Source organism: Adiantum capillus-veneris, chromosome 12 (assembly GCF_014529385.1).
Source record: "Adiantum capillus-veneris isolate H3 chromosome 12, ASM1452938v2, whole genome shotgun sequence".
NCBI classification, from domain to species: domain Eukaryota; kingdom Viridiplantae; phylum Streptophyta; class Polypodiopsida; order Polypodiales; family Pteridaceae; genus Adiantum; species Adiantum capillus-veneris.
In genome coordinates, this window is record NC_140942.1 from 153,791,910 (window position 1) to 153,936,088 (window position 144,179).

General features: G+C 43.4%; 3 protein-coding genes across 3 annotated transcripts; all 3 read left to right on the forward strand.

The window, feature by feature from the left end:
- Window positions 1-26,025: 26,025 nt before the first annotated feature.
- On the forward strand, window positions 26,026-99,703 carry LOC147446709 (putative beta-D-xylosidase 7). The gene is made up of 7 exons (XM_086525876.1): window positions 26,026-26,498; window positions 85,497-85,826; window positions 85,944-86,113; window positions 86,666-86,763; window positions 86,851-87,204; window positions 96,829-97,242; window positions 98,866-99,703. Exons 1-7 carry the CDS (start codon window positions 26,049-26,051, stop codon window positions 99,495-99,497), a joined length of 2,448 nt encoding a protein of 815 aa, XP_086382002.1. The 5' UTR covers window positions 26,026-26,048; the 3' UTR covers window positions 99,498-99,703.
- On the forward strand, window positions 58,243-58,902 carry LOC147446710 (uncharacterized). The gene is made up of 2 exons (XM_086526288.1): window positions 58,243-58,562; window positions 58,662-58,902. Exons 1-2 carry the CDS (start codon window positions 58,243-58,245, stop codon window positions 58,900-58,902), a joined length of 561 nt encoding a protein of 186 aa, XP_086382414.1.
- LOC147446711 (uncharacterized) lies at window positions 59,154-60,107 on the forward strand. The gene is made up of 2 exons (XM_086526289.1): window positions 59,154-59,280; window positions 59,401-60,107. The coding sequence occupies exons 1-2, from the start codon at window positions 59,242-59,244 to the stop codon at window positions 59,866-59,868; spliced, it is 507 nt and encodes a 168-aa protein (XP_086382415.1). The 5' UTR covers window positions 59,154-59,241; the 3' UTR covers window positions 59,869-60,107.
- Window positions 99,704-144,179: the final 44,476 nt, after the last annotated feature.

Sequence of the window (144,179 nt, forward strand, 5' to 3'; positions counted from 1 at the left end):
AGTCTTTGCCATGGCAACATTGTCAGCGTGTTTTGCGGTCAATCCGTACAGAGTGCCACCTCAAAAGTCCACGCGATTTTCAGAGTGTGTGAGTCATGTATTATTGTTTAGTTTGGCCGCATCAGACGAGGTGCCGTAAGTTGGTAAAAGTCTTTTTAATTTGTCCCACTTAACAAGGATCTGTAAGTTGGTGAGAACTTCTACTTCTACTAGGATTTAGGCCCATCGGCTAGGATCTGCAAGTGGGCTCAAGTCTTTAGTGGCTTGACACGTCAATAATTTGTGACATCCTCCCCTCTTGAAAGAAGAGTAATCGTTCGCAATTACAGTATATTGGAAAACAACTTAAGTTAGCTCATAAGTATCCGAGGATCATTCAGTTTTCTCATTCCATATCGGAGCTCTTAATATTTTGACGTAGCAAAGTTAGCCATCACACCCAGACCGCATTGATATGTAAACGGGTGTCTTGATGCACTAAAAATTATGCACGTAGGCAATCTATTCAATGGTTGACACACCCAATGCAACACAAATGCTCACATATGCATGTTACAAGACACAATGAACAACATTGCTAAGTACTCCTTCGAGAGAGACAGGAGTCTGTAGCATGAAGCTACTCAACGACTACCTCATCACTTCCCCCTACAAATAACCTAAAAAGGTCTGGGCCATGAGCTTAGAGGACTGAAACAACCAAACACTTCCTAGACTGCAGCCTGCATCGCTTGGAGATTTCAAGCATACAACGAAATGGTCTGCAGCCATCTCCTCTCCGCCTTTCCAAGGTTTTCAAGCAAACAACAAAATGCTCCCTAGACATCCCGTTTGTGTCATTGCAAGGTTCAAACATTACCAAACAATAATTCTCACGACTCCACTGGGGAGTAAATCACCAATCATTAAAATTAGTATTAAAACCAGCATCAAGGCAGGTTTAAAACAGATACCATCTATTTCAAACAGTATCTCGAAACAATTCTTCAAACAAAATTGTGAAAACTGGTTAGTCAAATTGAAAAAGCGTTTTGGATGTATCTTGGTCAGTCGAGCTCGAAAAGACAACTAGCTTTCCATCTTGAAACCTAGACCAAAATTAGGGTTAGTTTCCTTCTAGAAGATTGTAGCCGATTGCAGCATGGTCCATAAGCTCTTGAATGGTTGAAACTGGCTTGGGCAGACAGTGTTCCCGTAACGGTCATGTCATTTCAATGATATAGCAATCACATTGGGCCTCCAAGGTTATTAGCTCGAGAAGGGACACTTGCGGTGGCAAGTATTTCAAGATATGGCACTTTGCTAGAAGCTGCACTCCAAAGAAAGATGCCATATGGCATGTCCTTTGGGAAAAAAATTTCTTGAAAGCTTGCCAAGTCCTTCATGTGTGCGGCTTTGTAGCTACAGACATCCACCATTGCATGACACTACGGAGGCTCGAAAAAACTTTGATTCTTCTGAATAATTTTCCATGGCATAGATAATGTCAATCTGCTGTAGAAACTGTAAAGCTTTCCTTGGATTATCTCCCCCAAAAAGTGAGAATTTTTTTGGGTGAAATCTGGGAGCGCCATCTTGCTCTTTGTGCTCTTTGGTAGGACCAATATGCTTTGAGAAAAGCACACGATTGGAGCTCTGATACCACTATAAAGGGAGCGGCTCCACGTGCCAATGGAAAAGAACAAATTCAACAAACTTTTAAGCACTTCAAAATAAGTGAACTGAAAGAGATGCACGACACACGAGACATGGAGTTGCGGAGTTTTATCCGAGAGAGCGTTGACCCCAAACCTTGGCATCCCTTTCAACATTTCTTTATATTACTTCAACTCTGTACATTGTCGATACTCCCTCCTCTACATCATTTCATAAGGTTGAGTTATTATCATTTCATACATGGCCCTTAAAGATCATTCTTTTATACATACAAAAAGAGTTAGAGCAGCATCTGGACATAACCTCGAATCACAAAATTAAGGGTAATGAATCATATGCAAGTAATGTACCACAGTAACATAATACCCTCATTGTGCATAAAGCTAATTTTGACCTAGAAGGGTGGAAAGCAACACACACATGCATATGAAACATTCCACATATATCCTTCGAGGTCTCATGCATTCTATAAAATCATCACATAACCTTAATCATGATGCAAAATAGTCCTATCACTTTGATCAATCATATGCCATAACTTCACTCTTAGGTACAAAGCAATTTTCTCTTATTTTTTGAATACACACGACATACAAGAGAGGGTGTTTGATCTCATATCAATGCATCAAGCTAAACCCTAAAAAATAGACTTTACCCATATGAGACTCGTGCTAACCACCGTGATGCCAACAGAAAGCCATTTTACCCAAAATTGCCCGTATAGTTTAGGTACTGGGGTAAACCTTTAGCTTCACTCAACACATGACCAATCCCAAAAGCCAACCATACTAAGCATACACCCTTATGTGCATGCATGCATCCTACTACATAAATTTTCCTAACACATGCTTCTTTATAGTCACATGCTATTCGATATAGTTGCATGGTATTTGACCTTTTCCCACATTTGATGAATATCACTTTCTAGCATTTAATGCCACCTTCCTTTTCGAGCTTAGATAAGGCCACATGCTAAATTTGTATTATCTCGAAAAATAACAGGTGTTCACGTACCCACACTTGTAGGAGTGCATATGAGATGTATGCTCGTGTGGCTATGAGTTACAAGTAGTCGGATTTGAGCTTTGGCAGTGGTTGAGTTGTTCTCCCACTTGCTCTACAGGTTCTAGGAACATGTTCCATGTACTTTTGGTAGTTGAAACTTGCATTAGTGTGACAATTGCAAAGCACAATATGGTTACACTACTACCGAAGATTTTATGGGTTGATGCATTCGAGCAATATGAGTGTTGGTAAGCTCTTTTGAGAGCATTTTTTCTTTGCAGGAAGCTCCTTTCGTTTCAAGTTTGTTGCACTTCTCTTCAGCATTGGTTGATGCACATTGCCCTTGTACATGTGTAGAGCCATAGCTCTTGATTATCCCACTTTGGCATTCACATATGGCAGTTGATGTGTGTGACAGTTCTGAGTCCACGACAATGAGTCATGTACTACAGGGATCTTGTTTGTGTTTACACTTGAGATGTTGGCATTGTGGTCACACGAGGCACGTTAAATGACGTTGCTTTAGATGCATGAGGCAACACCGCAAATGTATGTGTGATGTAGAGAAGGTTTTGGCACAGAGTAGAGAAGTGGTTTTGTATGATCATGATGGTGATGTCACGTTTACGTCTAGTGTTCCTCTTGCTTTTATGTCTAATAGAGATGCCACTTGCACTCAATGGCTGCTAGATGAGTATGCAACATTCCACGTCACATCATGTTTTGAGTGGTTCAACACTTTTGCTAGTGTAAGCCTTGGTCGTGTGCATCTAGGTGACAAATCATCATATGACATAGAGGGTGTAGAATATGTATGCTTGTCATTACCGAATGGCACATCTTAAATGCTGTGATATATGCATTACGTTCTTGAGATCGCACAGAGTTTGATCTTGATGAGATAGTTAAGAGACAATGAAGGTCAGGTACTGCTTAGAGAATAGTTCTTCCAAATGCATTGCGTTTCGTTAGTCATTGTGAGAGGAGCCAAGAATGGCTTAGTCTACCCTATGCATGTATCTTAGGTACAAGATGCCATAGTCTCAATTACATTACAGTCATGTCAGTGAGAGACTAGACATATATCTTTCACGAATGAGCTCCGGAGTGCTATTCACGACATGTCTTTAGATGCAGAGTTAAGAGTGGCCATGCTCTAACGAGATACAACGTATTGATCCTCTTAGGACAGAGATGCCTCCTCCCACGGAGATGAGTGATATGGAGTTCTTTGACATGCTCATGTTAGAGGCCGATATGTTGATGCCAGGACATGTAGATATAATCTTTATGGACGATAAGGGAGTGACGACTATCCTAGACTCAGGATTGATGCATCCATGCATGACTAGTTCTAGTGGTGGTGTTGAGCGTTGAGATACCTACCACGGATAGATTGGCAGAGATCATTTCACATGGCATCGATGTGATTGGAACAGATATGCTAGCAGAGATTACGTATTTGTCATCAACCTTTGAGACTCTCATGCACAACCTCTTAGTGTCGAGACCCGATATAGCAGCTAGAGTGGGACCCTTTGCAGTTGGGATTGTCAATCGAATGATGATCGGCACTACCATCATGCATCATGGAGTTGTGCATGTCATTACAGGATACTTGCAGGGTATGTATGTTGATTCTAGTAGGGATATACATTTCCATACACCACTAGAGTCTATATGGTGGCATGCATCGGCTTTGCGAGAGCCAGTGGGCATAGGTTGAGTCAAGCGTCCTCCCTATACCTATTGTACATACTACTAGGTCCTATAGTAGTACCACTTATTGACACATTCATCTTTAAGTGGGAGATTGTTGGGGTAAAGGCAGTGTACCTCTTACCTCGGTCGGACACGCTAGTGGCGTCTGACTGCCCATCACTTGTACACACCTTATTCTTTACTAGATAGAAGAATAAAGGGCTCTCTCTCACACAATGTGGTGAGTTGCTCCACCCACATCATGTGCTCTCTCTCTCTCTCTCTCTCTCTCTCTCTCTCTCTCTCTCTCTCTCTCTCTCTCTCTCTCTCTCTCCCCCCCCCCGTGTGTGTGTGTGTGTGTGTGTGTGTGTGTGTGTGTGTGTGTGTGTGTGTGTGTGTGTGCGTGCATTGTGCCCTAGCCCTAGCCTTTGCCTTCATCTTTGCTTTCTATGTTTTCCTAGTCTCCCCCAAGGCGAGGGGCGGCTCTGAGGGGAGGCGTTACAGCCCAACTAGATTTTGTCACTACTTGTCTCAGCGCCCTTTTGCAATGCTCAGTGTTTGTTTGCAAGCAAAGCTTGAGGTCTTGGCCGTCCCCAAATGGTCAGTCCCTCATCAAAAGTGGCTCTCAAAGGCGACTTGATCAAAGGCTTTCCTCCACAAGGATGAACACCTCGGAGATCCCTACAAGGACTCGACCAAGATTTGTTGCAATCGTAGCAGCACCAAGCAAGCTTAATCGGATCAAACAACTCCAAGCAGCCTTGGATCAGGTTATGGAGAAAAACCGTGAGCTTAAAGCTCGCCTTAGTGGGTGCAGGAGGCACGTTTTGACCCCATGATTGATCTAGCCACCAATAAGGTAAAGGAAGCGGAAGCTAAGGTCGCCCAAGTTCACTCAGCAACCATCGTTAAGGTGCAAACTTGCGTGACAATGAAATTCCACGAGCAACAATCCCAAGAAGAGAACGCACTCAAGTTTTGCATTGGTGGGCTTGCCTCACCATGGTGCAACAACGAGGACACTATCAAAGAAACACTTACCAAGCTCAACAACATCATTCAACCAATCAACATCAAGACGGATCCCGTCTCGTAGATCAACGACACACATAGACGCGTGCCATTTGAGTATTGCGTACTTATTTAAAAGGACAAGGAAGAGCAGATCAGATTACTATGCGAATCACATCTCCTCAAGAAAACAAAGCTCTAGATCACTGATAAGCTTACTCCAAATCATTTCAAGCTTTAAAAAAGTGAACTCAACAAGATGCACAAAGCTCACAAGCAAGGTGAATGGGCGACCTACTCTAGAGGCAAAGCCATTATCTAGGAGTTTTGAACTCCTAGGGCAACTCCGCTCCCATTTTACTCCTATTAGTTTTTTTTTGGTTTCTTTACCCTGTCTATGGACCCTCAATCCTTAACTAATATGTATCTCATTGCCAAGCCACTGGGTAAAAACCGTTGTATTACTTTTGTAGCCGGTCCCATAAGTCCTATCTGACCCCTGTGGACGATGATCCAATCCTTCTCTCTCTCTCTCTCTCTCTCTCTCTCTCTCTCTCTCTCTCTCTCTCTCTCTCTCTCTCTCTCTCTCCACACGCATCGCATTTGCGCACTCTTTACATAACTATGATGAATCTGGTCTCAGAGCCTAAGATTCCACAAGAGTGCACATCCACCAAATGTTCTCAATTTATACACATACATTTGCTGAAAATCCCACACTTTCTTCAGTGAGAGAAAACCATAAATGCACAAAACAAAGTGAATAACCAAGCTCAATCCAAGCTCTCTAGATGTAGCTAATCAGGTCCAAAATCACTCTAAATCACCACAATATACATACATTGTCTGCATATCAATTTGTAACTTTCAAAACACCTCAGCCAGTCATCCGAAATCGTAGAGAATTTGCAAAAACTTCCTTCTACAAACTTGTAAATCGCAAATACAAGTAGAAATAGATTAGTAAAAATTTGTAGCTATATACCAATAAGGTAAAGGAAGTGGAAGCTAAGGTCGCCCAAGTTCACTCAGCAACCATCGTTAGGGTGCAAACTTGCGTGACAATGAAATTCCACGATCAACAATCCCCAGAAGAGAACGCACTCAAGGTTTGCATTGGTGGGCTTGCCTCACCATGGTGCAACAACGAGGACACTCTCGAAGAAACACTTACCAAGCTCAACAACATCATTCAACCAATCAACATCAAGACGGATCCCGTCTCGTAGATCAACGACACACATAGACGCGTGCCATCTGAGTATTTTGTACTTATTTAAAAGGACAAGGAAGAGCAGATCAGATTACTATGCCAATCACATCTCCTCAAGGAAACAAAGCTCTAGATCACTGATAAGCTTACTCCAAATCATTTCAAGCTTTAAAAAAGTGAACTCAACAAGATGCACAAAGCCCACAAGCAAGGTAAATGGGCGACCTACTATGGAGGCAAAGCCATTATCTAGGAGTTTTGAACTCCTAGGGCAACTCCGCTCCCATTTTACTCCCATTAGTTTTTTTTTGGTATCTTTACCCTGTCTATGGACCCTCAATCCTTAACTAATATGTATCTCATTGCCAAGCCACTTGGCAAAAACCGTTGTATTACTTTTGTAGCCGGTCCCATAAGTCCTATCTGACCCTTGTGGACGATAATCCAATCTCTCTCTCTCTCTCTCTCTCTCTCTCTCTCTCTCTCTCTCTCTCTCTCTCTCTCTCTCTCTCTCTCTCTCTCTCTCTCTCTCCACACACGCATCGCATTTGCGCACTCTTTACATAACTATGATGAATCTGGTCTCAGAGCCTAAGATTCCACAAGAGTGCACATCCACCAAATGTTCTCAACTTATGCACATACATTTGCTGAAAAGCCCACACTTTCTTCAATGAGAGAAAACCATAAATGCACAAAACAAAGCGAATAACCAAGCTCAATCCAAGCTCTCTAGATGTAGCAAATCAGGTCCAAAATCACTCTAAATCACCACAATATACATACATTGTCTGCATATCAATTTGTAACTTTCAAAACACCTACAGCCAGTCATCCGAAATCGTAGAGAATTTGCAAAAACTTCCTTCTACAAACTTGTAAATCGCAAATACAAGTAAAAATAGATTAGTAAAAAATTGTAGCTATATACCCTTGACCTACTGGCAGTCTGCAAAACATACACCAAAATTGGTGTGGCATTTGGAAAAAAAATTCAATTGAAAAGCTGTAGACCATGGCGTTTCTTGCAAGGACCATGAGAATCAAGCTAAAAAATGTATGTTTTGCTCAGTCGGATCTTTGTTGCAAAACAATGCTGGAAATTTTGCAGGTTCATAGTGCCCTCTACAACAACGTTGCAATGATGTGAGGCCTTCACTCTGGCTCGGATACCATTGCGAGTGCACAAATGCAGTATATGTGCGGATATGGAGGGAAGGAGAGAGAGAGAGAGAGAGAGAGAGAGAGAGAGAGAGAGAACACATGATGTGGTTGGAGGAACTCTCCACAATGTGTTAGAGAGAAACCCTTTCTTCTATCTAGTAAAGAGTAAGGTGTGTACAAGTAATGGGCCGTCGGATGCCTCTAGCACATCCGACTGAGGTAAGAGGCACACCGCCTTTACCCCAATATAAAAGAAATGCCAAGACTCTCTAAACGCCTCTATGTCTTTTCATCTTCTCTGAATCTCAGAGTTGCAACTATTCAAACGGAGCAAGAAAAAATGTGTGTGTTATACACAACATGGATAAACGAGATCCAAGTTCAGTTGGAAAGAGGACAATGTTAGACATCATTGCAAGCTTTCTCTACTCTCTCACTTTTTGCTTCAAATCTCAGTCTTTTTTGTATATGACTACCTTGATACCAAGCATACATTATAGACATTATAAATTTATAGTTTATGTAGTTCATTTGCTAAGGAAACTCTTTATTCCTCCTCAATGGAAGAAATTGCAAGACTCTCCAAAAGCTTGTATGGATTTTCATTCTCGGAGTTGTAGCAACTCAAAGAGAGCAAGATCAACTATGTGTGATGTACATGGCATGGATAAATGGGATCCAAGTTGAGTTGGGAAGAGAACCTTGACTAAACGTCATTGCAAGCTTTCTCTACACTCTCTGACCTGCACTACTTTCATCACTTATTGCTCCAAAACTCAAGTTTTTTGGTGTTTGAATTTCTTGATACCCAACATACATTCTAAATACGTTAGAAATATATAGTTTAGGTAGTTCATTTGCCAAGAAAACTCCTTGTTCCTCATCAATGAAAGAAATGCCAAGACTCTTCCAAAGCCCGTGCGTTTTTCATCATCACCATTTCTAGTAGTTTCAATGATCATAGAAATTGAGTGAGTTTATGAAATTTATCAGAGGTAATTGGCAAAGTCATCTACATGCTTTGAGTGAATTGTTTAACAATGCATGATGTGCATAAAGCACCATGCATTATTACAACTTTCTATTAATCATTGTCCATATCCTGCATCATTGTCCCAAGTATTTTCATGTGTTGAGCATGACGTTCGTGCTTGCAATATGTTTGAAATCTTGATTTCATATGTCTTACAATGCTCCATAATCATAATGTATTGACCCATGTAGCTACCAACCAATGCAAAGACACCAGTATCTCATCCACACTGCACTATCACATCTTCTGTCTTGGTATACTATTTCCAAATTTGCCATAGATAGCAATGTCCATGTTCTATTCGTCCTGCAATAAGAGCATTGGTGAGATTTTGGTTGAAAGAAGATGTCCAAGGGAGTTTAAGTTAAGGAGATTGATTTACCTCTTATGGGTGTAATTCCATCTTCTTGCATTGTCCATTTGCCTTCTTGGATTGTATCAAGAGCCATGTCCTTATCTATTTCAAAACCATCTATGAGACTAGGGGATGGTTTTTCTTGTACATAGTAACAAGTAGTGATGTTATGGTCATAGTGGTATATTTGCATACTAGTGTCCTGCAAACAATGACTATGGTGTGTACTGGATCCCATCCTAGAGCTCTTGCAATATACAACACCATTCAATGTTGTTCGGGTGTGCAAACAACAACAAATATGTCATTGTCATCTATTTGGAAAATGTCCATGGCATTCCATTCTAGTGGAGATGCCGATGGAACTTTGTATATTGGACAATTTTCTGGCAAATATATGATTGAAGTAGTCAGTGAAGTAGCCACTGAATCCCCATCACGGGCATTCACTGGCTTGTCCTTAATTACACACCCTTCAATACTTGCCAACATGGATTCATCAATCTCTTTTTCTTCCAAGCCCACATTCAAATAGGCACATTTTGGTCATCAAATCCTTATTCCAATCATCAAAATCAAGTAGCATATCAATAACTTTACTTACAAACAACGTTGCAAAAGAAATCTAAATAGAGATACTTGACTCAACCTTGCTTAAGGCTTGTTCCCATTTGTAGAGACTTTGCTAATCGTAAGCTCAAGGACATCCATACCTTGCATACAAACGTGTTTGCTACATCTTTTTGCTTCTCTTTGGATTAATTGTGCATGTTGCCTTGTTCCTACTTTCTTGCCTCTAAAAGTGTGAAAAAAAGATATTCCTCATGATTTTTGAGAGAATTTTATTTTGTAATTCTTTGTAGCAATGTCAAGAAAGTGCTGGAAAATGATTGCAGAGCGATATTGTAGCAATGATTGTGGCAATGTCAAGAAAGTACTAGTAAATGTTTGTAGAGAGATATTGTATCACTTCTTGTATCAATATCAAAAAAGTATTAGTAAAAATTTGCAAAGTGATATTGTAATGCTTGTAGCAAAGTCAAAAAAAGTACTAGTAAATGTTTGAAAATGGGTTGAGTTTTCTCCATGTACTCAAGGGCATAATTTATATCTTATATAGAGTAGTATTTAATCTCGTGGGATTCACTCTTTCTAGAAAAGGGCATGTCACCTACTAAAAAGTGTCTTAGAAAACCCGGTATTTACAACTATTACATGGTGATTTTGACCCCCTTCTTATGCTTATAAAGGTTGTAGTGGAAAAAAATTATTATACCTTCTTACATCTAACATTTTGGATGGCTCCTTTAAACTACACTATGTTTATATTTGTGGTGTAGTCATATGCTCTTTTGTACTTATTTAGCATTAGTTTATGTCATTATACCTTGATGGTATTATCCTTATTCGGCCCCAAATAAACCTAACACCATAAGCGAGAACTAAAATAAAGAAGTAATCTTAGGTAATCATTGATGCTAGTGTGAGATTATGTATAAACTTGAGTTTATTTCTATGAAAAGGGTTTAGACCTTAGCTAACCACCGATGGTAGTGTGAGAATATGTATAAGCTTGAATTTATTTCTATGAAAAGGGTTTATATATTATAATATCAAAGAGAAATTCTCAATTGGCATTGGATGGGAACTACAAATATTGCTCTAGAAATGTTGGTATCTGATATATTAATCAAACTCTCTATTTATATGTTGATAGAGGTACATACTAATCAAACTCTCTATCTATATGTTGATAGAGATACATATTACTAATAGACTCAGTAAAGAGAATATATGTTACTCTCCTTTTAATACATCTCTATCTCTTATCCTTCCCTTTAGCTTTTTGAAACCCCCCCTCCTTTGCACTTATATGGTCAATCCCCTAGATACGTAACCCATCCATTGGATGGAGAAAAGAAGCAATAAATAGATGTGTTCATGTTGTTAATGTCTATATGTTGAAAGAGATACATATTACTAATAGACTCCGTAAAGAGAATATATGTTCCTCTCCTTTTAATACATATCTATCTCTTGTCTTTCCCTTTAGCTTTTTGAAACCCCCCTCCTTTGCACTTATATGGTAAATCCCCTAGATAAGTAACCCATCCATTGGATGGAGAAAAGAAGCAATGAATAGATGTGTTCATGTTGTTTATGTGTTCATTTTTTTTGTCATGTAGTCATGTTCATAATTGATATCTTATAGAGACTAGTATGCAATCCGTCCTTTGGACGAAGAAGAGAAGGATTTATAGATGTGTTCAACCTTTATCATACTCATGGGAATTCTCTCCTAGTGTTGTTCTAATACACTAGGAGAGAAGCCACTACAAAAGACAAGTTTTAGTGCATTTTATGTAAAATACTATGAACCCCAATTTCTCCACAAAAGAGTATATGTTTACCAATAAATTGAAGACCAGTATTCTATCTTCTCTTTTTCAAACCAAAGTTAATTTAAGATGATTCTTGCCCCTTAAAAAGAAGAGGGGTAAGAGGGGCAATGTTGCTCTTAAGAGCTTAGGGTTACAAGAGCTTCATCATTTGCACTCTTCGGCCTACGAGGCCCTCTCACTTCGGGTGCAAAAAGAGGGTGATGCGACAAGGCAGAGTGTGGATGGTGCTTGTTGGAGGTTGGGGGCTCAGGGTTCATGGAGGGCAGTGGTCTCTGGGGTGAGACACCAAGTGGCTCCTTGCTCTGGTTCTTGGCCTCCCATAGCCAGGCCCCTTTTGTTTTTGAGCTAGTGGAGGTCTCCGCTCCAAGCCCTCTGAAGGGCATCAATGGCGGCTTGTTCTTCTCGAATTTAATGTTGTTGGTGGTCGAAGGGGGAAGATCTCAATGATGGTAGCGTTCGATCTTTCGGTGACAACCTTTGGCTCTGCTCTATGTTCTGAGGGTGCTTTGCCCGGCCAAATAGCCTGCGGCTTGCTATTTTATTGGTACTGGTGGATCATCTTGTAATGTGGTGCGTGCCCTCGGATGGTGCGGTTGGTTTGGATCTCAAATCTTTTTTGGTAATGGAGCATCTGGGCTCCTCCCATCTTGTGACAATAGAGTATGCTAGTTTTTTTCATAGATCTTCTGTTCTGTTATGTCTAGCTCGTCTACTTGGGAGGTTGTTAGCCTTGTGGCAGGGGGCTTGCCGCCTCCGTGGTAGCCAAGTCGAGGATCTGTACTTTCTTTTTATTGTCGAATGGTGTAAGAATAAGAAAGATGTACTCCTGGTAAAGCTTTCTTATTCTGGATCTTGTTGAATGGTGGTCAGTTGTAAAGATTTCTTGTTGTAAGGGTTTTGAGCTTCCTTATAAAAAGCTCAGCTTCTGCTTGAAGATGGTTTTGTGGTTGTTTGGATGCCATGGACTTGTTTGGGCATGGCTTTGTGATGAATATATCATACACTCACACTACTGACAAAAAATATATTGCCTCTTAACACACTCTATAAACTAGTAATATACACATACAAACATTACTTACAATTTGAGATGAAAGGCAGACCGTTACCTTTTCTCCTTGCACTATCTTTTCCCCTCATTTGTAGACATGAAAGAGTGTGCTATGTACCATAAAGGAAATAGTGTGCGTGTGTGTGTGTGTGTGTGTGTGTGTGTGTGTGTGTGTGTGTGTGTGTGTGTGTGTGTGTGTGTGTGAGAGAGAGAGAGAGAGAGAGAGAGAGAGAGAGAGAATGTCACATAGCCTACAATGGCTACGAACAGGTCGACTGCCTTCCGACCACTGAGTCGAGAAGCAGGGTTCAGGGGGAGACCGCCCGCCCACGATCGGAGCATCCGGGGGATAGACACCACGCAACAAATTATAAAGGGTTAGAGAATGAGGGGCAAGCCTCATTCTTCTCATGGCTGGGTGGTGAGCTATAAATCTGACCCTCTTGTTGAGTAGCATGCTCAGAGTGACATTACAAAGAAGTAGCATTGGTATCAAAGATTTTGGGTTGCATTTTGAATGTGAATGGGCCTGCTTATACTTTAATCCACCCAATAATTGGCTTAAGGGGGATGAGCTGGGCGGATAATGCATCTTTGGCTAGAAGGAAGAAGAGGAGCACATAGAAAAATGCCATAGCTTAGAGAGGGGAGCTCTTGCTCTCTCTGGCTTGCTCACAAGCTTAGGGCTCTCTCTCTCTCTCTCTCTCTCTCTCTCTCTCTCTCTCTCTCTCTCTCTCTCTCTCTCTCTCTCTCTCTCTCTCTCTCTCTCTCTCTAGCTGTTCAGTAGGGGAGGCACACTGCACCGGTTTCATCTCTCCATCGTTTGCCTTGCTGATATCGTTTTCGTGGTGTACCAAGGAGAGTTTTCGTTGCTATCCAATGCCTATAGCACTGCCTGCTGCAATGCTTCCTGATGCCGGTTTGTGTCGCCACCTAGCACTGCCAGCAGAGCCCATGCCATCGTCCATCGCTCGCCTTTTGCTATTGCCTACACAACAGTGCACCACAACTCTTCCACGCTCTCCATCCAATAGTCTCCTTTGAAGTTGCCTCCCTCCCAACCCTATCGGGATCTCACTATATATCGAACTCTCAAGGATGTGACATCCTCGAGAGTCCTCCATGTGGCAAGTGTGTTGATCGGCTGGGCCGGTGCAACAGGTCATCCTTTGGGCATCTTGAACTTTTTGTAAGCCCCACTCCTCGCACAAAGGGTGCATGCTCCCTAAGCGTTCACCAAGTAAAACTTCCCTATATCACGTGTGTTCACCAAAATGGATTTTAATTACCCATGTTGTACACATGAATCTATAAATTTACAAGAAATTAAAATCCCTTCTGTTGAACACATGTGCTATGTTACATATACTTTAGTGAACTCCCTAGGTGTGCTCAATTAAAAAGATGATTAAGCATTGCAACAGACATAGCTCTGGGATTCAAAACAAGCACCCATATCATATCTTGTCTGCTTAACTTGTCTGCTGGTTCCCAAGCTTGTGTTCAAACACATTTAATGTTTAAACTTCGGGGGGGGGGATTTACCTTTCTAAAAGCACCCCGATTGTCAGTAAGCGGGACTCATTGCCACGTCGACAAAGAGCCCAAAATCTAGATCAACCCTACCGCCCGTTACCACCCTACAGTGACACGATCGCCTACTGCACCATAGCAATCGCACCAGTGCCGACGTACCCCACTCACCCCCTTGGTTGTTGCTCACCTATGAAGACTCCCCTCACACCGTCCGCCCAACAACACACCAACTGCACGTCGACTAGGTTTTTTTAAAGAAAAGAGATAATATTATTTACCTAATTAACCCTCAAAGGGGGGGTTTGGTACTGAGGTGGTTCCCACAGAGAAGCTACCACAAGAGAGCAAGAAGATGCACAAGCAAAGGGGGCTTCCAAGTTGCAAGGGAGGCATCCTAGTTTTCAAAGAAGGCGTCCGAGCTACAATTGAGCTACAATCCCGACCTTATGGTAGCCTCATCAGATTCGACTACGGCCACCCAAAGCGGTTTTTTCTACATTGGATTTGACTACAAGTCATTGGATTTAACCATTTGTGAGTTCCATGTCATCGACCTATGTGTTCCATCGACTCGACGCCATCTACTTCAAAGGGGAGTCTATTCCATTATTTCTCATTTCTTTTAGCGTTTGCATGCAAATCCTCAATTGTTCTTTTTAGTTTAGTGCATATAATTGCTAAAGCATAATAAAAAAAAGTCTACATGCCATAATGTGTCCCCACCACCTTCTAGCTCTCTAGGGTTTTCGGGCTTGTTGTCCATGGTTGTGGACTTAACCCCAACCGAACTATCTGGGTGTAGATGCTAGGTACTTTCTTGCTCTAGAGCACGTTTGTCGATCGCTTCACATGATCCGTCAACGCCCTCCACGATCATAGACCTTGCCTTTGGACTCGGCACGCCCGTAGAGGTCATTGACCCTGTCGACCCATTTTTGGACAATGAGCCAAAGTTTATGGAGATCGACATCGCCAAGGAGGACGACAAGGAACACTTGGAGAAAAACTCACTACTTCTAATCATCTGCATCCCAGTTGGAGAACTTCCATATGCCTACCTATCCATTATGTTATCCTTGGTCTTAACTTTTCTTGTTGGAAACCTTGAGAATGTTGATCTTGACCAACAAACTTGGCATCCCAATCCTTAACTCTTTTGGTAGCACAATCACAACGGTCTCGATGCCTTTCCTATCTGGGCAAGGCAACCCTATCACCAGTAACAAACACTATCACTTCAAATATAGGTGCTTAAGACTCACGATGCAAGGCAATAGCCTATTCTTACTTTGATGGCATTGCTACATGACCTTCGATGCCTTTTCACTCACAAATAGAATGTAGGGCCATGGTGTAGGAGAGATTAAAATCCTCATGCGATTGGACTGAAAAGATCTTGTACTCTCTATATAAAGAGGGTGTTTGGTGTGCGTGTGTAGTAAATTACCATTCCCTTACTGTTTTCTACTACTTTGGAGTTGCCGTGCACTATGCCACATGTAAAAGGCCTTAGTGAGAATAAAACTCTTGGGAGCAAACCAAGACAGTTGGATAAATCTTGTCTATCCATGCCACATGGCAATTGTAAACCTTTTCTTTTCCTTTTCATGTAAGAGCAATGAAAACTAAGCTTAGTGTTATGTATGCATTGTAGATAAGTGCGAGAGAGTTTTTGCTTGTTAAAGTAGTTGAAATGTTAAATTAAGAACAACACTAGAAAATTACATAGGTCCCCAAGAAGGGGGGGACAAACCCATAAAACACCAAGAGGAGTATAGTTGAACGTTCTCCAAAGCTTGAATGGTTGAAGGAATAAGTAACCTAGGAGGTGCATAGAGTGTAGATAGGGCCTTTGCTACAAACGGATGCACGGATTGCCCTGCAAAATACCAAAACCAACATACTATACTACATAAAATAACAGATCTGCATACCTGGTCAATCCCACAACACATAATTGAAGTCATAGCCAAACAGAGAGAGACGGAGAGAGGGGGAGAGTAAAATAGCATGTGGAGATGCACCTCCTAGAGCGGAATTCTACGCTGGCACGGTGAGAGAGACGAGAGGAGAGGAGAGGAGAGAAGGACACAAGCACTGGTTGCAATCTTGCACGTATTTATTTATAGATTCTTCAATGCTAAAAAATGAATACACATTGGCTGATCGAACATAAATGGCCATAGCTCATAATGAGCACTTGAATAATAAATGTACATAAAATGTGATATCCTCGCATAGCCTTAGCTTTTTCCACGTGTCAATCGCAATAAATAAACAATTATCAATTTCCATAAACATACTTAATGATCTGTGATACAACCTACCATATCGCATTTTCCCACACGCATCTTTAAGATTGCAAAGAGCTACAATGTGGTTATGGTGGCCTTGTTTGAGGAGTTCGTGTCCTCCATGAGGGAGCTATGTACGTTTGTAGACACCACAGACATGTATTGTATTTAGGAATTATGGGAAAAATGCACAAATTCTTCTTATTCTCTATTTCTTGAGAAGAGGTACGAACAATGTAAAAGAATGCATGTTGTGTTTGTATGAAGTTTCCAGTGGTTTGCATAGACTAGTAAAAATCACATATGACGCTAAGCTTTTGAGTCTCAGAACTACAAACTTGTTTGCATGTGACTACTGTTGAAACTTCATCCTCGATCATGATTCTCTTAGAGTAGGCATTGTCAAAACAAAACCTCAAGCCCGAACTCTAGGTTGATCTTGTCTAAAATGTACAAGGTAATCAACTATGTGTCTATCCTTGTTGTGCTGACAAAGACAAAACAAGGAGTGTTATAATTATACACAATCTTTGGGATTAGCTTCTACACATTGTAGACATGTTCATTGTTGATGACAAAAATCCGGATTTCAATCCTCTGGCGAACCATATTTTTGTGACAAGAAAATGTTGAGATTTTGGCTTAAACTTGAGATTAAGGGCCATTGTATAAGCACTCTAGAATGGAGATGCCAAAGGCCGCATGCTCCTAACTTTTGGAGTCCAAATCTTAGGCCACAACATAGTCTTGAATTCCAAAGGCCAAAGCATGCTTCTAAGGCTTGCTTATTCAAACTTGAGACTGATACCTTTCAAAAAATCAACACAATATTAAGCCAATCCACTCATTTGAACTTAAGACAAATCCCTTAATTCAGCATGCTTCCCAAGCCTGCTCTCAAAGTCCAAAGGCCAAAGCATGATTCCAAGCCATGCTTGTTCAAATTTGAGGCCGATCGCTTTCAAAAAATAAACACAACATTAGGCTGTTTGAACTTGAGGCCAATCCCCTTCAGCATGCTTCCCAAGTTTTCTCTCGGAGTCCAAAGGCCAAAGTATGATTCCAAGCCTTGCTCGTTCAAATTGGAGGCAGATCCCTTTCAAACAATAAACACAACGTTTGGCCAATCAAACTTGAGTTTGATCCTTCTTCCCAAGTTGGTTTGAACTTGAGGCGGATGGCAAGCTTGCTCGTTCGAATAGCTTGACTTTCAAATTGCCTCTTCGCGTACCATGCTTCCCAAGCTTGCTCTCGAAGTCCAAAGGACAAGTACGATTTTAAGCTTGCTCATTCAAATTGGAGGCAGATCCCTTTCAAACAATAAACACAATGTTAGGCCAATCAAACTTGAGTTCGATCCTTCTTCCCAACTTGGTTCGAACTCGAGGCCGATCGCAAGCTTGCTTGTTCGAACTTGAATTTCAAATTGGTGTGAGCTTACTTTAATTTGAATTCAAATATGACGGCGAACGTCAAATATGACGAGTGGGAGCGGCCTCTACCGTCACTATGCATCAGCTCCTTGGTAGTTTGCTACCCATCACTACACAGGCCCATACCGTCATTGCGCATCTGCTTGGAAGTTTGCACAAACCCTTTGCCATAGAGGAACATGCCATGGCCGGTGCGTAGCAGATGGGGAAGGGATTTCGGTTACTGCATGGTGCATACACAGGCGGAGGGCACCATAAAACACTGCGCATCTGCTTGGCAGTTTTCACAAACCCTTCGCCACAGAGGCACCTGTGATGGACGGTGTGTAGTAGATGGGGATGGCGTTTGGGTTGTTGCATGGTGCATAGACAGCCGGAGGGCACCATAAAACACTTGCAATATCAGCTTTCCATGAGTGGACATACACCGCATGATGAGGATTGCTGCCTATAGAACATACATGAGCAGAGAGCGCCTTGAAAATATTTTTTGGATTCCATCGAGGGTTATCACTTTCAAATCTATACGAGCTCCCCATTAGTGAAGGAGCCACAATGCTAGCTGGAAGATATTTTTAGTAAAGGAAAGCTTGGGGAGCCATCATTGGTATTGAAGTTGTAGCTCTCTCTCAACTCTCCTTGTCGGATAGATCTTTAAGGTCTCTTCGGATAGTTTCCTACGACGTTAAAATACTCTTGTTCTTCTTCTTCTTCTCTCTCTCTCTCTCTCTCTCTCTCTCTCTCTCTCTCTCTCTCTCTCTCTCTCTCTCTCTCTCTCTCACACACACACACACACACACACACACACACATACATCTATTATATTTTATATTTTTCTTTTTGTATCTAGCAATGGTAGAGGATCGAACTGAAGTTCAAGCCTCCTGTTTGTCTTCTTCTTCCTAGTAGGGCTTTATCATTTACCATTTTTGTACCTAGCCATGGTAGAGCCTCCGAACTTAAGTTCAATTTTGGTCAGCCATCATTGGTACTGGAGTTGTAGCTCTCTCTCTCTTATTTGTTTTATATTTTCCTTTTTGTACCTAGCAAGGGTAGATGCTCGAACTTAAGTTCGAGCCTGCACTCCTTTATATATATGCCATGATAGGAGCTTGGTACTTTAGACAATGCTTTTTATATCTAAAATCTCTATGCTAAATAGCTTGATTTCTATGTATAAGCTCATTTTTCACCTCTAACTAGAACCAAGTATATGTTTTTCCCCTCCAAAAAGACCACTAATTTAAACAACTTTCATCGTTGTATTCGAAAAAATCGTTTAAAGAGGAGTTATTTTTTTAGGTTAAAAACATTAAACTCCATCCAATAGACCTCCAAGTGCCCTAAATTGGATTAATTAACAATCATCAAACTTCTTCTAGCTGACCTCCAAGTGCCCTAACGTTCTTATCATGTTATGACTTATCATAGTTTATCATATCATCTAGAGAATATTATTAAGTTATGGGCATCTTCAAATAGCTAAAGTAGGACAAAATGAAGTGCTATTTACAAAAATATGGAATTCAATTGGGTGTGTCTAATTAATAGATTAATTTAAAAAATTATATATAAATTGCTAATTACCTCGCTTAAGCATTTAGATTTTGATCTCTTAGTCATTTATGTGAAATATCTCTCTCGCACGAGAGATTTCTATCAGGATTCCGACTCTAAGTGAAAATGAGAAGCCTAGGGTCCTATTTATAGCTTTTCTGGCACTCACAAGCTCTCACATGTTGAAATTGGCAGTTACTTGCAACTCAAGCAGCCCTCAGCCTCCAGATAGAACTAGCTACTCCTAAATGTGTCCCTAGCAGGTCAATGATGGACTCCCCTAGCACCTGTCCAATTTGGTTGGTCAATTTTACCATTCTTGAGTGAATTTTATGCTTTTTTTTAATAAATATCTAGGAGAATGTAATGTCGTTAGCTTTAATGATTATTCAGAGAGGATAGTGGTGTCAGTTTTTACGCGAATTTAGTTTTGAAAGTTCCTAGCTATAGGTTTGTGGTGCTTAAGATTTTAAAAATATCAATTTTAACTGTTTTCGAGATAGTGTTTTACCTGTTTGTAAGCCCAAGCTTTCTCCTAAAGTTTTGAGTTCATTCCCTTACAGCTAGAAAGGTGGAGAACTTACAACCAGTGATGTTGGTGTCACACTTACCTCTAGCCTCCACCCACGATACATGTCTGACAGAGATGGCACTTGCTCCCGATGGCTGTTAGATGTTTGTAGCATTTCATGTCACACCATGGCGTGACTAGTTCAACACATTTGTTAGTGGGAGTTATGGTCGTGTTCATCTAGCTGATGGTTCAGCGTATGACATAAGAGTGTGCAAGAGATATATGTTTGTTACTACCTAGTGGTGCATCTTATACGTTTACACATGTGTGTTATGTTCTTAGGATCACACAAAGCTTGATCTCACTGAGATGCCCGAGAGATAGTGGATGTCAGGTACTGTTTTGAGAGCACTCTTTCTAGATGCAATTGGGTCGCCTAGTCATTGTGCGAGGTGCTAGGTCATACATTGTATACCTAGTGCAGGTTTCTGAGGTGTGAGACGGTATAGTCTCCATTACTACCATGACATGTGAGGAGTGAGAGACTAGACACATCTCCTTCGCGAGTAAGCTCAGGAGACACTATAACACTCTGCGATGTGAGTGAGAGGGACCCTCGTTATTCTTACTCCACACTGGCTAAATTTAACTCCTTGAGTTCCTTGATCATGTTGTTCGTACATGCAAGTCCATAACTGCATAATACAGAAATGTATTGCGGACACTACGATCCAAAATACTTTGCTCCCACATGACCGTGTCATGTCTTTGATGAGCAAATTGGATGAAAGCATTTAAGCTAACACATCCTACTAGAAAATTCAAGCAAAGCATATTCAAAATGGAATGGAAACAAATCAGATGCGTACCTAGTTTGAACATAGCGTTCACATACCCATAGTCAAATACACGACCAAATATCCCACATGAAAGGCCTAGCAACACTAATGAAAGATTAGTGAAAATCAAGCAATATTGCACTGGTAACCCTGGGGTGTTGCCCTTGCAATCCAAACCCCTTGGTTAAAATTGGGAATGTCAAAACCCCTTGGTTAGACTTTGTATGGGAAATGCTCAACCTAGCAGCCAACAGTGACCAACATGGGCTACCGTGTCTACTAGTGATTGGAATACTCTTGGGAAGTTGAACTTGTCTACTAGTCCTTGACAGATTGCGATCTTCTTTCCTTGAAAGTACAACTGTGATGAGGTCAAGCGATGATCCTCAACATCTGTGGAGTGATTGTGTATTAGCTGGATCACATCCCTGAAAATACCACTCCTAGGAATACAATCAATGTTGCAACTAAGCAATAGTCTTTGCAAGTTGGAATCTTCACACATGGATCTTGAAATAATCTTCTCTTGTTATGAACATAAGAAAAATATGTCTAACACTCCAAAAAAAAGTAGTCCTACTAAATTTCCTTGGGTTTTAAAAACAAGAGTTCCCCTACTTTGAGGCGCTCTAAGATTATTCATGTCGTTGCATGAATTAGCTGCATGATAAGTAAGTCATGCCTACTTACTATCACAGTAAAGTGTCATCTATATTAGTTGCACCTTGTGCATAGAGACAATCATGTGAAGTGCTTGCCATTGTAAACATATACAACGATCACAAAGCTAATCTACTAGCTTTAATTCTTCCTTAATAAAGTAGCTGATATTATAGCAGAAGTGTAAACCATGCTTTAGTGGAATGAGTCCACAACACTGGCATGCCATGCATACATATCAAAAAATAGTGTGATAGGCCCTTAGCTTCAATGACGGTCTCCACAATGTGAGAAGATCCCCTATTTTCCTTGCACAATGTGTACTGACATGGATACATCATTATTTGTTATTGTCAACCATAACTTGTGAGCTTATATCCTCTTATTGGCAAACCAGTGTGCCACTATCCTTGATCCTAGGTCAATGGATAGTACAGTGACACGAAATAGAAGCCTTGCTTCGCAGTAAGTCTATCAAAGCACTTTGCTTTGCACAAGAGAGAAATCTTATTCAAATGAAAATTGATAACCTTGTTGCCCCTCTAAGAGCAGTTGCCTTCGCTTGAATGTGGCTTGTAGCCATGTATGTTGAGAAATTTACAGATGTCGGTGGATGTACCTTGTATGATCTAGGAGCTTGGTTCAAACCGACCTCCAATAAAAAGTAGATAGACATGTTCCCAAGTTTTCCCAAGAGCGTATGCTAATGGCATACTCCAAATTTTAGAAATTTCTATGCAATCTGCCCTAAATTGAAGCTTTGCTTTGCATAAATACATGAAAAAGATAAGATAGAAAGGAGCGGATGTTCATATCTAATAGCCTCTCCCCCTGACAAACAGATGTCAATGTAGAAGAAAATTGACCTTGTTTCACAGAGGAATGCGGCCTTGCCAAATCGTGCATTTATTGGAGATTCCTCAGATTACTCTATACTGAAAGAGATAGCTCCCAAAGCTTAGCTATCGAAGGTATCAAATTACCAGACTCAATTGTTTGTGACCACATCCCTAGCATGATTGTGTTTCAATGTACTTCGTGGACTCCGACACTATGGCAAGTTGTGATTGTTGTGGACTGATTATGCATTAAATGCATATACATAAATATGGAGCCGTGCTTCACCATAAGTATTGCAAGAAATTATTGTGCTCATAGCTATGTGTTGCGTGCACAAATGTTTACCCATCATGCATTGGGTAGGAGAAATTATACATGGTTTAAAGGGCAGTGACCGCAAAAACATAGGTATACTATATCTTATTGATTTACCTAAGTGTAAATGACCTAAGGATAATCAGCATGTGTATGTAGTAGTCAACCCTTATGAGAATCAAAGCAGAAAGCACATTTGCAATTTGTAGACTACATAGGTTATATCTATCTGTCTATTGTATCTTATACAAAGAGCTGAGCAAATACATACCCACTTAATGACATATGAAATATACTTGACAACTTATTGATGACATTTATTAAGATCCTATGAGCTTGGTGCATAGGGCCAATGTTTTCTATGATGTTGTCACATGCAATTAAAGCATAACTTTTGCAATTTCTCTCTCTCAAACTCTGTAAGTGAAAGTCTCCTCTTGGCCATGTTGATCGAGACTTGTTCAACTTTTTCCCCATGAGAAGTGAGTACACGTTGTGAGATTGACGAGGTGATGAACTTTGTAAGCTTCTCCGCATGAGTAGCGAGTAGTTGAACTCAAACGGCCAATTTGCAAAATCTGTCATCAAACTTTTGGAGATCATGACACGTGACGTAAATTGCTGGTATCCTCTAGAATTTTGAAAACACTCTTGGAAGAAGGAGTTGACTCCCTCAAGGAAATTTCAAAATTGAAAAGATGACTCTCAAGCAGCTCCATGTCCAGAGAATCAAACACGGGGTCCATGATGGATAGTTTTGCTAAATTAAAAGCAAGAAATACCTTGAAGAAACTGTCGATTGAGAACAGTTCCAAACCGCCAAAGAATCCCCGCAATCACAAGTAATTAGCCTTGCTAACTATTTTGATAAATTAGAGATAATTAGTGATGTTGAAGCTATTTCCCTTGGCCGTGGCATTTAGAAACCGCCAATAGATGGTATCAACGTCGAACAGAAGGCCGTAGCATTCGTCAAAGCACCTTGATGCTTTACCAACTTGCTACACTCGTCAGAGAAGGCCGTGTCTTGTCCGATCCACTCACCAAAATGCAAATTGCACCACTTTAGTGCTTGCAGTACGTACATGTTACTGTCCGGTTAAACACATCGGCGTATTTCCCTCCACTTGTCGATTATGTTGAAAATCAATAATTAGGGCTTCTTGGAGTATGTTGCAATCGGCTCGAGGTCGCTGTAATTTATAAGAATTTTCTGAAATCTAGTTCGCCCTCGATCCGTGGCCTTGGTTGCTTGTTCTCCTTGTGCCCAACTTTTCTTGGCCAAGGCAATTAGAACAAGATGGGAGGGAGGGATGGGCTACCGTGGGAACCTTCCCGGGTGGCACTGTGAAAAACGGGTGCCCCCTTGCAACCTTAAACAATGGTGGACTTGTTGTGTAGCAAAGTCGGAGGGAGAATGAGAGAGAGAGAGTGCGTCGTTGCTCCGCCTAGCCTGCACCCATTACGGGTTTTCACCCCCATGCCCTTGCACTGCGATTTGATGGAGGTCGAGCCTCGGCTCCCTCCTCGCCCAAGAGGTCTTGCATATGCCCGAGAATCTCCTCACTTGTCAAGCACCCCTGCACATGGCTTTGCATCATGCATGCACGCTCATGCAAGCCTAGAGAGAGGCCACGTCTTTTCCCCCTTCAAAAGCCAAAGCTCTGATGCCAATGTAAGAACACAGTCGATTGGCTTGAGAGATCCACCTCCCTACCACCCTATTTCTAGTCCTAGCCTAGTACGGATCCCCAGCCCTTGGCCTAGGTCTATGACCCCCTTGGTTTCCCTTGGCCTTACATTGTCAACTCTCTCCAACCCTCTCCTTGATTTGCTCGTAGCTCTTGTCTCCCCATCTCAACATAGCAAACATGATACCATAGTTTTATTATCCATCACAACTGCTCTTCTAGATACTTGATCATGCACATTAAAGAGAGCATGCTTTCTGTTTTTAATCCACACGATTGAGTGCTATGTAGTGCAAAAGAGTTTGGTCCTATTGCTTTAAAAAAACCATTTTCTCGACCTTGAATTTTTAGGTGCAAATTAATGAGACAACCATGAGTTATATCAAGATTCAAGGTATCTACCGAGTTATGTCAAGATTCAAGGTATTTATTGAGTTATATCAAGATTCAAGGTATTTGGTCCATTGGAGCTAGCTTGGTTGGTTGAGTCTTTGTTCTTTCGTGCCCCGGGTCATGGGTTCAAAGGCGGTCAAGTGACCCTGTGCGCTCATAAGGACGTTTGGATTGATTTGCATGGGATGTGTGCGATTTGGTACAAAAAGATTCAAGGTATTTATGAGAAAATCTTGACAGTGAAAATTAAATTACAACTGTGATGTTTCATTTTCAATAGGGAAATTTACGCTACAAATCAAGATATTACCTCCTGCTATTAAGAGGGCTCCACCATACACCCCTTAAAGGCGCTGTTACAGGGTCCTCATCGTGAGTGTCAGGTGCCGCATAGTGCTCAATTGGATGTGTTCCGATTAGATGGCGACGATAATTGCTGCTAGATTCTAGTTTTAAATTAGAGCATGATTTGGGTGTCGTGTCAAGTGTATATGCAAGTTCTGGAACATGATTTTGGGTGTTCTTTTGAGTGTAAGAGGCCTCTAATGCATTTAATCAACAAATGCATTATGTTATGACCCATTTTTGTAGTTGGTAGCGTGCAAATGGCGAACCTTTATGGGGTATTTGATCTAGTAGGTGGGTTCAATTTTGAACCCATTTCTTTTAACATGAATCTTGGGCGATGCCATGTGGCGTGGAGCATTGAAAGGGAAAAGGGAATGTTGCTATGACCTTGCAAGGAAAGTGGCAGCCATGGAGCTCGTGGAAACATGAGAGTGAAGGTTTATAGTTGAAGGTTCTTTGGCACCTGTGTAAAACACTCAAATTTTAGGGCTCGGGTACCTTGAAAATTGTCATCAAATTTTTGACAAATTTCAAGGGGAAAATACCAAAATACCCTTGTATTTTGTGGAAATTCCCAAAAGTTCCCACTGTACCCCTCATATTTGGCCAAAAAATTCCAAAATGCTCTTCAATTTCGCCAAAATTTCCAAAATACCCCTAATTAACTGCGAAACATCTCTAAAAACATTTTCTTTTTTGCAACTCTTCATAGGAAGATTGGTTCTCCTGAAGAGAAGATTATAGAACTAGGATTTTAGATGGTAATAAGGCCTCGTTCATCATTTTTGAACATGGATGCCTTTATTTGTGAGCTTATTGGTGAATAAATTTGTCTAAGACGATGAAAGATAGATCTCCACTATCATAAACGTTAGCAGATGCCAAAATTGAGGCAATTACATCCCAAAATGATGCTAGAATTTCAAAAATTCGAGGGTATTTTGGAAATTTCCACAAATTTTAGGGTATTCTTGTAAATTTCCCAATTTCAAACTTTGTGATTTCACGAAATTCGTGCACAGGATGCAAGTTTTGTAATGGTACTCGATAGCTGGCAAATGGGTTTCTCAGGAGTTTCGTACCATTCCATGAGTCTCTTCTGCGCACCATGGAAGCTTGTAGCATTTGCCCTTCTGCTCACTTGTAGGAGCGTACATCCAAGGTCCTTCGACCAATCATATGCATGCGGGCCTGGATATGACCATTTCCCCTTCTGCAACAGGGGGCTCTCTGTTGAGTCCCGTGTTTCCGACCTCTTGTCACGCCTTCTTTTGGAAGAAAAGCTTGGTCAGCTTGTAAGCAGTGCAGCAAACATCTCGCGGCTCGGAATTCCTGCCTACTACTGGTGGTCAGAAGCCCTCCATGGCCTTTCAGACAATGGCCCTGGTGTGCGCTTTGGTGATGACATTCCTGCCGTCACCATTTTCCCTCAAGTCATCCTTTCCACAGCTTCTTTCAACCGGACACTTTGGAACCTGATTGCACAGGTTTGAATCAGATAAACATACATGTTTGCGTGCTTCAGTTGCACAACCTAGCTCCAATGGAGTCTGTAAAACAGAGGGATGAAGCATGGATTGAGGTTGGGCTTCAATCTAATTTGCACATGCATTCACTAAGACTCACAAAGAAACATTGGTCTTGAAATAATTCCAAAGTGAAAAATGGCAGTCCAAATGTGCACGTGTGCGTGCGCACACACACTTTTTATTAATTAATAGTAATGTCGGATTTAATTACTGATGGAAACCTCAAGTCAAGGAAAATATTACAAGTGGTAAATCAGAAACAGTCAAAGTAGAGCTCGTAACGAAGAGAGGGGAGCTCCTCCAAGTCATATGCAACTTTGAGAGACTACCGAAGAGATGTTTTGAAGAAGGGTACATACTCCACTTGAATTTGCTGAAAAATGAGGAAATTACGTGCTCTCCATACTGTCCAATCTGCGAAGAAGGTGTATGTCATTTGCAGTCATCTTCTTGGATACAAGAACACTGTAATAAGGTATGGAATATGAACAAAGGTGTTGCATGGTGGCAACATAAAGTTATGAAAGTGTGGCATGCTAAGCTTCCTTTAAAGGAGCGATTGTTTATTTGAAGATGCAAAATTGGGGTCCTCCCAATTGGCAGGTTTTTGCACTTTAAAAGATTAGCTTCCTTGGAATGTGTTCGGTGTGGTGCCAGCACTGAGAATATTCTTGTCACGTGACACATCCAACCCTGTGTGTCCGTGGACAAGCTACAGCACGACAAGGGTTCAGTTCAGTCAAGTCAGTCTAGATTTAGAAGTGATTTGGCACTTTTGTGAGTCTATTCGTAGACCGTGCATGCCCAATCACTTGGTATAGATGCATATCCTCTGGTTGCACACAGCATGATCATCAGTATTCCCATCAGAATCCATTAGAATCAGTTAGGGAATTTTTCTAGTGCATTTAGCCTATTTTTCCTATTTTTGACATTTTTCACTTATTAATTTAAGTGACTTTTCAACAAAAGTAGGTAGGGCAATTTTGCTAAGAAAATATATAAGCAAACCAAAGTTAGCACTTTCTGGCAGAAGAGGCAGTAGGAGCACATGCTCAACAGGCACCTTCTCAGCAGAACCGAGCAAGAACCCCTGGCGTTTTCCATTGCCGTCATCGCCAACACCCTCAAGCACCTAGTGTTTTCTGTCCTAGCAGTTTCCCGTATCAGCAGTACCCGATTCCCCTTGGCGTTTCCAACCCTTGTGTCATCGCCATACTCAACTTGGCGTTGTTTCCACGATCTCCAGCTTTTCTCTGGATAGCCAGCGTTTTTACTAACGCTCAGCAAAAGCAGCAGCGTTTTTGGTTTTTTAGCCTTAGCGACATCAGGACAGCAGCGTTTCCAGCCTATAGCAGAGTATCAGATTCAGCCCCAGTTGGTTGCCGAAGATCCCCCATTTTCAGCCATAAAAACGCAGCCAAAACAGTCATTTTCAGCCACCCAAAACAGCCCAAAGATTTGCAGATTTTCAGCAGTTAGAAGACCACAGATTTCAGCCCTAAAGTAGTCGTCGTCGTCATCGGCATAGTCCAGGTTGCATCAGTCCATTGCATCCGCATTGTACCACTTTGTGTAATCATAAGTAGACCACTCTCGCCGACGAGAGTGGGGCTTCGGAGGAGGGTTTTACAACGTCTCTGGTGTCGTATCTCTCTTCTCTCTCTATCTCTTAGTCTCATACACTTGCACGCACAGTGTCCATTCACTTTGTTTGTGATCATAGCATTCTCTCATTAAGAACGGAAGGCTCTCCCTTCCATAAGAACAAAAGAAACCTTGAGCACATTTCGGAGCACTCATCTTGAGCAAAGCGCAAACATTCATTCCGCTGCACCTAACATTGGTATCAGAGCTTTGGCAGTGTTCTGTATCACTCAAGGAAAGAACCACAAGAACCACATAATTTTTTTTGCTTGTTGAGGTCGCACGAACCCAAGTTCGCTTGGGTGTGTCGATTCCTAATCGTGTTTGTTGAAGAGTGACAGGAATCCCAAGAAAGAAGGGCTTATCCAGCCTCCCCTTGTGTCTCTCTTCACTCATTGAGAGCGGACCGTGCACTTAGCGGCCGGCCAATCGACGTGAGGTGGGAAAAAGAAACCTTGGTGTGAGCGCAAGGCTGTCAAGAGGTGCACCGGCGGAAAAGAGTAGAACTCGGGTGAAGAGAAGATCCTTCTCAAACGCGGTTTGCAAGCGAAAGAAAACCTTAAGAACCTCAAGAACCAAGACTCGCAAGAACCCAAGTTCCTCGTGAACTTAAGAACCCAAGACCACAAGAACCCACAAGAATCCACGACTTCAGAATGGTCATCACTCGAAGCGGAATGGATACTTCGCTTAGAGGTGATGAGCATGAGAGAAGCGAAGAAGAATTTTCCCTACAAGGAGGTTTTTCCGACCCTCCCCCTTTTCCATCTACGACAAGGATTGCACTAACTCCTATGGAGTCTTTCGACAAGAGGATGATGGACAAGAAGTTAGAAGACAAAGCAAGAGATGCCGAACGAGAAGTAGAAAGAAAAGCCTACGAAGAAGACATGGTAGCCATAGAGCGCCAGTACCAAGAAAGAATGGAAGCCATAGCGCGTGAGAGCGAGCAAGCACGCTTGGAAGCCAAAGCAAGACAAGCAGAATATGACTGCGAGACCACAACGAGAATGCAAGCAATGTTGCGACTCTTTTCTCAAATGCAGGCACAGATTCAACAAGATCGGGAAAAGGAGACTCTCTCAGTCTCTTCTTCTCCAAAGCATAATACACAGAATTTGCATGATTGTGTGAAGCATGATGATGATTTGATTGACAATGATCAGTATGATGATTTGGATGATAAAGACAAGCATGATGATTTGCATGATCAAGATGTGATTTCTCACAAGCATGATGATTTGCATGAGCAAGATGTGATTTCTCACAAGCATGATGAGTTGCATGAAGATGGTGTGATTGTTCACAAGGATAATGTGTCAGTGGATGCTTTTTCTAGCGAAGCTAACCTCGTTGTAGATTTGATTAATCACGAAGAACCGATCTTGGCTTTCGAGTCAAGGTCCAAAGAACCTTCACAAGACCATTCAATCATTTAGGAAGAACCGATCTTGGCTCTTGAGCCTAGGTCCAAAGAACCCTCACAGAAAGTATTGTGTTCGCATGATTGATACGCACACATTATTTGAGTGTTTCATTTGTGATCGTTTCCTGTATTTTAGTCAGCGTCTTTATGTGATCCCTTTTCCTAGGAATGACATTGTACGTTGAGCACGTTTCACTTATGAACGAGCACGAATGTATGCGGATTGTTCATGAAAAGTTGAAAAGTTTGTATGTAAGGAAGTCACATTCCATGTCTCTTCCTTGGCATGACACAATACTCGAAAAAGCACATGAAAGTATGAGCACCAAGCATGGGCATTTCCGTTGTGAATTGCCATACTTGATTGCTTTAGATCATAAGAGAGATTCATCTCATTGTTTTCGTGTGTGTGGTGAACCGTTTGGCACTCTGTCTCTTTGTTCATCTACATGGCATGCACAGTCTTTGAGGAAGACAAGATTTTTTCCATTCACTTTACATGGAATGGGTATGTTCATGTTTTTGTGTTGGAAATGGTTTCAGGAATTTTCAGCCATGGAGATTCTTGAAGAAGGAAGAAGCACGACTCTCGACGAAGTTGAAGCATTGAGGGAGCTACAAAAGACTTTGTGTCGCTTTCGACGCGGCCCAAAGAAGCAAGCGTTGCAGACCTTTATGAAGTTCAAGTACCGCACGACCCACACATCAGAGTGGGCCGGCGAAGAGTCCCTTTCAAGATTCTGGATGCTATTGGCGATCTCCCTCGACGCCATACAGTTCGGTGTCAGTACCTCACTTTGAAAAGGAGGGGATGCCACGTGACACATCCAACCCTTTGTGTCCGTGGACAAGCTACAGCACGACAAGGGTTCAGTTCAGTCAAGTTAGTCTAGATTTAGAAGTGATCGAGCACTTTTGTGAGTCTATTCGTAGACCGTGCATGCCCAGCCACTTGGTATAGATGCATATCCTCTGGTTGCACATAGCATGATCATCAGTATTCCCATCAGAATCCATTAGAATCAGTTAGGGGATTTTCCCAGTGCATTTAGTCTATTTTCCCTATTTTTGACGTTTTTCACTTATTAATTTAAGTGACTTTCCAACAGAAGTAGGTAGGGCAATTTTGCTAAGAAAATATATAAGCAAACCCAAGTTAGCACTTTCTGGCAGAAGAGGCAGCAGGAGCACATGCTCAACAGGCACCTTCTCAGCAGAACCCAACAAGAACCCTTGGCGTTTTCCATTGCCGTCATCGCCAACACCCTCAAGCACCTAGCGTTTTTTGTCCTAGTAGTTTCCCGCATCAGCAGTACCCGATTCCCCTTGGCGTTTCTAGCCCTTGTGTCATCGCCATACTCAGCTTGACGTTGTTCCCATGATCGCCAACTTTCCCCCGGATATCCAGCGTTATTACTAATGCTCAGTAGAAGCAGCAACGTTTTTGGTCTTTCAGCCTTAGCGACATCAGGACAGCAGCGTTTCCAGCCTATAGCAGAGCATCGGATTCAACCCCAGTTGGTTGCCGAAGATCCCCCATTTTCAGCCATAGAAACACAGCCAAAAAAGACCCAAAACAGCCCAAAGATTTGCAGATTTTCAGCAGTTAGAAGACCACAGATTTCAGCCCTAAAGTCGTCGTCGTCATCATCGTCATAGTCCAGGTTGCATCAGTCCATTGCATCCGCATTGTACCACTTTGTGCAATCATAAGTAGACCACTCTTGCCGAGGAGAGTGGGGCCTTCGAAGGAGGGTTTTACGTCTCTGGTGTCGTATCTCTCTTCTCTCTCTATCTCTCAGTCTCATACACTTGCACGCACAGTGTCCATTCACTTTGTTTGTGATCATAGCATTCTCTCATTAAGAACGGAAGGCTCATAAGAACAAAAGGAACCTTGAGCACAGATCGGAGCACTCATCTTGAGCAAAGCGCAAACATTCATCCGCTGCACCTAACAATTCCACATTTATCGTGGTCTTGTTCTCATATGAAACAATTTGTAGATTGTATCTCTATATCTCTTCGCGTGCGTTTCCTTGGAATACCTTATGGTAGATATTTCTGGCTTTTTGGGATGCTTCCGCCAATGCTTTTAAGCCATTTGCACACTTTTTCGAATGGGTTAGATTTTGGGTGCTAATATAGAGGATCGAAGAATCAACATAATGCCAATCACAGATTCGATTCCTAGCAACAAGCGATGAAATAGGAGATATGGAATCAACCATATCCTTAATGGTGTGCCACATATGTCTATAGTGCATTCCAAGATCAAACAACTGAGTATATAGAAAGGGGCTTCTGAGTATATCTGCAAACAACTGAGTTGAACTTGAACAAGGAGAGAGAGAAGAGGAGAGTTGACAGCGGCGGAGTTCCGCTTCCAGATGCATTGGCCCTAAAGACTGGTGCCCCTTCGTGGTATTTCTTTATTATTGATGCTTCACAAGGTACAATGTCCGAGGGTCCTCTCTCTGTAGTGCTTTCAAGCTAATTTGGTTAGTGGGAACATGCCTCTGTAGATAGTCTACACGAAAGGCGCTTCCACGAGCTACCCGACATAATTACTAATAGTTACCATATCGTGTATGACTGTACAGTCAGTCAAAACCTAGTACGGGCACCTATAAATAGGACCATCGTAACAAGGGGTTGGGACCCATTGCAATTGGTACTACTCCTTATGAGGTAGCGTCTGATCGACCTTTTCAATCTTTGTTGACTAGATCCATTTCCAAAGTTGATGATGCTAATTGTGTTAGTCAAACCTATGCGGAGATACTTGAGAGTGTTAAGCTTCGGTGTAGCAAGGCTCAAGAGTCCTCTAGGCATGCTAATAAGCATCGACAAGATGTCTCATTCAAGGAGAGTGACTGGGTGTTTTTAAGGATCATGAAGCAACGTCTCAAGCAAGTTGGTAAAAGGTGTCCTAAACTCTCATTTCGTGTGTATGGTCTGTTTTCGATTGTCAAAAAGGTAAATGATGTTTCCATGCAATTACGTTTGCCACCTTCTTTGGACAATTCATAATGTTTTCCATGTTTCTTGGCTTAAATTGTTTTAGGTTGAACCTCCAAGGAGTGTCCCTTACGCAACCGGAGATAATTGGTGAAGCCGAAGTTATGGAGCCGGAGCAGATCCTCAAACCTTTTGCATCGATTCAAGCATGGAACAAGGAAGCAAGCAAGGAAATACTTCGTGAAGTTCAAGGATTGAGAGACATGAAGCAGTTTGGGCGGACGATGAATTTTTCACCAACTACTTGGATATGCTAACCTCATATAAGTCGGTATCCGTACCTCACCTTAAGCAGAGAGGATGTCACGTGCAGAAGGCTGTGTGTGCCATGTGGACATGCTTCATTGACTTCCAGAGCCGGTTTTCCTTGAATCCTAGGAGGATTAGTATTGGAAATTTTGTGAGCCTATTCGTACGATCCGCATGTCCGAACAAGTCCATTAGACTAGGTTTTCCAGTTTGGAATCCTCGCATAAATGGTTTGTACTCGCGCTTTGACAGATTTTGTTACACTACGGTGGGCATCTGGCATGACAGGCATATAGTTTTAGGTTAGAGGAATTCAACGAGCCATTCGCCGCGTCTTGGATTCCGGGGGGGGGGGGGGAGGGGGGGAGGGGCATGTCCACTTGGACGAATCCCAGTGGAAACTGATAGATTAAATGATTTAAGAAGTTTTCACTTATGGGGTTCTGTCCGGTGGGCCCATTTGTAAGGTGCAGCGGAAGTGAATGTTGAACTTTGCTCAATATGAGTGCTCCGAATTGTGCTCAAGGGTTCCTTTTACTTACGGAAGGGAGAGCCTTTTGTACCTTTAGTGAGAGAGTGCAAATGATCACAAACAAAGTGGATAGACACTATGAATGAAGGTGCTGAGTCTGAGAGATAGAGAGAGAAGAGAATCTGACACCAGAATGTTGTCAAACCCTCCTCCAAGGGCCCCACTCTCTATGGCGAGAGAGGTCTTTGCTATTGATTGCACAAATTTGGTACAATGACCTAGATGCAATGGACTTGCGCTGATGATGTCAATGACAATGGTGACGGCGACGAGACGGGCTGAAACCTGAAAATGCTAGGGACTGAAATCTGCAAATCTGGTATCCGCTGAATTCTGACTCTATGTCGGCGAGGATGGCGACGATGCGCTGAAAATGCAGATGCTGAAATCTGCGAACAGCGGGCTGAAACTGAAAACACTGGCTGATCTGACCACACGGCGAGGATTTGCTGCGGAAAGGTGAGATCTGGGAGGTTTGGGGCTGTTATTGCGGAGTCTAAATGCTGAAAATGGAAAACGTTGAAGCTATGGGCTGATCTGTCTCAAGGAATTTGCAAAATGTTAGATTGATCTGCAAGTTGCAAAAACGTTGGGTTGATCCTGTGAACTGCTAACGCCAAGGCTGATCTGCAATTTGCAAAACGTTAGGGCTGATCTGCAATTGTTGAAAACGCTAGGTTGGTCTTGATGGCTGAAAACGCTAGGGATTCTGCCTGTAAGGATTCTAGGTACTAATTCTTAATTAAATACTTAAACTCATGATTAAGACTTAAGAAACTTGAACTGAACTCAGAAACAAGACTCAGAAGACTTTGTGTTTGATTTATTGAATGAATGATACAAGGGCTCCTTATATAGGAGACGAAAAGACAAATGAAAAGACACGTCTCTTGGTGAAGAGACATGACTTTAGACGTAAACACATCCTTTCGGCGAAGAGCTGCAACCATTGGGCGAAGGGTCACACCCGTAGAGCGAAGGGGTGTGACTAGTCGTCGAAGAAGTGTGGCTTTTGGCGAAGAGGCACGTCTCTTGGGTGCAGGGGTGTGACCATCCAAGCGCAGGGGTCCTTCTTGGCATGGCACTTCGCGTATCTGCAACTAGGAGTAGGTGTATTGCTGTTAACATAGTCACAATCGTGACATTCCCTCCCTCTTTAAATAAAACCCAGGGTAGTTGTAGAAACTCCGGGAGAAGGAAATGTATTGTTGTTGTGCTTTTGCATCCAAAGCTCTTTCTGTAAAGTCCCATGTCATGGCACTGTTATTGACCATGACTATTTTGCCAAAGTGAAAAGTGATCATATGTGCAACTTGTCTCATCTTTGTCAAAAGTATGAGTATCACATCTGCAACTTGATAAGTGTCTTTGTCAAAGTCATTTATAACTTCAAGCTTTGTCCAATAAAAGATTGAATCTGTATTTGCTTCGAGTGAAATTATTGGTAAACTGAGTTGAGTTTTCTGTTGAGTTATGACCACTGGTTGGAAATCTGTAAGGTATTCCATTGGTTTGTCTGGAACAGTAAATCCCTCCTGAAGGGATGTCGTAGATTGAAACAGAGTAGTGTTTGGAGGTATATCCATCTGTAAAGGTTTATCACTAGAACAATTCGTGTCCAAGGATTCAATTGCAGCGACTGAAGTCGTGCTACAAGAGTGTGTAATTAAGTCATCATTTGCAATTTTTGAGGTAAGGATTGAAGTTTTCAAGTTTGAAGAAGAATCTTCATTCACCACGACATCTGGTATCTGTTCCGAGACAAAGACTGTATTCTGCAAGGGCAGTGATGAGGCGAACTTTTCTGCCTGGATCACGGCTAAAGAAGGGGTTATGTGCTTGTCCGTTGTCACACAAGAACCGGAATCTTTTTAATCTTCAGCTTTCTCAACGGGTATTAAGGCTTCCAATTGAGAAGGGGAGGTCGAGAGAGCTGTTGCCTCTTAGACCTCTGAAGGATCCTCTTGCACAAGGAAAGGATCAATAATTTTTGACTTGACCACCATCAGATAAGAAAGACTTAAATGTAGGGCATGTCTCGCGAGGGGGAACTTGTCTAGCGTCGCGGCATTCACGACCGAGTACTCGACTAGGGTCGGATATCTGTGCCACTAAGTAAGCCCATCTTGATGTCGTTGGTGATCCTTTGGAAGCTTCATATTGCTGCTTTTGTTGCTGATGATTCAAGTAAGAAGTTGGTTGCTTAGAACTGTAGCATTTCCAAGAATATTCATGTTGAGACTTTTACTACTCGCACAAAGGTACTTTGTGTCTAGTTGTCTCTGAGAAACCATGCTTTGGTTGAGAAAATTTGAGTTCCGAAGGCTTTTGTTTGAGTGGTTCTTCCTGGTCGACCACTGAAGCGTCGGAAGAAGATGCCTGTATTGTCTGAGAAGCTGTTGGGTGACTCCGAGAAGAGGTTTGCGTCTGCATCTGATCCAAGCGAGTATGAAACGATGTGAGGCTTGTTGAAATTACTGCCATTTGCTTTTTGAAAATTGCTATTGGGTCCTCGAGTGGACGAGAACTGTTTTTGGAGCGGCATGACGGTGGGTTATATCGACCAAGTAATCCTGGAAGCCGGGAACTGGAACCTGTGTGGGAGTAGGTGCTGCTGCAGGAACAGGTTCTGGAACGGGTCTCGGAGAACAGGAACGCTATCTCGAACGGGTTCCGACTCCGGTGTTAGGTGCAGTGGAATGAATGTTTGAACTTTGCTCAAAGATGAGTGCTCCCAGTTGTGCTCAAGGGTTCCTTTTATTTACGGAAGGGAGAGCCTTCCGTTCCTTTAGTGAGAGAGTGCAATGGACACAAACAAAGTGAGTGGACACTGTGAATGGAGTGCATGAGACTGAGAGATAGAGAAGAGAATACGACACTAGAGACGTAAAACCCTCCTCCGAAGGCCCCACTCTCTATGGCGAGATCGGTCTACTTATGATTGCACAAATCTCTACAATGCTTGGACTTGCCGACGATGTCGACGACGATGAGGACGACGACGGCTGAAATTTGAAACTGCTAATGGCTGAAATCTGCAAATCTTTATCTGCTGAATTCTGACTCTATGTCGATGGTGATGTCGATGGCGACGATGCAACGACGACGCGCTGAAAACGCAGATGCTGAAATTTGCGTTTTCCGGGCTGAAACTGTAAACTTCGCTGGATGTGACCGTGCGGCGAGGATCTGCTGCGGGAAGGTGAGATCTGCGAGACTCGGGACTTGATCTGCGGTGTCTAAGGGCTGAAAACTGAAAATGTTGATGCTTCTTGATGTTCCATCGCAGTGAATCTGCAAAACGTTGGGGCTGATCTGCAAATAAAAAATGCTAGGGCTGAAAATGGTTTTGCTATCGTCGGATGCTCTGCAAATGCAAAACGCTAGGCTGATCTGTTGTGTCTTGACGACGCCGGGGCTGATCTGCTGTGCACAAATCGCCAAAATAACTCTTGCAACCCCTCCCAACCTTGCGTCCACCTGCGAATGTCCTCATGCGCCAACTACCTTCCTCGACCTGCAGTGGTTGGCCCTTTGCATCTCTTTTGCCCTCTAGGTGCACGCGTCATGATCAACAGAAAGAGGCGCAAGGTCAACTGGCGAAGGAAGGAAACGGAAATTTTTCGTGCATCTCGTTAGATTTGGCTTTTACTTTCTTTTTCCAAAATCGTAGGGACATACTGATGCAAAAACGCTAGGCCTTCTGTGGAGAAAACGCCAGAGTTGTCGCGGGGGTTGGTCTTGCTGAGAAGTTGCCCGTTGAGCAATGTGCTCTTGCTGCCTCTTCTGCCAATTAGTTCTAGTCTAGGTTTGCTTATATACAAACTTACTCAATTTGCCCTACCTACTTTCCAATAAAAGTCACTTAAAAATAATAAGTGAAAAATGTCAAAAATAGGAAAAATAGGCTAAATGCACTGGAAAATTCCCCTGAAGGATTCTGATGGATATGCTTATGATCATGATGTGTGCAACCAGAGGATATGCATCTACACTAAGTGCCTGGGCATGCACGGTCTGCGAGCAGACTCACAAAAGTACAGATCACTTCCTATTCTAGACCGACTTGACTGAACCGAACCCTAGTTATACTGTAGCTTGTCCACGGACACATAGGGTTGGATGTGTCACGTGACATCCCCTCCTTTTTAAAGTGAGGCATTGGTACCGAACTGTATGGCCTCGAGGGAGATCGCCAATAGCATCCGGAATCCTGGAAGGGACTCTTCGCCGGTCCACTCTGATGTGTGGGTCGTGTGGTACTTGAACTTCATAAAGGTCTGCAACGCTTGCTTCTTTGGGCCGCGCCGAAAGCGACACAAAGTCTTCTGTGGCTTCTTCGATTCTTCAACTTCGTCTTTAGTCATGCTTCTTTCTTCTTCAAGAATCTCCATGGCTGAAAATTTTTGAAACCATTTCCAACACAAAACCATGAACATACCTATTCCATGTAAAGTAATTGGAAAAATCTCGTCTTCCTCAAAGAGTGTACATGTAATGTAGATGAACACATAGACGGAGTGCCTAACCGTTCATCACACACACGCAAACAATGAGATCGAATCTTTCTCTTATGATCTAAAGCGATCAACTGTGGCAATTTGCAACGGAAATGCCCATGCTTGGTGCTCATATTTTCCTGTGCTCTTTCTACAAATGTGTCATGCCAAGGAAGAGACATGGAATGTGACTTCCTTGAATGCATACTTTTCAGCTTTTCATGAAAAATCCGCATACATTCGTGCTCATTCATGAGTGAAACGTGCTCAACGTACAATATGTCATGCCTAGGAAAAGGGATCACATAAAGACGCTGACTAAAATATAGGAAACGATCACGAATGAAACACTCGAACAATGCGTGCGTATCAATCATGCGAACACATAATACTTCCTGTGAGGGTTCTTTGGACCTAGGCTCGAGAGCCAAGATCGGGTCTTTGTGACTGATTGAATCTGCAACGAGGTTAGCTTCGCTAGAAAAAGCATCAACTAACTCATCATCCTTGTGAACAATCAGGTCATCTTCATGCAAATCATCATGTTTGTGAGAAATCATGTAAGGTGCAGCGGAATGAATGTTTGCGCTTTGCTCAAGATAAGTGCTCCGAACTGTGCTCAAGGTTCCTTTTGTTCTTATGGAAGGTAGAGCCTTTCGTTCTTAATGAGAGAATGCTATGATCACAAACAAAGTGAATGGACACTGTGCGTGCAAGTGTATGAGACTGAGAGATAGAGAGAGAAGAGAGATACGACACCAGAGACGTTGTAAAACCCTTCTCCGAAGGCCCTACTCTCGTCGGCAAGAGTGTTCTACTTATGATTGCACAAACTGGTACAAAGTGAATGCATGCGACTGATGCAAGTCTAGGCTATGTTGACGACGACTACGGGGATGACGAGACCGACCTAAGGGCTGAAATCTGCAGTCTTGTATCTGCTATCCAAAAACGCTATGGGCTGAAATCTGCTACAAGTCCAAAAACGCTGATTTTGGGGGCTATTTCTGTAGGTCTTTGTCGTTGAAATGCTACAGGTTTTAGGGCTGAAAACTGAGGTTCTTAAGGGTTGAATCTGCTACTCTTCTAGGGCTGAATCTGCAAGTTTCTTGTGGCTGAAAAACGCTGCATGGTTGAGGTTTATCTGTTGAAAACGCTAGGTCACGGATCTCCAAAAACGCTAGGTATGTTGGGATAAAAAACGCTAGGCATGGGGCTCTTGCGGTGAAGATCTGCTTGCGGTGACTATCTGTTGCAAAAACGCCAGGGCTGGGACTTGCTTGGCGATGATGCAAATGGAAAACTCTAGGGATGAGCCTTCTTGCTTGGAGGGGAGACCACCAAATTCTTGCTTGAGAAGTTGTCTGCTGAGCTTGGCTCCTGTTGCCTCTTCTGCCATTTAGTGCTAGTCTAGGTTTGCTTATATACAAACTTACTCAATTTGCCCTACCTACTTTCCAACAAAAGTCACTTAAAGATAATAAGTGAAAAATGTCAAAAATAGGTAAAATAGGCTAAATGCACTGAAAAATTCCCCTGAAGGATTCTGTTGGATTCTGATGGGAATGCTTATGATCATGTTGTGTGCAACCAGAGGATATGCATCTACACTAAGTGACTGGGCATGCACGGTCTACGAATAGACTCACAAAAGTGCTAGATCACTTTCTATTCTAGACTGACTTGACTGAACTGAACCCTTGTGACGTTGTAGCTTGTCCACGGACACATAGAGTTGGATGTGTCACGTGACATCCCCTCCTTTTCAAAGTGAGGTACTGGCACCAAACTGTATGGCGTCGAGGGAGACGCCAATAGCATCCGGAATCCTGGTAGGGACTCTTCGCCAGCCTACTCTGATGTGTGGGTCGTGCGGTACTTGAACTTCATAAAGGTCTGCAACTCTTGCTTCTTTGGGCCGCGCCGAAAGCGACACAAAGTCTTCTGTGGCTTCTTCGATGCTTCAACTTCGTCTTTAGTCATGCTTGTTTCTTCTTCAAGAATCTCCATGGCTGAAAATTTCTGAAACCATTTCCAACACAAAACCATGAACATACCTATTCCATGTAAAGTGATTGGAAAAAATCTTGTCTTCCTCAAAGAGTGTACATGCAATATAGATGAACACATAGATGGAGTGCCTAACCGTTCACCACATACACGCAAACAATGAGATCAAATCTTCCTCTTATGATCTAGAGCAATCAACTGTGTCAATTCACAATGAAAATGCCCATGCTTGGTGCTCATATTTTCTTGTGCTCTTTCTACAAATGTGTCATGCCAAGGAAGAGACATGGAATGTGATTTCCTTGAATGCATACTTTTCAGCTTTTCATGAAAAATCCGCATACATTTGTGCTCATTCATGAGTGAAACGTGCTCAACGTACAATATGTCATGCCTCGGAAAAGGGATCACATATAGACGCTGACTAAAATACAGGAAACGATCATGAATGAAATACTTGAACAATGCGTGTTGACGAATCATTCGAACACATAGTACTTCCTGTAAAGGTTCTTTGGACCTAGGCTCAAGAGCCAAGATCGGTTCTTCCTGAGGGGATCCTTTGGAGCTCGATTCAAAAGCCAAGATCGGTTCTTCGTGATTGATCGAATCTACAACGAGGTTAGCTTTGCTAGAAAAAGCATCCACTAACACATCATCCTTGTGAACAATCACATCATCTTCATGCAACTCATCATGCTTGTGAGAAATCACAACTTGATCATGCAAATCATCATGCTCGTGAGAAATCACATCTTGATCATGCAAATTATCATGCTTGTCATTGTCATCCAAATCATCATGCAAATCATTATCATTCAAATCATCATGCAAATCCTGTGTATCATGCTGTGGAGAAGAAGAGACTGAGAGAGTCTCCTTTCCCCAAATGTCTTGCATCTGTGCCTAAGCTTGAGAAAAGAATCGCCAGAACTCTTTGTTGTGTCGGCCGCTTTGTTCTTGTCTTGCTTTGGCTTCCTTTCTTGCTGCTTCTCTTTCTGCGTGTGCGTTCCATTTCTGCCATTCTTTCTGCATGTCTTGCTTTGCGTTCTAACTTCCTTTTCATAAGCATCTGGTCCAACTCTTCCATAGGAGTTAGTGCAATCCTTGGCGTAGATGGGGAAGGGGGAGGGTCGGAAAAACCTCCTGGTGGGGAAAATTCTTCTTCGCCTCTCTCATGCTCATCACCTCCAAGCGAAGTATCCATTCCGCTTGCAGTGCTGACCATCCACTATGATCTTTGGTTCTTAAGTTCACGAGGAACTTGGGTTCTTGAGGGTCTTGGGTTCTTGAGGTTCTTGAGGTTTTCTTTCGCTTGCAATTTGTGTTTGAGAAGGATCTTCTCTTCACCCAAGTTCTACTCCTTTCCGCGGGTGCACCCCTTGGCGGCCTTGCGCTCACACCAAGGTTGCTTTTTCCCACCTCGCGTCGAGTGGCCGGCCGCTAAGTGCACGGTCCGCTCTCAATGAGTGAAAAGAGGCACAAGGGGAGTGTCACGTGACACCTTTAACCCTATGTGTCCGTGGACAAGCTACAACATGATCAAGGTTCAGTCAGTTAAGTCAATCTAGAATAGGAAGTGATCTGGCACTTTTTGGAGTCTATTCGTAGACCATGCATGCCCAATCACTTAGTGTAGATGTATATCCTCTGGTTGCACACAGCATGATCATAAGCATTCTCATCAGAATCCATCAAAATCCTTCGGGGGAATTTTCGAGTGCATTTAGCCTATTTTACCTATTTTTGACATTTTTCACTTATTATTTTTAAGTGACTTTTGTTGGAAAGTAGGTAGGGCAAATTGAGTAAGTTTGTATATAAGTGAACCTAAGCTAACACTATTTGGCATAAGAGGCAACAGGAGCCAAGCTCAGCATGCAACTTCTCCAACAAGAACTTGGTGGATTTCCTCCAAGCAAAGATCATCCCCCACCTAGCATTTCTGGAGTGCATCAGCATGGCGTTTTTGCATTAGCAACCATCGCCACAGAAATCCCCATCAGCTAGCGTTTTTGGAAACCCTTGCCTAGCGTTTTGCATCAGCCACCATCGCCAGCAGAGACCCAGCATACTTAGCTTTTTTGACAGATTTAGGCAGCGTTTTCAGCAATGAAGCATCTGCCTATTCAGCCCCTAAAAGAGTAGCAGATTCAGCCGGAAAGACCATCAGTTTTCAGCCTTAAGAAACCTCAGTTTTCAGCCCTAAACCTGCAGAATTTCTGCGACAAAGAGCTACAGAAACAGCCCCCAAAATCAGCGTTTTTGGACAGCAAATATTCACTTGCAGATTTCAGCCCTTAGACCGGTGTGGTCATCCCCGTCGTCATCGTCGTCATAGCCTAGACGTGCATCAGTCCCATGCATTCAGTTTGTACCAGATTGTGCAATCAATAGTAGACCACTCTCGCCGACGAGAGTGGGGCCTTTGGAGGAGGGTTTTACAACGTCTCTGGTGTCGTACCTCTCTTCTCTCTCTATCTCTCAGTCTCATACACTTGCACGTACAGGGTCCATTCACTTTGTTATGATCATTGCACTGTCTCATTAAGAACGGAAGGCTCTACCTTCCATATGAACAAAAGGAACCTTGAGCACAATTCGGAGCACTCATCTTGAGCAAAGCGCAAACATTCATTCTGCTGCACCTTACATTGGTATCAGAGCTTTGGCAGTGTTCTGTATCACTCAAGGAAAGAACCACAAGAATCACAAGAAATTTTTTTGCTTGTTGCGGTCGCACGAACCCAAGTTCACTTGGGCGTGTCGATTCCTAATCGTGTTTTTGAAGAGTGACAGGAAACCCAAGAAAGAAGGGCTTGTCCAGCCTCCCCTTGTGCCTCTTTTCACTCATTGAGAGCGGACCGTGCACTTAGCGGCCGGCCAATCGACGTGAGGTGGGAAAAAGCAACCTTTGTGTGAGTGCGAGGCCACCAAGGGGTGCGCCCGCGGAAAAGAGCAGAACTCGGGTGAAGAGAAGATCCTTCTCAAGTACAGATTGCAAGCGAAAGAAAACCTCAAGAACCTCAAGAACCCAAGACCCTCATGAACCCCAAGTTCCTCGTGAACTTAAGAACCAAAGATCATAGTGCATGGTCATCACCCGAAGCGGAATGGATACTTCGCATACAGGTGATGAGCATGAGAGAGGCGACGAAGAATTTTCCCCACCAAGAGATTTTTCCAACCCTCCCCCTTCGCCATCTATGCCACAAAGTGTATCAAATCCTATGGAGGCAATGGTCAAGACGATGATGGACATGATGACAACGTGGCACAAAGCAAGAATGGCAGCCATGGAGCGTGAGCGCGAGTAATTACGCTTGGAGGCCAAAGAATCTGATCTCAAGTACGCAGAAAGAAAAACAGAATTGGATCGCAAGAACGTTGTTCATCTTTCTCTCTCATTTCTAATGTGCAGGCGAAGATTGAAGAGATTCGGGAAAAGGAGACTCTTAGTCTCTTCTTCTCCCAAGCATGACCCATAGGATTTGCACGATGATTTGAATGATAAGGACAAGTATGATGATTTGCATGATGATCACGATGTGATTTCTCACGAGCATGATGATTTGCATGATCAAGATGTGATTTCTCACAAGCATGATGATTTGCATGAAGATGACATGATTGTTCACAAGGATGATGTGTTAGTTGATGCTTTTTCTAGCGAAGCTAACCTCGTTGCAGATTCGATCAATCACGAAGGATCGATCTTGGCTCTCGAGCCTAGGTCCAAAGAACCCCCTTAGGAAGAACCGGTCTTGGCTCTCGAGCCTCGGTCCAAGGAACCCTCACAGGAAGTATTATGTGTTCGCATGATTAGTACGCACGCATTGTACGAGTGTTTCATTCGTGATCGTTTCCTGTATTTTCGTTAGTGTCTTTATGTGATCCCTTTTCCTAGGCATGACATATTGTACATTGAGCACGTTTCCCTCATGAATGAGCACAAATGTATGCGGATTTTTCATGAAAAGCTGAAAAGTATGCATCCAAGGAAGTCACATTCCATGTCTCTTCCTTGGCATGACACATTCATAGAAAGAGCACAAGAAAGTATGAGCACCAAGCATGGGCATTTCCGTTGTGAATTGCCACAGTTGATTGCTTTAGATCATAAGAGAAAGATTCGACCTCATTGTTTGCGTGTGTGTGGTGAATGGTTTGGCACTCCGTCTCTATGTTCATCTACATTGGATACACAGTCTTTAGAGAAGACAAGATTTTTTCCACTCACTTTACATGGAATAGGTATGTTCATGGTTTTGTGTTGGAAATGGTTTCAGGAATTTTCAGCCATGGGGATTCTTGAAGAAGAAAGAAGCATGACTCTCGACGAAGTTGAAGCATGGAAGGAGCAAAGACCATCCCCCAGCTAGCGTTTCTGGAGTGCATCAGACTGGCGTTTTTGCATCAGCAACCATCGCCAGAGAAACCCCCCATCAGCTCGCGTTTTTGGAAACCCTTGCCTAGCGTTTTGCATCAGCCACCATCTCCAGTAGAGACCCAACATACCTAGCGTTTTTGACAGATTTAGGCAGCGTTTTCAGCAATGAAGCATCTGTCTATTCAGCCCCTAGAAGAGTAGCAGATTCAGTCGGAAAGACCATCAGTTTTGAGCATTAAGAAATGTAACAGACTTGGACACTCCAAGTCAAGAATCAATCGTGACAACACCAAATAACCACTTCAAAACAATTCACAAATCACAATAGATTTGCAATGGCCCGGCGGAGTTCCGTGCCTAGAGATATTGGCCCCAAAGATTGGCGCCCCTTTCGGTATTTCTTTATGTATTAATCAATCATCAAAGTACAAGAGAGCGGTTAGGGTGTCACTCTTAGACTCTGCGTTCAGATGCCCTGAGAAGTGAGCCCTAAACCACTAAATTAAAGGTTACAAGGGATGCCCAAAAGCAGAACCCCAAAAGCTTTCAGTTCCAAAAAGCAGTTTCTCTCTTTCCCTCAATGAGAGTCAGTAAAAATGAAGCAAATTCAATCTCTCTCTCTCAATTCTCCCTTGCGTAGCCAAAAGCATGCTTTTCCAGCTTCCGCAAATTCCGGGACGTCCGTACACTGCTGCCACGTGGCACTGGCGCCACATTTTAGGGTTTCCAGCCACTTAGGGTTTCAGCCAGTAGTTACTAGGGTTTCCAGAAATTAGGGTTTTTGCAAACTTAGGGTTTTTGGCAAAAATTAGGGTTTGTAGTATTTTTAGGGTTTCTAGCAGAAATTAGGGTTTCTGCTGTCATTAGCCACGTCATCACTTTGTGACATACCCCCCTCTTGAAAGCATTGTAATCGACTGCGATTACGCCTGCAAAACCGACAAAAGCCATAAACCGTCTTAGTACACACTGACTGTTAGTACCTACATACTAGGAACACACATCTAGCACATGTACCAAATCGACAGTCACATCACAGGACATCACAGGACATCACTAGACATCACATGACATTCAACATTCATTCGGATCTTAGACAATGATTTATCGGCAATGTAGCTAGCAATCACATCTAGGTCCAATCGGGACCTCATCGATGTCCGATTGACTAACCCCTATTGCAACCATGTTTATTCGAGATCAGTCAGACCAAAATGCTGCAGTCATTTCGTCTATCAGTTTCTGCACTCAAAAGAAGTCAAGAATAAATGAGTATCTTTATTAGGAATTCCATTTCATGAAGTCATCCAGCAGAATACTGTCAGCTCTCAGTATCCCTGAAGCTCAAAGAGACATCAGTGACTTTAGTATCAAAATCAAGGCATCTGTTGACAAAGGAGTGGAGTAACTCCCCTCTTGTGCATCCCACTGCACCAGATCTCCGGCCGAGCTGAATTTCTGGGTTCCGTTTGGAGTAGACTATGCTAAACCAAAGCATCGAGGTAAAGTTTCACAATCCGAGGAGTATCTGCTAGGTCCTCCTCCTCCATCCACTTCGCATTAAATGCAGGATAGTTCTTGAACTTAACCAAGAATCGCCTTTAGACTTTACCTTTCTTCGTATCCCTATGTGCCAAAATCTGTTCAGGAACAAGGGTCTCCTCGTTTTCTTCCACTTCGGGTTGCTCATCAGGCTCCCTATCATCAGGCACATCATCCCTAAAAGGTTTCAAGAGACTCACATGCAATGCATTGTGAATCCTCCAAGTATCTGGCAGTTTCAATCTGAAGGAGACATCATTTATCTTTTCAGTAATTTGGAAAGGTCCGTAGTATCGCATACTAAGCTTTGGAAAAAGCCTCTCCTTTCCCTTTTTCTTTCTTAGGCGTGCCTTCTCAAAATGTAAGAGCACCCAATCATCCTCCTTCAATTTCAAGTCGCGACGATGGCGATCGGCTGCCTTTTTCTAACGTTCTTGAGACTCCTGCAAAGTCTCACGAACCTTGGCAAAAGCCGTATCCAAATCTCGCGAATATTCATCCGCTTCAAATATCTAATCTTTCGTGCTCAAGAAGGATGGAACCTTCGCAACACTTTCAACAATCTCAAATGGCGTCTTCCCCGTCGAAGAGTGTATCGTGTTATTGTAGGCAATTTCACCAAAGGTAAGTTCTTTTCCCATTGAGTCTTCTGATCCGAGATACAAGACTTCAATAAATCTAAAACCACTGAATTGGCAATCTCAGATTGCCCTTCAGTCTGCAAGTGGAACGATGATGAGAACTGCAACCGCGTGTCAATGTTCTCCCAAATTGCCTTCCAAAACCAACTCATAAATCTGGGGTCTCTGTTGGAGACAATCGTCTCAGACGTGCCATGTAATTGGAAAATCATCGTGATCATTCTGTGTTCTCGGGAGATCAAAAAATGAAATCCATTTCAATACTTTCCCAGGGGCGGGTGGGCATGGGTAAAGGCTGTAACAATCCCTGTGCCTTATGCTTGTCAAACTTGACCTTATGGCATACTGCGCTCAACTCTTTCACATCCTTTTTGAGTCTCGGCCAAAAGAAGTATCTCTCTACCCCTTTCATGGTGGTAGCAATGCCGCGGTGACCCGTAAAAGGTGGATAGTGGCATTCAGTCATAACCTTTTCCTCAACGGCTGTGTAACGCACAACATGTTTTTTCTCATCAAGTAGCCTTCCCGAATGGAGTATCGTGCTACTGTCGCCCCATCTCGTATCCGTGTGAAAAAAAATCTGCAAAATCTGTATTTGTGGCATATTGATCGAGCATATCCTCGAAGCTCCTATGATACATCGTGGAAATAGCCAAAACCAACGGCTTCTGAGACAAAGCATCTGCCACCACATTCTTCTATCCCTGCTCATGGACAATCTAGAAGTGAAACTGTGACAAGATGTTCGCCAACCGCATCTGCTTTTCCAAAAACTGCTTCTGTGACAAGAAGTACCGCAAACTCAGATGGTTTGTAAAGACAATAAAATCCGCTCCTAGTAGGTAATGCCGCCACTGAGTAAGAGCATGGATAACCACCAAAAGCTCTTTCTCATAAATTTGTGCTGTCATTTCCGGCCTAGAGAACAATCGGCTCTCGTAAGCAATGACATGGCCTTCTTGCATTGAGACCACACCCAGACTACGACCACAAGCATTACAAAATACTTCAAATGACTTCTGCAAGTCCGGCAAAGTCAAATCTGGTCCTGTAGTCAATTTCTCTTTCAATGTCTAAAAGGCAGTCACCTCTGTGGATCCCCACGAGAAACGGGACTTCTTTTGGTATCAAGATATGCAAAGGGGAAGCAACCTCTGCAAACTTTCGAATGAACCGTCCGCAGTACGAACACAGTCCCAAGAAGCTTCCAACTTCATGGACTTTCTTCGAATCGGGCCAATCACAGAGTGTCTATCTTGGGTGGATACATTTGCACTCCTGCTGCTGAGACAAAGTGTCTCAAAAAAAATTGTATCTCTAAAGCATATGATCTCTGTGTTCTGCTTCATTCTTGGAGAAAACAATGATATCATCAAAGAAAGTGCCAACAAATAGCCTGTACTCTCGAAAAATCCTGTCCATCATTCGGTTAAATGTCACATGAGCATTGGTTAAGCCAAAAGGCATCACCAAAAACTCAAATAATCCAAAAGGTAGTCCGGAAGGCTGTCTTGTAGACGTCGTTCGTCGCGATTAGGATCTGATGATATCCACTCTTCAGATCAATCCTGCTAAAGCACGAGGATATGTCGAGTATATCATCGATCCTAGGAATCCGAAATCTGTTCTTGATGGTGATTTTGTTGAGAGCTTCTATAATCGATGCACATTCTCCAAGATCCGTCTTTCTTCAAATCCAACAACAGTGGAGAGCAATACGGTGAAGTACTATGCTGGACAAGACCCTTTTCCAAGAGGTTTTTCACTTGGTTCATAATCTTTTCAATCTGTACTCGGCTCACACGGTAAGGTGGCCGGTTGGGTGGCGTGCTTCCAGGTATCAGGTCAATGGTCTGATTTTCAGGCCCTCTGAAAAGCAATCGGCATGAGTGTGGAGAAAAATCTTGGCGCTCTTTTGATTAGGTCAAAACATATTCAACTTTTATCCATCGTTCAGTTCTCTCCCAGAAGAATGAGTAAAGAAATCGAAGTTCATTAAGTACAATCTTTGAGCCCTTCATTTATCAAAGTCTCTTTCTCAGCCCGGCAGTCAACCACGGCGTAGTTCTTGTGGTACCAAGGGATCTGAGTAGAACGTCACTTGCGTGCCCTGAACACCCCTGTCATTGCAAACGAAGTTTGCCAATGCTCGGTGGAATGGCAACATCCCATCCGGGTGCCAGTCGAACTACCTCTGCCTGTGGCGTCAGTCTGTCGAACGTAATTCCAAATCAAGCCGCCAATTCCAAGTGAAAAGAAGTTGGCCTTGGCTCCTTCAAAAGAGCTTCCTGATCCTTCACTTTGCCCCAAAAGGCGGCAAAGTTTGTACTTTCAGTCATTTGATTCGATGCAGGTCCCATGCCATGTGGTACCCGTTCTGCTTTTCTATCTGCCTTTCTTGCCACGTTCCTCAGCAGCTCTCGAACTCTCAGGCCTGTCGTCGTCTTTATCATTCTGTCCTTTCTGTGTCTTTTTAGGGCACTTCGCGGAGATATGTCCATGTTCCCCGCATCCAAAGCACTTCCCCTCTTTGATGAAGCTAGCTCTCTCCTCATGAGTAAGCTTGGGTCGTGCATCCTTTTTCTCTGGATTTCCCTTTATCTTTCTACTTTCATTCCCAGAAGTCTGTTCGGCTCGTTGTGTCATGGCCTCATCTGTGGGTAGGTCAGACTGCCAGAGTGAATGGCAAAGCCCCGCTTCGCATGACTCATCAACTCCTGAATAGAAGTTGACTTCTGTTCCAAGCAGTGATCTCGGATCTTTGTAGGTAGACCCAAGGTGAAGCGCTCAATCTGTTCTCTGAACGAGATCTTCTTGAATGAAGAGGCGGGTAGAAAAGAGCTCCAGAATCTTTCACAGTAAGCATTGATTGTATCTTTCTTGGTCATCCGAAGATGGTTCCAAGCAGCTCATACATCTCGTTCATATTCTTGCGTCAACCAAGAAGAAATAAAAAGCTTCTTAAATTTCAGTCATTTAACTGGCGCTGTCTTGTTTAAAAGAAGCGTGGACCACCAAGTACGAGCATTCCCCTTAAAGTAAGAGGTAGCTCTCCGAATCTTGGAGCGCTCTGAATAGCGTCCTCCCGCGAAAGCGATGTTAAATTGCTGTATAAAAAACAAAGCCTTAGAAGCATCTGAATATCCTGAAAAAGTATCAAACTTGATTGAGTGGCCACCTTCCTTAAACTCTCGGACTTTCTTGCTTTTATCTTCGAGAAAGTCATACTGGTTGGCTTTGTAAAAATTCTTCTTGTTCGCGTAAAAGTTTCCGTCATCGGAGTCTGAGCTGTCTGTAGACGAGTCCTCAGTAGAACTGTCAGTCTCTGGGCGAGATTTAGCCTTCTTTGCCTTTTTCTTGCCCTTTCCGGAGCTTTGTTTCTTGCTTCGCTTTTTTACCTTGTCTTCTTCACTCGAATTTGAAGAGCTGGAAGAACTGTCAGAAGAAGAAGAAGAAGAAGAAGAAGAACTGGGTACTCCTTCAAATCGAACACGCTTCTTCTGTTTCTTTGCCTTGTCAAATCTCGACTGACGACCCAAATATCCCGGGAAGTGAGTGCCTTTCTTTTGCTTTTTGCCGTGCTTTTGGGCTTTCTTCTACGCGTCAAAAAGCTGAGCAATCCGTGTATCAACCACCTTTTGTAGTTCCTTCTCTGAATACTGTTTGTGATTAGAAGGTTTCTTGAGAGCGGGTTTCAGGGGTGGTGTACTGGTTTTCTGCCACTGCGCATGCACTTCCTGAAAAGAAGTCTCGCTCATATATTTTGCCAATTTCGGATCCTTCGCAAAACTGAGCATCATCTTTGTTGCATCGCGGATCAATTGACGACGCTTCATCTCTCTTTGCTCCGCCTGAGTAGGCCGAGGCGGGCCATACCTTCGTTGTGATCCCTGCCCGCATCTCCAGATGCAGAGGGAGTCGACTGATCCTTGCATGAAGCCATAGGTGCCGTGGAAAAAAAATTGGGGATTGGATTTCCCGTAGAAGAGAAATCGGCCGTGCTCTGATACCACTGTAACAGACTTGGACACTCCAAGTCAAGAATCAATCGCGACAACACCAAATAACCACTTCAAAACAATTCACCAAATAACCACTTCAAAACAATTTACAGATCACAATAGATTTGCACTGGCCCGCGGAGTTCCGTGCCTAGAGATATTGGCCCCAAAGACTGGCGCCAATTCGGTATTTCTTTATGTATTAATCAATCATCAAAGTACAAGAGAGCGGTTAGGGGTTTCACTCTCAGACTCTGCGTCTAGATGCCCTGAGTAGTGAGCCTAAACCACTAAATTAAAGGTTACAAGGGATGCCCAAAAGCAGAGCCCCAAAAGCTTTCAGTTCCAAAAAGCAGTTTCTCTCTCTCTCTCTCAATGAGAGTCAGTAAAAATAAAGCAAATTCAATCTCTCTCTCTCTCAATTCTCCCTTGCATAGCCAAAAGCATGCTTTTCCAGCTTCCGCAAATTCCGGGGCGTCCGTACACTGCTGCCACGTGGCACTGGCGCCAGATTTTAGGGTTTCCAGCCACTTAGGGTTTCAGCCAGCAGTTAGGGTTAGGGTTAGGGTTTTGCAAAATTAGGGTTTTTGGCAGAAATTAGGGTTTGCAGGATTTTTAGGGTTTCTGGCAGAAATCAGGGTTTTTGCCGTCGGTAGCGACGTCATCACTTTGTGACAAGAAACCTCAGTTTTCAGCCCTAAACCTGCAGAATTTCAGCGACAAAGACCTACAGAAACAGCCCCCAAAATCAGCGTTTTGGGACTAGCCGCTGATTTCAGCCCATAGCGTTTTTGGACAGCAGATATTCACTTGCAGATTTCAGCCCTTAGACCGGTGTCGTCATCCCCGTCGTCATCGTCGTCATAGCCTAGACGTGCATTAGTCTAATGCATTCAGTTTGTATTAGATTGTGCAATCAATAGTAGACCACTCTCGCTGATGAGAGTGGGGCCTTCGGAGGAGGGTTTTACGTTGTCTCTGGTGTCGTATCTCTCTTCTCTCTCTATCTTTCAGTCTCATACACTTGCACGCACCGTGTCCATTCACTTTGTTATGATCATTGCACTCTCTTATTAAGAACGGAAGGCTCTACCTTCCATAAGAACAAAAGGAACCTTGAGCACAGTTCGGAGCACTCATCTTGAACAAAAGGAACCTTGAGCACAGTTCGGAGCACTCATCTTGAGCAAAGCGCAAACATTCATTCCGCTGCACCTAACAGGGAGGGTGGACAAGCCCTTCTTTCTTGGGATTCTTGTCACTCTTCAAAAACAAGAGTAGGAATCGACACGCCGAAGCGAACTTTGGTTCGTACGACCGCAACAAGCAAAAAACATTCTTGTGATTCTTGTGGTTCTTCCCTTGAGTGATACAGAACACTGCCAAAGCTCTGATATTTTCAAGATGAGTGCTCCGAACTGTGCTCAAGGTTCCTTTTGTTCTTATGGAAGGTAGAGCCGTCCGTTCTTAATGAGAGAATGCTATGATCACAAACAAAGTGAATGGACACTGTGTGTGCAAGTGTATGAGACTGAGAGATAGAGAGAGAAGAGAGATACGATGCCAGAGACGTTGTAAAACGCTCCTCCGAAGGCCCCACTCTCGTCGGCGAGAGTGGTCTACTTATGATTGCACAAACTGGTACAAAGTGAATGCATGCGATTGATGCAAGTCTAGGCTATGTTGACGATGACGACATGGATGACGAGACCGACCTAAGGGCTGAAATCTGCAATCTTGTATCTGCTGCCAAAAAATGCTATGGGTTGAAATCTGCTACAAGTCCAACAATGCTGATTTTGGGGGTTGTTTCTGTAGGTCTTTGTCGCTGAAATTCTGCAGGTTTTAGGGCTGAAAACTGAGGTTCTTAAGGGCTGAATCTGCTACTCTTCTAGGGCTGAATCTGCAGGTTTCTTAGGGCTGAAAAACGCTCCATGGTTGAGGTTCATCTGTTGAAAACCCTGGTCAGGGATCTCCAAAAACGCTAGGTATGCTGGGATCAAAAAGGCTAGGCATGGGGCTGTTGCGGTGAAGATCTGCTTGCGGTGACTATCTGTTGCAAAAACGCTAGGGCTGGGACTTGCTTGGCGATGATGCAAATGGAAAACGCTAGGGATGAGTCCTTCTTGCTTGGAGGGGAGACCACCAAGTTCTTGCTTGAGAAGTTGCCTGCTGAGGTTGGCTCCTGTTGCCTCTTGTGCCATTTAGTGCTAGTCGTTTACTCATATACAAACTTACTCAATTTGCCCTACCTACTTTCCAACAAAAGTCACTAAAAAATAATAAGTGAAAAATGTCAAAAATAGGTAAAATAGGCTAAATGCACTGAAAAATTCCCCTGAAGGATTCTCATGGATTCTGATGGGAATGCTTATGATCATGTTGTGTGCAACCAGAGGATATGCATCTACACTAAGTGACTGGGCATGCACGGTCTACAAATAGACTCACAAAAGTGCTGGATCACTTCCTATTCTAGACTGACTTGACTGAACTGAACCCTTGTGATGCTGTAGCTTGTCCACGGACACATAGGGTTGGATGTGTCACACATCTTGATGATGCAAATCATCATGCTTGTCAGTGTCATCCAAATCATCAATCTTATCATTATCATGCTTATCATCATGCAAATCATTGTCATTCAAATCATCATGCAAATCATGTGTGTCTTGCTTTGTAGAAGAAGAGTCTGTCTCTAGAGAGTCTCCTCCTCCTGATTCTGTGCAAAGTGCGCCTGCACTTGAGAAAAAAGCCGCAACATATCTTCCATGTGTCGGTCGTTCATTGCCTTTCTTGCTTTCTTCTCGTGATCGAATTCGGCTTGTCTTTCTTTGGCTTCCAAGAGTGCTTGCTCGCTCTCACGCGCAATGGTTGCCATTCTTTCTTGGTGTTCACGCTCCATTTCTGCTCTTCTTGCTTCGCGTTCTAACTTCTTGTCCACAAACATCTGCTCCAACTCCTCCATAGGAGTTAGTGCAATCGTTGGCGTAGATGGGGAAGGGGGAGGGTCGGAAAGACCTCCTGGTGGGGAAAATTCTTCTTCGCCTCTCTCATGCTCATCATCTCCAAGCAAAGTATCCATTCCGCTTCGAGTGATGACCATCCACTGAAGTCGTGGGTTCTTGTGGTCTTGGGTTCTTAAGTTCACGAGGAACTTGGGTTCTTGCGGGTCTTGGGTTCTTGTGTTCTTGAGGTTCTTTTTTCGCTTGCAATATGTGTTTGAGAAGGATCTTCTCTTCACTCGAGTTTTGCTCTTTTTTGCGGGTGCACCCCTTGGTGGCCTTGCGCTCACACCAAGGTTGCTTTTTCCCACCTCACGTCGATTGGCCGGCCGCTAAGTGCACGGTCAGCTCTCAATGAGTGAAAAGAGGCACAAGGGGAGGCTGGACAAGCCCTTCTTTCTTGGGATTCTTGTCACTCTTCAAAAACATGATTAGGAATCGACATGCCTAAGCGAACTTGGGTTCGTGCGACCTCAACAAGCAAAAAAAATTCTTGTGATTCTTGTGGTTTTTTCCTTGAGTGATACAGAACACTGCCAAAGCTCTGATACCAATGTTAGGTGCAGCGGAATGAATGTTTGAACTTTGCTCAAGATGAGTGCTCCGAACTATGCTCAAGGGTTCCTTTTACTTAGGGAAGGGAGAGCCTTCCGTTGCTTTAGTGAGAGAGGCTTCTAAGCCTTCTACACTCTACACTCTACCCTTGAGTCTCCACTCTTTCCCTCTTCTACCCTCTCAACTTTGAAGCTCTCCTCTACTCTCTCTCCACACATGCTCTCCTCTAACTTCTAAGCTATTAGCTCTACTCTCTCTCCACCATTATGTCATCTCAAGCCGACTCCACTTCTCAAGCTGGCTCTTCTCGAAGGAGGCCCGCCGTGCAAACATGGTCGTGGTGGGATGAAGTCGACTCTAGCACGCGTGGCAAAGGTGGCTGTGCAAGACCATGGACATGCAAGTTATGCCCGTACAAGAGAACAGGTGGTGCAAACAAAGTGCGAGCCCATCTTCTTCATGAATCTGGTCACGAGGTGAAGTTTTGCCCTCGAGTAACTCCCGAGAAGAGGTTGAATCTTCTTGAGAAGCTCACGGTGTATGAGGTCGCGGAAGCGGCCAAGAGGGGCCGTTTTGTTGCCGTTGATCCCTCCGCCACAGCGACACCGCGAGAGCAAAGGGAAGCGAACCTTGACGACATCTCTCAACCGTTCAAGACAAATGCATCTACACCGTCCTCTTCCGTTGCGCATCGCCAAAGCACTCTCAACGAAAATTGGAATCCTAAATTGAAGGAAGAGGTGGATAGGTCGGTTGCCCGATTCTTCTTCCACGACCACATTGCCTTCCATGCTTCGCGGTGAGTTTCCCTTGGCATATGCACATTGCAATCTCCCATTTTGTATTCATTATGGGGTCTCGACTCTCTACTCTTCATACGAACACAACATGCTCTATTTTGTGTGGATAGGTCTTTCATACTTTCGAACCATGGTTACGAAAATAGGGGAATATGGCTCCTCTTATGTGCCACCTTCATCGGAGAGGCTTCGCACCACCCTCCTTGACAAAGAGAAGCTTGCTGTGGAGCAAGCGGCCCAAGCAACAAAGGATTTGTGGGAGACCAATGGCGTCTCTCTCCTTGTAGATGGATGGAGCGACACCCGCAAGCGGTCCATCCACGGAGTGGTGGCCTACTCTCGGGGGGAGATGTACTTTGTGGAGTCACATGATGCATCCGATAGTGGCAAGGCCGCGGAGATGTTTGCTGCGGGGTGGACAAGCACCATAGAGATCATGTCACAAGACGGGCACCACGTGCCAATAGAAAAGAACAGACTAAACAGACTTTTAGCACTTCAATAACAACTGAACTGAAAGAGAGAGACGACATGTGACACGGAGTGGCGGAATTCCATCCCAGAGAGTATTGGCCCCAAAATTTGGCGCCCCTTTCGGTATTTCTTTATATTGCATCATCAAAGTACAAGCCGGTACTCCAGACTCTGCACCTTCTCCAGGAAGCATGCCAGAGAATGAGCCCTAGCCTCATATTTAAAGGCCCTTGGCCTGAAAAGCAGTTACAGTAAAAAGCCTTTAAAACTCAAAAGCTTCTGGTCCAAAAGCAAAGCCAAAAAGCTGCCAGCGTAAATCATGGAAATCCGTACAACTTGCCACGTCATCAGCCAGTGCAATTTTCGAAAATCTGCCCTTAGAGTTAGGGTTAGGGTTTTTGCAGTTTTAGGGTTTTTGGCAACAAAATTAGGGTTTGTAGGTTTTAGGGTTAGGGTTTCAGAATTAGGGTTTCAGTAGTTAGGGTTTTTGGCAGAAATTAGGGTTAGGGTTTCTGCTCTCGGGCAACCATGTCATCACTTTGTGACACTTCTTCTGTTACTTGTTCTTCTTAGGGTTTAGGCTCCTCGACCGGTAGCTTCGTTCTTTAGTAGGTCGACATGTCAGCAGTTTGTTACAGATCACCGGCCCGGAGAATGTCCTTTGTATGGTTGCAGATGGAGAGGCGTCAAATAGGGCAGCCGGGGCTATCATTGAGGGTATGTATGCCAGCATCCATGTCACATTTTGCATGGCGCATTGCCTCAATAACCTCCTCAAGGACATAGGGAACTTGTCATAGATTTCACCCACCATTGGTGACGCCTCTCGAATTGTCTCCTTTGTGCTCAACCATCAAAAAGTGCGCCATGAATTCTCAAAGAGGAGCCACTTGTCCTTGCTCAAATATTCAGAGACAAGATTTGCATTCAATTGGCTTATGCTAGGCCGCTTGTCTACATGTGGCGGTGCCTTAAGGGGCCTCTTTCTCAATGATGAGTTCCAGGCCATGCCGGACTCTACATCAGCAACAGGATTGAAATGGCGAGAATGGGTCGACGACGCCGCTGGGAGGAGGTGAAGACTCTTGACGCCAGGGTAGTTTTCGTACGTCGAACTGAACCTATCGTTCCGTCCGGCCGGACCTGTCCCGTCCCGTTCGTTCCGTCCGGTCATTTTTTTCGGTAGTTTATGACCGTTGGCAGTTTTTTGACCGTTTGCAACGTCCACTTTGTAGGCCTTTTGGAGCCGTTTACGGGCAGTTTTGAAGCCAAATGCAAGCCCATGGCCCATGGGCCATTGCCATGCTTATTGCCCAATGCCCATTGCTCAAGCCTCATGTTGTTCCTCTCCTATTTAAGCAACCCTTCCCCTTTGTTATCCAACACAACCTACAACTACAAGCTACATTGTACAAGCTTTAGCCCTAGGCCTCTCAATGCTCTAGCCTCTCATCATCCATGTGCTTCCATTGAAGCTCTCAAGTGGGCTCAAGCTCTCGAGTCTCCATTGGGTCTACCATCTCTCTCCTTCAAGCTCCCTTGGGTGACGGGTCTCTCCTTCAAGCTTCCTTGGGTCTCTCTCTCTCTAATCTATTGATACATCATACATCATACTAGTAGCTACTAGCTACATACTACATAATGCCGCCTCCTCTGCATGAAGCCTTTGAGAAGCATTGCTGATATTTTGAGCGGGTGGGGGGCAAGCAAAACTCTTGCAAGTGGTGGTGCAAATATTGCCCAAAAGCTATGACCTCTTCCGTCACCCGTCTCATCATCCACTTGACAAAGATGGGAGGACAAGCGGGGCCATGTTCTAATATCCCCGAAGATATCCTTGCGGAATGCAAGAGAAAGTATCTTCCATTGAAGACACGCAAGGGTAGAGTCACCTCGGATGAGTTCGTGTCGCCGGATGTTGATAGCTCCGATTCGGAGAAAGAGGCCTCTCCAACTATGTCCATGGCTACCGGTGCCACCGCGGCCTCATGTGATGGTAGTGCCTCCTCCAAGAAGTCTAAGAAGTCCAAGGGGTCTTCAAGTGATGGTGGCCGGCCTCCGAAGATGGCAAAGCAAACTTCTCTTGCGAAATCGGTGGGTGGATGCTCCGGCCCCTTGTCTTTCCTCAAGGAGAGACAAATAATCGCGGAAATAGAGATTGCCCGCACGGTGATTGAATGCAATGGAGCGATGGAAGAGGATGATCATAGCAATTGCGGCGGTTGGTCCATGCGAAGGGTAGACGGGTGTGTCATACCATGACATGAGAACAAAGAAGCTCGATGAAGAGAGGGCAAGGATTGACAAGTCACTTGAGCCCGTACGTGCGGGTTGGGCAAAGTATGGATTCTCTATCCTCTCCGACGGATGGAGCGACCGCAAGAAGAGGGGCATCATCAACATTCTTGTTTCTTGTCCTCTTGGCACGTACTTCTTGCGGGTGGTGGATGCGGGTTCGAGAGGGAAGAAAGTGACCGGGGCATTCATTTGGAAGCACATCCGCCAAGCCATTCTTGAGGTAAAACCGTAAATCGAGCCTTTATGTCTTGAGAAATTGCCAATGAGTCCTATGTTTTAATTTTTAAGTTTTAACTCTTCTTGTCACAAATGCCTCTTGTGTAGGTTGGTGCGGAGCATGTCGTGCAAGTGATTACCGACAATGCTTCAAATTGCAAGGCAATGAGTAAGAGGCTAGAGAAGGAATTTCCATCCATAGTATGGACTCCATGTGCCTCTCATTTCCTTGACCTTCTCTTTGAAGACATAGGGGAGCTAGGTTGGGTGAAAGATATCCTCAACCAAGCACTCTCCATCATCAATTTCATCAATGGCAAAGTGAGGGTGCTTGCCATTTACCGCACCTACTCTGACCTTGAGTTGAAGAAGCCATCGGCCACTCGCTTTGCCGCCATGTGGCTACTTCTAGAGCGGCTCTATGATGTGCAAAACAAAATACAAAAGACCATGGTCTCCGATGAGTTTAAGGAGTGGATGAATGGAGAGTCCGCCGCTTCCCAACAAGATGCAAAAGCCATCCAACGGCTTTGCTTGCGGGAGGAGTTTTGGCAAGAAATTAAGGGTCTTGTCGTTGCGATCTTGCCCTTGTACAAGGCTCTCCGCATGACCGACATGGAAGGGGCAACTATTGGGCTTCTATGGCACTTCATGGAGGAAGCTTACAAGGAGATTGAGAAGTCTACAATCCTAGATGGGGCTCCCGATGGAACACGGTATAACTACATATTTATTATTACATAATACATTCTCTATATATCTAAATTCTACATGCTTGTTTCTCTACTTAGTACATTTCCTCTCTCTTCTTGTAGTGATTACCTCGAGGACTCTCCCAAGAGAGAAGACATTCTCCTCCTAATCACAAAGCGGTGGGATTGGATGAAGAGACCTATCCATTACTTTGCGGCTCTCTTGCATCCGGCTTACAAGAAGCCCGAACTCTTTGCAAATCAAGAGCTTATTGAGGAGCGCAACAATTACCTCTTTAAGGTGCTAAAAGAAGAGGACATTGAAGCATTTCTCCAAGAGGTAATCAACTATAGCGACCAATGAGGCACCGCATTTACTTCCAACTTGTGTTGGAAGCGGCAATCCTTGGTGAAGCCTTTATTTTGGTGGGAGAGCTTTGGCTATCAATTGCCTACTCTCAAACGACTTGCTTTGAGGGTTCTTGGCCAAGTAAGCGACAAGCCTCAAACTTTTACATTTTGTGCTTAATCTCTTCAACTATAGTCTCTTATAGCTTATGCCTCTCTTGATGTGTTTTAGGATTGCTCATCGGGAGCATGTGAGCGTAATTGGTCCGCATACTCCCTCATCCACACCAAAATCCGAAACAAGCTCTCAACGAAGCAATTAGAGCGACTTATCTATTGTCGCTCCAATTTACGCATGTTGCGCTCTATGCATGAGATGCCTATGGCTCGACAGGTATAAATTATAAATTATAATCACGACTCACTCCATTTTCTATACTCTAGAGTCTAGTCTTTAATTAGTTTGAATATACTAATTATGTTTTCATTGTCCAATGTTGTAAATGTCAAATAGGTCAACGTGGATGAGCTCACACTTACGATTGACACTCTAAAGAGTGTCAATAAAGAGCAAGACCCTGAGGAGCAAATGATTTTTCGTGAGCTCTACTTGGAGCTTGAGGAGATTGATCGCCGGGTTTCTCGCACACGATCACTCAAGAAGGTCGTCATCCATGGAGTTACATCGGCTACAAGAGGCAGAGGTGCCAGGGCTACAAGAGGTAGAGGCAAAGCATCAACAACACCCACGGAGGCTCCTAGGACCTATGTGCGGCGAGGCTCCGGAAGCGGCTCTTGTGCGGCGGCCATCACTATGGAGGATAGAGAGCCTCGAGAGCCAGAGTATGATGATGAAGGCAACCTCATTAGTGATGGAGATTATGAGCCGTCATCCTTCGACTCTTGTGAGGAAGAGGATGATGTTGATGAGCAAGGCTCAAAAGAGGGAGATGAGGAAGATGATGAGAGCACTAGTGACTAGTGACTTTACTATTTAGTCTCTCTATTATGGTGTGCCACTTTTTGAGTACTTTGTAGCCCTTGCCACTTGGTCCCCCCACTTTTTTGTATTCCTTGCCACTTTTTGAGTACTTTGTAGCCCTTGCCACTTGGTCTCTACTTATCAAATTTCAATGATCATTTTGGTTTATGTAATGCTCATTCTCTTTAGTCTTTGAGTCTCGACTCTTTACATTGTAGTATTGTAACTACTAACTTGTAATCTATACAAATGTCAAGTTTCTATAAGTAAGTATTAAGGCCTAAGCCTTAGGCCCTTAGACTTGAGAATTTTTTTAAAAAAAAATTTGAACGTACATAACGTCATCGTATATCATAAATTTTTTTAGTTCATTTAGTACCGCACATCATCGTACGCGTACAAAACGTACGGGACCGTACGAGACTACTATGCTTGACGCCATGGTCAAGTCTATTCTACACCTACTTCGAGTTGTGGATGGCTTGCAGCCATGCATTGGCAAAGTCTACGAAGCCATGGATCGGATGATAGAGGCACTTGAGAAGCTTGTGTCTGACCCTGTTCAGTATGCGGAGATTCATGGCTTGTGTGAGTCAAGGTGGAATGGATACTACTCTCCACTTCATGCGGCAGCTTATGTGCTTGACCCTGAGTTTCAGGGAAGGCGTCAAGAGACCGACAAGGAGATGAGCAAAGGATGGCGGCTTGCATTGGAGCGCCTTGAGCCTAGTAGTGACACTAGGTGTAAGATTAGAGACGAGCTACTCAACTATAGGCAAAAGAAGGGCTCCTATGAATGTGTACATGCACGGGTTGATCGCAACAAGATTGGCTCGGTTTTGTGGTGGGAGGACTATGGAGGAGATGGCCCACATTTGCAGCGCTTGGCTGTTCGTGTCCTTAGCCAAGCATGTACCAAGCAACTATGGAGTGTGTACAGCCACATTGCCTTTAAGAAGAGGAATCGCCTTAGGTTCGAGTGGGTCAATGATTTGGTGTTTGTGAGCGCTAACTTTCGCATGCTTGCCAAGAGCGTCACACACAAGGCAGATCTCTTCATTGAGTGGGAGATGGCACAAGAGAATCCATCTATGGCCGATACACTTTTGGAGGAGCTAGAGAAGGACTTCGAGCCTCAATGCGAGCCTCTCGAGGCCTCATACGTCGCTGATGACCTCGACTACGACGATGATATGGAGATTCAGCAGGCGAGCACTTCTTGAGTTTGATGATCATTGATCACTCTCAAGTCTAGACTCTTGAGTCTACGACTCTACCTACTACATAGCCCTTTGTACTTTTTGTTATCCTTGAGGCTTGTCCTAAGTCCTTTAGGCTTTTTGACTCTTGAGGCCTTGTGGGATGCACTTTTCATTTTGTATCCATCGATGTTTTATTAGCACATTTCCGCCTATATAACTCGTGTTCTTTGGTCTATTTAGTGTAAATTTGTGGTCAAAGTGATGCTCTATGTGTGTAGGTCAAAAAATGCCAAAAAAACTCTTTTTTTTTTTTACCGTTCCGAACCTCGTCCCCGTTTCTTGACTTTTGCCGTCCCGTCCCCATCCCCGTTCCCGACCCCGACCCATCGTCCCATGTAACTATGATGATAATGACTTTGGGTGCCGAGAGAGGGTACGCCGGAAATTCTTGTCGGGAACCTCGTCTATGTACGAGATGTAGGGAAAAGTTGCCCATCGGTTCGCGTCGGCCATAGCAAGGGAGTGCACCGCATGAGGGAACTGAGTAGTAAGAGGCCATGATGCCAGCGCTGAGTGTGTGTAGAGGGACGAGCAGAATTTTCCAACGTTGGAGAAAAGGCATTGTTACGTATCACTTGCTGGTTTATTTAAGGGGTGCTTTCATATGGGCCCTTTAGTTATTGGGCTAGCCAGCCACGTTAGGCACCTACATGGAGTTAGAAAAAATCGTGCGCTGCTGGTTTGGGCAGAAATACACCAGCGAAGCGTTAAGTTAATCGAAAGGGCAGCTAGCGTGCGAAGAGGCAGGGAGTGTTTCATGAACGCTTCAGCAGCACAAATGGGCAGCGAGTGTTTCATGAAGGGGCACGCGAAGCGGCGAGTCCGCGAATGTCAAGAGGTACCACCATGCGAGGGCCATGTCCTTTCACAGGAAAGGATGTAATCCGATGAAGGGGTGCGAGCTTTTCGGGTACGTTGCACCCACACACATAGCTCTTTTGTCTTTTATTTTATGTAATTGGAACATATAAATTCATGTTACCTCATACCATCAACGAAGAAGTTGAATTCCATCTTTCGTCTGCTTCCATGCAACTCCAAAAGGGAGGGAGAGGGTAGCGACTAGGGTGAGAGGTTCACAACCTTCGGGTCTCGGAAAATATTTTGCTTTGATACCACTGTAAGGATTCTAGGTACTAATCCTTAATTAAGTACTTAAATTTATGATTAAGACTTAAGAAACTTGAACTGAACTCAGAAACAAGACTCAGAAGACTCTGTGTTTGATTTATTGAATGAATGATACAAGGGCTCTTTATATAGGAAACGAAAAGATACATATGAAATGACACGTCTCTTGGTGAAGAGACATGACTTTAGACGTAAAGACACATCCTTTCAGCGAAGAGCTGCAACCATTGGGCGAAGAGTCGCACCCGTAGAGAGAAGGAGTGTGACCAGTCGTCGAAGGAGTGTGGCTTTTGGCAAATAGGCACGTCTCTTGGGCGAAGGGGTGTGACCATCCAAGCGCATGGATCCTTTTTGGCATGGCACTTCGCGTATCTGCAACTAGGAGTAGATGTATTGGTGTTAACATAGTCACAATCGTGACACTGCCGGTCTTGCTGAGAAGGTGCACTGCCAGATGGTGGGTATCTACTGCCTCTTCTGCCAGAAAGTGCTAGCGCTAGGTTTCTTATATATCAACTTAGCAAATTGCCCTACCCAGTTTCCCAACAAAGACTTATCAATAATAAGTGAAAAATGGCTAAAATAGGGAAAATGGGTTTTGTGTACTGTAAAATGCTCATGATGGCTACTGACTATAATTCTGATGATCATGCTGTGCGCAACCAGAGGATATGAAACTACTATAAGTGCGTGGACATGCACGGCCTGCGCACAGGCTCACAAAGGTGCCATAACACTTCCTAAGATGACCTGAACCCTGGACCTGAAGTAGCTTGTCCACATGCACAAAGGGTTACATGTGCATGTGACATCCCCTCCTTTTTTAAGTGAGGTATTGGTACCGAACTATATTGTGTCGAAGAAGATCGCCAACAATGTTTGGAATCCTGGGAAGGACTCTTCGTGGGCCCACTCTGATGCGTGGGTCGTGCGATACTTGAACTTCATGAAGGTCTGCAATGCTTGCTTCTTTGGGCTGTGTCGAAAGCGACACAAAGGGATCTGTGGCTGCTTCAATGCTCCAACTGCGTGTATGGACGTAGGTCCACCTTCTTCGAGAATCTCCGAGGAGGAAAAATCGTGAAACCACCTCCAACACAAAATCATGAACATACCCATTCCATGTAGAGTGACTGGAAAAATACGATTCTTCCAAAATGACTTTGCATGCAATTGAGATGAACAAAGTGACGGGGTGCCAAGCCGTTCACCAAACACACACAAAAAATGGGGTCGAAACTTGACTTTCTGACCTAAATCTATCAACTCTGGCAAATCACAATGAAAATGCCGATGCTTGATGGTCAATCTTTCTTGTGCTCTTTTTGAGGCTGTGTCATGCAAACTTTTGTTCTTTTCGATAGAAATCCGCATACATCTGTGCTGATTCATGAGTGAATCATGTGCATCGTACAATATGGCATGCCTGTGGAAAGGGAACACATAAAGACGGTGACGAAAATACAAGAAACCGTCACGAATGAAACACTCGAATAATGCGTGCTGACTAATCATGCGAACACACAATACTTCTTGAGATGGCTCTTTGTGGACCTCGACTCGAGAGCCAAGATCGGTTCTTCGTGATTGATCATATCTGCAATGAGGTTAGCTTCACTAGAAAAAGCATCAACTAAACCATCATCCTTGTGAACAATCACATCTTTATCATGCAAATCATAATCCTTGTGAATAATCCATAGTTACCCGGAACGCAGAACGGGAACGGCGATAGGATCCCCGCGGAACGGGGGAACGGCTAGGGGTCCGGAACGGGAACGGCGCGGAACGGGAGGTATAAAAAACACCCAAATAGTGCATTTTTTAGCTCCTTGTGTTTAAATACAAGGAGTATTAGAGTGCTTTGACTCTAATACTCACAAAAAACTCGTTTTGAAGACCATTCAACCTTGCTATGACTAGATGATGATGAGAGAGAGAGAGAGAGAGAGAGAGAGAGAGAGAGAGAGAGAGAGGGAGAGACTCGAGAGAGTGAGAGGGAGAGGGAGAGATTTGAGAGAGTGGGAGGGAGAGGAAGAGAGCTTGAAGGCTTGAAGCCTTGAGCCTTGAGAGAGAGAGATCTTGAGAGTGTGAGAGGGAGAGAGCTTGAGCCTTGAGGATTAGCTTGTGGAGAGAAAGGGGGAGGGGGGTGCATTTTATGAGTCCTTGAGGCCTTGCACACTTCAAACAGAAGCCCAAACATTTACTTCAATTTTTTCAAATTTTGCCAAATTTGTTTGTAGCCGTTGGCCGTTCCAGGGGCATTCCGGAACGTTCCGGAACGGCCGTTCCGGTTTGCACTGGCCACCCGAAACGTCAGACGTTCCGGGACGTTTCGGAACGTTCGAGAAGGGAACTGCCCCCCGGAACGGAGGCTAGGGGGCATTCCCCGGTAACTCTGGAATAATCACATCTTTATCATGCAAATCATGTGTGTCGTGCTTTGGAGAAGAAAAGACTCAGAGAGTCTCGACTCTCCTTCTCCTGTTTCTTTTCAAACTTCGCCTGAACATTAGAAATAAGAGGTGAAGAATGAACAACTTCCTCCCCACTAATGACAATGGAAGAGTCACTTTTGGCATTGAAAGTGAGAGTATTGTCCGCACAATCAATGAGAGGGTTATGCTCACGAAATTATCGAATGCCAAGAAGCATATCACATCCTAAAAGAAAAGACACTACAAATTTTTTGCGTAAGGACACTTGTTGAACCGTGAATAACACATCAAGGCACTCTCCTGTAATGAGAGAGTCCATTCCGGGAGCGAAGCCCGACACCTCGAAAGGAGATGTCTTGTGAACCTCCAAGCAGGCTCTTTCGACAAGAGAGTCACCAATCACATCATACATACTACCAGAATCAAACAAGACCACCATGTGTTGACCATTCACATGACCATAACACTTCATGAGAGACTCATCAATGATAGGATCATGAGAAACTTGGGACATATGAGTGTTCTCATTTATGCCATTAATAGAGGATGTGGGTTCTGTGGGTTCTTTAGATTCGTTAGATTTAATCTTCGGACATGTTTTCTTTATATGACCCTTGACGTGGCAGTGATAACAACGACCTTCCTTAGAATAAATGACTTGTTCTTCTGCCGTGATGTATCCTCCTATGATTCCTTGTGTAGCTTTTTCATCTGGGGTGAGCTTAGGTTTAGCAAGTGTGTTAGCTTTACCCTTAGATTCATTTTGAGTGTTCTTTTTCGAGAGACTATTGGAAGATTGGCTAGAAGAGTTATCGTTCTTACCGTTTTGAGGGTTCAGAGGAGTTTGAGAGGTACTTTGAGACGATTTGTTCCCCTTAGGCTTCCCTTGTGTGCTTCATCTCTTGGGAGAGAGCAATTGCTACCGTCTTGTTGAGATCCACGGGGTTGAAGACTTCTACATCAAACTTGATATAGTCGTCCAATCCAAAAAGGAATGCCTCTTTGCGCTCATCATCCGATTTGCGTAAGTGGGTGCCGAGCTGCAAAACACGGTTAGAAAAAGACATGACTGGCATACCATTTGTCTTGAGATTGCGCCAATCTTCTTTCAACCGCGCTAGGTACTGAGGAGGCATAAACCGCGCCTTGAGCTTGTTGTCTTGGAAGTCGGCCCAATTGAAGTAAAGAGACGCGCCTTCTTTGGCTTCCTCTAGGTGCGCGGTCAACTGTGTCTCTTGCCAAGCGTGGTACCAATTAATGGCATCACCGGCAAGGTACATGGCTGCCATCAAAACCTGCTATTCCCTGTCTTCTTAGTTGTCGCAAAATAAGCATTAAATTGATGCAACCAAGAATGAATAATGCTGAATTTTGACTCTATGTCGATGACGACGATGTGACTACGATGCGCTGAAAACGCAGATGCTGAAATATGTGGTTTCCAGGCTGAATCCGCAAACTTTGTGGAATCTGACCGTGCGGTGAGGATCTACTGCGGGAAGGTGAGATCTGCGAGGTTCGGGGGTTGTTCTGCGGTGTCTAAAGGCTGAAAACTGAAAACGCTGGTCCTAGGGCTGATTCCGTCGCGAAGATCTACAAAACACTGAGGTTGTTCTACAAACCAAAAACGCTAGGGCTGAATTCTGTTGTTTGGTCAAATCTGCTATGGATCTGCTGATGCAACTGCTAACGCTAGGGGATCTGCTGTCTTTTGGTCACCGAGGCTGCTCTGCAATGCAAAAACGCCAAGGCTGATGTGGAACTGAAAACGCTAGGCCTTCTGTTGAGAAAAAACGCCAGAGTTGTCACGGGTGTTGGTCTTGCTAAGAAGTTGCCCGTTGAGCAAGGTGCTCCTGTTGCCTCTTCTGCCAGAAAGTGCTAGCGCTAGGTTTCTATATATACAAACTTAGCAGAATTGCCCTACCCAGTTTCCAACAAAAGTCACTTAAAAATAATAAGTGAAAAATGTCAAAAATAGGGAAAGTAGGTCTATGCACTGTAAAAATGCTCCTGATGGGTTCTGATGGAAATCTGATGATCATGCTATGTGCAATCAGAGGATATGCATCTAATCTAAGTGTCTGGACATGCACGGTCTGCGAACAGACTCACAAAAGTGCCAGATTACTTCCTATTCTAGACTCACTGGACTGTTGACCGAACCCTTGTCATGCAGTAGCTTGTCCACGGACACATAGGGTTGGATGTGTCACGTGTGAGGCCCTGGCTCATAAATTTTGCAAATTTCGGGTCCTTCGCAAAATTTAGCATCATCTTTGTTGCATCGCCGATCAATCGTCGACGCTCCATCTCTTCGAGCTCTGCCTGAGTAGGCCAAGGCGGGCCATACTCCTCGCGTGAATCTTCGTTGTGATCTCTTCGCGCATCTCCGGATGCAGAGGAAGTCGGCCGGTCTTTGTCTGAAGCCATAAATGCCGCGTAAAAAGGATTTCCCATAGAAGAGAAATCGGCCGTGCTCTGATACCACTGTAACATACTTGGACACTCCAAGTCGAGATTCTACCGCGACACCACAAGAATTCACTTGAAAACAGTTCACAGTTCACAATTGATTCGACATTGGCCTGGCGGAGTTCCGTGCCTAGAGATATTGGCCCTAAAGACTGGCGCCCCTTTCGGTATTTCTTTTTGTATTAATCTGCAACTTAAAGTACAAGAGAGTGGGAGGCTCTCACTCTCAGACTCTGCGTCCAGATGCTCTAAGAAGTGGGAAGCGTGCCCAACTTATTTAAAGGTTACAAGGGATGCCAAAAGCAGAGCCCCAAAAGCTGTAAATCAAAAGCTTACAAATAAAGCACTTCTTTTTGCTTTTCTCTCTCAAGCCATTGCTTGGCAGAAATAAAGCAATTAAAAATTCTCTCTCTCTCTCTCTCTCTCTCTCTCTCTCTCTCTCTCTCTCTCTCTCTCTCTCCCCCCCCCCCGCTAATATGCGTAGGAAAAAGCAGGTCCAGAAAGCTGCGCTAATCTGAAAATTTGTACGCAATTCTGCCACGTCAGCAGCCTGGAAATTGCGGAGACATACAGGCTGCCATGTCAGCTTTTCTGCCAGCGCATTATGCGACACGAATTCCGGGAGACTGTACGGCTGACACTACAGTATTTCAGCAAGGCGGCGTGTGTGTGTACCAAGTAGCCACGTCACCAATTTGTGACATTATCCTCTAGGCATAGTCGACAAGGTGCAATTGCAAGTGCAGGACTTTACATTTAGTTTGGATTTTGTGGTGGTTCGACTTCCACAGGTTGAGGGCAGCTTCCCTTTGCTTATTGGCAGACCATAGTTGTGGCACACTAAAGCACTTCATGACTGGGGCAATGATGCTATGTGGATAAATACTCCAGGTACCTAAGGAAACCCATTCGCCTTGAAGGTGGTATGGATCAAGTAGTTCATCATAGTTCCTTGCCAGTAGCATCCAACCCCGAACTGGAGCAACCTACCCCACCCGACGAGTCTGACGACGACCCTTGCAGTGGTTGGAGGCTACTGCTTCTATGCCTTGCTATGGGGTCTCTATTCAATGTTTGCCTGAGGATACACCCTCTTTCACAGTTTCTACAGTACCTAAGCTCAGTGAGCCACTTGAGCCAGCAGTAAATGTCGAGGATCTATAGGAGTTCACATACACCTCAACCTCAACACCATCTGTGGTGGACTGTTCAACCCACCTTAAGTTCTTTGTGCCAGGTGTACTACCCTTCACTAAGATTCTTCAAGTCGGGTTACAACAAAAAGAAGTTGATTTCAAGGTGGAGGACCCGGCTCAGTATGTCTCTCTACTCCGAGACAACACATCAACTTCTTCACCTACGGTGCCATCTTCGGCAGGGCCATCTAGAGACCCATTAAAGGGAGCGAATTGCAATGTTTCTAATACCCTCCCTGCTCTAATGGACCGTATGCAGAGCAGACAATCCAATCTGTTGAAGATCAAAGTAACCCCTTGTGAAGGAACAGAAGAGTTGATGTTAGGTGCAGCGGAATGAATGTTGTTTTTTACAAGATTAGTGATCCTTATTGCTCAAGGTTCCTTTTAGTTCTTTGGGGAAAGAGAGAGTCTTCCGTCTTGTAGAGTGTTGTGATCACGAACAAAGTGAGTGGATATTGTGCGTGCAAGTGAATGAGACTGAGAGAAGGAGAGAAAAGAGATACGACACCCGAGAGGTTGTAAAACCCTCCTCCGAAGGCCCCACTCTCGTCGGCGAGAGTGGTCTACTTGATTGCACAAAGGTGTACAATGCGAATGCAATGGACTGATGTAATGGGACTATGCCGATGACGACGACTATGACGATGACGACGACGATGACGATAATGACGACGACGATGACGATAATGACGACGGCTGAGATCTTCTAATCGCTGAATTTCGGGACTGTTTCGGTGGCTGAAAATGACTGTTTTGGCTGCGTTTTCTTGGCTGAAAAATGAGGTTTCTTAGGGCTGAAAACTGATGGTCTTTACGGGCTGAATCTGCTACACTTTAGGTGAATAATGCCGATCTTAATTTGCTGCTGAAATCCAAAAATGCCAGGGCTGAAATTGGTCCTTCTGTCGCCGGGGTTCTACAAATGCAAAAACGCTAGGCTGATCTGCTGTGTCGTGATGACGCCGGGGCTGATCTGCTGTGCACAAATCGCCAAGGCTGATCTGATGCAAAAACGCTAGGTCTTCTGTGGAAAAAATGCCAGAGTAGTCGCGGGGGTTGGTCTTGCTGAGAAGTTGCCTGTTGAGCAAGGTGCTCCTGCTGCCTCTTCTGCCATTTAGTGCTAACTTGGGTTTGCTTATATAGAAACTTAGCAAAATTGCCCTACCTACTTTTGTAGGAAAGTCACTTAAAAATAATAAGTGAAAATTCCAATAAATAGGAAAATAGGCTAAATGCATTGGAAAATTCCCCTAACTGATGCTAATGGATTCTGATGGGAATTCCGATGATCATGCTGTGTGCAACCGGAGGATATGCATCTATGCTAAGTGACTGGGCATGCACGGTCTACGAATAGACTCACAAAAGTGCCAGATCACTGTTAATTTAGACTTGACTGAACTGACTGAACCCTGCTGTGGTGTAGCTTGTCCACGGACACATAGGGTTGGGATGTGTCACGTGACATCCCCTCCTTTTCAAAGTGAGGTACTGGTACCGAACTGTATGGCGTCGAGGGAGATTGCCAACAGCATCTGGACTCCTGGAAGGGACTCTTCGCCGGCCCACTCTGCTATGTGGGTCGTGCGGTACTTGAACTTCATAAAGGTCTGCAACGCTTGCTTCTTTGGGCCGCGCCGAAAGTGACACAAAGTCTTCGGACTCTCCTTTCTTGCTTCAACTTCGTCTAGAGTCCTACTTCTTTCGTCTTCAAGAATCTCCATGGCTGAAAATTCCTGAAACCATCTCCAACACAAAACCATGAACATACCCATTCCATGTAAAGTGAAGGAAAAAAATCTTGTCTTCTCTAAAGACTATGTATGCAATGTAGATGAACATAGAGACGGAGTGAAAACCCGTTCATCAAACACATGCAAACAATGCGATTGAATCTTTTCTGTTTGATCAAAATCAATCAATTGTGGCAAATCACATTGGAAATGCCCATGCTTGGTGCTCATACGATCATGTGCTCTTTCGTAATCTGTGTCATGCCAAGGAAGAGACATGGAATGCGACTTCTTGACATACAAACTTTTCAACTTTTCATGAAAAATCCGCATACATTCGTGCTCATCCATGATAGAAACGTGCTCAACATACAATATGTCATGCCTAGTAAAAGGGATCACATAACGATGCTGACTAAAATACAGGAAACCTTCACGAATGAAACACTCGAACAATGCGTGCATATGAATCATGCGAACACACAATACTTCCTGTGAGGGTTCTTTGGACCAAGGCTCGAGAGCCAAGATCGGTTCTTCCTGAAGGGGTTCTGTGGACCTAGGCTCGAGAGCCAAGATCTCTTCTTCGGGATCTAACGAATCTTCTTGTGGGGGATCTATTGATCTCGACTCGAAAGCCAAGATCGATTCTTGGTGATTGATCGAATCTACAACGAGGTTAGCTTCGCTAGGAAAAGCATCCACTAACACATATCCTTGTGAACAATCACATCTTCTTCATGCAGCTCATCATGCTTGTGAGAAATCACATCTTGATCATGCAAATCATCATGCTTGTCATTGTCATCCAAATCATTATGCAAATCATTGGCATCCAAATCATCATGCTTATCATTGTGCTTCAAATCATCATGCAAATCATTATCATTCAATTCATCATGCTTCTCATCATGCAAATCATTATCAATCAAATCATCATCATGCTTCACACAATCATGCAAATCCTGTGTGTCATGCTTTGGAGAAGAAGAAACGGAGAGTCTCTCCTTTTCGTGATTCTGTGCAAAGTACGCGTGTACTTGAGAAAAAAGTCGCAACATCTCTTTGTTCTGTCGATCGCTCTGTTCTTTGAGGGCTTTGTTCTTACGATCAAATTTTGCTTGTCTTGCTTGGTTCTCTGCGTATCTGCATTCCATTTCTTTGAATTCACGATCCAATGTGGCTTGTCGTTCTTTGGCTTCCAAGCGTGCTTGCTCACACTCGCGCGCTATGGCTGCCATTCTTACTGCATTTCTTGCTTTGCGTTGTAAAGTCTGTTCCATAAACAACAGTTCCAACTCCTCCATTGGAGTTAGTGCAATCAGTGTTGTAGATGGGGAAGGGTCAGAAAAACCTCCTGGTGGGGAAAATTCTTCTTCGCCTCTCTCATGCGCATCACTTCCAAGCGAAGTATCCAATCCGCTTCGAGTGATGATCATTCTGTAATCGTGGGTTCTTGTGGGTTCTTGTGTTCTTAAGTTCACGAGGAACTTGGGTTCTTGGGGGTCTTGGGTTTGAAAGTTCACAAGGATCCTTGATTCGTGAGAATCTTGGGTTCTTGAGGTTTTCTTTCGCTTGCAAATCGCGTTGAGAAGGATCTTCTCTTCACCCGAGCTCTACCCTTTTCTGCGGGCGCACCCCTTGGCGGCCTTGCGCTCACACCAAGGTTGCTTTTTCCCACCTCACGTCGATTGGCCGGCCGCTAAGTGCACGGTCCGCTCTCAATGAGTGAAAAGAGACACAAGGGGAGGCTGGACAAGCCCTTCTTTCTTGGGATTCCTGTCACTCTTCAACAAAACACAATTAGGAATCGCCACGCCCAAGTAAACTTGGGTTCGTGCGATCGCAACAAGCAAAAAAATTCTTGTGGTTCTTTCCTTGAGTAATGCCGAACACTTCCAAAGCTCTGATACCAATGTTAGGTGCAACGGAATGAATGTTGTTTTTTCTCAAGATTAGTGATTCTTATTGCTCAAGGTTCCTTTTAGTTCTTTAGGGAAAGAGAGAGTCTTCCGTCTTGTAGAGTGCTGTGATCACGAACAAAGTGAGTGGATATTGTGCGTGCAAGTGTATGAGACTGAGAGAAGGAGAGAGAAGAGATACGGCACCTGAGAGGTTGTAAAACCCTCCTCCGAAGGCCCCACTCTCGTCGGCGAGAGTGGTCTACTTGATTGCACAAAGGTGTACAATGCGAATGCAATGGACTGATGCAATGGGACTATGTCGATGACGATGACGATGACGATAATGACGACGACTACGATGGCTGAAATCTGAGATCTTCTAATCGCTGAATTTCGGGACTGTTTCGGTGGCTGAAAATGACTGTTTTGGCTGGGTTTTCTTGGCTGAAAAATGAGGTTTCTTAGGGCTGAAAACTGATGGTCTTTACGGGCTGAATCTGCTACACTTTAGGTGAATAATGCCGGTCTTAATTTGCTGCTAAAATCCAAAAACGCCAGGGCTGAAATTGGTCCTTCTGTCGCCGGGGTTCTGCAAATGCAAAAACGCTAGGCTGATCTGCTGTGCACAAATCGCCAAGGCTGATCTGAAGCAAAAACGCTAGGTCTTCTATGGAGAAAACGCCAGAGTAGTCGCGGGGGTTGGTCTTGCTGAGAAGTTGCCTGTTGAGCAAGGTGCTCCGGCTGCCTCTTCTGCCATTTAGTGCTAAATTGGGTTTGCTTATATAGAAACTTAGCAAAATTGCCCTACCTACTTTTGTAGGAAAGTCACTTAAAAATAATAAGTGAAAATTCCAATAAATAGGAAAATAGGCTAAATGCACTGGAAAATTCCCCTAACTGATAATAATGGATTCTGATGGGAATTCCGATGATCATGCTGTGTGCAACCGGAGGATATGCATGTATGCTAAGTGACTTGGCATGCACGGTCTACGAATAGACTCACAAAAGTGCCAGATCACTGCTAATGTAGACTTGACTGAACTGATTGAACCCTGCTGTGGTGTAGCTTGTCCACGGACACATAGGGTTGGGATGTGTCATGTGACAGTTGAGCACTGAGAATTTTGCAAGAGGTCACCTACACTACGTGACAGAGGTCCCCTTCAACTTTCTCCACATCCTTTCCATCCTTTTGTGCATCTCTTTTATAGCTTCATGGATAACCAATTTCCCTATTCACCACCCCCTCTCGCCCCTCACCACCCTCCCTCGCCCACTCGCCCCTACCTACTCTCTTGCCCCTCACCACCTCTCTCACCCACACCTCCCCTCACTCGTCCCTACCCACCTTCTCTCCTCTTGCCCCTCACGACCCTCCCTCACCCACTCGCCCCTACCTACTCTCTTCTCGTCCCTCACCACCCCCTCTCGCCCCTACCCTCCCCTCACGCGCCCCTCACCACCTCCCTCACCCACTCGCCCCTACCCTTCCCTCACTCGCGCCTACCCACCCCCTCTTGTCCCTACCCACCTTCTCTCCTCTTGCCCCTCACGACCCTCCCTCACCCACTCGCCCCTATCTACTCTCTTCTCGTCCCTCACCACCCCCTCTCGCCCCTACCCACCCCCTCTCGCCCCTACCCTCCCCTCACGCGTCCCTCACCGCCTCCCTCACCCATGTTAGGGAATAAAGGCCTAAGTGCCTTGTACTTATTAACTTATAAGTTAAAAGACTTATAAGTGAGGGGGCCCAAGTGTGAATGGCCCCCTAGTCACTTACTCATATACTCAAAGGTCAAGCCCAAATTGGGACTAGCGTGACTTCTCCCAGATTCTGACGAGCGTTCTCTCTCTCTCTCACGTTCTTCTCTGCGTGTGCTTCTTCAGTGCCTCTCTCCTCTTCTCCTTCACTCTCATTGCATAGGATAGCAAGTGGGCTCTCTCTCCTGCTCCCCCACACTTGGTATCAGAGCTTTAGGGTTTCCAAGAGAGCCAATTTCGCAACACAGATCAGAATTCTGTTCTTGCTCGCTGCGGGAAGGATATTCAACCGTTGTCGATCAACTCTGTCGCGAAGGGATCCTCTCACCGTGTAGAATCGACCTCCGGTGACAGTTTCCCCAAAATTAGGGTTTCAAAAACTGGCGAACAGCAGCCTATTTCTGCTGAAATTGACCAATTTCGGGGTCAATTTGATGCAATTTCATTAGGGCAAGTCTCACAGGTCAATCTTACAGGTGTTTCCACCAACGAGGTTCTGAAAATTCAGCAAAACAGGTGTTTACAGGTCTGATTTTTGCCCTAAAACAGGGAATTTCAGCAGGCAAATGATGTATACACCCTGTGGAAACCTTTGGTAAGGGTTTGGCAGTGAATGTACGCCGTTTTGGGGTGATTTCGCGTGAAATTTGCTCGCTGTTTTTCTGTAACAGCAAGCTGTTTTTTGCCCGATTGCGCACATTTGGGCGTGTTTAGGTCGGCAAAACAGGGTTTCAGTGTTTGCAATCACTCAGAATGGCTTCTAGCAGTGAAAGTGGCAATTTGTTGCACATTCGCAAGCTTGAAGGTGCCCATAACTTTGCTATATGGAAGAAGCAATGTTATAATGTGATGTTGCAGAAGAAACAGGCGAAACCTATTAAGTTATAGGGTGTGAAACCGGTTGATATGGAGGTTGAAGAATGGGAAGAAGTGGATGAGTTGGCTCGCTCCACGATCATGCTTTCGGTGTCTGACAATTTACTCTTCAATGTAGAGAATGAGCAGACAGCATGGGGCATGTGGAAGCGTTTAGACGAGTTGTATGCACAGCAGAGTGCTGCCAGTAAAGTGTATTGGCTTAAGAAGCTTATGGATCTCTGCATGAAGGAGGGCACGCACATGTCAGTGCACCTCAATGAATTCAATTCTATTTTCAGCCAACTGACAGAGCTGAAATTCACGATTGATGAGGAGTTCAAAGCTACTTTTCTGCTATGCACATTGCCCGAGAGTTGGGATGTATTCCGGACAGCTCTTAGTAACTCAAGTGCGTCACTTAAGTATGCAGATGTAGAGAGTTCTCTCTTGATGGAAGAGATGAACAGGAAGAACACCACAGGTGGGTCTTCTAATGCATTGCACTTGAGAGGCAGGTCTCAACAGAGGGAGAAATCTGACAGTAAGGACAGGGCACGCAGCAAATCTCGTAGGAAAGATGTTGTGTGTCATCATTGTGGAAAGAAAGGGCATTATAAACGGGAATGCTATGAGTGGAAGAAAGAGAAGAACAAGGGTGCTGAAACTGATGCAAAGGACAAGTGGAATGCCAAGAAGAGCACTGTGTTGATTGAGGAAATCAATGTTGCTAGTAGTTGTGACAGTGACAGCAGCACTGATGTACTCAATGCCTCTTCTGTGGATGCACATACCCTTGCTATGGGTTCTGATGTGGACATGCATACTTGGATTCTTGATTCAGGTGCCTCCTTTCATGTAACACCTCATAGGGATTGGTTTACAGAGTATTCAGGTGAGGTGCAGGGCACTGTTTATTTGGGAGACAACTATGCATGTGACATTGCAGGTATTGGCAGTGTCCAGTTTTCCTTTGCTGATGGTATGACTTTTGTTTTGCACAAAGTGCGCCATGTGCCACAACTCAAGAAGAGTTTGATTAGTACAGGGCAGCTAGATGATGCAGGCTATCACACCACTTTTGGTGATAGCAAGTGGAAAATTTGTAAAGGGGCCCGGATTGTAGCCAAGGGTTGTAAATCGGACACTTTGTATCCTTTGCATGTACCTAGTGTGCGTGACCATGTTGTCGCCGTAACCGAGCAGCCAAGTGTTTCTTTGTGGCATGGCCGGTTGGGACACATGAGTAAAAGAGGAATGGAAACTCTGTCTCGTTTTGGCTATTTGCCGTGTTTGAGGTATGCTGATTTTTCTCATTGTGAGCACTGTATTTATGGTAAGCACAGTCAAACACCGCACAAAAGGTCTCTTTCTTTGAAGTCTGACAGGTTAGACTTAGTGCATTCCGATGTATGTGAAATGCCACAGTTGTCCTTAGGGGGAAAGAAATATTTTGTCTCGTTTATCGATGATGCTACACGTAAGGTGTGGATGTATCCAATACGTGCTAAAAGCGATGTTTTGGATACTTTCAAGAAGTTTCTTGCGTTTGTTGAGAATCAAACAGACAAGAAGCTTAGGTCTTTGCGCTCAGACAATGGGGGGGAGTATGTATCAAAAGCATTTATTGACTTTTGTGCTACTAAAGGTATTAAAAGAGAGCTCACGGCTCCTTTTAATCCCTCTCAGAATGGAGTTGCAGAGAGATTGAACCGGACTATCCAAGAGAAAGTTCGGAGTATGCTGTCACATGCTGCATTACCTCATGGTTTTTGGGCAGAAGCTGTGCAAACAGCTATTCACTTGATTAATCGCTCACCTAGCAAGGCTTTGGGTGGAAAGGTGCCTGAGGAGGTGTGGTCTGGCAAGCCACCCTCATATGCACATTTAAGAGTGTTTGGTTGTGAGGCCTATGTTCACATCCGGAGTGAACTGCGCACCAAACTAGAACCAAAGTCTCATAAATGCATTTTCCTAGGATATGGTGAGGATGGTGAAATGGGGTATAGATTATGGGATCCCGCATTACGGAAAATCATACGCAGCAATGATGTCATCTTCAATGAGAATTGCATGCACAAATAGCCCACAAAGGTCGAGGAAGTGCGCCGGGTTGTTTTTCGTGAAGATGTTACATATGGACAGCCAAGAAGGCCCAATGTTCAGCAGCCTTTACATGCTGAAAATGGTGTTGAAAATCAGCCCCAACAAGTTGCCATTGATGCACCACAGGTAGAGGAACAGGTTGATGCTCCTAGACCGCCCGTTGTTGCGATGCAACCGGCTGAACAGCCTGCTGTTTTTGATGGTTTACAGGCTGAAAATCCACCTGTTATGGATCATTGGGTGCGTAGGTCTACTCGGGTGACAAGACCCCCCGATAGATATGAACCGTCTTTGGACTATGTCATGCTTACTGATTGTGGTGAGCCGTCTTGCTATAAAGAGGCTATGCAACGGGAAGACAGTAAGAAATGGTTCAAAGCAATGGTTTCGGAAATGCAGTCTTTGGAGAAAAACCATACATGGGACTTGGTTGATTTGCCTAAAGGGCATAAGGCTCTGCCATGTAAATGGGTTTACAAGACCAAGGTCACATCTGATGCTTCTTCTAAGTACAAGGCACGTTTGGTTGCTAAAGGGTACAAGCAAAAGCATGGTGTGGATTTTGATGAGATTTTTTCTCCTGTTGTAAAGCTTGCCACATTACGTCTTGTTTTAGGCCTGGTTGCTTCTGAAGATATGGAGTTAAAGCAAATGGATGTCAAAACAGCGTTTTTGCATGGCGATTTGCTTGAGATAATCTATATGATGCAGCCAGAAGGTTTTGTGTCAAAGGGGCAAGAGAAGAAAGTATGTAGACTCTTGAAGAGCTTGTATGGTTTGAAACAGTCTCCCCGTGCATGGTATCACAAGTTTGATACATTCATGAGGTCTCAAGGATACAAAAGAAGTAATTCTGATCACTGTTTGTATATCAAAACGGCAAGTGATGGATCTCTTCTATTGCTGATTTTGTATGTTGATGACATGCTTATTGCGGGTAACAATGTCACGGAGTTGGATGCATTACAGCAAAGCTTAAAGAATCGCTTTGACATGAAGGATCTTGGTGATGCTAATCATATTTTGGGCATGCGTATCTCTCGAGATAGACCCAACAGGCGTGTGTATCTATCTCAACGAGATTATGTTAATAAGGTGCTACATCGTTTTCATATGGATGGGGGAAAGGCACTTGGTACTCCGCTGCCTCCATATGTAAAACTGACTGCACATGACTGCCCAAACACAGATGATATGCGGGCTGAAATGGCCAAGATTCCTTATGCATCAGCTGTTGGCAGTTTGATGTATGCTATGGTTGCTACACGTCCGGACATTGCATTTGCGGTGGGAGTAGTAAGCAGGTACATGAGCAATCCTGGCAAAAAGCATTGGGAAGCAGTGAAGTGTATCTTGAGATACTTGAAAGGCACTAAAGACTTGTGCATTTGTTTTGGGAAGAGTGAGACATCTGTGCATGGCTTTACAGATGCAGATTTTGCTGGACATCCAGATTGCAGGAAGTCTACCTCTGGATATGTGTTTACATTCACAGGAGGTGCAGTTTCTTGGATTTCTAGACTGCAAAAATGTGTTGCTTTGTCTACCACTGAGGCTGAGTATGTGGCTGCCACTGAGGCATGCAAAGAAGCTTTGTGGCTCATGCGTTTGGTAGAAGAGCTTGGCATTAAGTCACCGGTTCCTGTGCTACACTGTGATAGTCAGAGTGCTATTATGCTTGCAAGGAATCCTGTTTTTCATGCCAAGACAAAGCACATAGAGGTGAAGTATCATTTTATCAGGAGTGTGCTTGATGACAAGAGCATTACACTTGTCAAGGTGCACACAGATGACAATCCTGCAGATCTTTTGACCAAGAGTCTTCCAGCAGAGCGGTTTGCATATTGCCGACAGATGATGGGTGTTGGATGAGTAAGTGCATGATCAGCTGATGTATCATAGTTAGTTGATTCTTTGATCTCCCAAGGTACATTGCTTTTAGGTGGGAGGTTGTTAGGGAATAAAGGCCTAAGTGCCTTGTACTTATTAACTTATAAGTTAAAAGACTTATAAGTGAGGGGGCCCAAGTGTGAATGGCCCCCTAGTCACTTACTCATATACTCAAAGGTCAAGCCCAAATTGGGACTAGCGTGACTTCTCCCAGATTCTGACGAGCGTTCTCTCTCTCTCTCTCACGTTCTTCTCTGCGTGTGCTTCTTCAGCGCCTCTCTCCTCTTCTCCTTCACTCTCATTGCATAGGATAGCAAGTGGGCTCTCTCTCCTGCTCCCCCACAACCCACTCGCCCCTACCCTTCCCTCTCGCCCCTACCCACCTAACTCACCCCTACCCTCCCCTCACTCGCCCTACCCACCCCCTACACCCTCACTCGCCCCTACCCACGTAACTCGCACCCACCCACCCCGTACACCCTAGCCTTCGCCCCTACCCACCCCTCTCTCTCCCTTACCGCTACCCTCCCCCTCTCCCCTCGTCCCTCACCAACTCTTCCCCACCCCCTAACCCTTACACCCTCCTCTCATTCCTACCCCTACAAACTTGACAATCTCCTGGGATTTCAAGCAAAATTTGAAGCTTTTGCAGCGGAAGAATAGTTGACGGGTTGCTGTTTCTCTCACCGGGACGGCGAGTGGTCTTGTGGCAGGCAACTTGTAGCAAGGCTACAATGTCACTGGCACAGGACAGAGTTAGTTGTAGTTGGGCTTGAGTTCACACTAGACGGACTCTCGCCTGGGCTATGACAGGTGGCAAGTGTTACTGATGGTGGTCTAGTGGACACCGTGGCAGATCACCACCACCTCAGCTTGGAGATAGGCTTAGGTGGATTGGGATATCTGCCAGCCGTTGGTGGCTTTTCAGGAGATACATATGTGTGGTTGGTTTGAGACGTCGGACGGATTAGGAGGATCATCATCATCTACTTTGTGTGGTCAGTAGTCTGGAGTCTATCATCTTGAGTTATACACATCACGTCTGCACCATCCTTGCACAGTTGAGCCTCGACACCCCATTGTACCTATGAGTCCTTGGCTGGAGCTGAGTGTGCTGCCATGCCAGAGTCTGTACCCGTTTCTTTGAGTTAGTCGAGTCCCATATATTCAAGTTCTAGTGTTGAGTCACTGTGTTTGTTTGCTCTGTTATCCATTGTTTTCTGTGTTTTCATTCTGTTGGAGTGAGATGTCACGCACATTGCACTAAGGAGCACCCACTGTAGGGAGCACGACACATTATCTCCGTTACAAAAGATTGTGTACGATGTTCGAAGCTTCTTTGGATTGTGCTCATACTATAGAAGGTTTATCATGAATTTTGTAGAGATAGCTTCACCTCTTCATGCTTTGCAAAAGAAAGAGGTCACTTTCAAATGGACCCAAAAAGAGATTTCAGCTTTCAGTCTCTTAAAGGAGAAGTTGACTTCAGATCCCCTTATTGTTTTACCAGATCTTAGGAAGTCATTTGTGGTCCAGTGTGACCCGTGTGGCAATAGCATCGGAGCGGTGCTGATGCAAGATGGTCGGATAGTAGCTTATGAGAGCAGAATCTTGCGAGGGCCAAAGAAGACTATGCAAATCTACGAGAAAGAGCTTTTGGCCGTCATTCATGCGCTCTCTACTTGGAAGCACTACCTGTTAGGTACTGATTTTGTTGTCCAGACAGATCATCAGGCCTTGCGATACTTCTTGACACAGTCAAAGCTATTCGAAAAGCATATGCGATGGGCAAACATTCTTTTTATGTTCCACTTCCAGATTATGCATGTGGAAGGTAAGAAGAATGTTGTGCCTGATGCATTATCAAGGAAGCCACAAATTTCAGCTGTGTCAATTCCTTATCATTATGAGCTTGATGAAGATTTTGCAAGGATCTTTGAACAGTTGCAAGATGGGCAACGTCATGCATGGAAAATCATTGCTATGGATTTTATCTTTGATCTTCCAAGAACGCCGACAGGAAATGATGGTATATTGGACCATTATTTGCAGGTTCAGCAAGGAGGCTCATTTTATTCATGTCAGGAAGAAGATAAAATCTGACCAGATGGCACGGTTGTTCATGTACAATGTAGTTAAGTACCATGGTATGCCACAATCGATTGTCAATGATCGTGATCCTCGAATGACGAGTTTGTTTTGGAGAGGATTATTTGAGAACATGGGCACTATGCTAAAGTTCTCGTCTTCGTTTCATCCACAAACTGATGGACAGTCAGAAGACGCTAATTCCACTGTCTTGGATCTACTGATAATAAGGGCAAGTGGGAACAATATTTGCCTATGTTTAACTATGTATACAACAATACAGTGCATTTATCCACAGGCGAGGCACCTTTTGAGATTGTTGAAGGTGGCAAAAAGGTTCCTCCCATTTTGCATACAAAGGACAAGATCTTTGAGGCGGATTGATATGTTGAGAACATGGATGAAATGTATAAGAAGATTAAGCTTGCCTTGGAGAAGACTCAGGCAAAGCAGAAAAGGGTTGCTGATCATCACCGTCGCAAATTACTGTTTTCACCTGATGATTGGGTACTTTTACAATTTAAAACGGCAAGGTTAAAGAAAATAAAGGGCAAGGAAAGGTTATTTCCGAAGCTCAGCATTTGTTACTATGGGCCTTTTCAAGTGCTTGATAAGACGAGCGATGTTGCTTATAGGCTGAAATTGCCCGACACTTGGAAGATTCATAATGCGTTTCACGTGAGTCTTCTAAGACCCTTTTTGTGGGTGATGTGCTAGAAGATATGCCCCAGGAGGATCGGCCAGAAGCCGATGAACTTGATGAGATCTTGGTACCTGAGCAGATTTTAGCACATAAAGAAAGAAAAGTTAAGGGACAAGTTGCAAGACGCTATTTGGTGAAGTTCAAGAACTATCCACCTATGGATGCAAAGTGGATGGAAGAGCATGAACTGTCAGAGTCACCAAATGTATTGCAGCTTTACCTTGAGGCCTTTGGGTTACAGCCTACGTATGCCCCAGCCCAACGTGTTCTATCGAATGTGCATATGCATTCAGTGCATCGCTCTTCAAGTGTTAAAGGTACTATGCTCACTTCTATCATAGATGGAAATGACAAAAGTATGAAGGTCTCATTAAGTCTTTTGTATCTATGTGTTATGACCTTTCTTGCGGGTACATGCGATGATAAACGCATGCTAACAACACAAGATCATCAATGGCATGTATAGATGGCATGCAATCGAGGACGTTTGCGATTTCAAGAGGGGGGTATGTCACGAGGACGTGGCAACTGCTAATTACTGTCACGAGGACGTGGCAACTGCTAGTCTTAGTTGGTTTCTTTCCAATGATTTTTATTTAATTTTTGGGACCCTCTTTTTGAAGTCACAAATGCCCGGACATTGTGTGGCTAGTGTGAAATGGCCGACGACCGAGAGTTTCACCCGCAGATGGGAAGAGCAGGTGGCCACGAGATGGTCGGGCCAGTTGGCACTGGAATCCGAGCAGTAAAATGGTGTCTAGGCTTAGTTCAAAGTCATTAGGCCCCCTCGCACTTATAAGTCGGTGGGTACTAGGAATTAACTCTAAAGAGGCAAACTGGACACATGGTGGCTCTGCAACAATTTGCCACTTTGAGCCAGAAGAGGGGCGCCCAAGTTGAGAGAGGAGGCTCATTGTGCTTTACAGTGTGTGGGTGAGTAGTGGGTGCCGGTGATCACAACTTTAATGGAAAACTTGCCTTCTCCCTTGTCTCATGCAACGCGATGACTTGCTCTCGCGTATCTCTCTCTCTCCTTTGGCACATATGGTTGCCCCACTAGATGGGCTACTCAGTTGACCATGTACAGTTCTGAGGGTTTATGCGTGTTTGCCAAGGCAAGAGCCTTCTGAACAGGAACCGGATTAGCTAATTGCTAATCCCCACAGGTACGCACAGTTCCATCACGAAGGATTGCAAAATCGGAGAGTTTTCTCGCGTGAAACTTGTCTAATTTAAAGGGGAACTGTCCCATTGCGTGCGGAAGCATCTGAAACACGCGTAGACGTGTTCGCTCCGCTCGAAACGGTCCAAGATAGAGAATTACAACCTGCTGTGTTTTTTTGCAGGTTTAGGGTTTCGCACCTAAACTGCAAGGAATCACCAGTGGAGCCTTGGAAAGGCCTTGGGATGCGTGTACAGGGCTGTAGACACTTAACAGTGGCATTACAGCACGCTGAAATTGACCTGCAGCTCCGAAATTGGGTCAAAAATGTGCGATTGGAGCCATGGACAGGTTCGGACAGCTTGGTGGGAGTTAGGTGAAAGTGATCGGATCGTTTCTTTGCATTAAGAATAAAGAAATACCGAAAGGGGCGCCAATCTTTGGGGCCAACAGGTGTCGGCGTCTGCTTGGTAGCGCTCTAGCTTCCAAGACGTGTGTTTGAAGTGTCAATTCCCATTACAGGTTTTTATTTGCAAAGTTTCTTTGTGTCCTAAAGTCTAAAGTAAAGTTTCGGGTGAAAGCCAAAGTCTACTGCCCTACGGGCCGGTTTCAATGTATCTCAGGATGACCCTCGGAAATTTTTGCGCTAGCTTGAGTTGTTTTGCAGATATGCTGTAATCGCGGACGATTACTTTCTTTCAAGAAGGGGGGGATGTCATAAACCGCTGACGTGTCAAGCCACTGAAGAACGGAGCCAACTTGAAGAAGAATGAAAGTTTCAACAAACTTGCAAAGTCTTACCAGGTGGGCCTATTTTAAAGGGAAGAGTTCACTCAACTGTACGTGACCCCTTCCGAGGACCCACTGGGTTACTAAAGGATTTTTAAAACATGACCTCACAAAACAAAAGGCCAAGGGCATTCAAATAGGTGCAGTGGGCTCATACTCTGGCATGCTTCTAGGTGAAGGTGCAGAGCGCGAGTACCAGCATTGTACTAAGTTGAAGCAATATAAAGAAATATCGAAAGGGGCACCAAGGTTTGGGGCCAGTGCTCTTTTGGGGTGGAGTGCTCTCTTGGGGTGGAACTCCACCACTCCCTATCTCGTGTGTCGTGCATCTCTTTCAGTTCAGGTGTTATTTGAAGTGCTTAAAGTTGTTCAGTCTGTTCTTTTCCGTTGGCACGTGGTGCCCGTCCCTATGACATTGAGTGCATGTTTGAAAGACGAAATGACTACAACATTTCGGTCTTGTTTTCCGAAGAGATGAGATGGACATGATAGTAACAAGATTTAGTCAATCGAGACATATGTGGAGATCGATGACAGATCTAGATGTGATTGCTAAATACTTTGCCGATTGATCATGATTTGACCAAGACCTCGACGGAAGTAGTGATGTGAATGTGATTTGAATGTTTAGTGATTGTCGTCTTTGTGTAAGTGCTGGATATGTGTTGTCTAGTGCGTCAATACTTAGAGTCATTGTCTATTGAACTGGTTTCTGGCTTATGTTGGTTTTGCAGGCGTAATCGAGGGCAATTACAATTATTTCAAGAGGGAGGTATGTCACAAAGTGATGACGTGGCATGTCCACCTGGACGAATCCCAATGGAAACTGACACACTAAATGATTCAAGTTGTTCCAACTTATGGGGTCCCGTCCAATGGGGTCCATGGGACAAGGAAATCAAAAAATAAAGCAAGGACCCAAGGTGGCATAGAGGATGTTGACGTGGCAGACTGTATGGCATGCCCTGTAATTTACGCTGATTGTTGACGTGGCACAGTGTACGGAATTCCGCGATTTGCGGTGCAGATTATGGCAGCCAGCGCTGAAGCTTCCAGGGCCAATGCTTTTGTTGAAGCTTTTCTTGTATTGCTTTTGGGCCAAAGGCCTTTAAAAAGGATTGCCAGGGCCTCTCTTCCTCAGGTTGGCTTGGGAGCACTGAGTAGAGAGAGGACCCTCAGACATTGTACTTTGCCAAGAATTAATATAAAAAGACCAAAAGGGGCGCCAGACTTCGGGGCCAATTTTTTGGGCACGGAACTACACCGGGCCGTGTCATCTCTCAGTTGTGAATAAGTTTATTGAGTGTCGTCTCTCAGCTGTGAATAAGTTTTCAGTTTCTCTCACGTGTGTTGTGTCAGATTCTCGACTTGGGGTGTTCAAGTCCGTTACAGAGAGTTAGCCCAACACAACAAGAAGAGACCATGAGTCAAGTAATTGAGGTTTGATCCAATTGAGTTTATCGTCCTTTCGTTCACCGGTGTTTTTTGTTCATCAGAAATTTTGAATCTCCGAATGTGCATAGACCAAAGGGGTCTCCATAAGATCATCAAGGAGTTCTTTATGCAGGAGATACAATTCTTGGAACATATCATATCCCTTGAGGATGTTTGCATGGATCGAACCAAGGTAGAGGTTCTTTGCAATCTGCTACCATTGGCAATCCTTATGGTGGTGACATTAGTGCAAAAGATTTTCGAAGTAATTGCAGACAAAAAAATGGCCCTCCTCGGGCAGGGGCAAAAGATTTTGTTAAAAGTACTAGTTGTAACAATGACTGAAGCTTACATTTTCAATACATTATGGTGAGGAGACTCTATTTCATCATTGCCTGGCCTGTCACAAGTGATGCCATCTTTGAGAACCTTAACATCTAGGGCTCAAAGCATTGAAACAGTTTTTTTTTACCAAACTTTTTATACCATCTCCATGGTTTTAATAAGTGGAAGCTATGCATGTAACAAGAGTATAGCAGACAATATTTAGGATTTTGTATGAACTTCTCTTTTGTAGTATGTGCATTCAGGACCATTGCAAAAATACACGTTGTTTTCTTTCACCACACTTATGAATTATAAGCTGTAGTGTTTTATTGTAATTTTACAATGTTCATCCACACTTGCTCTTAAAACAGGCAGTCTCTACTGAGGCTCGGGCCATGTACAATGTGGGACAAGCTGGGCTGACATATTGGAGCCCAAATATTAACATTTTTCGAGACCCAAGATGGGGGAGAGGCCAAGAGACACCAGGGGAGGATCCATTTGTCTCAAGTGAGTACGCAGTAGCTTATGTTTGTGGTTTGCAAGGGCAGGAGTATAATGAAGACCTAAGGCATTTGACCATTCTCAATGGAAGGAGCAGCATGCAAAATACTTTGAAGGTGGCAGCTTGCTGCAAGCATTTCACTGCTTACGATCTAGAAGCATGGGGTGGTTACACACGTTACACATTTGATGCTTTGGTATGGGTAGCAGAAACTGTACTTTGGAACCATTATTTTTGTATTAAATTTGGCACGTTTCTTTTCATTTTAATGGCATGAATTCATAATACAAAGCAGTTTTTTTCTTGCTTATAGGTCACCCTACAAGATCTCGTTGAAACATATCATCCTCCTTTCAAAAGTTGCATCCAAGAGGCTCAAGCCATGTGTGTAATGTGTTCATACAATCGGCTGAATGGTGTTCCTACTTGTGCTGATAACCATCTTCTTTCAAACCTTGTACGGGAAGAGTGGGGATTAAAAGGGTATGTTACATTCTACAAGCAGGGCGTGCTGAAATCTTTGTTGTGTCAGGATTATGTCACCATATCAAGGAACATAGTGACAGTTCACTTCAAACAGATTATAGCGAGAAGTTTTGCAAGGCTCCTTGTATGACATTGAGGAGGCATTGTTGGTGTATATTCTGTGTCAATGGTATTACTATATTCATTTTCCCAGGAAATTTCACAACACAGCAGCACTAAAACTTGCTTAATAATTGGAAACTTATCATGCATTGTTTGTGCTGTTTTAAGGTTTTTGCCTTACTGCGAGGCACAGTTTCTGGAGCAACTGAGTGGTTGTCGTTTGAATATGAGACTAATAAAGGTGTATAAACCACTGCTTGGTGGGACTTTTCTTTTTGCTTGGCCTATTGTCTGAGCTATTAGTCTTTGAGATGTCTTCAAGAGCCAATTCACTTGACATGTTGAAGGCATGGCAACTCAAGTGTAAGGCCGAGATCAACTATTTGAGTTTTTGTGATCCATCAAATGGATAGAGAGACTTTTATTTCATTATCTCTTTGTTTTCAGGTATGTAACTTCAGATTGTGATGCTGTTGCTGTCGTTTATGAGTACATCGGTTATGCAGCAAGCCCAGAAGACGCTGTGGCAGATTGCTTAAATGCAGGTGGGTTTTCTGCTTGTTCTAGTCCTTTTGTTTTACAGAACTTCTCACATATCAACCATTTTTGTTTTATATTGATGTTTGTATCAGGGATGGATCTCAACTGTGGGACGTATGTTTCAAGGCATGCAGCAGTAGCTCTTGAAAGGGGGATAGTAAATGTCTCAACAATTGACAAAGCTTTGTCCAATCTATTTGGTCTTCGAATGCAACTTGGTTTGTTTGATGGTGATCCAAAGGCTCAACCCTTTGGGCTTATTGGACCTGAGGCAGTGTGCGCTGATATTCATCGCCAACTAGCTCTTGAAGCGGCAAAGCAAGGTTTGGTTCTCCTAAAGAATGAGGCCAGGACGTTACCTTTCTTCGCTGGGCATATCAAGAAGGTTGCTGTCATAGGGCCACATGCAAACTCATCAGACGATATGCTTCTTGGAGACTATGCAGGTTGATTGATTATTTAGCAATGTTTCTGATGGCACATGACTTGTCTTTTTCTTAGAATTGTGCTATCTTCTCATTTGGTTGTTCTCCGGGCTTTCTCACAGTTAGAACATCTCGATCGTCGATTTTTTAGCAAGCTTCTACATGAGCAAGACAGTCAATCCAATTAGGCAGTCAGATTTTACACACTCCGTAATGGCTTTTTCTGAAACGAGAGATGAAGATTGGTTCTTTTTGTTGTTTGTGGGGCCATATCCAAAAAACGGTGTAAAAGTGCCAAAGTTCGTATGTTAGAAGCATGTGAAGATGGTAAGCTTAAAGCACAAGTGATTGAGGAAGAGAGAGGAGATTAGAGAAAACATGAATGACAGAGAGAGGGAAAGAAGAATTTTGTTTACGCCTTCTAGGACCAAATTGTCAAAGTGGCAGCAGAAATTTCACGTGGGAGTACTGAGACTTGACTCTTGGATGGCTTATTGTGATGAAGCTGGCATTTGGATGAGATTCAAAAAGTTCTTTAGGGATTTACATTTCATAGACTTTCTATAGAAATGAAATGTTGTATTAAACGTTTTCAAAAGGTCAAAATGACCTATGAGACCAAATTGATACAGTCCTGGTGGATCTAATACACTGTCTGGGTACAAAATAAAATGAAGTAAAATAAAAGCTAAAAGCTAAAAGAACATCAGTGTCCGAGAATGTCCGGCATCGGGCGCTGTTTGAGGATGTACTGCATCGGTCGCTGAAGAATATCGTCAATGTCTGTTTTCGTGAATAGTCGTACTGGACGTCACGTAGACGTGGGCGTCTGCTTTGTCGGTCAATATACCTTTGGTATAGGTGGACTTTGAAGTCTGTTGAGAAGCTTGCTCATCTAACTGCTGAGTCTCTGCTCTAAAAAATTTAGTGATTTCCCTTTGTGAATGTCTCCCACTATCTAGTCTCCCCGGGAGACTCCCCCCGTGTCTGCGTAGCTCTAGCAAAAACAATGAGAGGCATCTCTGATCCTGATATCTCATGACTCTAGCTAGTGGTCCAAAGCCCTCTGAATAGACAATGAATGCAGCCTCGTAACTCATAGTACACTAGACAATGACATATGTGATGTAACTCTGTCTCTGAGTCTATATGACACAACTGGCAAATCCTAGCCTCTGCTGGTACTCTCCTAAATCTACCAATCTCGATCTCTAGCTGGTGCGATGATGTGCGCATCTGATTAATAGCACATCGTATCCCATGGGATAAAGGAGTGTCCATATAGGTAGGTGTGATCATATTCCATCCTCTGTGAGCTGGAGAAGATGCTCTCTGTAAAAAGCCATCTTTGTGCCAAGCTCTCATGTTAGCTGTGACCATGTCCTCCTGGTGTGTAGTTGAATAAAATCCTGTCTGATGAGGCGTGTAATCTCAGTCCATGTCACAAACTGGTGGTGTGCAAGCGGATGATGATGTGGCAGGCTTGTACGGACAACCCACAAATTGTGTTGATAGTGTTGACGTGGCACCTGTACGGATTTTTGCGTTTTACGTTGATGATGTGGTAGCTGGTACGGACTTCGTGAAACACGCTGGCAGCTTTTAGCGTCAGCTTTGGGGACCAGAGGCTTTTAGAGTATGATGCTTTTCGTGAACTGCTTTTCAAGGTCAGGGGCCTTTAAATATGTGCCATGGGCTCAGTCTCTTGCACGTCTTCGCGTTGGAGTGCAGAGGACAGATTACCCGCTTGTACTAAGTTGAAGCAATATAAAGAAATACCGAAAGGGGCGCTAGGGTTTGGGGCCAGTGCTCTCTTGGGATGGAACTCCGCCTCTCCCCGTCTCGTGTGTCGTGCATCTCTTTCAATTCAGTGTTATTTAAAGTGCTTAAAGTTGTTCAGTCTGTTCTTTTTCGTTGGCACGTGGTGCTTGTCCCGTGATAGTGGTATTAGAGTTTCAAGCGTGTGCTTTTCTGAAAGCATACAAGTCCTACCAAAGAGCAGACAGAGCAAGTTGGCACTTCCAAAGTTTACACGAAATTTCATCTTGACACATGCTTTGTACTCGCCGCAAGTCTCGTAGCTAAAGGCTTTGAATCTCCTCAGGAAGTGTTGTAAATTGTAGCCAGTCGTCGAAAGTGAAGGCTAGACCGTATGCCATGGGACCCCAAGAGACGTGAGGTCGGCTACCAACCATGTGACCTCCCCGGACTTATTAGCCACTGCCACCCTTACTTTATTGCGCATTGGGCGCTCTCTCGTCTTCATCGCTCTGGCTTATATGGCATAAGCCTTAAGGAATTTAAGATCACTTGCACGAGAAGGATCGATGTTTTTTTTTTTCGAGCTGCCATTTTTCTTAGAGGCAGTGCCATGCAGTGGTGGAAGTCTATAGCTACCAAGCGGCATACTCCAAGGACTTGGCAAGCTTTCAAGAAAATTTCTGCCCAAAGTTACATGCCTTCAGACTGCAGCTTCTAGCAAAGTGGGATATCCTGAAACGCTTGCCACGAAAACCCTAGCCGATTACAACTTGAAATTTCTCGACATCTCTGTCCGTTTCCACTACAGGCAAGTCTGCACAAGTAATTTCGTCATTTTGTGAAGAAATTCTATCAGTGTCGTTTTCTGCAAAATAGGTGCCTTACATTCTTCTACGGTTTGTGCTATATAGCACGTGTTGTTCCCGCTCCATTTTTTCTATTTTCGAGCAGTTTTCACGTCAGGTGCAGCATTTACCATGGCTGACAACAACACAGATGTCTTCAAGATGTTTGCTACTGAGGACAGGTTGGATGGGGACAATTACCCTATGTGGGCTTACATAATGCAACATGTTCTTGTGTCAAAGGGCGTCTGGAATATTGTGCAGGGCATTGATGTACGTCCTGGTTCTGAGGATGTAGGCGATGTTGAGGATGTTGCAGGTCTTGCTGCAAGGATTGCTGCTATTAGAGTTGTTTTGCCTACGGCAGAACAAGCTCGTTGGGATGTAAAGGATGCGTAGGCTCATGCATTGATTGCGTTGTCTGTGAAGCGCACCATTGTTCCTCACATTCGTTCATCAAAATCTGCAAAACAGGCTTGGAATATTCTAGCAGGTCTTTATGCAAGCCGCAATAAGGCTAAAATTGCTTTGCTGCGTAAAGAGCTGGAGTTGAAGATTATGCATGAGGAAGATGATATGAACACTTTCCTTGCTAGTGTCAAGGATATCAATGAGCAACTTATTTCTGTAGGTGAAGTCATTTCAGATAGTTCCCTTGTGCAGATTGTTCTTGATGCCTTACCAGATTCTTACCAGACTTTTGCTAGTACTTGGAGACTTATGACCCAAGAAATCCAGAAGTTGTCAAGTTTGATGCATTATGCACATTGCTGTTGCAAGAGTCACTTTCCATAAAAAACAGGACTAGACAGCGTGCAGTTGAACAGGCTTTTATTGCTTCTCAAAGAAAGGATGGTAACAGCAATGCAGCCACTTCGGTTTTGCTGCTGCGAGTGACAAAACTTCTGTTCCCAATGCTTCTGCTGGCAGCACTTCGTCTGGCAATTCTGGTGATAAGGGCAAAAAGAAGATGCGTTGCCATTATTGTAAAGCTAATGATCACTTGATCAAGTTGTGTCCTAAGTTGAAGGCCAAAGAGGCTAAGAAGAAAGAGGGTGGTTCCACTGCAAATGTTGTTTGTACTACAAATGCAACCATTGTTGAGTCTTCTGTGAAAGGAGACTGTGATGCTGATGTTGATGCAGAATGGGCTTTTAGCGCAGAGTGCACTTACAATCCTGCTGTCCATGGTGCATGCTTGTCAGTTGCTGCAGATTCACATGTGTGGTATTTCGATAGTGGTGCTACAAAGCACATTACCTCACATCGTGAATTGTTTACCTCTCTCGAGTCTGTCCCTCATGGGAATTCAGTCACTTGTGCCAACAATGCCTCTTATCCGGTTCAGGGAGTTGGAAAGATTGTGCTTACTGCTGCAAATGGCAGTTCCTTCACACTTGTTGATGCACTTTATGTACCTGGGATCAAGAAGAATCTCTTGTCTGTATCCGCACTTACTAGACTTGGACTTGTAGTCAAATTTGTGGATGACTGATGTACAGTTCATGATCTCAGTTTTGGTGATGTAATTGTTGCATCTGGCCTTTTGTGCCGTGGGCTGTATAAGCTCACTTTGTATGACAAGTGTGGACAAAATTTTGCAAATGTTGTTGCAGATCCAAGGGCTATTTCACATGCAAAACTTTGGCATGCACGTTTTGGTCATCTGAATTTTGCCAGTTTGTTGCGTTTTCAGAAATCTGATATGGTTGCTTCTTTGCCGCCTCTTGAAGCACCTGTGAAACATGTTTGTGAAGGTTGTATTTTGGTAAGATGCAGCGTTCTAAGTTTCCAAAGGATGGTTCAGTTCGGGCCACATGCAAGTTGCAGCTTGTGCATAGTGATGTTTGTGGGCCCATGCAAACTCCGTCCTTGGGCAATTACCTTTACTTCGTGACTGTCATTGATGATTACTCCAGGCATGCATGGGTATTTCCGCTTAAAGCGAAGTCCGAAGTTTTTATGTGCTTCAAACAATTTCTGGCTATGGCTGAAAATGTCTCGAAATGTACTATGGGCACCCTCCGTTCCGATTGAGGAGGGGAGTGTATGTCTCATGAATTTAATACATTTGTGGCTAGTCGTGGGATAAAACACCCATGTACAGTGCCTTATACACCTCAACAAAATGGTGTTGTTGAGAGGAAAAACAGGTCACTGACGGAAATGGCACGATATATGGTCAAAAGTCAAGCTTTGCCGCATTCTTTTTGGCTTGAGGCCATCATGTGTGCCACTTATGTACTTAACAGGTATCCTACGAAAGCTTTGCAGTCTATTACTCCATATGAAGCATGGCATGATAGAACGCCTTCTATTGAGCACATGCATGTTTTTGGCTGTTTGGCATATGCTTTGGTGCCACAAACACAGCGCAGAAAATTGGATGATAAGGCTGTTAAATGTATTTTTGTTGGTTATAGTGCTGAAAGCAAAGGTTACAGGTTGTATCATCCGCAAACAAAACGTATTCTGGTTTCACGGGATGTAGTGTTTGTGGAAGATTCTGTTCAGCCCTTGCTGTCATGTACTAGAGACAGTAATGTAAGCTCACAGGACATTTATGACACTTTGTTGCCTCTTTTCAGCGGTGGAAATACGAATGTAAGTTCCAATGAGGCAAATGTACAGCCTATGGAGGTTTCTGAAAATGTTACAGATGAGCCTATTACTGATGCAGATGTACATGATGTACTTGATGAGGAAAGGGTTGAAAATGAGCAGGCTAGAGGTATGCCAAAATGGCTGGTGCACACTTTGCGTGACAGTAAATTGGATGCACCTTTGTCTAGTCGTACTCGTTCAGGCTCTCGCCATGCATCTTATGCATCAGATTGTTATGCTTTGGATGTGTCTAGTTTACATGATGTTGAGGAACCTCTGTCTTTTGATGAAGCACAGAATTCAGAAAATTGGATGGCTGCCATGCAATCAGAATATGATGCACTTATAGAAAATGACACATGGACTTTATGTGATTTGCCTCCTGGCAAAAAGGCCATTGGTACGAAGTGGGTTTACAAGTTGAAACGTAAGCTGGATGGTGAGATCGATTGCCATAAGGCTCGACTTGTTGCAAAGGGTTATGCACAACAAAAAGGCATAGATTATGAAAAGACCTCTGCTCCCACTTGTCGTATGACTACTGTGCGTTTTCTATGTGCATTGGCAGCTCATTTTGGTTGGGATGTACATCAATTAGACATTGTTACTACTTTCTTGAACGGTGACATATTTTAGGAAGTTTATGTAACACAGCCTCGCGGTTTTGTCATAAAAAGACAAGAGGACAAAGTGTGCAGATGTAAGAAGGCTTTGTATGGGTTTAAGCAATCTCCTCGTGCTTGGTATGAGAAAACTGACACTCATTTGGTTAAACGAGGCTTTCGTAACAGTCCAACAGAAAGCACATTGTATGTAAAGCGTGAGGGTGATGTACTTCTCATTGTGGTTCTTTATGTCGATGATTTGCTGATCACTGGACCAAATGAGAGACATATTGCTGAATTTAAGGCTGATTTGAATGCTACTTTCAAGATGAAAGATTTGGGGCTGTTGCATCATTACTTGGGTATACAGTTTAAGCAGTGTGATGGTGGTATCGCCTTGTGTCAGAAAAGTTACATAGAGACATTGCTATGTAAGTTTGGACTTGAGGATTGCAAACCTATTGCCACTCCCATGGAAACAGGTTTGAAGTTGAGTCTACATGATGCTGGCGATCCTGCTGATGTCACTCTTTACCAAACTGCTGTTGGCTGCCTCATTTATGTATGCAACACGAGGCCAGATATTCAGTTTGCAGTCTCACAGGTTAGCAGATTTATGCATAGCCCAGGGTCTAAGCATTGGCAGGCTGTCAAGAGGATTTTCCGCTACCTTAGTGGCACTTTACATCTTGGCTTGTTTTATCCCAAGGGGGGATCATTGCCGCCAGACTTACATGGTTTTTCGGACTCAGATTGGGCTGGTTGTTTTGACACGCGAGTGTCCACAAGTGGTTTTTGTTTCATGCTTGGCAGTTCATGTATATCATGGTTGAGCAAGAAGCAACCTACTGTGGCCACTTCGAGTTGTGAGGCTGAGTACAGGGCAGTCTTCACAGCTACGGTTGAGTGTGTATGGCTCAGATGCCTTATGGCTGATTAGGGTGTTGGACAGGACACTGCCAACACTATCTACACTGACAGTTAGAGCGCATTGGCAGTTGCGAGGAACCCAGTTTTTCATGCTCGCACAAAGCACATTGAGGTGCATTACCACTATGTCAGGGAGAGGCTCTCAGCAGGAGAGATCAACTTGGCTTATGTGCCAACACAGGACAACCTTGCAGATCTTTTCACAAAGGCATTGTCTCGTGAGAAGCTTGAAGCTTTCCGCAAAGCTTTGGGCTTACTCCCCTTTGTGGACTGATCATGTCCTCAGGGCATGGCACTTCCCTTTACTCATGTGCCAGCTCTCGTTCATCGCATCACTCCAAGGGGGATTTGTTACCATATACATGTGGTAGTGATGTGTGTGAACACACTAGGACCGCCGGGGCATTTTTTCCCTCTTTAGGAGGTTTTTTCCCCCGAGCATTGTATATACGTCCATCACTCTAGGGCTATCTATCTTTCCATTGCACACTAAGTAACACACTCTCTATTGTGTGCCTGTAGCTTCCTTTGTCTTCTCCAAGCTGTGTGCGTTTCTCTGCAACCCTAATTCCAACACTTGTTTGGTGATCTTGTTTGGAATTTTTTTGAAATGGATGGCATTTGTTTTAAACCTGCCTTGGTGCCGATTTGAATTGTTTGACTCTGATTTTAATACTGGTTTCAATGATTGGTGATTTACTCGCGGGTGGAGTATTGAGAAACGATGTTTGAGAATGCTTGCACATACTCATGGCCCGGATCCTTGTGGTTATTTGCAGGGGGAATATTAAGAAGTCTGAGTAGTGATTACTCTTAGCACCTCCAAACGATGTAGGCTACGGTTTTGGGGGCGTTTGGTTGTAAAAGGTCTCTATATCTCATGGCCCGGACCTTTTTAGGTTTTTTACGGGAGAGTGATGAGGGAGTCATTGAACAGCTCGTGGCCCAGACCTGGATGGTTATTTGCGAAGGGAGTGTTGATCGGCGGCTTTATGTTTCTATGTCTTGTAACATGCATATGTGAGCATTTGTGTTGCATTGTGATATGTCAACCATTGAATATTCCTTATTGGATGAGATTGCTTGGGTATGTAATTTTAGTGCATCAAGACACCTATTGGAGATCAGCACAGTCTGAGCGTGATGGCTAATTTTACTACGCTAGAATATCAAGATCCCTGATATGGAATGAGAATATAGTCTTTATTGGATGAGATTTTTCTCTGGGAAGTCACCGACCCAGGATATCAAGAGCTCCAATTTGGAATGAGAAAACTGATTGTCCCTCGGAAATTTTAAGCTAACTTGAGTTGTTTGCAAATATGCTGTAATTGCGGACGATTACTTTCTTTCAGGAAGAGGGGATGTCACAAACTGGTGGCGTGCAAGCGGTGATGACATGGCAAGCCCTTAGCCTGTACAGATAGCTTGCAAATTGCGCTGGCAGTGCTGACATGGCACTTGTACGGATTTCCACGTTTACGTTGACTGACATGGCAATTGTACGGATTTTTGTGAAATGCGCTGGCAGCTTTAAGAGTCAGCTTTTGGGACCAGATGCTTTAAGAGTTTGATGCTTTTCATGTAATTGCTTTTCAAGGCCAAGGGCCTTCAAATATGTGCCATGGGCTCAGTCTCTGGCACGTCTTCGCGTGGGAGTGGAGAGGACAGAGTACTGGCTTGTACTGAGTTGAAGCAATATAAACAAATACCAAAAGGGGCACCAGGGTTTGGGGCCAGTGCTCTCTTGGAGTGGAACTTCGCCACTCCCCGTCTCGTGTGTCATGCATCTCTTTCAATTCAGTGCTATTTGAAGTGCTTAAAGTTGTTCAGTCTGTCTTTTCCGTTGGCACGTGGTGCTTGACCCGTGACAGTCCGGACTCCGTGTGAGGGACAAGGAGAGGGTGCATCCAGCGAGTACTGGAAGAGGGGTAGTCTGTCCATACTAAAGCCATGTAGCTGAAACCAGGCTGTTATCTGTGCATACCAACAAGATGTGTCTCCCTGTGAGGCAAGCTGTCGAGAAGACTCTAAGGCTAGGCGAGCATATCTATCTTTAGAGAGCAAGATGCTTATCAAGAGCAAGCTCATTTACAGGATAGTGTCACTAATGGCATGAGAGCCAATTTGGAGCTCCCTTTCTTTGAGTAGGTGCTCTTCAGGCTCTTTCTCCTTAGTAGAAGTTGCTTGAGGGAGGATGGCCTCACATTGGCTTTCTTTCTGAGGCCTTCCAACATGTCGCGGACATGGATAAGATGCTTCAGTATGAAATGCTGTTTCATTTATCTTTTCCTCAAGGAGGCAAGTGTGGTTGATGACATGCGGCAGAGGAGGGAAGGCCACCCACGGGGGCGGGGGGGGGGGGGGGGGGGGGGGGGGGGGGGGGGGGGGGCGGGAACGGTGGAGGGGCGGTGGGCAAGCTATATAGATGCCAATGTTCTCTTGGGATCGTTTTATGGCTGATGCCTGGTAGTTTCAACCTTGGGATCTTTTTATGGCCAATGCCATGTAGTTTCAAGCTTGGCAATGAAATCCCACTCGTCCATCATCATGTAACGTTTGTTGCTTGGCTAACCAGAATTTAATTTTGGTTTTCTTTTGGAGTACAGCTATTTGAACTGAGATTTTGTGTTTTTCCTGTTTAAAATCATTCACAAGCAGTTTTATTGACTACTGAGATTTGAACTGAGATTTTGTGTTTCTTCTGTGTGTTAAGAGACTAGGCTGTCAGGAGTTCTCAGAAACTCTTTGCTTGAATTGTTCAAACAATGTGATTAGGTGTGCTCAAAGTCTATGATGTTATGAATCTGACAATCTGTTGAAGCCTTGGTTGCTTTGTCTGAATTTATCACAGGGCTAAGAGGGAATTTTAATATAACTTGTGCTGACATTTTTTGCAGGCCCTCCATGCATCACTATAACTCCACTTGAAGGCTTGCAGACTTTTGCTGATACCATATACACACCAGGCTGCATTGATGTTGCGTGCGTTTCAGACTCTCTAGTTGAGGCTGCAACAGAAGTTGTATCAGTGGCAGATGCTGTCATCATATTTGCTGGTCTTGACAAGTCTGAAGAAAGAGAGGACCATGATCGCACAAAGCTGTTTCTGCCTGGACAGCAGCAGAACTTGATTTCAAAAGTTGCAAATGCAGCAGTTGGACCAGTAGTGCTAGTAATTTTATCTGGAGGCCCGGTTGATGTAGTGTTTGCCAGAGATAATCCCAAAGTCCAAAGTATTGTTTGGGCTGGTTATCCTGGTGAAGCTGGTGGTCAAGCAATAGCAGAGTTGATTTTTGGAGAATTTAGTCCAGGTATTGCTCATTATTATTCGGTTTTTATGCACCTAAGCTATTGTAATCTTATTCATCTGCTTCACATAGGGTTCTCTTGCTAGATGATGTGCCTTTTGTAGCTGCATTGTTGCCGGGCGCTAAAAACCATTGGACATTTCCATGGTGCCATTTTGGTCGAAATTTGACCATGTAAACTAACACCTTGTGCTTCATGGTTTTCCTTATTAACTTGGAAGATAAAGTTTAGTCTTTTTGGACTACTTGAGATTTGCCTGTAATCATTGTGGAGATCTGACTACTTGGGATTTGCACGTAATCATTGTGGAGATCTGCCCATGGCTTCTGTTGTTTAGCAGTGCGAGCTGCCCCAGGAGATCGATTTGGACCAGATAGAAGCTAGAGGAGTATGTCTTAGATATTATCAGCACACAGGTTGGATACCGAATGATGGTCATGGTAGGCTGTACCGGTCGTGAACTGCTTTTCTCACAGTTTCCCACGTGTACATGGGCTCGCTCTTGGCTGATGCATCAGATCGATTTTGCTTGTTGTCTATACTTCATGGAAGAGGGATGGTATCATCCCTTATCCTTCCACCCAGTGAGAAATCAAGCATGCATCATCTTTGCTGTGATTGCACGTTCAGTTGTGATGGCCTGAGCCAGATAAATTTGTGTATGCTCTTTGAATTTACATGTCCAAGGTGAGGGACGTGAATGTTTTCTCAACGGTTGAATGCAAAAGTAGATTGCCACACTTTTTCTTTGGTGCCATGAATATGCGCATTGTATTGAGGAGTATGAATGAGCTTGATGAGATAGAATGGCTCACGTGCCAATGAAGCTTCTTCTGTGGCAAGATTTTCATAAAACCTGTGATTCCATGGATTAATGTACTAATTGTGCAGGAGCAAGAGCTTTCTTTTGCTCACTCAGAACGTTGTGGGAAGTGCTACTCACGTAAGTTTTGAGAGCCTGCTGTAGTAACCATGTTTTGCTGTGGTGAGTTAGTACTTTGTTTGTTCCCCTGTTGGCTCATGTGTTGGAGGGCCCATGGTTTTCTTGGAAAAGGCAGGGCCATGCCAGTTCCTTGATGCTTGTATATGTTTACTATGCGTTAATATACAATGGTGCAAGATTGCAGCATGCTCTTTGGCATGACATTGGGCCTTAATTGCTACTCATAGATTTGGATCATGCATGTGGACTTTAATAATGTGGACTATGTGGAGGATGTTAGAGCTTATGCACATTAGGATCTTCATTGATTGCGTTGAAAGTGAAATCTCACGTCTCATCAATAGAAAGTCCAAATAATTTCAGGGACAATACATATCTCAAACTTACGTAACAAATGCTGTTATCTCTTAGATTCTCAAATGCTGTCATCCGTTTTGGATCTTCCTTGGAGGTTTGCAATTCACCTATAACCAACAATCCTTGGTTCCTGTGTTAAAGGGACATGTGGTTTGTTTTTCTGAGTACTTGCAATCATGCTGCTAAAAGAAGGGTTTTAGCAATATTCATTTGACAGTAAAATGACAATATTTCTTACATGTTGATTTAGTTTATAGCAAGGAATGAGTTTTATGGGATCAGAAGTTTGCTGCCACTTTGCTAAATGTGATGATGTTTGAATCAGGAGGGAGGCTGCCCATGACATGGTATCCAGAAAGCTTCACACAGGTGCCTATGACTGACATGAACATGCGACCTAATCCATCTCGTGGGTATCCAGGACGAACTCATCGATTTTATAGAGGTGATACTGTTTTTAAGTTCGGTCACGGGCTGACATACATGGACATCTCGGAAACTTTTTCATCTGTGCCCACTGAGATCTATTTACCCATCTGTATGGACCCTTTCAGCGTAAACATGCTCAGAATGAATCCAACCCCCTCAACATGCCAGGTTCCAGATGACCACTTCAACAATAACGTGGATCACGGTGCTGGGTTCAATGTCAGCATGCAAGTACGCAACCGCGGGTCTAGAGGAGGAAGCTACACTGTGCTTTTGTTTTCAAAGTCACAAACAGGAGATGTTAGACTTCCACAGCAACAGTTGGTAGATTTCAAGCGGGTCAATTTGGAACCAAATGGAGGAGCTGAAGTCTCCTTCTTTCTAAACCCTTACAAGCATCTGACTGTGGTCAATGAATATGGAAAGAGGGTCCTCAATCTTGGGCCACATGTATTGGTTGTCAATGCCCAAGTTGAACATACAGTCTCGATAAAGCTTGCAGAAGCAAAGGGTAACAGGTGTTGCTGAGATGTATATTTGGCCTCTATACCTTTATTCAGCAATTCCTTTACGTATCGGTTTGTAAAAAACTGTTTACAGCAAAATCCTACACGAGTTTGTGAAAACTGCTCTTATTACAGCTTCATTGTCTATTTCAGACTTGTAAAACTCTTTGTAAATTAAGTTTGTGAAAATTTTATTTGGGTATTGAGCACATAAGGGCTTATTTCAAATTGCACTAATACGAGTCTGTTTTAACATTGGACATTGTAGTTTTTTATCTGGGTGTTGATGACATATGTTACAAAATTGTGCATGATAGCTTAGTGCTGTGCCCTATTGTGGAGGTGTCAATGTATTTCTCGGTAAGTGTCAATCCACTTTTTATAGGTTGCAATGACAACTTAGGCTAGGCTACCAGGCATCGATGGAGTTGTAATTGTATATGTACAATTTGAAAAATGGATTAGTGGGTCTTGTGGAACACCTTTTTGAGTGAAATGGAGTATAAAGAGACCTTGCCCTCGCATTCTTGAGTTGTAATTGTATATGTACAATTTGAAAAATGGATTAGTGGTCTTATGGCCCACATCTGGGTCACCTTTTTCAGTAAGAAAAGGAGTATAAAGGTGACCCTTGCTCTCTCATTCTCGCGATCCATTGTATAAGCATTCTCGAGTTGATGATTTATTGCTCTCTCTCTCTCTCTCTCTCTCTCTCTCTCTCTCTCTCTCATTACAGTGAGCACTTCTTGACCATGCTAGACGAGGGGTTCATCCACATAGTATGCTACATGGACACATACATGCCACATAGTCACGAGCGGCGATGGGTCAGCTTTGGATATCACATCAGCTAGAGAGAGAGGAATAGTACTTTACTTGCTTTGCACAGAGAGGGTGATTGACAAGAAGCACTTTGTCTATAGATATAGAGCTTATGAGAGTATCAAAGATGGATACGAGGCTCTTTCCACAAGACTACCCACCTTGCTATAGATCATGGAGTCTCAGTTATGGCCATTTTCTAGTGGAGATACATAGAGAGACGTTGCTTGCATATATAGCAGCACTAGAGGGTGGCAGGCAATCACATCTTATAGAATTTTTCCCTAGGACCACCACCATACCGCCACCCCGTCACACAGACACAACAAGGGGTCACCCTAGAGCAGACTAAGACGATCAAAGCTAGGAGACACCCCGAGCTTGTTGGGCAACGGTACTGATTGATGGTGATAGCTCAGGATGAGTGCTTAGTACGTACACAAGGTTCCCTTTACTTTAGCAATAAATTTATGGGAGAGAGAAGAGAGAATGCTATTGTGAGTGAAGGTTCTGCGAGTAATAGAGAGATAAAGAAGACTAAGACTACTTACACATTGCCTGCCCAAAACATGACTGATGGCAAAATATGATGGATTGCAAAAAACGGGCAGCGCCCAAAAGAATCAACTGCAGAATCCACTTGTCGAAGCATGGGTGGGTGTTGAACTCCATACAGCTCAGCCATATCCAACTGTAAAACCAGTAGGCTAAAGCCATGCAGTGAGATTATAATTTTTAAACTAAAAACTGAGTTGTGTGTAACACATGTCCGTCCATGTGTAAAAGTGATGGGCAGGCGGTGCGACAATGTGGATCGAGCCTAACACCCCCTCCAAGGCCCCCCTCTAACAATAGAGAGGTATTTGCTTAAGATTGCAAATGTTGATACAATGGATCTAGATGTTGAGAAGCTGACGGGGTCATGCAGTAGACGTTGGTATTGATGAGGTTAAGGGTTGAAATCTGATAACAATGGATTGAATTTGCTAAGGCTAGGTTTGATCTGCTATTAGAACGCTAATGGGTTTGATGCAAAAACTTTGATGCTATTGATGGAAAAAGGCTAGAGGATTGAGGGTATTGAAGGAGAGAAAAACGCTATGGTTGATTTGCAATTGCTGATGGAGAATGCGTTAGGGCTGGTACTGTCTGATTCCTAGAAGTGGGGAGCCAGGCGCACCTTTATAGCTCTACAATGCTAGTCTGATAAGAACCCCACAATTTTATCTCAAATGTCCCTTATTAATAATGTTCAGTTATTACCCCACAACTTTATCTAAAATGTCACTTATTATTAATAATGCTCACTGATTAATAATAATAAGAGGTGCTTCATATGCAGATGACTACCTAGGTCATATACTAAAGTCCTTCATTGGGAACACTCCCCAGTGCCTACACCTAGTAGACGCCAGTGATGCTCATGTGCAATAAGAGGGTATGAAACTAATCTAAAGTGCTTGGTCATGGACATCCTAGAACATGCTTACAAAGGTCGTAGAACACTTCCTAGATTGTCCTAAACCCAAGAAGTAGGAGTCACAACTGTGTTCACATACACATAGGGTGAGATGTACACGTGACAGAGCTCCAAGATATGGTGCTCCGAGACTCCATCACATACAGATCTAGGAGATGCAGACTTGTCACCACGAAGCATCTCAAGAGAGATTTGTGAAGGAGATACAAATTCACCACCACGAAGCACTTTGAGAGAGATTTGCGAAGATGTTGGTAGAGTCAACCGCGATCATACGCGCAGCCCCCTTACACCACACCCACCCATGTACCCCTAGTTTGACATATGATGAAGCTAGTCAACTTGATGCACTTCATGGTTGTACTTGAGCATATAGATGTGCACCCAAAGATAGACCTCCACCCCCCCTCCCTCATATACTTTGTATCTTGTATCCTAGCCTTCCATGGATCACTTCCTCTCCCCCTACTACACGACCACATTTTGTACTTTGTCTTTTTTGATAGATGGAGGACACACAACGATATATGTTTGATTTGTCTCATAGGTTGACTTCTGTCTCTAATAGACGTGAAAAAATCTTTTTTCTTTCTGTTTGTGTTTGTCTCCTCTATATACTCTCCTCTCTTCATTACTTCATGATATTATAACAAGAAGCCAGAGTATTGCTTGGAGACCCCACGACATGCTTCAGGAGGGATTTACAAGTGATTTCATCACGATAACTTGTTTAAATTTGTTGCGTTTTTGCATTATCCCTTAGTTTTGAGGAACTTTGTTGTGAATACTCTACATGGGATCTCACCTCTCCCTCTTCATCGGTGTTGCATTTTGTGGAGTTTTGTTGCAAAGAATTGTAGTTGCGTTTTTGCAGCCCAGTGGAGGCAATTTGCTGCGAAACTTGTCGAGCAACCATCAAATTTGCCTCTTCTTATCCAAACCTTTGTAGTGCACATTCTATTTAGATTTGATAATTCAAGCAATGTTTTATTTTCTGGCAGCATTTTCTTACCCGCATATCCTCATGACTTAGTAACACACATCATTGAAGGGGGGGGGGGGGGGGGTGGGGGGGGTAAGGGGATCAAGGGCTCTGAAGTCCATTCATGAAGGTTGGGGAGATCATAGCCAAAAATGTTAAATCAAAAACTAAACCCGGCCACGAATTAAACCTCCTAAATGTGGACAATGCCTTTGGCTTACAATAGAAGGTTATAAAAGTGGGGAGATGTAAAACATGCATGCGCGGGTGAGATGGCTAGCCCTTACCTCACAAAACCTGGGCCGCGAGGTCCTGGGTTCATGACCGAATGGCAAGGTGCCCATTTTTCGCGCTCTCGGTTTAATTTTGCCTCGATTTTTGTGATGTGTTTGGGTTTAAATCTGGTCACAATCTGGCAAGGTACCAAAATCACGATCCATCATGATCAAGGTCCTGAAAACTACAACAAAACTATCTAGAAAGGTTTCCCTATGGTTTAGGAACACTCTCCTATGATCGGAACGTCAAAGAATAGTAATTTAAGCACTCAACTCTGAAGATTAGACTCACCAAAGTGCAATTGCGAACCTCAACAAAACTGACAATGCTTACACTTGAATGAAAGAGCATGGAACGAGGAACACTATGCAAGTTTGGGAATCAGAATTGGATTACCCAATCATTAGTTATGTGGATTACAAATCTGAGCTGAGAAGTCACTTGAGCGTACATATAGTAGAGCTCTTTTCTCCTCTGAAGATAAGCATATTTTCCCATTAAGGTTATTGGATTTTATACCTAGGGATTTCTAAATGACCAAAGACTGGCTCACATGGGTTTTTACACATATCATGATAGAATTACAACTCAGGAAATCGACTTGCTACTCTAGAATCAGGATCTACATAAAGTATCACTATACTAACTCAAAAAAATAATAGAGTACAAATGTGTGTCCGATTAAATGTCCAATCCGCTCACATTCCTTTTCTAGCTCGTATCGTCCCTTGGAACGACCATTTGCAATCTTGTTGTTAGGCTTGTCTTCAGCTTTGTGCTCAAGACTGAACTTTAGCTTTGTATGCTTTGTGGTTGATGACACTCCCCCCTTCCTTGAGTGATGCATATCTACTATGTTGTTGTTGATATGTGAGTTGAGCTTTGATTGTCGAGGAAACTTTGCATCTTGTTGCACGTTCTCCTCTTTATTGTCACATTTGGACGTGAAGATGGCTTTTGATGTGTCTGCTTTTATGGGAAGGGAGATTCTTTGGGTCATGGAATTGATAATGGATTTTCCCTTGAGTCCCATTGGTCTCTGCAATATGTTGCCATCTTTCAAGCTTTGTGTGAGCTCTGTATGATTGTTGTTGAGAGCTCTCATTGCTTGTTGTTGTAGGCCATTCACCCTTGCTGATGTTTGCTACAGCTTTGTTGTCGCCCTTGAAGATAAGAGATGCTCTTGACAAACATGTGGAGACCTACACTTGTTGCTCTCTTTGACGATTGATGTGGGTAATAATTTTCTTATTGTTGATGTAGAAGAAATATATACAAGAGGATGATGATAAGGTTTTGAGATTAGGGTCTAAAACCTGGATGACCAAAGGGAAAAAACCCGGTGGGAAAAAGTACCTTTGGTATACCCGCTTATTAGAGTTGAGGCGCTGGACTGGAAGTACCTGTTCATGCAAGGTGAGTGCTTGAAAGAAACAAAGGAAGAGTGCCTAATGCAAGTGGCCATTATGGAACACTCTATATGCATATAAGAAATTTGTCAAACAAAAGCATGTTGTGTGAAAGATGGAGGTGATGGGTGCTTCGAGGAGCAAATGTAGCACATGTGATATTAATGGATGTCGCAATAGCTTCCACGTTTCCAATAAGGTTTTTTGATGTAGAAGCTTTTCCGCTCCCTTACCATGTTCAATGCGTGAGTGTCTTGTGGACTTCCTCTTTCACTTCATCAGACATAAATTACATAGACTTCGACTCTTATGCTCATCTATACTAGCATGAGTGACACAACATAACTATGCTCAACTCTTCCGGTTTGAGCAGTACCTAGAATAGCTAAGACGCTTTGACCACATAGAATATTAATTGAAGATTTGGGACTAACACATCGCTCATTTAGTGGCTTAGCTGCCCGAATTCGACTTTTATGCCATGTATTTTTAATGGAGAATTGGATGTACTGGTTCAAGGCCATAAACCGAATTCCATACGTTCTTGGAGATTTAGGCATCTTTCATCGTGTTGGTCTATAAATGCCACCATTTTGTCGAGTACGTTGGCATACTTCGGCTCCTCTTAAATTTCTTGTCATATGTTGACACTGCTTTGTGAAACAAGTTCTTTGACTGTTATAGTGACTGTGGAGCCTTGCTTTATCTCCCATGAGAAGCGGTTGTAGATGTGTATGGATTCTTTATGATTGAGTTTCCACTAGCGATTTTGGAATCCACCTTGTTGTTGATCTCTGTGTGATCATCTTTTACATTTCCCCTCTGCTCTGGATTGATGGAGACTAGGCTTCGTTATCCATATCTGATTATTTCCATTGTAGAAGCCTTGCTTTTGTAGTTGGAGACGAGATATCTATCAAGAGGTTGCATCACCCTTGGTTGTGATTGGCTTCTGTTGGCTCTTGGTTGTTGTTGCAAATGCTTGTCGTTGGGTGGAGCCATGTACTACATGAATGATCTTGGTTGTTCCAGGACGAGCTACTATCTTTGGTAACCAAATTTGAGAGTTACCTTTATAACATCCTTGTGCTTTGAGTAGCCGGATCAGAATCAAAGGCTGTAACAGGTCCTGAATTTGTTGGGTAGCTTGGTTGAAGTCTGACAATGATACCCATACTTGTCATGTTGCTTGCTTCTTTGAAGGTCTTTGCTTGTGCCTCTTGTGGTTGTTTTTTCTCCTGCTCTTCCATTGTTGATGGCTTGAATTGCTCTTTGTAGAACTATTCTCTAGAGGTGAGTAGGTCCAAGCTATTACTTTAGGCTTTTTGGCCCAAACATGAGCATTTCCTTGGAAGTATCCCTGAGCATTGATTGAGTCATTTGATGCTACTCACCTTATACCTTTGGTTGTTGAGGTTGGACTTGAAAATGGTGTATCCAAATTGGATCTTTGACTTTGATGTGCTCTTTGGATGCCAACACTTGGTTCATTCTCTTCGGTCTCTTCTAGAGACTTTGTCGTGATGGAAACTTGGTTGATAAAGTTTTTGCTTTACTTTCCATTGCGTTGTCGATGGTGTGTCTCTTGATGTAGAGGCTACATAGAAAGTTTGATGGAGGCTTGTTGAAGGTAAAGTTGACTTGCGAAGTTGATATACTTCATTGGTTGCTTTAGCTTTACTTTTCTCCGCGATGACTGGTGCTCATTTTTTGCATGGACTTGAGGTGCTTTTGGGTTTTTTGGTGTTGTTGTTATTGAAGCTTTTCCTTGTGGCTGAAAGAAGACGTCCATCCAGCTTTTCGCCAAGACCACATTCTCTTTGATATTATGGGAGTCAATTATGTAGAAAGTGTCCTTGAACTCCCCGGTACTCAACTTGAGTACATCTTCTGCTATACCAAAGTTAGAAATTATTGTTTTAGAACTTGTGTACACTATTTCCTGGACAACTTAGGGACCTCTCTTCTTAAGCAAGAAAAGAGAAACCAATAACCTTGATACCATTATAATGGAAATGCACTATAAACATTGAGAATATCGAAATTAAGAAAACGATAGTGAGCATGTTTATGAGAATAATTTGAGAAAACAGAGGGTGAACTTGATTAGAGGTAGCAACATAACCATTATACTTAATTAACTTGACATGAACAATACCTTGCAAGAGAGAGAATTAGAGAACTTGACAACAATTGAGGACCGAATTTATGTGGAGCCAGTCCACCCTCCAAAAGGATTTTGTATTATAGCTTCTCCCATTAAGAGAGACTTGGTACAATACAATCTTTTTGTTCCTTGAGACCTTGATGGTGCAATGAAGATAGAGAGATTCATGCACCACAATTATGCCTGTAACTTAGCTAAATGAAAGATTAACTTGTCCCCGGCCTCAGTTCCAAAACCTCAAACACCTTCAAAGGTGGAGAGAGCTAGCAGGGAATGAGGGTAGGGAAGAGGAAGAAGAAGTATTCTTACGAGGAAGAAATAGTGTCCTCTCATATCATTACTCATAGAGCTTAGTATAGCATAGCAGCATTGTAATGGAGATGAAGAAGATGGCTAGCATAGCATTGAAGCATGAATCTTGGTTGGATTTGCATTCCATAGCCAAGATTGTTGGTGTAGGCTCTCAACTTCTCAAAAAACTTGGAGAAGGAGATGAAGTTCTTTGCACTTCACACAATGAGAGTCAGAGCATGTGAGTGACTGTGAGAGAGAGTATATCCCCAAGCACACCCCCAGCTTGCTTTGGTCGACCCCTCCTTGTAGCTCTTGTAGATCTTTGATTGGCGGCTTTTCCATCATTATCCATGTTCCATAAGACATTAGATTCTTTGTCGCATCTGGATCTATCACAGCTAAACATGTGATTTTGAATCCTCTTTCTCCACATATGCTATGCTGCATTTGATCATTGTAGGCGACAATTGATCTTTTGCCTTATCCTTGCTCTTCTCTTGAGCCTGAGTTTGTTGAGCATTTGATGTGAAACTTGGCGACACTACTGCTTCATGTGCTTCAGTTGTGCTTTTTTTTTAAGTCGGTTTTTTTAAAGCAACTTTTGTCGATTCTTCATGTATGTCAATGATAACATATTCTTGTGGTTGTTTTTTTCCTTCGTTTGTGCCTTCGCACCATGGTAGTTCATGACATTTTTGGTCTCACCTATTCTTCTTTCATACTCACAAGTTTTGTTAACTTCTTTCAATATCTTTATCATAAAATAGTGAAGGGGATCGGGGAGCACCACAGACGGAGAGTGAGAGAGAGAGAAGGAGACAAACACACAATGTGGGTGGGGAGACTATGAAGTGGCAGCTCCCCCTATACAGTATACTCACTATAAGTATAGGGTAACAGTGGACGGGCGCCCATGACCTGGGCGACCGGTCAAGGCACATAGGCCTTAATCCCAACAACCTCCCACTTAAAGGCCAATGTGCCTTTAAGCAAGATCTACTAGTGCACAACTAATAGAAGGTGAGATATTCTCTCAACCTATGCCCACTGACTCTCGATGAGCTGGTGCATCCGGCTCTACTGATAGACAAACATCCCGCTGCGAAAGCCACACAGAGCTAGCTCCAAGCTCTGCAAAGAGTCTATAAGAGCTCATGCACTCCTGTAAGTATCGGTCCAATACCTGCAAACCTCCCCTATGCTCTATGCCAAGATCAGTCATCGAACAACTAATCAACCCTGCTGCAAATGCTCCCACTGCAGCTGCTATGTCATGCCTCGAGATCAGCATCTCGTACATGAGGACACTGAACGTTGATGCAACCCTGGCAACCTCTGCCACCTCCAACTCAGAACTCAACTCATGGCAATCCTGTCCCCTATCATAGAGACCATGGCACTCTGACTCCGAGCTCTGGAGTGACTCCTCGTGCCCACCACACATCACATGTGTACCAAGAGTATCCATCTGTCCTGAATCTGCATCAAGCTCTGGCATAAGCATATCAAGAAATGACTCCACAATAGCCGACATCTCAGCATCCATGTGAGTCATCTTTGTCATCACCTCTGATGACTCATCCTGCTGTGACTCACTAGAGCTGTCCCGCTCTACCTGTGCATCCGTAGACGCAACCTGCACAACAGGGTCACTGCTCTGCACTCCATGCAAAGCATCCTGCAACCCACAAGCAAAAGAGACTCGCCTGCTCTCTCGCTCTCTACCTTGCTGCATGATCACAGAGACAACACCGTCTCTCCCGTGATCCACATGCAATGGGTAACCTGTACCACTCCTGGCACCTCTCGCAATCACTAGCGAACCCAAATGCATCACAAAATCTCGCTCTGGTAGCGAAATCTGACATTCACAATCTCTAAGCTGACCAATCGAGATCAAACTCACTGTCAAATCTGGTACATAGCGCACATGTCGTAACAAGTAAGATGCACCACTCGGTAATGACAGTCTCACATCTCCTGCACCTGCTATCGCATGCACCGATCCATCGGTCAAACGTACACTGCCAAGCATCCCGCTAGAATAGCTACAAAACCATTCACGATGCGGCGTGACATGAAACAAAGCATCTGCGTCTAGCAACCACTGCGAAGGGAGTGCACTATCCACATGTATAGCATCTCATGCATAGCTCGAGGTAAAAGTGACATCCCCGTCACTAGTATACTCCGACACTACATCTGCTTCAACTGTCAAAGCAACTGAGTCCATGGCATCACTACATACATCTCTGAGACTGCCATGTCTCCTACGATGTCGCATACGACAAAAACAGCGCCGTCTAACGTGTCCAGAATGACCACAATACCAACATGTCACCTGTCGGCGTGCTCGTGAATGTACATGTCTCACACGAGTCCGTGATGACTTAGATCTATCATACATATCATGTAATCTGCGCCAAAGTGCTCTCGAAGTAGTCTCATACATAACAAGAGCATATACAGATTCCGCAAGGTGCAAAGAGAGTGTAGATAGTGCCATCTCCTCTAGCTCCTGCCACTGATTGTCAGACATGTTTGAAGGTCTACCTGCATCACCACTCAATGGTCGATGCAACCCTCGCTGTGTCAATGCATCAAGCATACACTCTCTCCATGCTGCAAAGTCTGACCCATCAAACATGCACATTTCGGAGAGATCATAATCTGAGCGATCACCTATCTCTGCCATGAGCACAATGTAGCAAACTAGAAAGCAAAACCACCTCACCAACAACACCTGGAAACTGTTTACAAATATGGCCAAAAACACAATGTAAAACCTGTGAGACACACTCCAAAATAGAGCTCCAGCAATGTCAATACAAGCCTCGTCTGCTCTAGTATCACACTGCAATCTGTGAGCTAATCACCAAGCCCACACTGTGCGGTATCGATGCATACACACGCACAAATCTCCCACCTGCAGAGAACACCGCAAGCAAATGCTGAGTGCAACCCGCAATCTCTACCTAGATTGCATAAATGATGCGCATAAAACTCCTGAGAAAATTTCGCCAGAGTTTCGTCAGTAAAACGGCCACAAAACCAGTAATCAAACTGACTGCACGCTCAAAATCATGAGCAACCAAAGCACATCAAACCGCACTCCAAATGCATGCACCAATCTCCACACTTTACATACATCATTGCAAACACCTGCAAATCTAGTACACAAATATCTGCTCTACCTGTGACTGTCAAAAAACATGCTCGAGGCATACATTGCCGAGCTCAAAATGCAATCACATCAGTCTCCCTGAGCATCAAACCACATAAGGCATACATCGTATCCTCCCACCTGTGAGGAAACTTGCAACAAATATCACTCTCACATCTGAGAGCAAACCATGTGTGGAATCCTCGACACACAATAAACAACTATTGCTGCAGAAAATTCAGCGTTCAGAATTTTAAAATTCTGATATGGCGAGCACGTCCGGAGCGTGCCAAAACCCCAAGGTAGACTCCTAGATCACATGTATCCGAGTCCGGGTGTGAAAGCTATGCCAAAAAACGCTGTTTTCGACCCAAAAACTTGTTGCTACTGCAGAAATTTCAGAGGTCAAAATCAGCTCAAATAGACATCACCATTGCGTTCGGAGCGTGCCAAAACCCCAGGTTACACCTTAACCTTGCATAAATCGCATTTCGTATGCAAAAAACACTGTTTTTGGGGCCCGAAAAATGACCTGCGGAAATGAAAATCTGCATTTTTCCTACAAGTATAGCTGCAAATAACCATACACACTTACAATACACTCTTCTCTCAAGCTTGGGAATGCCCCTCAAGCTTCCATGAGCACAGATCTGGTGGTTTCTCATCGATCTCAAGCATTCACCGAAAGCGAGCTCATCATAGCCGAAAGCTCCCTTCTTTGTAGCACTCCATCTGTCGCGAAGCCAAAGCTCTGATACCAATTGAAGGGGATCGGAGAGCACCACAGACGGAGAGTGAGAGAGAGAGAAGGAGACACACACACAATGTGGGTGGGGAGACTCTAAAGTGGCAGCTCCCCCTATACAGTATACTCACTATAAGTATAGGGTAACAGTGGGCGGGCGCCCATGACCTGGGCGACCGGTCAAGGCACATAGGCCTTAACCCCAACAAATAGGAAGTTATGTTATAACGATTATTGTCACAAATTTTGCAGACGTTATTTCATTTATGCACACATCTAGAGTCGCCAATGTCTTCCCTCATTCAAAGGGTTCAAATAACTCCTCCGAAAATGGCTCCTTTACATAGTACTCATGTTCTATCGAGCACTTTAGGATACAATCTTCCTTTTTCAGCCTTTTGCACTCTGATGCTCCGTACATCCAGACATGCAGTCGCTTTGTAAACCAAGTAGGAAGTTGTGTTTCAAAATTCGTAGTTACATCATCATCTTGTATCGGGGTTCGATTTACCTCTTTGTAACTATGGTCTTTTGTGCTGACCCTCGTTGTTACACCCTTGTGAGTCTCGAGTAGAGGTGGTCATAGCCCCAATCTTGAACCATTTTGAGTTGACGCATGAATGGTCGTCCCAAAATAACCTCAAAGTTGTTGCCTTTCCAAAGTGAGCTACATCAAAAGTGTGAAGGTACTTTATTCCACAAGAGGATACAATAACTTGTTACAACATTCTTAAGGGTCTCTCCATATCCGTATGATAGTTGCAACTTCATATGCATTTTTCTGATAGTTGGTCTTCCCATTTCTCCCAAATTTCCTTCGTAGAAATGGCTATTCTAGCCTCGCTATCTAGTATTGCTATTGTTTCTACTCCAATGTACTCTAGCGGTAAGGTTGTGTTCCCTTCTTCTCCTTTGCATTAGTCACCCACCTTATTCACTGCCACAGGCTTTGCTTTTGGTTTCTTTGGCCATGTTGTTTTCATAATTTGAGCTGCAAGTTTATGCCATGGATTGTTTTTCAGTCCCATTTTTGTCAAGTTTTTTCCCATTTGGCCCCATAGATGCGGTCTAATTTTCAGCAACTATGAGAGAGTAATCTTGCATTGTATAGGAGAAGACATTAATTCATGCAAGCTTTTGGTATGCATCATTTTTGGTGTGTCTTTTTGGTGGCTACTCTACTAGGTATATAGCTTTTGGCATGTGCACCAACATATGGTGTGTACCTTCCCTAGTTTGGACACTAGCCTATGTGGTAGTTTATCATGTGACTTCCATATGATGTGTCTGAGGTATACTAGCATCCAAATAAGTTGTACATAAGTCCAAACCACCTCCCTAGCCTCATGGATTGTTCTTCTATTTGTAGGGTTGTTTTGTGGTGCCTTCTAGAGCCATGCTTCATTGGTACTACTACATTGTACTACACTAACAACTTCTATTTAAGTAGCCCATCTTGTACACACTTTTAGTGTGAGTTTATTGCTAATAATTTAGTTCATTTTAAACTTATTACATCTTATGTATTGTGCCATTGATCATTGCTTAATTATCATTATGAAATTCTATACTTATCAACCCACCCTAATCCTTAGAGTGGCTGGTATCAGAGCCATGAGAAGTAGTTAACTTCTTCTGCTTGTAGCATACTAATCACTTGTTATTGTCACTAACCAATGTGCTTGAGTAATCATGTATGGGCATGCCCTTGGAAGAACCAAGCGAGCCACTACCCTCCATTGCTAATTAGTACTTGATTAAGAGAACTTAGGCACATTCGGTAGTAGGTGTTTTGTATGCTTTCATTTGCCAATAAATCCCATTGATTAATCTATCAATTAACCCTAGATTGACTCCAACCACATCAGTTTTAATGACAAATTGAAGGGTTTATTTTTTTATCACATCTTTAGAAGATTATAGCCTTGCTTCAAGTGCACATATCATCACTTTCTCTTAACTTGCATCTTTAATTGATGTTTTCAACATCATTAATGACATGCATTGGTCACATCATCTCTAGGATCTACTCATAAGCTTCCCATAGAGCACCTAAGCTCTCAATTTTAGCACCATTACTTCAAATTAGTACCTAAACTCCTTGCTTAATTTAGGTGTGTGTGGGTGTGTAACCGCGGGACCAAGAGGGGCCTATAGCTAGTTTTTGGGTCCGCAAGAGGGCAAGATTATACACTAGAAAAATCTTTTCACTTTCATTTGGGATGTAAGGACATGTTTTAAAAGCACTCACCACCTTTCTCGGTTTTGTAGTAGTGTGTTCCTTCACCAAGCCTCCCTCCTTAAAAGCCTTGTGAGTTGCCAAGCCTTGTTCCCATGGCCTTGTAGCACCCAATGCTCCATAATGGGAAGTTCACACACCAAAGCTTGCCCTCTTTCAAGGGGAGTCTCCCATGAGCAAGAAAAGCTTTCAAGGGAAACCTCCAAATCCATCAAAGCCTACACAAGAAAACCTCAAGCTCTTTCTGGGAGCGGCATCGAGACTCATCAAAGCTCCCTTAAAGCATCAAGACTACTACTCAAAGCTCTTCAAGAATATTCAAGGAAGAATATCCTCAAAGAAACAAAGTTATGACTTCAAAGAGAATATTTCTTCACTCTCTTTCACCCCATTGCCTTGGTAAATCTTATACATCCTAAAAACAAAAATTTTACAATGTATGTACTTATTTTCATTTATGGGGATGACATTGTGCTTATGCTATTCTAAAGAGGTAAACGCCGGCCTTGGAAAACCTCCAAGCATTACAACCCCTCTAATTGTAAAATGGGTGAAAAGGATGTTGAGAAGGTCAATGGTGAAAGGTTCCATGCATGGGGAAAATCAAGCTACAAGGGAATCTTGTGAAGAAGCAAATGTGGGCCGTGGCCCGTTGTCAAGCTTAGGCCGTCGTCCACAAGTGAGGGAACTAAGACTAGAGCACTAAGTGCACCAAGTCAAGCCAAGTACAAACAAGATTTATGAATTATCATCACTACACTTCATGATAATTATGTGCATTTTATTGAGACTTGCACCACTGCAATTCAAGCATGGAGCATACTAAAAGAGAATTTTGGTGCAAAGACAAAGAAAATCAAAATCAGCTTGCAACTTTTGCACGAGCTAGTCAAGCTTCAAGAGGAGTATGTCTCTAGTATCATCAATCGACTAATGGAGCATCATCACCCAACTCAGATACATCAATTGTGAGGTTCTCAAAGAAGACAAAGGCGAAGTTGTCTTGAGTGCACTATTTCCCTCATTTAGCCACATTGTCACAATCTTGTATGGGAAAGAACTTGCACCAAATTTACGACATGTAGTTAGCTCATTGCATGAGGAAGAGTGAAATCAATTGAAGAAGGTAGATCCAACTTGAGCGAATAAATCTTAACTTGTTGCATCATCATCAGCATTATCAATTTCATCTAGCTCATCCAATAACAAGAAGAGTTACAAGCATGGCAACAAGCAAGGATTTCTACAAAAATAGATTTTGCATGTATTATGGCAAGAATGGACATCCACCCTCCAAGTGACAAAGTAGAGGTAGCGATGGTAGCAGTAGAGCAATAGCTGGTCCAAAGAACAAGCCAACCTTGCAGAAACCAAAGATGATGAAGACAAGGAAGAAGTGGGGAATAATCTCCTTGTTCATTACGAGGATAACAATTAGAGTGAGGTAATGAAGAGGAAATAGGTGATCCTCAACCTCTTTTTGAGGGGAAGGATCTTTAGTATGTGTGATAACATGATCCATTGAGATACCTTTGTAGCCTATGTGTCATAGTTTGTGTGACTTTAGTAGCCTACGTGGCACTACTCTCTGTGCATTTTGTTCACTAGCCTAGAGTCAAAGGGGAGGATTTTTGGGTATATGGAATTTGGCATGTGCACCAACATATGGTGTGTACGTTTGCTATTTTTGTCACTAGCTGTTAGCGGTGTTGGGATTAAAGCCAAGTGGCCTCTTATACGGATACGGCCGGCCAGCCACCTAACTCGCTTATCACTAACTCTTTGTATATACTCACTCATACTTGTGTGAATAATAAGAGTTGGGAGTGCTAGCACTAGGTCCATCTTCCCTGAAGACAACTCTTTTGATCTTCTCTGTCTTCTTTGGCTTAGCGTGAAACTTGGCTTCATTGAAATGCACATCATTGCTACAAATAACTTTTCTGGACTCAGGATCTCAAAGCCGGTAACCCATCTCGCCCGATTCTCCGTAGCCAAGAAATATACACTTCTTGCTCTTTGGTTCAAACTTATTCCTGAACTCCTTAAGAATATGGCTATAAGCTTCACAACCAAAGACTCTGAGATGCTTATACGAAGGTGCCTTTGCTTGGCCACTTCACTCTTATCCAGAACCCTACTAGGAGACCCGTTGATCAAATGGACTGCTGTAGCCACTGCTTTCGCCCAAAATCCATCAGGCAACTCAGCATTTGACAACATGCTTTTGACCTTCTCTTGTATGGTTCTATTCATACGTTCTGCAACTCCATTTTGTGAAGGATTTTATGGTGCAGTAAGTTCCCGCTTTATCACTTTTGCTTCACAAAAGTCTTGGAAAGCCTTGGAAACGTACTCTCCACCATTGTCTGTCCTTAAGCATCTCAGCTTCTGACCACTCTGATTCTCCACAAGTTGCAAGAATGTCTTAAAGACCTTGAGCACCTCATCCTTGTGCTTCACAAAATAAACGCATACTTTGCGAGAATAGTCATCTATGAATGTACAAAAGTACGCTGCTCCCCCTAGTGACAAACTAGGCATTGGTCTGCATAGATCACTGTGTAGAAGAGCTAATCGTTTATCCCTACGATTTCTCTTTGATCTCTGTGGTTCATGTGTTTGCTTACCATAAACACAATGCTCACAAAACTCAAAATCTTCAAATGAAAAGCTAGGCAAATAACCATAACGAGAAAGTATTTCCATTCCTCTTTTTGACATATGTCCCAGCCTACGATGCCATAGTGACACACTTGGCTGCTCAATCACATTAATTACATAGTTTTTAACCTCTGAAACATGCTACAGTCATCAAACCTTTGGAGATCTTCCAAGCGCTGTTCCCAAAAACTATCACATAACCCGCATCATCCAACTTCCCTGTACTGATCAAGCTCTTTCGGATTGCTGGAACATGTCTGACATTCTTGAGGTATAAAGAAGAGCCATTCTGAAACTTCAATTGCACATCTCCCACTCCAAGTATGTCAGAAACCTGCTCATTGCCAAGTCTGACATAATCTTTAGTAGCCACATATGATGTAAACCACGCTTTGTGCGGAGAAACATGTAAAGATGCCCCTGAGTCGATAATCCAATCACTCATAGCATGTCCATCCTCTGCAGTCAAGAAAACGGAATCAAGATTTCTTGTGAGGAAGATGTCACCAGCTGCTATACCAGAATCACTATCTGAACCAGATCCTGTGACATTCACCTCTTCAATCTTCACTGAAATCTTCTTTTCATCTTGCTCAGAACTCTTTGTTTTGCCTTTTTCTTGTTTCCACTTCGTACAGTCTCTCTTCATGTGACCCTTCTTGCCACAATGGTAGCATTCTATGTCATCCTTTGACTTCGAGTCACGAGACTTACGTCAGTTTTGTGCCTTCTTACCCTTCTTCTCTTTAGATTGTTGTCTCCCTTGAACGACCAAAGCACTATTGCCTTTGCCTTTGTCAATGTTCTTCCTTTTCACTTCCTCTGTGAGCAAGGTGCCTTCTACATTGGAACTTGTAAGACCTTCTGGCGCGACAGAATTACTTAACGCTGTGCGAAAAGTATCCCAACTCTCTGGCAAAGTGATTAATAGAGACATAGACTTCACTGAATCTGAAAAGACTATCTCCTGTGCTGTTAATTGGCTGAAAATTGTGTGAAATTCATTGAGATGATTTGACATGGCTGTCCCTTTCTTCATGGAGATTTGCATGAGGAGGTTTATATGCAGCAGCCAGAAGGGTATGTTGAGAAAGGCAAAGATAAATTGGTATGTCGTTTGAGAAAGAGTCTCTATGGCTTGAAACAGGCACCAAGAGAATGGTACAAGAAGTTTCACCAATTTATGCTTTCTCAAGGATACAAGAGAAGTGAGACAGATCATTGCCTGTATACTCGACAAGCTAAGGATGGTAGCTTGATAATCCTCATCTTGTATGTGGATGACATGTTACTTGCTGGTAGACAAATGGCAAGAATTTCAGCTCTTAAGTAAAAAATGGCAAAGGTTTTTGACATGAAAGACATGGGTGAGGCAAGTCATATACTCGGTATGCGTATCCAGCGAGATAGGTCAAAGGAGATGCTTTACTTATCTCAGGAAGAGTATATTGACAAGGTGTTGCAACGTTTCCATATGGACAGGGGAAAGGCATTGATGACACCATTGTCGTCATATGTGAAACTAAGCAACCAAGATTGCCCATAGTCTGAGGTGGAAAAGGTTGAAATGGATACGGTGCCGTATGCATATGCATGTGGGAGTTTGATGTATGCAATGGTTGCTACACATCCGGATATTGCATTGCAGTGGGAGTGATTAGCAGATATATGTCAAATCCCGGCAAGAAACATTGGGAGGTAGTGAAAGGTATCATGGGATACTTAAAACATACAAAGAGTATACGCATATGCTATGGTATTCAGGATTTGAGTGTCAGAGGATACACTGACTTAGATTATGCAGGAGACTTGGATAAGAGGAGATCTACATCAGGCTAGGTCTTTACATTGGCTAGAGGTGCCATATCATGGCAATCTCGATTACAAGATTGTATTACACAGTCTACTACAAAAGCTGAGTATGTTGTAGCAAATGAGGCATGCAAAGCAGCTATTTGGCTTGGTAGATTGGTTGTTAGACTTGGGAATCAAAGTAGATGTGCCAGAGTTATATTGTGATAGTCAAAGTGCTATACAATTGGCAAAGAATCCAGTATTCCGTTCGAAGACTAAGCATATTGATGTGAAATATCACTTCATTAGTGAAGTACTTGAAGACAAGCAGATACAACTGATGAAGATCCACACCAAGGACAATCCTGCTGATCTACTCACAAAGGGACTTCCATGAGAGGGCTTTGTGCATTGTCGTGAGTTATTGGGTATTGGATAGATGGCAGCCATGTAAATCTTTGCACATTTATGTTCATAGATTTACAATTACTTAAAGTGCCACATTGGACTTTAAGTGGGAGGTTGTTGGGATTAAAGCCCAAGTGGCCTCTTATACGGATATGGCCACCCGCCCGCCTAACTCGCTTATCACTAACTCTTTGTATATACTCACTTATACTTGTGTGAATAATAAGATTTGGGAGATAACCATTCAACGAATTCTCTGCATACTTTGTAAGCTCTCTGTCTTTGTATCTGTGTGTGTGTGTGTGTGTGTGTGTGTGTGTGTGTGTGTGTGTGTGTGTGTGTGTGTGTGTGTGTGTGTGTGTGTGTGTGTGTGTGTGTGTGTGTGTGTGTGTGTGTGTGTGTGTGTGAGTCGATCTAAACTCTGGTCCGCGACTTCAAGCGGGTCACCACAACGGATGTCTGCAGCATAGGTACCTAGCACTAACATAATGTCAATACTCAGGGAAGTGACTTGGATGGGGCATGGAGACTCTTTGAGGTTGTCAATCTCAAGAAGTAAACCTAACAAGCAAACACACTAACTCAACAAGCAAATCAATCACTCAATGATCAAAAAATTTGCCTATGTCCTTTTTCATCGCTCTCGACCCTCACGCCATTTTGGCACTTGAATGGACATGAAATGCAACAAAACTTTAGGGGGAGGTCTAAGACACCTAGGGACACTATCCTACCAAGTCTAGTCGCAGTCCAACAAGGTACCAAAATCACGATGCATCATGAAAAAGGTCCTGAAAACTCCAATAGATCAGTCTAGAAAGGTCTCCCTATGATCTAGGAACACTCTCCTATGGTCAAAATGTCAAAAAATAGTGATTTAAGCACTCAAATCTGCAATTAAGGCTCACAAATACGTAATCGTGAACCACAACAAAACTGACAATGCTTACACTTGAATGAAAGAGCAAAGAGGGATGAACACAATGCAAGTTTTGGAATAGAAAATGGATTACTTAATCATTAGAAAAGTTGATTACAAGTTGAAGCTTCGTAGTCGCTTGAGCGTATGAACAGTAGAGATCTTTCTTCTTCAAAAGATAAGCCTCCCTTTCACATTAAAGTGATTGACCTTTTTACCTGGGGCTTTCTAAATGGCCAGTGACCGACTCACATGGACTTTTATAAATGTCATGACAAAATTACAACTCAGGGAATTGACCTGCTACTCTAGAACCAAGAATTACACAGTATCACTACACTAGCTCAAAAAAAAAAAGACTATAAATATGGTGTGCGGCTACGTTTTCGATCAGGTGGGCATCCGTTTGGTAGAACTTTGAGAATAGCGGAATTAAGAGAATTAGAGTGAGAATTTTCATGAGACTACTTTGAGAACATAAACGGTGAACTTAATTAGCAGCAACAACATAACCATATACTTAATTAGCTTGGCATGAACAATACTTTTGCAAGAGAGAGAGAGTTAGAGAACTTGACAACAATTGAGGACTGATTTATGTGGAGCTGGTCCCCCCTCCAATAGGCTTTTGTATTATAAATTCTCCCATCAAGAGAGACTTGGTACAATACGATCTTTGTGTTCCTTGTGACCTAGGTGATGCAATGAAGATAAAATGCTTCATGCATCACGAGCATAACATAATCTTGTAAAAGCATTAACCATCCCCGGCCTCAGTCCCAAGGCCTCAAATACCTTTGAGAATGGAGAGAGCTAGCAAGGAATGAGGGTAGGGAAGAGGAAGAAGAAGTAGCATACGATAAAGAGATAGTTCCTCACTTATCATCACTCTTCTTGCATAGCATATCATAATAGCATAATAATGATGATGAAGAAGATGGCAAGCTTAAGCATTGAAGCATGTCTCTTGGTTGCATTTACATTCCATAGCCAAGAGTGTTGGTGTAGGCTCTCAACTTCTCAACAAGCTTGGAGAAGGAGATGGAGCTCTTGTACTTTGCACCTCACACAATGAGATAGAGAGAGAGAGAGAGAGAGAGAGAGAGAGAGAGAGAGAGCCCCTAGCTTCCTTGGTCTACCCCCTCGTGTAGCTCATGCTGGAAGTCTACAAGCCTAGCCAATCACATGCAGAGTGCATATCAAGAAACCATGCTAGCCTTGGGGCAAGTGTCCCCCTTTCCCTTTTAAGAGAGAGGACTTGATAAATGCATAAACAATTAATTAAATTAGCTAAATTATTATTGGACCCCTTGAGAGGCCAACCGATAGGCTTTAGGCACCTTATGAGGGCAACATGGAGAGGAACTTGACATATGTCCCTGTTGCTTCTTTAGGCAAGGCTTGACTTGTGTGAAGGTGTGTGTGTTCTCTCTCATGGTCCTACAATGAGGGCTCGCCTCCCCATGAGTAGGGATACTTGTTGAATTTTGGAACACCTTGAGCCCCTCAAGAACCTTAGTCATGGAGCACCTTAGCACCTTAGTCATTAAGCACCTCAAGCACCATAGTTAGCAAGCACGACAAGCACCTCAAGCTTGGACCGGGTTCCCACCTCAAGCACAGCCCTAGCTTCTCTAAAGTCATACTAACCTTTGGAGGTCTTTAATGAAGCTAACCCTAAGGTATTTAAGCTCCATTAGCTAGCCTTGCTCTTTGAAAAACCATCTCTCATTTGGACCCCTTTAACCTTGGCCCCGTGTTAAGATAGATCCATAAGCACATGTCTATATTCTAACCCTTGTTCCCGTTTATTCCCCCACATTAAATGATCAATTTAATTTGGAAAAATCGTTTGGGTTGGTTAGATATTAGAGTTTATGACATCACCTCTCTATTGAAATCATAGTGGTCCTTGGCTATGAGGTAGAAGAGATAAAGCCTTAGTCATTAGTCGATGTTTCTTCGCGGGTAGAGTGTGGGACGGGTGTCTAACCTCATTATTATCTTATTGCAGACATAGCGAGAACCATGAATATAATTGTCAATCCATGGGATGAATCAAACTTGACTAATGCATAGAGGCTACAAGAGGTTGTCAATCTCTTGGAAAACAACAAACAACTTGCATCTAACTCAAGCTATACTCAAATGACAGAAATCACCAAAAGTTAGTTGCTCATTGGCAAACAAAACACAACCGTTGCAGCATCAAATGACATCCAAACATTACAAAAATTTTAGGACATGTTTAAAAGACTTAAGCACACATGCTTATGGTCTCAAATCTCACTTTAGGGCAACTGCAAAAATCACGATTATTAACAGCAGTGAGTTTTTGACCTAGTCGTTTTCAACCCAGAATGCATCTAAATGCTTAGCAATGATGCCCCAATACCCCGCCTATACTTAGTTTATGATTTTGAAGCTCAAATTCCTACTTATGATGAAATTAGGCCGCGGGTCTCGGCGGCGCCAAAAGCTACGGATTACCATGAAATGCTTACGTCAATGCGTAAAGCTCTACCCGCGATCGCAGCGCAACAGAAGGCACTGCAACGTGACAACCGAGAAGGGAGTAAGAAGCGCAAGAAGGAGAGAAGTGAGAATTGTTAGCTCACACTGTGTTTCTATCATCCAAAACTTATAAAAATACGTACAAAAATTGTATTTTATACCTTAGCCAAGGTTTTTGTGGTCAAAACTAAGAATCTGGGAGCTCTAACTAAAGATATCTTGATACAATCTGGAAGCTTGTAGCCCCGGCTCATCAATTACATTTTTTATCTGGAAAGTAGGAGTTACTACATTCCCTATTCATCAAAATAATAAGTGTTTTTACAACAAAAGCTCCGAAAAATGTTATTTGAGTTAGCTTGCTGCTAACATTTCCCCCTTCCTCGACTGTGTCATCCCTTGACACAGCTTCATGGATTAAAGTAGTCTTCGAGTTAACGGCTGGCGAGGCGGTCTTTAAGCACATGTAGTGCTTTCTCATATCTTAGTCTTCTCTCTTGTCAGGAACTTGCAGGAATTGCATGGTGACTCTATTTAAAGCTCAATGGCTGAATAGTCAACAAATTTGGATGTAAGGTTACTTATCACTAGCCCAAATATCTTCGCTTGCCAAGTGAAGAAACCTATATAGAATGCTTCCTCAAACGCCATCATATTGCTAGAGGGCAAAAACATATATCGGACATAGAAGCCGTAAAGGACTTCTTCTGAAGGCTGGCCACTTAAGTCATAACAGAGATCCTTATTGCCTTCAAGGAAAGACATTCATGGCACTTCGGCTTGCTCAGGCTCGTGAAAATCTTGAATGCAGGTGAGCAACATTTTGCAAATCATGTACAACATGGCACATGAGAAGTCAGGAAGGCTTTTGAAAAAAAGTCATGGCGTCCGTTAGGATTTTCACGGTGTATTCCTTTATTGCCGGTCCCTACCTTGGAGCTAGTAGACATGGATAGTTCAGCCATGTCGGTCTGTTCTTTTTCAGTGCTTCATATGCTTACCATGTCCTTACCCTTGGTACAAGATAGAATGTTGGGTCTTTCTGTAGTGCTACAGGTGCTCTTGTGAACATAATTAGATATCTTCTTGTTCAACCATCTCTTTCTCCACTTGGGGTGGATATCCTCAGAGCCTTCTGCTTGCATATCCTTGTATAATCTTTCCTTTACTTGTAATAGCTCTACTTTGATCAAGGGGTATGGCAGTGATTGTTGATGCCACTGAGTATTGATTTTGTTGGGAGTGAGTTGAGTTACATTGAGTGAGTGAAGAATTCTCAACTCCCAATCCATCACTGCTTTCCATTCAACATCTGTTTCCTGGGCGATCTGCTCCTTTAGTGCATCTTCCTCAGCTTTAGAAAGTTGGACCATGGGCATTTGATCAGCTTCAGTGAGTGGTACTTGAAAGTCCACTTCTCCTTCTAGCCCTTTTGACGGTTGTGTTTCCATATCAGCAAATGAGACTTAGGGTATGTCAACAGTTGGTTTCTCAGAGGTACCTGCTTCTTCCTGATGCTCTAGTTGTCCCTCTCAGCAGCTGATTGACTCTCTTTAATTCATCTATCTCTTTGAGCAGTTGCTCCTCTGTTTGGACCCGGATCAGTGCAAGGTCTCGTCTTTGTAATTGTTCTAGCTTCAACTCTAGCTCAAGATCCTTGTTTCTCTTTTTCAAAGTCTTATAGACTTCATATGTACCTTTGATCAAAGCGACAACAAGATTTTCTCTTAAGATTCAAAAAGGCTGACTGATCATTGATCTTTTGTTTTGAGTACTGCAAAGAAGCATTTGCTACATCGAGCTGCACTTGGATCTTTTGGACTGCCAGAGTAGTGGTTAGAAGTTCATTGGTTACTTCTGTCAGCTGTTGATCTTTGCTCTTGCAGGCATTGGATAACTTGGTTAGAAGCTCTCCACCTCTTCCATTTCTTTATGTTGCTTCTCTTTGGCAAGCTGGTGTTGTTATGCTTCATCCTTTAGCTCTTTGATATGTCTTTATCTAAAATTATGTTCATTCTATCATCCAACTCTCCTTGTAGAGCATCAATGACTAACTCAAGTTCCCTGTCCTTAGCACTGCGGCTAAGTGCTGATGTTCGCATTTTTTTTTGTCATCAGCTCCATTTGCTTGGCATATTCATTGACCTGCATGATGACTTCGTCATTCATTTCCCAATCTTCAGGCTCATGTCTAGAGGTTTCTCCCATTTCTGTTTGTGGCTCCTTGGGTGGTGCTGTGGTGGTTGCTTGTGGTTGCGGCAGGGGTTCTACTGCTCCTTGAGGCATTGTGGTTTCCTTAGCTGCTTGTGTTGCTTGAGGCTTTGCGGATGCCTCTGTTGTTTCTGGTTGGTTTTTTGTAGAAGGTTCAGCTTCAGTTTGTTATGTTTCTTTTGGCTATTCAAAACTTGCTACTGCTTGTTGCTTAGGCTCTTTTTCCTTGGCTTCCTTCCCCTCATTGGGTTTAGCTATTGGTGAAGGTCTCGGGCTTGGCATTAGGTGGTCTCCTTGCTCCGTAGAAGGTGAAGTAGGTTTTGGAGACACATCCCCCTGGTCGTGATGTGACTCACCCTGTTCAGTAGCCTCTTCCCGTGTTTGTTGTTCGGCCGCTTCCTCTTTTGTTTTCCTTTCACCTTCTTGAGCTTCCTTCAGCTTCCAGGATTCTACTTCCGCATACATGCATTCAAGAAAATCCTTGGGATCCTCTACTCCTTTCCTTGAAGGGTTCTTGGTCCTAGGTCCCCTCATATCTCTTGGAACTCATCTTTCCGGGTCCTCACCTGTAGCTTGGCGACTTCTTTCATAAGTCTGCTTTCCTCTTTCAAACCTTGCCTTCTTTTGTTGAGGTTCTTCTTAGTGGGTAGCTAGTGCTTTCTTCTTCATTTCTTCAATTCTTGCTCTTCTTTCCTCATTGTCTGAGCTCTCACTGCTATGAGCTTTGTGGGAGATTTTGGCAAATTCTTCGTCTGACTTATATACTCTTTTTGATGAACGTGTGGTTCTTGGATAAGGTTGAGCGGATACAATCCATGTATTCTGATCTGGGGCTGGCGGCAAATTATCGGCCATGCCAATAACATAATATGCTATTCTCGTCAGCACTTCAAGGGTGCCCAAATATGTGATTTTTCCATCTTTCTTTGTGCCTTTTAGCGTTGTCAGCACATACTGCGCATGATCAATTGCCTGCCTGGTTGTCGACTTCAAGATCTAAGTGAAGGTGGTCGCAACCGCATGATTTGGGGTGGTGTACCGTGGGGGTCTCTTTGATAAGAAAAGGAAGTGTTGATGGTACAGGCGAGCTTGTTCTTCCACTTGCCTTTGGATGAGGTAAGAAAAAGTGGTAGCAGCAGTCTCTTCGGTGAATGTACCTACTGTCTTTCTATCTCGGGCCCGCATCGTCTACCTTTAGTCGGTAGTTTCAGTGTCTCGGCCACAATCTCTTTGGTGATTAATACTTCTACCTTCTACCCTTGTTGGTCAATGATTTGGGCTGACCCATCTTCTTTGATTGTGGATAGTAGTTCGTATCCTTTTTGGAAATCTATGCCGCATGGTTCCTGGTCGTAGAAGTCCCTTAAGCCTAGCCTTCTGTTGGCTTCTTTGGTGTCTGGCTTGGAGCTACATCAGATGTCTCTTTTGGTAGCATTTGCAGTTCCACTTGGTGTCCTTCTTCGCTCTTGAACCTGCCGGTGAAAACCGTCGTGTTGTGTTCTTCAAGCTATTCTCTGGACAACTACATTGCCTTGGCTGTCTTTACTGAACTTGGGTCTAGTTGGTAGGGTGGCAGCTCTTGCAATATTTCTTTCTGGGACACCCTTTTCTTGGCCTTCTCTACAACTTGCAATGCTCCTATGAAGTGAATACAGTGCCAAAGTTAACTTTGCAAATTCCACTTTGAAATGCCCTGAGTCTGAATTGCTAACAAACGATGTCCAATTTGCTTCAAATCAAATTTGGAGCATGCATAGATGCATAAAAACATGTAAATATCAAAATCATACAGTTCAGGGCAAAAATTGCAACAAAAGTAAATTTCACAATTATTTACAGCTGAGGATTTTTTCCAACTTTTTGCATTTTTGACATCATAGGATTGAAACATATAGCATTTAGGTGCTCTAAGTGAAGTGTGGGATCATTTGAGTGCACTGGGTGGAAATGGTGCCAGATTTAGGCTTTTCACTCTTTGAAACAGTAGATATACTGAGATTTTGAGTTTTTCAGATCCAAACTTGCTTAAACTTGAATAGTGGACTTGGGACATTATTTTCTTTGGTCCCATAAGGTCAATGTTGTAGATTTCATCCATTTTCACAAGAAAGTAAATAATCACGATTATTAACTTTTTCATCAAAATATACATTTTTTGTATGAGATATGGGGACCTATGCTCCACAACCACAACACCCGAGCTCTTGTTTCCATGGGACTATATCGGCTAGCATTAGCATGTCACATCCAATGTCTGCTATGACTAGGGCCACACATATGAACTTTGGGCCACCACATGGCACAACACTGTACCAAACGTGGAACCCAAAGGCTTCCTATGCACCAAGCCCAATGCCAATACCTACTCCACCTTTAGTCTCTGGAGCACCTTCACCCACGGTGCCTGCTCACTTAGGTAACTTGGCAACATTTTCTCAAGCTATCGGTCAATCTATTGCGGAGAATATGCATAACACGCATGATAGAGAGCCTAGAAGTAAGGCAGTACAAATAGCCAAGCTCGCACAAAATTTAGTGAAGACGGGGATGTGAGAAAGCATATCGAAGTGTTTGAACAAATATGCGATTCTCTAGGAGAACACAATGACCTGCATAAGAGTAATGCTTTAAGCCTAACCTTAAGTGGGAAGGCAGGGGATTGGTATAGAACCCTAAGGGTGGAAGAAAAAACAATTTACCCTACTCTTAGGAGATTGTTCTTGAAAGAATACATACGAGAGGGAGTGCTTTGGGGTGTAGCCTCTCAGCTCTAGAAATCCCAACGAGAGGAAGGAGAGTCAGTGAGAGACTTTATTAGTCGCTTAAAGCATTGGAATTCTCATTGTAATCCAAATGAGCGCTTCAAGAATAATCAATTGCTCGATAGATTCATTAGGGGATTACAACATGAGGATATCTACAATGGCCTAGTCATTAGAGGTATCACCACTTGGGAAGCAGTCACCACCAATGCAATCCAATTGGAGGATAATTTAATTATTCAAGGAGAAAGAGTGTCTGTAGAGCCTAAATCTACTAGCTCGCAAGCATCGGGGCATTAGCCAATGACCCTAAAGCCTATTGCTAAGGAGCCAAAGATATCTAAAATGACTTCAGCATATCTCACCAAGGCCATTTAAGAGAGTCTGAGAGACAACATGCTCCACAAAACAACCATACATATATCCAAGAAGGGAGCAACAATGGTGCTCAGTATGCTATGGTCCGCATAGTACTAGTGAATGCCCTACTTTTAGGGTGAAATTCAATGGGAATTGCAATGCCTGTGGGAGGTATGGTCATCAAGCTAAGGATTGCATAGTATTTAAGCGCGCAATGGCCAATAGACCAACCTTAGCATGGACAACCACACCTCGAGTGCCTGCATTGATGCCGGCCCCACCTCTTGAGCAAACATCACAGCACATGGTCCCTAGGGCCCAAAATGTTGTTCAAACAACACCCTTACCACCTCCAGTGCTAGGACCGCAACCACCACATCCTAGAATCACTTCTGTGAATCAAGTGGGTTGTGAGTCATCTATTGCTTGTTTAGAAGGCTCCGAGGAAGATATAGACCCTATTATTGCCTATGGGATGGATGCGCTTGAAGAAATTCCACAATACTACATGGAAGACTATTGGGGACAAGTCAAACCTATTTATCAAGTAGCCACTCTTGTTGCAAGAGGCCAAAATATCAATTACACTGCCAAGAGACCACCTCTTCAATTGTATGAGTGTGGAGGTCCACATCGTGTGGCCGAGTGTCCTATTAGGCTACAAAAGAACACCACACTAGCGAGCATGTCTACAATGCCAATCCGCATGTGTAATCAATGTGGCATAGATCATTTGATTGCCCAACATCCGAATAATCCAAATGCGCCAAAGATCATGCCATTAAACTTGATTGAGGTTACGAAGGAGCTATCACAAAGTGCAAGTGGTACCAGTAAACGTACTCACACGATCGATGCTCCAAAATAAATTATATTCTTGAAGAAAGAGACACTGCATCAATTGCCCAATCTCAAAAGAAGAAGAAAACACGAAGGAAGAGATTGCAAAAAGCAGCGAAGTCAGACCCTAGTTCAAAGACCAACATAGGGACTGGTGATGACCCCGTATATATGAACGACGGTGAAGAGGATTCTGATTCAGGTGAAACCATGGAGACGAAAATGACCACTAGGAAAGAAATCAACAAGGAAGATCGTCATGAGCCACAATGGCCAGGATCAAAGAAGAAGATAGAAACCTATCCAAACCCTACAGAGGAGATCGAGCGAGTCAAGCAATTAAGGAGTTTGGTAGAAGATACCCAAAGGGATCTGGAGCCAGCACCTAGGAAGATCCAGATTACAGACAACGTGTTCCCTACGCAACAACAACCTCACCGAGTCCATAGACCCTTAGCCATACCTAGTGTCATCCAAGAAGAAAGTGACTTAAAGTCATGGGAAAGTGGGTGTACTCACTTCTTGTTGGAAAGAATGTTTATGGAGGAACTACCTGACCCTATCGAAGAAATGGAGATCCCATCTTCCCCACGTCAAGGGACTGAAGCCCAAAAGGTGTCGTTAAATATTACCAAATTGATGGATTTCATGGCTTTAGAGGTTAGAACCACCATCATGTTCAAACTATGTGGAGACCCTGAGCTATTCTTAGCTCTTCGAGCTTTCCTCAATGAGAACTAAAGGTCGGGCTACCACAATTTTCACAGATGGATGGAGTTAGGGAGATGCCAATAGAGGAGGAACACTTAGATCCACAACCCAACCTAGATGAGAACCTTGTTGTAGAAATACATGTTAACAAGTTGGGACAATACTTTGAGGGAGATGATTCCAATGCAACCATACCAATCATTACCAAGGGATTAACTGTGAAGGGAATCCTTGATGGTGGCGGTGGGGTTAGCATTGTGACTAGAAATTGCTAGAAAACTGTGGGAAGACCTCACCTTGCAACCACAACCATACTAGTAAAGATGGCCAATGGGTCTATTGTTAAACCTATTGGGATGCTAGAAGATCTCAAGATCAAGGTCTTTGGACATAAAATAAGATATACCTTCATTGTTATGGATTTCTCCAAGCACACTATGGTATCTGAGATGATCTTAGGACGTCCCTTCATGAGGCAAGAAAAAATGGTGGATGACTGGTCTAAAAACCATGTCTACTTGCAGTTCCAAGATTCTGTCATCCGAGTGGATCTTGTAACTGGTCGAGCACATCCTCTAGGAAACAGGTTTATAATTGATCATAGATCTGACACCACAGTTCACTCGATTCCATTGCAGTATTGTTACACGTGTAAAGCGGACACTGATGTTGGGGAAGATTCTCCTTATATGGATGTACTGTTGGTGTTCGAGGCTAGCTATGGTGGGTGTAGCCTGAGGCAAGCCATGGCGTGGAAGATGAGCAGCAGAAAAAACGAGAGAGAGAGAGAGAGAGAGAGAGAGAGAGCTCGACACCAGTAAAAATAACGCTATTCTCTTCTTGTGTATTACTTGTAAAAACTGACCTTACATATAAAGGGTAGCCTTGCCATGCATAACTTGGAGTCCAAGTGAAGTCACCTGCATGCTCCATAAAGGGAATTTCCCATAGGCTAGACACTCAAGATAACTGACCGAGGGCTTGAACCCAACAATCCCCCCCTCAAGACCGAACTGGACAAGCAACTCATGATACCTCGAGTTTTTGGTGTACTAGTCAACCGTGACTTTTAGGTTTTCTCACAACCAAAGGGTTTTTGGTGTATCCATAACCTGGTGCTAGATCAGTACCCCCCCCTTGAACAGATAGGGTGTAGGTCAAAAAAAAAGTTAGCTACCAAAACTGGAGTTTTTGGTTCATTGCCAAGCCTTGGGTTTATGGTGTACCCAGTAACCTCATGAGAAGCGATAAAAACAGGCTGAGAACTGACAAAAATTGGGTGGTCTTACCACTTAGCTGTGTGGTGGAAGTGTCTATAACCCGTACAAAGATTTGTTATCATGGCATGACTGACATATGATGAAGTAAAAAGAGGATTTGATTGGAAAGTTTATGATGGTTTTGATAATAGACAAAAGAGGACAGCTCTATGACACCAGAAGTGACAAAAATAGTTTTGAAAACTTGTACTGCAATCTCAAAGAAGATATTCATGTGTAGCATTAGTTACCTTATTGCTAGAGCTTGCATATACTTGAATCTTTTCCATGTCGAACAGTCGTTTGAGAAGCCCTTTGTTAGGTCGCGCGCACCGCCAATTGCATTTGAAGTGCTTAATTTAGCCAATCGGTTTTCCTTTGTTCTTGCATGCATTTTGACATGATGTTGCAAGTCAAAGACTAAAACTTTAAGCATCAACCGGTAGCAATTTGCCACATCTTCGCCCATGTTTATATGTTGAAAACTATCAGTACCGTAGCTGTGAGCGGTTTTGCGATGCTTGTGAACTGGCTTCACGATTTTGACCAATGGGGTGTGAAGACCCTCTAAGTAAGGCCAAAGATAATGGCCACCTTGTATAAAGTGTGAAAAGGAAAAAAAAATAACAAAAACTCACTGTCATGGCGAGTTCTCTGCAGGCGACAGCGCCGTTTACGATTTGCTTCACAACAGGCGATGGCGAGTGTTTTAGCAGAGGCTGATGCATCGAAAAAGCCTTACAACAGCAGGGCGATCATGTTGATGCCGTTTGTGGTTGGTTTGCTGTAGGTCATCATGTTGCTTCCTCTCTCTGTAAGCAGCAAGTCCCGCGAGGCTTCTCGAGCACAGCCCTCAAGGCTCTGATACCAGTTGTTTGTGTTCGAGGCTAGCTATGGTGGGTGTAGCCTGAGGCAAGCCATGGCGTGGAAGATGAGCAAGTGTTAAGGCGGTTACGCCGCTAGCGGAAGCTAAGTAGCGAGAACTCAACCAACAACAAAATTTGTCAGACGAGGACGGAGCTTGACCCGCAGGCGCATGGAAACAACTAGGTGGGTGTCAAATCACCTACTCGACCTTCTAATGACAATCACTACTAAGGAAATCAAATCTAAGTTCTAAAATACGCAAGTGACTGAAATCCGTACTACGAACGAATGCTATACGAAACAGGATCTAGAATCATTGAATCGATCTCAAACTCAAGGGGAAGTCTATACACTAGGTAAGAACAACACCCTAAAGACTTGAACTGCAAAATCAACCTATAACCACTCCGTGCGGCAAACGCGTATGAAGACAGGCCGAAAAATACAGGTGATCGAAACTTGACCCCGATGGTACCAATGTGTAGCTCTACTCGTTGTGGTTCTATAGATATGCTGCACGCTCTATTCCGACACACGAGTTGGAAGAAAACTCACACCGAAGCTCGTAGGAACTTACCACACATAGAAGCCGATAGCGCGCACTCTTGGTATCTGTGCGTAGCTCTCACCGTTGCTAACACAATGGTGGTGTCGCTTCTCCAATGGCGGCCCCGTAGCCCGCGTAGCAAGAAGATAAGACTCTCTCTCTCTCTCTCTCTTTCTCTCAGACACAGTCACGGCGCTCAAAAACTCACTTTGATTAATAATTGAATCTCCCCTTAGGTTACAAAACTTTGGCTTATATACCTCAGCCTTGGAGGTGAGAACATCTCTAATTATTTACATCAACATGTGAAATTACTTCTGGATTACAAGCTGGAAACTCGATTGAGTCCCGTTACTTAATGAATGGCTCAAATCAAAATTAATGTCGGAAAGACATTTATTACAATCAATGGTTACAAAATGATGGGTGTGAGAAAAAATGTGGTTGTGATCCTCTGCTGGCTCAACACTCCCCCCCTCCGCGTTCATGTCGTCCCTGACATGACTTTTAGGCTTGGTCAATAGAGTCCTGTCGTCTTGAGCATCTGCAAATGTGATTCATAGCGTAGGTTGCCGATGGTCAAGGTTGGGCCGAATATTTTGCTTTCGTGAGTGAAAAAGCCGGTGTAGAAAGCTTCTTCGAATGTTTGCATGTGGAAGCTAGGCAAAAACATAATTCTTTGGTATAAGAGATGTAACACCTTTGGTGATGGCTGCAATGAAAGATCATACATCATGTCCATCACTGTGTCGGTCGTCGATAGTAGACTCGAGGTCGTGGCTTTATCGAGCGCGAACACTTCAATGCATGCTAAGAGAGTCCTGCAGATTTTCTTTAGCATCTGACACGAAAGGTCAGGAGAGCCAGTAAAGAGTTTGATGGTGCCCGTTAGGGTTTTCACCATGTAGGCTTTACCTATTCTCTCTCCTGCCTTTGGTCCTGGCATCCTTGGGTAATTAAGCCAATTTGGCTTTTTTTCTGCAATCCTGCCATGCTCTTTCCAGCTTCTGACTCTTGGCGCCGGGCAGAAGGTTGCATCCTCCCGAATCTCCTTTGGAGCCTCTACCAAGTAGATGAGGTAGGCTGGGTATTTGTTCATCCAACCTTTCCTCCATCTAGGTTGAGAATCTACAATCTTCTTTGATTGTTCATCCTTTGTGATGTCGCCTTCGTAAAGAGCGACATACTGCTCCTCCTCTATTCTCTTTTTCGTCTTTATCACTTCAAATTTCATCAGAGGGAAAGGCAGGCTGGGTTGCATCCACTCTTCATGGAGCACCTTTGTGTCTAAACCTTGAAGTCTAATGGAGATGAGGAGTCTCCTTTCCCATTCCATTTCCGCCTTGGCACTTTCCTCTGTTGACTTTTCTATTTGGTCCTGGAGCCTTTGTTCTTCTTCTTCAGAGATTCCTGAAGTCGAGGCCACTTCTTGAACTGGGGCGGGATCTTCAATTGTGGTTGCCTCTCCAGTTTCTGGTAGCTCTATGGCTGCTCCCCCTGCTTCTTCTTGTGGTGGCTCTGTTTCTCTTCTTTGTTGCTCTTGGAGGTCTTGGAGCTGTTTGCGGAGGGCCTCATTTTCTGTCCTTAGTGTTTGGTTTTCTGATATGAGCCTCTCCTCTGCAGCCAATGATCCCTCCGCCATGTGCAATCTTTGCACTTGCTCTAACCTTAGCTCTCTTTGCAAACTTCTGACCTGATCTTCCAAAGCTAATACGAGGGCTCCCTCTTGTTCTGTTCCTGCTCTGCTAGCTCTAGGGGTGGTCCTGAGTCTCGTGATTGTCCTTTCTTGAAGTTCGACTCTTTCCCTTAGCTCAATGAGCTCATCCTTGGCTGCCTCCAGCTCATCTTCTATTCGCTCCTTTGCTTCCTGTGAACTTGTTACCTCTCTTGAAGCTTCGGCTAGTTGGAGTATCAAGCCGTCTCTCTCGTTTTCTGCGTCGTAGAGTGATGCTTTATGACTTTCAAATTCAGTCATAGCATTCTCTAACTTCTTCTGCAACTCTGTTTCCTTTTGTTTTGCTGTCTCAATTGCTACTTCCTTTGCTCTGGATCTTTCTTTAATCTTGCTGAGCAGTTCATGCACCATGTGCATGTCTTTTTCATCTTCATCTGTCAACTTGACAGCTCTTTCTGCCACCACCTCCAATGGCTTCGGCTCTTCTAGTATGTTCTGTTCGTCCATTTTCTCTTCACTCTCCATTGTACCCTTTGTCTTTTCCTTCGTCCCTTTCCGATCATCTTGTTTTCGTAGGGATATCCCATAAACTGCCTCTAGGGCCTCTTCTTCACTGTATCCGATCGCTACCAGATCCTCATAATCATCTTTCTTTTGCATAACTTCTGTTTCTATTTCTATTGTGGTCTCCTCTACAATAATTTCCGTCTTCTTCGGGCTTGGTACATCAGTAAAGGAGGGCTGATTGTCCTCAGTCATCTTGGCTTTTCCTTTGTTTGCTTGCCCGTCTTTCTCTCGAAGTTCAGTAGACTCATCTACTTCCTTCTTCTCCTTGTCGTCCTTTTTCAGCTCAGCTTTTAAAAGCTGTACTTCCTCTTCAGTATAAGGCTCGACAGGCTGCTGCTCCAGTATGGCCTCCGACTCCTCATAAGCTCTAATATATTGATCATATTGATCATCATGTGGCCTAGCAGAGCTGGTTCCGACTTTAGTGGAGTCTGGCACCCACATTTCTTCAAAGTCCCCCTTTAGAGCTCTTTCCGCTCTAAACTGCTCCACCAGCCTTTCCATTCTTGCGGCTTTTTGACTTTTGGTTTGCTTGGGATCAGCCTTCTTCTTCGCTTTCTTCTTGAGCGGCTCGTCCACAGCCTCTTCAGGTTCTGAAACTATTTCTAGTTTTCGGCGTGCTCTTGTGGACGCCCTCTTGGATACTTCTTGCTGTTCTTTCTCTTCATCGACTTCTCTAAGCCACTCATTCTGGGAGGGAACCCGTGGCCCTTGATCCCTAGCTCCAATAGCTTCATAAGCTATTCTTGCTAGGATTTCTCCTCCTCCTATGTACTTTGGCTTCTAGTTGTGCATGGCGATTACTTGCTCGTGGATGTATTGAGCATAATTCACCTCTTTTGGCATGTTGCTCTTCAGTGCCCATGTGATGGTTGTCGCAATGGCATGGGGTGGTGTAGTATACTTCTGCGGTCTTTTACTGCACACATGGAAAAACTGGTTGTATAATCGGCAAAGGGTTGCCGCTCGTTGATCTGCCATATCTCCGTAGGTTGTATTTTGTTTCTTTGATCCATAGACCTCTATGGCCTCCCTTCTTTCTCTGACAGAACTCCCTTTGTTGTGCAGCTTCAATGCATCTGCAATGAGCTGTGGAGTGATCTGTACTTCAACTGTTTCTCCATCCATGGCTGTCAACGTGGCTTTCCCATCCTTCTGAATGGATGTTGCCAACTCATACACTCTTCTTGTGTCTATACCTGATGGTCTCGAGGTGAAGAACCTGTGTAAGTCAGCCTTTTCCAGGTATCTGCTGATGTTCTCTGATCTGCTATAATCCACTAATTCTCGTGGGATCATAGGTACATCGACCGATTGCCCTTGAGGATCTCTGAAAGTCCCCTGGTAGATCTTTATTCCCTCTTTTTCTAGTACTGCTTCCTCCACCCAAGTCTTGGTTGGCTTGAGGGTTTCTGTTGGAATATCAAAAGGTTCTGCTTCTGCAAGAGCATCCTTGATGGTTGGTCTTTTTCTCTTAGTTGCCGATGACTTAGAGGAATCCATGGATCCTGTAACTCCAATTTCAGAAGTTAGCATCTTTTTAGTACTGAAAGCCGAAATGAAGCTTTTAACTATTCAAATGACTTGAAAATTGAAACATGAGCTATTCAGGGCCTAAGGATGCAGGGTAGGTGAAAAAATATGCAAACTCGGCTCAAAATCATGCTGGAGACATCATACGCGTATGATGTCTTTTGTGTCAGAATGACTTCATATTGGTTGTGCTTGTAGCTGATAGTGTATACATGAGTATCATATGCTTGGATTTGAGTTTGAATCCCATTTGGTCAAGTTTTGGCCAGTTCAGTCCAGTTCAGGCTCTTGGCAAAATTTTGAAAGGGAAATGGATTTTATGATCCAAATTGGATAAAACTTGGTGGTTCACCTTCAAATGGCATGTAGATCCCTTCTGTTTGGTGGTTGAAGCCCTGAGGTGCCAAAATCACATAGTGAGACATCATACGCGTATGATGTCTTTTAGTGCATTTTTGGACCAATTTTCTCTATAAGCTTGGTTTTGGCTTTAGATAGGCTTATTCAGTGGATTTATCAAGTTTGGATAGAATTTGGACTAAAAATGGCTCTGGAGACATCATACGCGTATGATGTCTTTTTCCTCAATTTTTCATGGGATTGGTTCTGTGGACTTTCCATGTGCTAGTGAAGGACTGTTTATACTCAAATCTTGGTTTGGACTTGAATATGTTGGATTTGGGACAAAAATAGGCTTTGTATGAAGGATTTTCTCTTAATTGGGCTAATGGGGTGATCCACCTGACCAAATGGTTCCAAACTTCATATGTAGCATGTATTAGATATATATAATGGATGTATGATGACAAATGAGCATTTTTGCTCTGTAAGTGCAAATAGACATTATACGCGTATGATGTCTTTTGTGTCAAAATGGTGCTTTTTGGTTCCAGATAGCTTGTAGATGTGTTAATCAACAATCCTACAAAGTTTCAATGAGTTTGGAGTTATTTTGACAAAATTAGGACCAAAAATCAATTTTATGGCCTACTTTGCGTCTTTTTGGTTTTCCTTGGGTTTTCTAACTCCAATTCTCATGATACTTGGTTCATAGGATGTGATTAACATGTGGAATGAGGCTATGCACTCAAATGTTGAAATGGATGTGAAAATCATGCTGTGAGACATCATACGCGTATGATGTCTTTTCTTGAAATGTTGGTCTTTTTGTGCAAAGAATGCTTTGTGCTAGTGCCCTAAGCCCTGCTAACTAGTTTTCAACTTAAAAAGTCATCAGTTTAGCTAAAAAGCCCCCTTATAGGCATTTCAGTCTCCGAAGTCGTCTTTTTGCCTTGGAGTTGAATTTCTTCAACTTTTCTTCTCGAGAGTTGCATTTCCAGCTCATTGGATATGTTGTGAAGCCACCTATTTGGTTGAACTTGACTTTGGCTCCCCGTTCTCCATCTTTCTCCATTTGGTTGCCCGAAAGCGTCTTTTTCACCATCGGTAAGTGAATCAGCTTTCTTTTGGGTTTTGCTTGCAAACATAAGTCATCCATGTATATTTGAAGCTGCTTGTGAAGTTTCATGTCATTTGGTCGTCAATTTTAGCCGTTATGCCAAAATGACGCTTTGTGTGTCCGCCGCCGAATCGGTTGTTCCGACCTACTTTTGGTGATCCAAACCCGGAGATACTCCATGGTTGCATTGCCCTCGATGTTGTTAAGCTTCTTGAGAAGTTTTGTGTCGTTCCGACAACTTTTTTCTGTTTGCCTCTTGCAGGCTCTGTTGACCTAGGGTTTTTCCAGTCGTTCTTTCTCGAGCTTTGAGTGCTAGAAACTCATCTCCTATACTAGGGTAACCCACCTCTAAGTTCTTGCAAGGTTTGGTTAGGCGGTTGTGCCCCTACCTAGCGTTCCTCCCCATTCCCCGTCTGCTCTTGTTTCTTGGTTTTGGTGAGTTTTCGCGACAAAAGTTAACGATAAGCATCAAAAGCTTATGGTAACGAGTCTACCTCTCATGTCTGGTGTCCTCTGAGCTCTCGTAGCAGTCATAGAAGGCGGTAGAAGGTCGGATGCTCCTGTGTGCTCTTTGCTCTCTCCAAGAAGGTAATAGTGGAAATGAGCTTGATAGTGAAGTGAAAAATACTTAACTTCGGGCTTCCCGGATCACTTGTTACCAAATTTGACATGTGCTCCTATCTCGTCGTGAAATGCACTCTAGGATTTGAAATTTCTCAATTTGGACTCCGTTTGACCTGTTTCTGAGAAATCTGTCCACTTTGCCAAAATTCTGTCATTTCGGGCTTTCCGCAACTTTTTCAGAATTGTACCCAATTTTTATCCTGGGTTGCCCTTGTCATTAGGACCATCACCGTCTATTCTTTTCTTTTTTCCGATCTCATTTCACCTGCTTTTTATTTTTCTTTTATTTTTATTAAGAAAATCATAAAAAATAAAGGAAAATAGCAAATTGAAGCCAAAATATTCCAAACATATACGATAAATAGCTGGTAACCCTGTGTATATGAATATACACTTCTTTGTGATTTCTGGACTTGGATTATCACTTTTTTCCACTTTTTAGCTCCAAAAACACTTTTATTTAGTGATATTTACACATCTAGAGACCCAAATTCATCATTTGATCTCTTCTTGTTGCAAAACAAGGTATATAAGGGCATAAATATTATCAATATCCGCAATCAAACATAAAAAATTGCAAAATCATGTAAGACACTGCCCTTGTAATATAATTTTTGTTTTTCTTTGTTTTTCCGCTTGTAGCTGCTTTGTAGCTCCTGTATACCTGCCCCCCTCCTAGTGTGAGTCCTCCCGGACGACTATGAAGTGTCTGTGGGTGAAGCATTGTAGTTGTTTTGGTCATAAGTTCCCAATGCAATTGTAGAGCGAGGATACAACAGTCTTTCCAATAAAGCTGCTCTTTGTTTGATTGATGGATTGGTGGTCGGGTTTTGGGTTGGTTTTGGCAATTTGGTAGTAGAATCATTAGATGGATTCTTCGTTACCTTGTTGTCTTTTTTCACAATCCAAATCTGCTTCCGCTTTGCTTGTGCTTGCCACAAACTCTTTGCGACCCAAACCTGGTTTGTTCTGTGTGTTGATTTCCTCGCCTTGAAATACCTAGGAGTTTCCTTTGATTGTATTGAAGGGAGTTCCTGTTTACAAATCTTTGGGATCCAAATTTGCTTGCTATAGCTTTGTGCCGTCATGAACTTCTTTGGAATCCACATCTGTTTCACTGTTCTTGATTGTCGGGAATCACTCCGTTGTCTGGTATTGAAGACTCGGTTTGTGTTTTCTGGCACAGCCTTTTTTGGTCTCCATACCAACTTTGACTCCGTTTTTTTCCAAGGTTGAGCTGTTATATTATTGCTTGTCTTCCTTATCCACTGTTGAGAATTCCTCTTCGACGAGCAATCCAGTTGTGTAGAAACTTTTGGTTGCCATTGCTTCTTCTTTTTCTCTGTTTGTTGTTTGCCCTTGTCCGTGGATTCTTCCTTTGGAGTTGGCTCTTCTCCTTTGGTGAACTTAACTGATTGACTTTCACCTTCGTATTTGATAAGCACTGATTTAGAACTCCAGTCAATCATTGCATTGTATTGCTTCTGCCATGGTTGTCCTAGCAATAATGGATGTTGTTGTAGCTTGGTCTTCAACCACGTAAAACATATGAGGATACACATAATGGTTAATCTGTATATGTAAAACTGTGCATCCGACAGTTTTGATTGAATTCTCAGAGTAACTTTTTAACTCTTGCTTGGCAGTTTGTAATTTCGTGTCATTTGTCAATTGTCTATACAAACTGAGTGAAAGTAGGTTAGCTTGAGCTCCTGAATCCAATAGTGCTCTGGCTTTGATTTGGTTGGTCCCTACTTTGCATTCAATGATGGGTTCTTCTTTGTCATTCCCCATTTCTGTTATACTAACTGCGTTTATTCGTATTGCTCCTTCATTGCGCTGTTTCTGACGCAGTAGTCTTCTTTTCTCCATTCTTTCCTTCGCCTCGGCTTGCGCTTCCTCTACAATCTTTTTCTTTTTTTGGACACGCAGCTTTTCTTGATGTATTTTGAGAAGCATGTCTTGTGTTAGCGGCAACAGATACTTTTTCACTCTGCATCCACTAATCCAATTGGGCATTTCTTCTCCGTCTAATGTAGCAAGCTTGACGGCTCCACTTGGTGATAGATCTTTAATCACCAGAGGTCCCATCCCTCGCTTTTTAAGCTTCTTAGCATGCTGTTTCAGAGTGTAAACTAGGACATAGTCCCCAACTTTAAACTCTTTAGTCCGCACATGCTTATCAAAAAATTCCTTTTGTCGCCTTTTTTGAGCGTAGATGGAAGCTACTGCTTTTAGGCGAAGCTCATCTAGCTTTTCCAGGTCATCTATTCTATCAGAGAGCTCGTGCCCTGTCCACTCTAGATCCTTAGCCACCCTTAAGGTTGAAATCAAGAATTCTATTGGTAAGATAGCATTTAGCCCAAAAACCATGTTATATGGGGTCGTTCCTATTGATGTTTTATATGCTACCCTATATGCCCATAATGTTGAATGCAACTTTTGGTCCCAGTCAGTTCTCGACTCAGATACAATCTTCGTAAGGACCGTGCATATGGTTTTGTTTGTTGCTTCAGCTTGTCCGTTTGCTTGTGGATGATACGGGGCTGATTTCCTATGGATTACCATGAATTCATCTAGAAGGATCTTTATCACTTCATTTATAAAATGTGTGCCTCGATCACTCACAATTTCTATTGGCAATCCATATCGTACAAAGACGTATTCATACAGAAATTGTGCCGTGGTCCTGGCATCTGCTTTTTGAGTTGCCTTTGCTTCGACCCACTTTGTTAGATAGTCTGTAGCCACAATGATGTATTGTGCATGAGTCTTATATGCAGGAGGTGAAATGGGTCCGACATAATCAATCCCCCATTTTGCAAAAGCTCTTGCCCCCATCATTGGTCTAAGCGGCATATCATCTCTTTTAAGTGGTACTTTGGTCCGCTGACAGTCATCACACCGTTTAACGTATTCCTCAGCGTCCATATGTAATGTTGGCCACCATATTCCTGCGGCTAAGACAAGTTTTGCTGTCTTATCACCTGAGAAATGGCCTCCACCTACTCCTCCATGAGCTTGCTCCAGGATTATCACATACTCAGACTCTGATGCGCAAATCCTAAGCTGGTTGTCTTTACCTCTCTTATAGAGTTGATCTCCTATTAAAGCGTAATCTCTAGCTTCTGTCTCTACAGATTTCTGACGAGCTTTTGACGTTCCTTCTGGGAAAGTTCTATTTGTGAGATATTCAACAATATACTGACTCCATTCTGGAGCGATCATTATCTGATATAATGTCGAATACTCGGCTGGCGGTTTTGATGAACATACAATACATTACAGTGACATATTCATGTACGCTTTCTTTCATTTCCTGGCCATTAGACTCCCAATTGTAACAAATTCCTATATGTGTTCCTTCTTGAACAATTGAAATGCACATTCCTGAACATGTGCTTCGCACAGATATATATTATATTCCTCAGGATTGATGCATAGTCGTAAAACATGATCATTTCCCAATTGATACAACCTTCCTGCAACCAATTGAAGATTCTTGGAATTGCTGAATAGCAATATGTTCAGGTTGTATTCCCTTCTATCGAACTCTCCTCCATAGGTTAATAGGTTAACGACATTTTGAGACCACTTAGGTATCATTTCTATGTTGAACAAGTACGCGTCTGGCATGTCGTCATCTACTCCTATAGGGTCTTCTCCATTCGTCAATCGCGAAAGATGATCAGCTCTAAGATGTGTTTTTCCTTTCTTTACTACTACCGTGAAGTCGAATTCCAGTAAGATAATGAACCATCTCACTATACTCCCGGTATTGCATGATTATTCACTAGGTAGAGCAAGGCTTGGTGATCCGTAAAAAACACAAACTTGTGGCTAGAAGATAATGCCGAAATTTCTTCACAGCATAGATCATTCCTAATCCTTCTCGCTCTGTTGTGGTGTAATTCTTCTCTGCATTGTTGAGCTGTCGACTGGCGTAACAGATAGAGAAAAATCCATGTTTCCTTCTTCTGGCTGAGCCAGAATACATCCTATTGCATATGCCGAAGCATCTATATGCACATGGAATATCTTCTCCCAATCTGGTGATTTCAAGACTGGAGCAGTAATGAGTGCCTCTTTCAATTTCTTGAACGATTCCTCACACTCCTCTGTCCATTCAAAGTTCACTATAGCCTGTAAAGTGGTTGGCCTATTATAGCGTACATGTAAATGAATCGTCTATAATATCCACAATGTCCCATAAAGCTCTGTACTTGTTTCGCATTGGTTGGTCTAGGCATATCCACTATAACCTTTATCTTCTCTAAATCCGTGGATATTCCGTTTTGTGAGACAATATGTCCCAGAATTCTGCCCTGTCGGACCATAAAACACACATTTCTCAGGATTGAGACAAATGCGATATGTCCTACATTTCTCAAATACTTTTCTTAGGTGTTCTAGATGCTCATCTCTCAGTAGAGAATGTACACATAAGTCATCCATGTATATTTCTAGAAACAGCCTTAAGTATGCTTTGAAAGCATGCGTCATCAGCCTCTGGAAGGTTGCGGGAGCATTGGTTAGACCCAAAAGGCATAACTCGATAAGCATAAATTCCCCACTCCGTTGCAAAAGCTGTTTTATGTTGATCTTCCAGTGCTATGGCTAGCTGGTTATATCCTGAAAAACCATCAAGAAAGGAGTATGCTGTTTTCCCTGATACACGCTCTAGAACATGATCTGTTATCGGCAGGGGATAATTGTCCCTGATTGTTGCAGCATTCACTTTCTTTAAGTTGACACACACTCGGAGTTTTCCGTTCTTCTTAGGTACTACCACAATCGGAGATACCCAATCAGTGTGTTCAATCTCGTATATGAATTCAGCTTCCATTAGCTTATCTATCTCTTCCTGATTCGCTTAGCAAAAGTATCATTATATGTGTATGGTCTCTGTCTGCTAGGCTTTGCGTCTTGTTTCAGTGGGATTGAGTGTTGGCATATCGATGGGTCAACTCCCTTTAAGTCCTTATAAGACCATGCAAACACATCCCTATACTCTCTGAGAAGACTCAAAAGTCTATCTTCCTCGCCTGGAGACAAATCTGTGGCTATGTAGACCGGTCTAGGTGGCTCACCTGGAGCTGCTAAATCAACTTTTTTTGCATCCTCCGGTCCGTCATAAGATTCGTTCTCCTTCCTCTCTCGAATAGGTGGGGTTAATATCACCTTCCTATCCTCTATTGTGAATTTCCTATAGTGAGAGGGAACATCCATGTTTTCCTTGATTTTGACGTTTTCGTCCTCTCCACTCTCAATTTCTGTCGTCCAAACTTCTTTCAGAGTTTTCTTGAGCTCTCTGTACTTGTTTCTACGTTCTAACTTGGACTCCGTGTATTCTCTGTTGCGCTTGTTCTTTTCTGATTTTTCTGTTTCAGTTTTCGTTCCCTTCTTTTGAACTTGATTTCTTGAGCCGCTTTTGTCTTTTCGTAAGCTCTTTTGATCACTGCCTCTCATTCTTCCAGAAATCTTATCCTTAACACAATCTTCAGCCTTTACTAGCATTAGGAATTGATTTTTTCCTTTTATTCTAGGCATCGGATTGGTTCTAACCCCTTTTGTTTTTTTCTTTGCTCTATAGTGTTTTTGGCGTTGTTTAGTTTGGTTCGGAAAATCATAAAATCGGACATCCGTTATAGTTTCTTCGTTTCCGCTTGAATTGTCCGTTGACTCGTTGTCTGCTTCATTTCCCCACTCTGGATGATTGCGAATGTCGTGAAACACCTCTTCTTCATCTTCCTTTTCCAGTGTATCGTTCTTTTCAATTTCTTTTTCGAGTACAGTTCTCAACATGAAATACGGAACCACGTCGTACACGTCCTTGTCGCAAAATTTCGTTGTGGGACCATCCGGAATTGCGCAAACATCTAGGGTTGCTAGAATGTGTGTCCATTCTAATGGTTCAAACGTGTCCTCTGGAAAGGGTTCTCCTACATAAGTTTCGTCTTCGATAGCCCTTTCTAAAACACATTCTTCTCGTTTCAGACTTCCACATTTCGAAGCTCCACACATCCATAACTCCTTGGGTTTACCTAACCAAGCTGGAAATTCGGATCCCGCCAAAGTAGCTGAATCAAACTCCTCTACCGGTGTTCGGTTCACATCTTTGTAGCTATGGTCTTTCAGGTTCACACGTGTAGTGGTTTCCATATTTCTCAGGTATATGTGATCGTAGCCCCAATCTTGGACCATTTTCACTTGTCTTATGAATGGTCTTCCCAGTATGATATCATAGTTATTCTCCTTGCCAAAATCGACAATAGCAAAAGTATGTTCGTATTCAATGCCGCAAGAAGTCACTACGACTTTCTCTAATAACCCCATAGGTTTCTCCATGTGTCCATCTGCTAATTGGAGTTTCAACCTAGTCTTCCTTATTGCTGGTTTCCCCCATTTTTTTCCAGATTTCTTTTGTAGCAATGGCTACCCCAGCTCCGCTGTCTAGTATTGCCATTGTGTTCACTCCTTGGAATTCAACTGGTAAGGTTGTATTCCCTCTTCACCTTCGCAATACTCTCCGACCTTGTTTAAGGGTACAGGCTTAGCGTTCTTTTGTGGCTTGCTCAGCTCCTCTATGCTCTCTTGCAATCTCGATGTTGGATCTTTTATCCCGAATTTCTCCAAGCATTTTCCTACAGTGGTCCACATATGTGGTCTTAGCCTCAAAAGCTCAGCTAGAGTGATAGTGCATGTCACTGGTGTTGACAAAATCTCTATCAATCCTTGCGAGTCCATGACTTTTTCTGATGAGATTTTTCGTGAGGGAAGTGCTCTAATCTCGGATTTTGCTTCATACTCTCCTAAGTATGAAGGTAAGGTTTTCAGTGAATGAGGTTTGCTCTCCATTGTTCTAACAGAGCCCCCATCTCCCCAGTAAGATTGCAGATCCAAGTCCACTTGAGATCCTGCCTCAAATTCCACTATGGGAGGATTCCTGATGTCCTTTTCCCAATTTGTCTGATTAGCTTGGCAACTTAGCTCGTTTGCAAAGTTTGCCTCTCTCACTTGTTTCCAAAATTCATTGTAATCCTCATCTTTTCCGTAAATCCTCTGTATGACTGGATGAAAACTCTCTATCTCCTGATCGGTTGTGTTCAATACTATGCGGTCATCCTTTTGTGTATTTTCAGGCTTTTGTGCACTGGGAGTCTTTTCAGCTACCCGTGAAACGATAGTCTCTTGCTGAATTGGGTTTTCCTTTCCACAATTCATTGTTTCTTTTGGTGGTTCTAATAAGGCTTGTGCAGTCTCGATCATTCTCTGGCACATTTCAAGTCTCTGCTTTTCCAATTCCGCGTTTGGGTATGTCATCCACCTCTGTTCTTGTGTTTGGTTGTTCTTTAACCTAGCTTCGTAAGCTCTCATCAGTGCGTCCAATGGTTCGTGTACTTTGTCGAC

Bases quoted from the DNA above. Each gene is read 5' to 3' on its own strand.
- LOC147446711 (XM_086526289.1), top strand. From the start codon at position 59,242: ATGTTGCGCTCTATGCATGAGATGCCTATGGCTCGACAG. The intron at 59,281-59,400 runs GTATAAATTATA...AATGTCAAATAG, and splicing joins AGATGCCTATGGCTCGACAG to GTCAACGTGGATGAGCTCAC.
- LOC147446709 (XM_086525876.1), top strand. From the start codon at position 26,049: ATGGTACTCGATAGCTGGCAAATGGGTTTCTCAGGAGTTTCGTACCAT. The intron at 85,827-85,943 runs GTATGGGTAGCA...TCTTGCTTATAG, and splicing joins GTTACACATTTGATGCTTTG to GTCACCCTACAAGATCTCGT. The intron at 87,205-96,828 runs GTTGATTGATTA...CATTTTTTGCAG, and splicing joins GCTTCTTGGAGACTATGCAG to GCCCTCCATGCATCACTATA.
- LOC147446710 (XM_086526288.1), top strand. From the start codon at position 58,243: ATGTGGCTACTTCTAGAGCGGCTCTATGATGTGCAAAACAAAATACAA. The intron at 58,563-58,661 runs GTATAACTACAT...CTCTTCTTGTAG, and splicing joins GGGGCTCCCGATGGAACACG to TGATTACCTCGAGGACTCTC.